The sequence below is a fragment of the Sturnus vulgaris genome, chromosome 7 (assembly GCF_052056855.1).
Source record: "Sturnus vulgaris isolate bStuVul1 chromosome 7, bStuVul1.hap1, whole genome shotgun sequence".
Taxonomy (NCBI): Eukaryota; Metazoa; Chordata; class Aves; order Passeriformes; family Sturnidae; genus Sturnus; species Sturnus vulgaris.
In genome coordinates, this window is record NC_142249.1 from 27,327,403 (window position 1) to 27,471,046 (window position 143,644).

General features: G+C 42.5%; 2 protein-coding genes across 12 annotated transcripts in view; both read left to right on the top strand.

Moving 5' to 3' along the window:
* Positions 1–14,576, top strand: part of CYP27C1 (cytochrome P450 family 27 subfamily C member 1) — a 16,953-nt gene extending 2,377 nt beyond the window's left edge. Inside the window, exons 2-9 of one of the 4 annotated variants that reach the window (XM_014889737.2) lie at positions 2,753–2,943; positions 3,833–4,032; positions 5,825–6,034; positions 7,324–7,487; positions 10,010–10,176; positions 10,934–11,012; positions 11,672–11,875; positions 14,269–14,576. In XM_014889737.2, coding sequence (XP_014745223.2) covers positions 2,753–2,943; positions 3,833–4,032; positions 5,825–6,034; positions 7,324–7,487; positions 10,010–10,176; positions 10,934–11,012; positions 11,672–11,875; positions 14,269–14,385 — 1,332 coding nt within the window. In that variant the 3' untranslated portion in view covers positions 14,386–14,576. Of the gene's footprint in view, positions 2,944–3,832; positions 4,033–5,824; positions 6,035–7,323; positions 7,488–10,009; positions 10,177–10,933; positions 11,013–11,671; positions 11,876–14,268 lie in introns of all 4 variants that reach the window. The other 3 variants (XM_088168236.1, XM_088168235.1, XR_015804906.1) reach the window with 3 other exon arrangements.
* A 15,502-nt stretch (positions 14,577–30,078) lies between these two features.
* On the top strand, positions 30,079–118,306 carry BIN1 (bridging integrator 1). 8 transcript variants are annotated; one of them, XM_088168237.1, is made up of 19 exons: positions 30,079–30,234; positions 68,520–68,600; positions 74,307–74,361; positions 74,817–74,911; positions 76,712–76,807; positions 81,565–81,672; positions 84,290–84,382; positions 89,454–89,539; positions 90,892–90,967; positions 92,592–92,674; positions 95,377–95,421; positions 100,014–100,164; positions 104,151–104,279; positions 107,130–107,237; positions 108,844–108,867; positions 112,808–112,900; positions 113,630–113,740; positions 114,547–114,648; positions 117,661–118,306. In XM_088168237.1, exons 1-19 carry the CDS (start codon positions 30,151–30,153, stop codon positions 117,766–117,768), a joined length of 1,728 nt encoding a protein of 575 aa, XP_088024363.1. In that variant the 5' UTR covers positions 30,079–30,150; the 3' UTR covers positions 117,769–118,306. The 8 variants fall into 8 exon arrangements, with proteins under 8 accessions (XP_088024363.1, XP_088024364.1, XP_088024365.1 ...); XM_088168238.1 differs by lacking the exon at positions 95,377–95,421; XM_088168239.1 differs by lacking the exon at positions 84,290–84,382.
* The last annotated feature ends 25,338 nt before the right edge of the window (positions 118,307–143,644 follow it).

The window sequence follows — 143,644 nt, forward strand, 5'->3', positions numbered from 1 at the left end:
TGTACAGAATTTGGGAGGTACTCATCAGTGTTTCATAACACTAAAAAAAGATGCTACCATTGGTTTGAAGTTCTTTCACTGTCAAAACAGTGAAAATTATTCAAAATATTAAAAAGAATATAAGACACCCTAAATAGTACATGCTATTCACTACCACTAGCTGATACGGGTATTTTCTCCTTTAGTAAACACTATTCCTAGAAAGGAAAGTGTGAGGAAGAATAAGGAGAACTTGCAATTTAATACTAGTTTTTATTCTGCTTAGAGTCTCGAGAATCACAGGATGTCCTGTTTGCCTACACGTAGAATGCAAGTAGGCATTAAATTTAACAGTCTGTTTAGTTTAACAATACAGTGAACATCAGGAATGAATTAATCCCAAACCCTTTGGTAACCAGCACAGCTACTTAAACGATGTCCTTTGGTGCACACAAATATTTGTGTGCTATATGCAGAAGGGGTGGGGAAGCTGAGCGCCTTTTCACAAAGGAGGTTCTGTTCTCAGTAACATGACTCCAGTCAGGCCTGGCCAAAGTAGTAATGCCTACAGCAATTATGACAAAGGGAAAGTATTTATAATTTGATGGGGTTGAATCGCTTTTGTCTTATCAGTGCTATGCAAGGATAAAGAAAAGAAAGGTGGGGAGGGAGGGATTTGGATGCTGGCAGTTTGAATTTATGGGGTGTGAAAGAATGACTGGACTCACGAGTGGCATGTGAGGCACTAGAGTGGAACATTTTCAAGGTTTGGAACAAGAGAAAGAAAAACCCATGTTGTGATAGAAAATATGGAATTAGAAATCCTGGGCATCTTTTTATATTTGAAATTGATAAAATGGTGTTCAGTTGATTGAAAGAAAGGGATGTTCAAATACTTTGTCCCTGTCCATTTCTGGTTTAAAACTAGTATTTAATTTATTTGATTGGGTAGCTTGTCACTTGGTATATTTTCTGTTAAGTTCACTGTCTCATGTAAACCTCACCATCAGTGAAAAAAATAAACTGCTCTATAACTAGCAAAATTTGTTGAACCTGTTTTTCTGTGACTGGTGGCCTGTATTCCCCTCACTCCACTGATTATTCCTTGCTACACTCCTTTCCCAATTCATGCTTTCCTTTAAAGACACATACTCTCAAAGCTGTTATCTCCAACTTCAGTATACCTGAAGTATTTCTAAGGCAAGAGATACTTTGGGGATTTGGGAGTGCTTGTTCACACTTTGCTCTGTCTATGGTGTTGGCTTGGAGCAGACCAAGCAGAAAGGACAATTGAGTTCCTGCTGTAGCTTTTCCCTCATCAGGATGACTAATACATGTGTCTCATATGAATCCAGGTGCTGATTTTTGAAAATGGTCAGGATATCGTTGGGGGAGACTTTTAGAACTTAGACTGAAGTTGGCCATTGTGTTCCAAAAGTAGTTAAGGGGTGACTGGCAGAGACCACAATTGCACAACTCATGTTTTATTTGGAAACTAGACAAAAAGAATTACATTTTTTATGTGCACTTGGTATCATATTCTGAAGGGTGATTCATGTGACTTAAACTTACTGTTGGCAATTAAACAATTCATCTCTGTAACTAAGATTGAATAAAATATATTTCACATAAGAAAATCTTGGGTCAATACTAGACTTTCACAAGCGTAGTTGGTGTCAACCATCTTTGGTTTATAATCAGCATAACTCTGTGTGCAGATGTCTTTGGATTAGAATACAGGTAATGTGTCAAAGTTAAACTTCTGTCAGTTTAACTTGTCTTAATATTTCAACCAGAAATAAAGGCTTTAAAATTTATTTCTTAAGTCTTAATAATATCTTTTTAATAACTGATTTGAAGTTTTGGTGGGTTTTTTTCCCCTCTGAAATGAGTACCTCAACTCCAAGTGAATTTGTAAGAGTTGAGAGTTTTAATTCATGACCATGCCAGAATGAAATTTATTTGAAATAATCAGTACAATTTCATGGGACACTGATGGTGCAATCTTACTGGAAAACTTCTTGGGTTGGTTTTGTTTGTTTGTTTTAAATATGTATACACAGTTTAATGTTATCCAATCCTCTTTATTAATTTCCAATCATCTTGTTTGCCTCTAGCCTGAATCACATGATTTGTGGATCAACCACTCAATAAATCCCACTGCAAGAATAAGACACCATCTTTTCCTTTCTTTTGCAGAATTAGCATATGTCTCTCTCAAGTTCACTGCTGACAAATCTGTTCCAAAATGCAATTTTTCACTAGGCTGTTGTGCTGTCATTATTCGTGGTTAGGTGTGAGAAACTTATACATGGCTTTTAAAATAAGCAATTAAATGGTAGAGTAAGTAGCTCTTTACAAAATATATTAAATTATATCTTTGTATTACACTGGTAATATAACCCTATATGCTTCCATGTTTTTCATTTTTGCAGACATTCTTTCTAACCTGTTTGATCTGAAGGGATGTGTTTCAAAGTGCACCAGGTCCTTTCATCTTCTCAGTGTTTGGTTTCACTCACACTCTGTGCCTTAGAGCTTTGGGTCTTTTCAGCCAGGGTCCTGAACTGTGTGACCTCTCTGTTTTCCTTGTGAATATTTCACAGTAATGCTTAGATGATTCTCCTGACATTTCAAGCTGTTCCTTGACTGGAAGGCTGGAGATCAGATTGTAGATGTGAGAGATTGTGTATGACAAATCGTCAGGTTCCTTTTGTGATAGTTTTCCTTAGTAATACTTGACTTCTGTTTCTCTTTGTTGCTGACACTGTAGCAAAAACACACTCAGGAATATGGAAAGATCTTCAAGTCTCACTTTGGTCCCCAGTTTGTTGTATCCATTGCAGATCGAGACATGGTTGCTCAAGTCCTCCGAGCAGAAGGCAGAGCACCACAAAGAGCCAACATGGAATCCTGGCAGGAGTACAGAGTTTTACGGGGGAGAGCCACGGGGCTCATTTCTGCGTGAGTGTTGTTAGTCCTTCACTTTCCTTGTTTTCTTGTGCAACTTCAGTGATTTTCTGAAGGACTGTACTGGTCATCTGGGAAATCAGGCTTTTCTGTATGGGGAAATCTGTGTGTCTAGTGGGGGGAAGAGAGTAGGTGTTTGTGGTAAATGCTGTGAATTTGTCCTGCTGGGAAGTTTCAAAGGGATGGTAATGATGTGTAGTGGAACTGTGCAGTGAGCTACTTTGCACAAAGACATTCTTTGGGGATGTGTATCAACTGGAGCTGTCTGAGCTGACTCACCTGCAAGCAGTTTTAAGAAGTAGAGCTTACTAGCTTTGGCACTGCACTGCATGAATGTGGGTTTACTGCATCAGTTCTAGACTCTTCCATCTGGTTGGCAGTGTGCTGTTTGGAATTGTTGGCTTAGATTGGTTTTAGCTTTATTGTTTCTCCGAAGTGCCCCCTCAGAAGACTAATGAAAAGAATGGTCAATTCACACTGTAGTGCATCCCCACACAGATATTTTTGAATCTGGCTGATTCCAGAGGAGTTATCTGTCTGTACAGCTTGCATAACCTGGCAGCGCATGTGGGTGTGGTTAATTGCCACTGGGAACTTCTCACAGTCCCCACTGACATAGGATGTTTATTTAGAGGGAAATTAATTTCCTGAGTCATGGACAGCCTGTTTTTTCATGGTGGCAAAAGGCTTTATGTATTGCACCGCAGACTCAAATCTTAAGCTGCAGCTGAGACTCAAACTAACAGTTTGAGTAATAATTTTCATTTTACCACTTGCTTTCATTTGACATGACAAATCGCAAACAATTTGGTTGCAGAGCTCTTACCCAGCTGATGATTGTTAAGGAAAACTATGTATTGACATTATTGATAATTTCTTCTAGGGAGGGGGAGCAGTGGCTAAAAATGAGAAGTGTACTGAGGCAAAAAATTCTGAAACCCAAAGATGTGGCTGTTTACTCTGAAGGAGTCAATGAAGTTATCACAGACTTAATTAAAAGAATTCACACTCTCAGAAGTCAAGAAGAGGATGGGGAAACAGTAACCAATGTTAACAATCTTTTCTTCAAGTATTCAATGGAAGGTAAGCCCAGGCTGGATTTATAAAGAAATAGATGTAAAGCAGTGTGGTAGTAGTTAGGCATTTCTGTCAAATGACTGTGCCCTGATGGGGTTAATCTGGAAAGGAAAGTTTGATATTCTGCATTCATGTGTCTTCCTAGTTAGTGTAGTGGGTATTGGTAGAATTCCTTTGCAGAGTTCTTGTATTAAGGAGCAATTCCCATGGAAATGTTTGTGTGTAGGTAAAATGTTCAACCAATGCCTTGGACAGTCTCAGTACTATGTATTTCTGTACTAATTTTTCAAGAATAAGGATGCTGACCTTCTAACAGGTGACTTCTAGGACATGTTAATTTCACAATATACCAGCCAAATTCCAATGGGGGATCACCATGTGACGTATCTAAGTTCATATCATAGCTTAATGTGGGAAAAGATACTGCTTTTCTCTGCCTACACATGCCAAGTGTGGGATTGTTATGCTTGCCTTAAGATCATCTGCTGCTGGCTACCATTAATGAGGGAATGCTGAATAAAACCCTGGCCTGAGCCTGTATGGCATTTCCTGTGTTCTTACAGAAATCTCGTGGTGATACATATTTCATGTATTTCTTTAACTGACTGCATACAACTCCATCTTGTTATATGTAATGCCTTTTAAAAACACTGGTACTCTTTGCAGACAGGCAGCTGAGTAATCTGGGATTTGAAGAATTTCCAAATTGTTCATTTACGAAGATGTTGTGTCAAATTGCTGGCTGCCTGCTTGGTCTGTTTCACATTAATAATGTCTAAAAATGGCATTTAACTACCAGTTTATGGAATTTCAAACTGTGAGCTTACAGATTCACTATAAATGATGGATTAGTTTAAATTCTTCACATTTTTTTAGTTTTTAATTTACAACTTATGCCTGGCATACACTTATTTTCTATATGACTTGCTGTTTATTTAGCTTACACTGTAACTGTTCAGGGAACCAATATGTAAGATTTCTTTGTAGGGACCATGTAAGCAGCAAGAGGATATATAAGAACTAGCAGTTTCTGAAAGAGGCACAAAAGAAAGAAAAGGCACAGGAAAAGATCTTCCCAGGGAGGAAAATTAGGAAAGGAGGAGTGAGTTGAAAATACCCAAATTTTAAGATTATTTTAGTCAGTAAAGATAATTTCTAGTGAGAGTGCCTGCAGAACTGCAGAAAAACGTCTGTGAAAATTACAGCAAGTCAGAACAAGAAGCAGTCAACTTTGTCACTTGCAACAGTGTCACACTTGCTGTTTTTTAGGGCTGGGTGGAGAATGGTGTGTGCAGTAAACACGCTGTCTGGAGTGCAAGATATTTATCCATTTACACAGATTCAGTATTCATTGGCCACCAGCTGATGACACATACAGCCCCTTGTAGAAACTTCTGCATTGTCGCCAGTTATCAGGAATGTCTTTGGACTCATGTGTCCCTGTGTGTTCAGAGGCCAACAGGGCAGGCTCAGAATTCGTAGTCGATGCAAAACCCAGCAAAGAGGCTGGAGGCTGATCTGCTTCTGATAGAATTCCTGGTTGTCTTCTTATGCTGAGTATTAATGAAATAACAACTGCTCTCCTTGCTGCAATGTTCAGCTGGGCTATTTTACTGTGTTTTGAATTTCTGTTTTCTCTGTTCCCCAGCTGAAGTAGTAGTAGTGATAATGATAATGATAATGATAATGATAATAAAAAAATGTCTTGTAAGGTAGTTCCATTTTCTGTTAGTTAATTCCTTAAATTATTAATATTGATGTATGTGTATAGACAATTCCTTAATTTCTTTATGTGCAGGTGTGGCGACTATTCTGTATGAATGCCGGTTGGGCTGCTTGGAAAACAACATCCCTCAGCAGACTGTTGAATATATTGAGGCTCTGGAATTGATGTTTAGCATGTTTAAGACCACTATGTATGCAGGTGCCATTCCCAAATGGCTTCGTCCACTTATTCCAAAACCCTGGAGAGAGTTCTGCAGATCCTGGGATGGACTCTTCAAATTTAGTAAGATTTAGTAGTAGAAAAGTTCAGCTGTATTTCTGCAGGTTCTATGTGTGTTTGAACGGGACAAGCTGCATTTCTCTTCTAAAATTATAAGAAGACATTGTGGCAGAAGTAAGTTTCATATTAAATGTAGACTGGCCAGGTGAACTGTTTTAAAAAATATTCTACTGAAAAGAAACTTTACTAGCACATTTCAAAACTCCCCTATTTTATACTGCTCTTTCTTTATCTTCATCTATTTCAGCACCCACTTGTCACTCCAGGTCCAAGTGCTTTGCCAAGGTTTTGTCTTAAGCCACTTCCATTTTAATAAGAGCAGTTTTGTTGACTTCAACAAAATTTTAATTAAGCACCCTGACAAATAATCACCACTAAAACTGACTAAAAAGTTAATAAACTAGGCTCTGGCAATTAATTAAACACTTTGTAAAGTTGAGTTATATTTGTTCAAGTGTATAAGTTGACATCAAAATACATTGATGTACTTCTATACTTTTTTTTTTTTTTTTTTTTTTTTTTTTTTTTTTTTTTTTTTTTGGTAAAGAAAACATTCCAGGCTACTTTATGAATCAGTTTTCACATAAGTTGGAAGAAGGAGTTGTCTTTGCAATTTTATTTTTTTTAATGTTCTTGAGTGTTAAAAAACTTGAACCCTTTCTCTCTCTCAAATATTAGAAAGCTGCATGCATTTTCAAATTTTTTTTGTAAGCTCATTCTGTGAGCCATTAACTTTCTGAGGAGTTTTTCTCTTCTTAAATCTCTTTTTTGACCAAAGATGCTGTCTGCAGTCACTAGAGTATACATGGGACAGTGGGTGAAATTGCTTGGCGTGTCATTCCCTGGAGTTGTTAAATTTTCGTTATTACCTGATGCTCCTCATTTTTTTCTTCAGCGTAATTACATTCTGTGGCTTTGACTTTCTGGTTGTTGCTTGTAGAAGCCTCTCTGCTGAGTTGCAGCATTCTCTGCAGAGTTCACCACTTCTTGCAGAGTCATCAGGAGCCAGGTGGGCTTAAAACCTCAGCCTCGAGCTTCCCTCGAGGAAGGGACCTGAAGTCTCTTGTGTCCTTTCTTTGTGCTCAGCATTCTCATGCTGTGAGCTACCAAGGCTCCTGTCAGCTCCATCTTTCCTTGCCCAAGGACCTCCACCACCACTCTAGGATTTTTCCTTAAGAAATAATTTTTTTCCCCCTGGACGTGCAGTGTAGCATAAGGGAGAAATATGATTACTGAATGGAACCAACAGAAAAATAAAAATGAAGGCTTAACAATTTTTTTGAATCCCAAAGGTCAAATCCATATTGACAACAAATTGAAGACTATTCAGTCTCAGCTGGACCAAGGAGAAATAGTGAATGGTGGGCTACTTACACACCTCCTAGTGAGTAAGGAACTTACTTTGGAAGAGATCTATGCCAACATGACTGAAATGCTTCTGGCAGGAGTGGACACAGTAAGCTTGTTACCATGTTTCTTGTGCATAGTTGTTTTTGCAAACCAGTATCACTGGCAGCTTTCTTTAGGATGTTACATTGTTTATAAGGATGTAATTTTAACAAAATTAAGCCACAATGCCTAAAGTGATACAAAATACTTCCTGTAAAGTGTAATCTCTCCAGTGGAATGAAATCAGTGTTCTGATCTAGCTGTGGTTTACAAGAACCCTTCACTTGTGAGTCTGCTCCACAGTTTATTAAACAGACAAATAGCAATTGTCTTTACATTCAGCTTGTATTTCACATATTTTCTTTTGCTAGTTTGCTTATCAGGTTGGTGTTTGTGCTACCTTAGGGAGACCACAATAGAAAAGTTAGCTGAAAGTAATTGTGAAAAAAATTGATCAATAAACTCATGTGTAGAGTTTGGTAAAGGATTTTCATGTATGGCTAATTAAATCAACTGGGACACATTATGGATCAGATACCTGCTTTCTGCTGGAATCCATTTGGGGCATGGGGGGATAGGTTAGGCCAGCAATGATGTGGATAAGTTCACTCTGCCCTTGCTTGTGCTGCCAGCATAGTCAGGCTGAAGCAAAGAACTGTGGCAAAGGCTCAGGATTAATGGGGCTGGTGTATCCAACATGTTAACACCTAGGAATGTGTTTCAAGTATCTCTCCTTCTTTATTCTTCTGCTTTGTCATACAGACCATTTGAAGAAACATTAATGTCATGTGTGTAACTTCCCCTCTCATTCCTATCATATGAAATCAGTGTAGCTCAGTACTGACTGCAGCATGACAATTGGAAGAACAAGGAAAAAGAAAGATGAATTATTGTATGTACAATGTATACAGAATTATTCAGAATATCAGGGAACACTATAAATGATTGTTACTGAACAAGTTTTTAAAAGAAATTTTATTAATTTTATGAAGAATCAATATAGATCTTAAATAGTCTTACAGTAGAAAAGTTTAAAATAAGTAAAAAAAGTAAAATGGTCTTAAAGAAAAGAAAAACTCTCTGGATAATTGAATTCAGATTTCTTTTGGCTTAAGAATGTTTGTAAGGTTTCTAAAGAAAACAGCAGAAAAACCCCAACAGCAATCATTTTTTAATTCCAAAATAAGGAGCACATGTAAAACTTCTTTATGTGCTGAATATTACTCCATTGGTTAAATGTCCCAAGGGCTTATGAGTTTGCAGAGCTTTTTGATGTTTGGTTCTTAAGTAAAACATGGTTATTCATCCTGTTCATTTTCTAATCTTTCAGACCATTAATTTTCCATTTTTAGCATGTGATATTTTTCATTAAAATAAAAGGACAATGTTCATGCCAACAAGAATTTCCCTTTCCATTGGACTCAGCTTTCTCAGCTGGCAACAATCCTTTTCTGAGATGACGATACTTCTGACTTCCTCATTTCCAAGTACAAAACAAAAATTGAAGGAACCTTTTTGTCTCTACTGCTGTCAATTCAGATCTCATTTTATCACAGAAACTGAAAGAGGTTTAGAGGATTATAAAAGCTTTCAACAGAATTGTGAGGCAGTTGTTGGCTACAAAGCATTTTGTCTATTGCTAGAACAGTCCTAATTTTTACGAGATTATGAAGGAACTGGGAAGCTGGGAAGGAGCACTGTTCATATCAGAGAAGTTCTGTACACAGCTGGCACAATTGCCAGCTCCTCTGAGTGGAATGGAACTGGGTTGCATTGTAGAAGGCAGTCATTCAATACTGAAAGAAAAACAAGAAAGATTATGGCAATGCTATTTCTACCATTATACCCCAGTTTGAAGACAAGACATAAAAGTTCACCGTCATTATGAATTTGCATTCTAAATTGATCTTAAGACCAAAAGAAGACATTTCCACAAGCTGATTTTTTTTCCAGTTGTGGTGAAGAAAGATAAGATGATGGGTTCCATTAAATCCTCTTGTGCTCGAAGTTGAACTGTGTCCTGCCTCGTGTTCTGTTACTTCTTAACACAAAATATTTTTAAATTATAATTTTGTAGCATTGCTTACCAAAAGGATAAAGTATAATCTTAGCTGTGATATTAATTTTGTTGTGTGAATGCTATGAGGGGACCACCACATGCTTAAAAGGGGTTGGAAATGTTCTGAGTAGTATTTTCTTATGTTGTTTCCTGTGAAGTGTTTTTGTTGGAAGGAAAGGTGAAATGCATATTGAAAACTAAGAGCTAACCTAATCCGTTACTGTTTAGAGTGTTTATGTTTTAATATTGTTTACATAGTTGGGCTTGCATTTGGTTTGTCTGTTGCTTTTTATATTTCACTGGGAAAATATCAACATGGATTGTTTTGATATGCGGTCGACTTTTAGATGGAAAAGGGATGAAGGAGGGGATGGCAAAATCTGGCAACCTCCCATTGAATCCAGATGTGAACCACTGCCAGCTGGTTTCTTAACTTTAAACATATAAAACACATAGTTGAAAGCTGATTTTTTTTCTTGACTTGAAGTTATTTTTAATGTTGTGCTTGATGATTGTGGTTTCTTCCTTAGACTTCTTTTACTTTGTCCTGGGCAATATACTTGTTGGCAAAGCACCCAGAGGTGCAGCAACGTGTTTATGAGGAAATAACCAATAAGCTGAGGAAAGATCAAGTTCCACTTGCTCGCGATGTCCCAAAATTGCCTTTGATTAGAGCTGTCCTGAAAGAAACCTTGAGGTAAGCAGCAGACAATGAAAAGATTTAATTCCATGTTATTCTAATGAATTTTGAGTCCATTTCAGCATTTGTAGTTTATTGTTGCTATTGCAATTTGCTGCTTCTATTTTATTTATTTCAGCAATATTGTGTCCAAGGATGCTCAACCAATGAATAAGATAGATTATATAATGTTTAATGTTTCTAAGTATGGTAGAAGTGGTATCACATATGTAAGACATGTTTGTTAAGGTAAGGAACCGAAAGTTTGATTTTTCCCTTTAGCCTGTCTGATAAAACATAACAACCTCCTCCCTCACACTGTGGGTTTGCAATTATTTTAAGCTTTTTGATTTAAATGAAAGGCATGTGACATATTTTTAAAAATATGTTTATACTAAATGTTCATCATGAGGTGAGGGCAGTAAGAGGATTTTAGAGAAGGCATCAATAAAGCTTTTTCAACTTTAGCAGTGCTAAAATGTCTCCATCTTGATCACCTGCCTTCATACCTGTACATGTGTAAGCAAATAAATGCATAGACCAAGTAGCTTAACCTTCAGTTACTAATAAATAACTTTTCCTAAATGATGGTCATATTCTCACAGATGATTCAAGGTCTTTGAAGCTCCAAGATATTCTGTACTCCTGAATAACATTTTGGGTGTGAATGAATATGGCATTCATCCTGCATATTCGTGAATGCAAATTGGAACCTAAACATTTTTAAATTTTATTAGTTATTACTGTTGAACTTCAGATAAATATTTCCCACTAGGTTATACCCAGTATTGCCAGGAAATGGAAGAGTGACCCAAAAAGACTTGATCATTGGAGGATACTTGATACCTAAAGGGGTAGGTTCCGTTGCAGTCCTCTGCAGAGAACAGTTGAATTTTTACAAATGAAATATGATCTTCTACAACATACATACACTTCATTGATTTTAAAAGATTTCACCACACTGGAGCATTAAGAGGAAAGTATTTCAGTAATACCCATTTATATGCCACAAATAGATTTTATGATTGACTTGTTGCTGTTGTTATGATATTTTTTTGAATGAAATTTATCATCATGACTTCTCTTAATATTCTTGTGGGTGGAGTCTATTAATAACATATCCGTGTAATGGTACAATTCAATTAAAAAGGCATTAATTTCATTATTCTTGCAGTTTCCTAATTCTTTGTCTGTTAATTCCCTTTGTAGAAAGTTTCTCCCTTTTTCTCATAGCAGCTTCATGAAACAATTCCCAATACTTGTGACTTGTTCCAATCTCCTTCCCCACTGCATCTTCTCTAATACATTGAGCAACATTGAAAACAATTTGATTATTTCCTTTGACCAACTGAGAAAGGGATTTGATATTTGGGGTATCTTTTGTCTTTAGAATTACTCAGAGTTGCTTAATTTTTATCACCTCTTGTTGCAGAACTTAGAGTAATTGCAAATGCTTTTAGATGTTTTATGTACATTGGAGTTAGCTAAATATAAATATCATTTATTTCCTCAGACCCAGTTGGCACTTTGTCACTATGCTACTTCATACAGTGAAGAAAATTTCTCAGTGGCAAATGAGTTCCGACCTGAGCGTTGGCTGAGGAAAGATAATTTGGACAGAGTGGACAACTTTGGCTCCATCCCCTTTGGTTATGGCATTCGAAGCTGTATAGGAAAAAGAATTGCAGAGCTGGAAATCCATCTTGCACTGATTCAGGTTAGAACTACGTGACAGCACTACAAGAAGAAAAGTGAATTGGTATTATTTTTTTAATGTATGCAATTTCTGGGTATCCTACAGTGTTCAAAACCTTTGTTTTGGAGTGTTGTCTAATGTACTCATGCTGCAAAGACTGAAAAAATTGAAAATAATAATGCTTGAAATGTAGCATAGTACCTAAACTACATTGCAGATGGTATGGTACACATGCTGTAAAACTAAAGGTAAGTTTGTTAAAGAGATATATAGATTTGGTATAGAAGGCTTTTGTAAGCAAATCAGAAATCTTTCTTAATGTATATTAGAATGGTTACCTGCTCAGTTTCTGTGTTTTAGTTAGAAGAATTCAGAACTTACAAAGATGTAAAATAGATTTTATATCCTTGCACTGATCACAGTGTGATGACAAACAATAGAATTTTTCTGTATTCTGGGCTTTTCTGTCTCTTCTTGTTCTTTCTTCTAACTCATTATCATTTTAGAGATACATCATTCATAGTTATATAAATAGTACATATTGAGATATATTGTTTTTGATTGGTTCATATAATAAAGAAAATGCTCCCAATAGCTGCTACATTTTCTGTCATTTACAAGACAGCCTATAGGTTAAATAATGAGCGCAGATTGTGCAATCAAATAGCGAAGATTTGGTAACTATTTATAGTTACTTAACTATAAAAATATTTAGATCCATTTTATTCATTCGAAGGAAAGCTTGATTGAATTTGTCTTTGAATTTCCTTCAGGAAACTTCTAGAGCAGTCTCTGAACAATTAGTGCCTGTCTTTTGGAACTGAGAGTGAGAGCTCCCAGGGGGCTTGGTAAAACAAACATTTCTTTTTGAAAAGGATGCTCAAGGAAGCAATGGAGAACCTGCTTTGTTTTCTGGAAAGAAACTAGAACAAAATAGCACACAACCTATTTACAAACATAGAGATGATATTTAAGTGAGTTAAAATTAGAAACACATGGAACTCATCATAGAGAAATTGTTTCAGACCAGTCTGATTTCATTCTTTGACTTGATCACTTACCTCATGTGGGGGTATAAAGTAAGTCATGTACTCTGACTTCAGGAAGTATTTTCACACGTTCTGTATGTTTTCCTCTCAATTAAATTAATAAAATTTGTTCCAGATGGAAGTGCCCATAAAATGCATGCACAACTGGTTGGAAAAAGAAAATAGCTGGAGGCAGTAGCAATCAAATATTTGCTGTTGAACTGGGAAAGTGTTTGATTAAAATTCTATATAAGTCTATCCTGCATTTGATTTAGCACTTACTTTCATTAACACTGTGAGAGATGGATTAGAGAATACTTTTTGTATGGGATACCAAGCTGTGAATTAAATTAAGATCAGGGGATGTGAATATAGAATTTTGAAAAACAAGGAGAAATGCTCTAAGAGCCACACAAAATTATTCACAAATGACGGTTGCAAATTAGCACCCTTGAGAAAAGAGAAATGCATAAATACAAATTTATGAACAACTGTCTGGGTAATATTACTACAGTAGGAACAGACTGGAGGGATATAGTAAAAAATCAGTCAGTTCTGACAAGGCAGTGTGATTCTAGATAATATTAGTAACATTAGCAGGCATTTTGTATGTCAGAAAGAGGAGCTAAACTACTCAGTCTTGCCAAACACTTATGAATCCTTACTAAGTAATGAGAAACAGCTACCCCATGCACTGCATTTTAAAGACAATATAGCCAAATTAAAGGAAATTTGGAAGACAAAGATAATAACAAGAGGGACTTCAAAAAGAGAAAAATTAGATAAAAGTTTCATCAAACATCTGACACTGAAAAATGTAGTTACGTATAGGAAAATAATGCATTGGTCATCAGTCATACGAGGAGAAAGATAAGAGATAATTAATTGATAGAAAAAAGTGTTTGACATTTATTATTAGGAAAAGTTGAGAATATTGCAGTATTTCCCTCTTGCAAGTGTACAAGTAGATAGCTGAGGTATTCTTCATTCAGAAAAATGTGTCTGATGGGATTGGGATTTCTATAGCTTTCTTAATAGTTTCACATATTAATTGATATTAAAGGAAGGGAACATAGAGAGGAACCTCACAAAGTTTGGAAGAGACCTTAGTTTCTTTGATAGTTCAGACTGCTTAATCTGGTTATGTGGAAGTTCTTCAGAAAGGACTTGCTCAGTCCTCCCTCCATCAGAGGAGGAAGATTTTGAACTATAAACTTCTTTACCTTGTAACACCTTTTTTTTCCTTGATGGAAATCATAGCACTTAAACTCTGCTGAACTGGCAACACAAATTTTGTTTGTGACAGTCTGTTATGCTCTCTTGTTTAAAGGCATTTCATTGGCAATTTTGCAATTTTTCTAATACTTGTCCTCTTTATGTTCACAGCTACTTCAGAATTTTGAAATAAAAATTTCTCCCAAAACAGAACCAGTTCATGCCAAAACTCATGGACTTTTGACTCCTGGAAACTCCATCAATGTCAGATTTTCTGATAGGAAGTGAAACTCAAATGTTTTGGAAGTACCTATACAATATTAATGGAAACAGGTTTGCATTTTGTGGAAGTTTAAAGCATGTTTGTTCTCTGGTTTGTAGGTATTTGACAATATCATGAAGTATTATGTTCTGCCTTAGTTCTAGCAGTACATAAGAGCAATTACATCCCCTGTAACAGTTAATTACCCATATGAAAATATATGTATATATATATATATATATATATATATATATATATATATATATATATATATATATATATATATATATATATATATAAAAGTCCTTGCACTGGGAATCTCCTTTTATCTGGGAGAATTCCTAGTAACCACATGCATTGAAAAAAGCCAGCCAAAAGTCAGTTCAGACATGTCAATATCATTCAGTGGTTTTGTTACGCTGCTACTTGGTGACTGTATTTGAGAGCAAGGGGATTATTATATAATATGTGGAAATTAGCTGCATGTATAAGTTTATATTTTCCTGTTTCTTGTCCTCCAGTGTTTTTTTAAAGTTTCCATGTAACAATGAAATTGAGATAATTTTTTTTATATGTAAAAACATTTACTCTGCATGTATTAAAAAAAAATCCAGTAATATGAAAAGTAAGGATAGAAAAAATACAACTTATGTCACATTGTTTAGACTTGAAATACAGAACATATACAAATTTATCTAATCTTAATCCCCATAAAATGTTTCTATATAGTTTTAAAAAATTAAAAAGTCTTAAAAATTAAAGTTTAAATGTTACATTGGATGGTTTGAAGCCAGGCATTGTTCTCATCACCAAAGCACAAGCCACTTTCATTATTCTAGCTAATATGCAAAACCCAAATGTAAATATTAAAAGGAAGTAGTTGTTACATTTTTATCATTTAACTAAAATACTACTTTTAATTTTATTCACGGTTCTTCAACAGTAAGAACTGGAAACTTCGCATTTTAACTTGCTGAACCCACAGGCAAATATTGAATTCTGTAGGATGGAAATATGACTACTGAAGTATACAGAGAGGTATTTTTATTATATGGTGGGTAACAGAAAGAGTGAACACCTGGAAATTTGGGTTTGGTCTTTTGGGGGTAGTTTTCTTTGTTTGGTTGGTTATTTTATTATTATTACTTTTCCTATGACAGCCAACAGAAAACTCTCACGATACTTTGGAAGACTTTAGTATCACTGCACTAACCTTACATTCCCATTTTTTGGAGAAACCTTGTACCCTGTATCCATGGGTTATACCTTGAACAATGTTCGAACCTGCATAATCTAATATGATACATATGTAATTATATATAGCTAACTGTTTACATGTTAAGCTCTGACTTTTTCGGGAGGTAGTTTACATACTGACAATCATAAATATTTCAGCTAAATAAACTTAACAAAAGTTCTGCATTGGCTTTTAAAATGACAAAATTTTTCTTTGGTTGTCTAGCCTTTGGAAGTCAAAGACAGGTTAGAAATTAAATAGAACTGTAGTTTTAATGGTGTACATGAAATTTCACATTGCTAGCTAGCTTCTAAGGTTGCACTGTTATAGTATTTTGATTCCTTTGTGTGGTGCCTTTTCAAGGTTTAGACAAAATAAAAACAAAATCTCCTCTGTATGGATCTCATATAGAAAATAATGACACTAAAAATTTTTGATCTGATCTATGAGAGGATTAAATGCTTACATAAAGACTGTCAAATGTTATTCTTGTATTGAGCATATATGTGTATTGTAAGAAAACCAGATATTCTGTTGGGAGTATTTTCCTTCAACAAGCTTACCTTATGATTTTTCCAGGGCTCCCAAGTATTCCATCTTTCTTTTTCTTTCTTTCCCATTGTTATTTTCAGTTGTCTCCATCTTAAATCAAATTAAGAGATTTGTGTTTTCCAGAGCCAGCTGACATCCCAAAGGAGATGTTTTGCAAAATCTGTTTAAAAGTCTGTGGACTGAGTATTTGATTCCATAACTCTGCCTGGTTTTGTTGACTTGGAGACAAAGAACTCCTGCCTTGAATCCAGATTTGGATACCGTATGGTGCCTTCCTTTTGCTTTGTCATAGCATCATTAGCAACACCAGCCACTGCTGTGTTGCAGTACATTTGCTGCTTGGTATGAGTCCCTAAGTAATGCATCAGTATAGGGGATGGAAGAGACATTTAAAAATGCTTTTTATAGCATTTGATCTTTTAATGAAAACAGACAGTGTTTTGTTCAAATAAGGCATCTATCCATGTAAGTTGTCCTTTATGCATAATAAAATATTTATACAGAATTTACAAGTCTTGGTTCTTATTTTAATTATTTATATTTACATTTTTCTTTAGCAGCTTAAAGTATTTAATTTGTTGGATTGAACTAAAAGATTCACTACTCCATGGGAAATTATTAGTTCAGCTAGAAAAGAGGGGGATTCTTACAAGAATTTAAGGTGTGTAATGACTTGCTGTGAGGGGAGATAACATTATGTTAAGAGTGCTGTTATTGTGGAGGAAAGGTACCGGCAAAGTTATCCAAGAAATACCCGAGGACTGACTTTAATGTTTATGTTTTGATTAATTGCTTAATACCTAGAAGAGTATTAAAGATATAAAGAAAAAAAGCCATAGAGCGTGAAAATCAAACCAAAACAACACCAACAAAAACAGAACCTAGAATGTAATAGAAATGGGCTGGAATTTAATAGCAAAATATATGTATATAGGAAATAAAAATAATTTATTTGAGGAGCTCACCACTTGAAAATGTAATATGTAGAGAAAGGCCTATAAAATCACAGGTGACTAGAAAGTGCAAGTATGTGGGAATAATGAGAAATAGAGCCTACAGTGAATGAGATGCAATCTGACCTATTCTTCCGCAATTTCTATCAGAGATACTTCTTAAGTACTACGTACAGTGTGCTTAAGTGTTCAAGAAAGGTAGAGTTTGATTTGGACAGATGAGGATACACTAAGATTATCAGGTTAATAGTTTCTGTGAGTGGAGAAAGGGCTATGCTACAATAGTTTTTGCTCTGCCTACCTGTGGTTTGCTGGCAGATCAAGCCCTGCCACATCTGGAAGCCATGTAACCATGGACTTAGATGTACTTGGTTTGTTGGACACAAAACTTCTGAGCTGATTTTGATCCTTCCAGTTGGATTAGATAACAGGTAGTGGAAACATGGATGTCTGCAAGAGACGAAATTTATCCTCAAAAAGTTCATGTAATTAGTCTAGAAAAGTGAATATTGTAAGAGGAAATAAATCTTCTCTTCAAATACTTTCAAGTTAACTTCTTTACTCCATAAGGTAAAGGGCAATGCCTGTTCTAAACAAGTATCACCAGTAACAATGAATAAATAAACTGGTGTGGAAAGTTTCAAACTATCAGGAGAATTAGAGTTTAGAATAAAGTCACAGAGAGACATGGGGAAGACTGAAAAAAAAAAATCCTCAACCATGAAATGATAAAGCATGGTAAAAAGAATTCCATAAACTGTTTAACTAGAATTACTCTATTCAGTCAGTTTGTTCTCTGTTCTTCCACTGTCTTGTAAGCAAGGAAGGAATCTATGAGGTCACTGGTAAATAATCACAAGGCCAGCAACGTTGTATGCTAGTGATGAATGAAATTTAGAAGCTTCTTAAATACTCCAGCAGTGAGGTGGCTGTGATATGGAGAGTAAGTAGGATGCCTGGATACAGCTGTGAACATGAGAGAAGGAGGCACTGGGGTGTGTTTGGAACTAGGAACAGAAGAGCTGTGCTGGTACTGGGGACTGGGAAGCGAGGAGTGGGGAAGCCACACGGAGTGGAGGCTTTGTGGCTACACCAAATATCACACGGGGTGTAAGCTCAGCAAGTGGAGAGGTGAGCACGGAAGATGGGGCAGGCTGAGGGAAAAGGGATGAGGCAGGAGTAGTTTGAGTGCCTGATATGTACTATTTGCACTGTATAAAAAAGGCCACTCAATTTGATCACTGAGGTTTTTCCTTCCTGTGCAATGTTGTCACATAATGTTTAAAACATACAATCATATAATTTCATATAATTACTAGAGATTTATATCTTTGGTAATGACAGACTCTGCCAGTGCATGCCAGAGAAAGACTTGGAAGGGCAGTAACAAACCACTGGTTCTCAGTGTTCAGACCAATGTTAGCTTGCACTGGCAGGCTCCCACAGGGGCAGAGACATCAGAGGGTTTTTCACCTCCTGAAGTGTCACAGAAGTGTCAATAAAGGATTTACAGGGGCGAGTGAAAAGCAGATGGTAGGATGATTTTAAATGCTACCAAGTGATAGCCCCAGAGCTGTACAGCTTCTGAGCACAGATGTAAATGCATGTGCCAATACCATCACTGGGGAGGACAGCTGGTCTTACACATTGGACCCTTCTGATTTTTGCAAAGTGAGCACCTCTATAATGGACTATTTTTATTGAAGCAAGATAAACTACAGTTCCCTGGAATATGTGTTGGAAAATGTAATAAATCAGCCAAGACTCCATTTTCTTCATGCAGGAAAAGCCCCTTCTTTATTCACCTAATGCATTTTTATACAGTTTTCATAGACCTTATGCTCGACTCTAATTGGCTATTAGCTCTCTTACCACTTCATTTATTGGTCAGAAGGTGATTTCGTGTGTATGTGCTAAGGCTCAAGTGTTTGCATTTTTCTTTTGTGGGTTCTCATGGGACAAACCTTATTGTTTACAAAAATGCACTTATTTTGCACCCAGGAATAGGTTGTTGTCTTAACAAACCTTTCATATCAAGATTGTTTTCACGTGGGAACTTGCAAACCGCCTAGAAGTGACAGGCTAGCTTTAATTTAGCAGAGCAGGCCTGATTTTATGAGGCCTTTCTTTCATAATTTCTCTACTTGTCTATGATAGAAAAATATTTGGGAAGCAGTCCAAAGTTGCTAGGTATTTCTTATTCCTGTGTAGGTTTTCATCTAAACCTTATACATGCAGTAGTAAATAATAAAGTTGGATGGAAAGGTGTGAGCAGTAATTATTTTGGTACCTGATCTTTTAAAAGTATGTGTATATACATATATATATATATATATGTGTACAATAAAAAGGAAAATATTTTATCCGGTGTCATTAATGCACATGTTCACTTCCCTTTTTCCCTTTCAAAGGGTACTTACAATAGAAAATAAGTGTATGTATTTATGTATGCAAAGTGCTTGCAAATATTTATTCCTGTTCTTGCTGGGAAAACAAACAAACAGACCAAAATATGTAAATGTCATGTGGGTATTTAAAAAATAATTTCAGCTGAGTTTTCCCCTGTGTTTCCAATTGGATTTTCTTCAGGAAACCACTGAAAATACTACACTGTGGTTTTGGTACCACTAGGTGGTGCTGCCTTTATAGTATTCCTTAGTGAAAGTCTGTGATTATGTATCTGTGGGGAAAATATATATATATAGCTAAGAGCAATGTACTTATTACGGCTTGTTAAAGATAGAAGAGTTTGGTTACCCTTCTTTGACAAGGATTCTTAGCCCTTGTACGTGTAAACATTTTCAATTTCTGTTCATCTTTTGCATATCCTTGCTCAAAATGGGAATTTGCATGTGGAAAAAAGTACAGTTTGTCCAAAGTTTCATATGAGAAGAATGCAGTCCTACATGGCTCCTGCTGAGATTTACCTTTTAACAGTTTGTTAATCATTGAGCTTTGACACTCTAACTGTTACCATGCAAAATTCAAAATAAAGCTAGTTCTTACTCTGAAGAGATCACAATCTACGTGAGATAAGAGTAAAGGAGACAGGAAATAATTGAGGGGGATATTTGTGTTTCAGACACTATTGCAGTAAACATTGCAGTAAACAGGAGATCATCTGACACCATTTAGAGGGCAATGTTTGAAATAGGTGTTTGCTGTCAAATGTTTATCTACTTGGGAAACAATTACATTGAAGTGTAAACTCACTGAAGCAGCCCACTTTGCTTAGACAAAAGGAAGGCCGGAGTCAGGGATTTTGGAAAGAAGTGTCTAAGGGATAAACGACAAAAGAATGTTTGCTACCACAGTTAAGTATGGGATAAGAAAGCCTTTCTTACTTTCAGCAGCTCAACTTGTGAATCTCTTTGTCTTCTTTATGCAGACGGGGTGAACACTTGAATTTGCTTGAAGATTTCCAAATAATGCAGAGACATCTCAACCCAGGTGCCAAAAAGAAGCATTAAGACTAGTTGATTAGAGAATCAGAAAAGTATGCAGGGAATCAGTTACACGTCTGGAAAGACTTGGCTAAAACCTTAATCTAAGAAGACACCACTGAAAAGGCAGTCACTATTTCACTATCACATTTATAGATGCTTCTTTAATGGTCACAAGTTCATAAACAATAAATGCATAGTAATCATGATAACTCTATCAAACACTCGTTATTTTTAGATGAAGTTGTATGAAATAACATGCTTTTCTTTTCACAAAGAATGAAGGCACCAAATCAATCCAAGAAGTAATCATTCACAGGTTGCTAGTCAGCTTAGTTTTGCAATATAAATAGATATCAGCTCCAGAAGGTGTGGACAGCCATTTGTTTCATCTCTATCCTACACTGTATTTTAAAAATGGTTAAAAAACATCCCAACTTTGCAGATTTCTGAGAAATAAATCTCAACTGGCAAAGCTTTCTAACTCATCCTGTGATGCAGAGATCAATCATCACCTCTGCAGGGAATATCTACACTTATCCATCCACTGGCTATGTCAGATTCAATCGAGGCACAAAAGATCTGATGCTGCTCTATCAAGGCAGATGTCTCTAATATTTGTATGTTTTCAAGGATGTAAACTTCAGGCCCATACTGAACAGTTTTATTGTGTTGAATTCCTCTTCCTGCATCTTCCGAGACTGGGTCATCCTGATTGACAAAGTTTCATTGGCAAATGCAGAGGTAGAGATAAATGTTTTGATCTGTCACCGTTCTGGGTCACATTGGAATGCAAGAGCGCTACTTGTAATTACTGCAATTGTGTTGATGTATAACTTGGTATTAAGTACTTTCATTATTATTTTTGATGTTGGCATTTCACAACACAATACTATAGGCAAGACCAAAAAAAAATTTATGCTGTTATTTAGCAAGAAAATAATTACAAATAGCACATTGTCCTTTTTCTACTGGAACAGAAAATAGTGGGCTACTAATGAGTTTCTGCCATGAGAAGTGATGAAATATCAATTGTGCAATTCATATAAAATTAAAATTATTAAATTACAGAAAAACATGTAGTGAATGGGGAATAACCTTACATTTCCTAGATACTGGGTTAGGTCAGGGTCCTCAGGTCTTTCCACTGAATTGGCTACTTCCCAGAGAAGAAAATCTTCCTAGGACTTTGTTTTATTTCTATGACTATTACGTAACCGCAAAATGATAAGAAAAAAGAGAGGAGAAAAGAGTTCTTTATTTCTAGATATCTTTAGGCAACAAATGGAAGCACTCTCTTTTTTGGTTATTATCATGTACTTGACATCTAAAATTTGGAAGTTTAATGTTGAACAATTTGACTGGAAAGAGGGATGTTTAGTGTCAGCACCACGGAACAATGAGAATCCATTATTTATTTCTCCAGGATCTGTAAAGAAGGACTAAAACAAGGAAGGCTTGTGCCACTTTAATGTTTTTTTGAAGTATTTTTTAAGGAAATGGCAACTCATAAAAGGTTAAGATCTGCTAGCTAGAATATACTTTCTTTGTTTGGTTTTTCTGATTGTGATTGGTGTTTTTATTGACTACTGGTTGTAACCAAGGGCCAAGAGAAATGCATCAAAGACAGCAGAGAGTCAATAAAATCTGAGATCAGCTGGACATTCCTGTGGGATGAATAGCAACCTCTAATTGCAAGATAATGTGAGACTAATATCTAAAGAACTGCCTCTAATATTACATATAAACAAACAGGAACCTGTAAAATATTATTTTATAAAAAGAGTATAACTGATCTGATCAGCTTTATTGAAACATGACTAGGGCACTGTTCCATCCCATACAGTATAAAGCACAAATTGTGTGTATTTCCATTTATATATTCTGATAATTACATAAGAAACTAAAGACTTGTTTGATGTGATAATGGATAGGATAGGACAGGATAGAATAGGATAGGATAATTAATTTAATATCTCCAGGAAATATTTCATTAATGGCAAGGTCAAACCTTCTTGTCCTCCCCCATAAAGAAAAGCTTTCTAAATAGAATGGAAAAGTGTAATTTCAGCAGGAAAGAACTGTGTGGTTTCTAGGATTACCACACCCTTATGAGGCTATAAATTGGTATAATATTGCTAAGATTTGCAAGTGGATTGTACCTATTTGTTGCTCTGCCTAGGGAATGAAGGGTTGTTTGCCTTTATAACGTTTACTATGTAAGTCTTGGTAAATCTGGATCATATTGGCCTTCTAGGAAGGGATATTTTTACTTGTTTGGTTGGTTGTTTTAAATCTAGGATCTCAGAAGATCTGACAGCACACGTACAGCCAGAGGATAATGCTGTGCAAGATTATTCTTATCCCGGCAGTTTGCTTTGTTTTGTTGTGATGTAGCTCACTGCTGTTATGTAGACCAAAAATACTGTTCTCTGTTAATACTTGCCTTTTGGGTTTCTATTTGCTACCAGTTTCTGGAAGCTTGTTTTACAAGCAGCACATTTCTGCAATATATATAATGTCCATGTCTAAGAGAGAAGTATCATGTTTTGTCTTTCCTTAGCTTGTGACTCAAGGCTGTGAATTCCTTAAAATAAATTAAAATGTTGAAGTGATGGCCTAATGGCTTAATGGCTTAATGGCTTAATTCCCTCTGCCCTTCTTTGGTTTTCAGTTTTTGTGATTCAGATTTTGACATTTTTCCCTGTCTGCACACCTATTCATGTGATTCCAAAAGGTGGGGTTTTGAGGGAACATCCTGTATTGAAAAATTCCTAGTAAAGATGCTCAGATGCTGCAACATTTCCAGACTTGTGCTTTGGCTTTCAGAGTACAGTAGTAGAAATAACATGTATTTCCATCACTTGTGCAGTGACATGTTAAGAAAAATTGTCACAATTTACGACGTTTGGTTCATTCATCTGGTAGTGTTGCCTTATTTCAAAATATAGTTTGGAAACAAAGCAGAAGTTCAGCTTGAAATATATGTTTATTCTTCTACCATGTTGATGACCCCGATATCTGTACACACACGGCTTTGACTCATTAAACTGTAGAGGATGCTTGCTTTAGGACTGTGAATGTTCTCTGCTGAATCTGGCAGGGAGACTTGAAGATGTCACAGCATTGAATGATACATTAAAATGCCACATAATTTGGGGAGAGAAATGTATCAATTCTAACTAATTCTATCTTTTTGAGGCCTTCACTGTTTTTTGCTGAATCTTTATGAAAGCATTTTTACAGAGCTGATAGAGCTCTGGAAATGGCTGAGTTGTTACAGGTAAAAATAATTTTTTGCAGATTTCTGTGTTGTATTTTTTTCAGTTCAGTCCTGATTCAGGTCTAGGAAAACATTATAAATGTCAGTAATTATTAAATAGAATAGATTGTATGAATAAATTGAACCAGTGTTTTATTAGATATGTGCAGAAAACCAGAATTTGCCCAGACCGGAAAGTTACCATCCTTGTTTTCTGAAAAATCAAATCCCAAACCTCAAAAGTAAAGAGCTGGACAATTTTGCAAACTGAAAAGGTCTGAATTGATAGTAAGCTTGCAGTAATTGAAGGAGAGATGGCTCTTGTAAGTAATGTGCAGTGAATAAGTCACTCTATTTCGTTGCCAAGGAAATAAAATGAGGCTCTTGGTAAAGGGAAGCAAGGAGGAAGACACTGCAAGTGGGACAACTGTTACCATTACATAATCCATCTGGCATGGCTATCACAAGTGTGGAACCTTGTGGATGTATGTTTGATAGAAAATATCAAATACCTCCTGCATTTCAGTGCCAGTTCCTGCTGTTGATATGGTACCCTGGTGATGTGATATCCTTTGTGTGCTTCTGCCAGTCCAGCCATGTGTTCCACCTAGAGATGCTATAGTATCTATAGATGGAGATAAACTGGCCTGCTCATTTGAGTATATGATTATTTCTGATTTTTTATACATTTTAATGAATAGTTGAAGGCTTTCAGAATTCTTAGAATATTTTAAAAAAAATTCCAAAATATTTCCAAAGGAAGCAAATTATTCACTTGCCTGTTCTTAGCTGATTGATGATAATGAAGAAGTAAAACCAAAATTTTTTTATATTTGCCAAGTCCCTTCTTTTCCTGCACAACAGGGTACACAGAAATTTTGATAAGCTTCTTGGAAATATATTTGTGCAAAGCTTACAGACCATTGCCATTCTTTACTCACTTCATTTAATAGTGAAGTAGCTAATCTGTCACAAATTCAGGACCAAAGATCACTTTGTGATGGCTAAATCCACATAGGCAGAGGAAAAAATAGTTACATGCAGATGTCTCAAGCACCCAAACATGTATGGGGATGGAAAAGAAATATGATCTGAATTTTGAAGTCGTGAAAAATCTGCCAAAGTTTGGAGGCCCCAGTAAGACATATCATGAACACCACATAATTCCCTAGAATTCAAGCAAGCTTGCAATCATAGGACAGTCTTCAATGAGACATGAGACAAATTTTAATGCCATTTTATTTCCTGCCTCTCCCTGTTTCTGAACAGGTGAGTCTGGACTAGACAGGCAAAGCTCTCAGCTTTGGAGACTTCCCAGTGCTAGAGTATTAGTTTTTTTGGTGGGTTTTTTGTGTGTTTAGAGCATGAGAAGAGTAACTTGGATATCATCTTCTGTTTCTCATAAAAGATAATGGAGAGATTCAACATGAATTTAGTGTTTGAGAGGTGTGAGAGAGAACACCTTCAGATGCTTTTAAAATCAAAGTTCTTTCATGTTGCCCTTGTCTTAAAGGGCAGAACACATAATCAGCCAGTTCTTGCCTATTATTTTTATGGCAGAAACTTCCTGATTCTTTCCTGCACCTTTCTGTGGGAGAACAAAGGGATAGTTTGCAGGAGAATACAGTCAATCAGAAAGGAATTCTAAGGCAAACTAGCTAATGGTGAAACTGATAACCAAATGATCCTTGACAATGTTATCAGGTTAAAAGAAAAGAGAAGTCACCTTTGCAAGCTCTTCTGGAATGCTATCCCACAAGAATGCATGATCTGCAAAGGAAAGAAAAAGGTGGGCAAGGTTGGAGTTAGAACTTGATTAGATTCTGCTACATAAGATATTTAGTGCAATTTGTTGTTTTCAAGATGTTGGATATCTGACTTAAGTTAGTCCTTCAGCTGACATCACTGAAGCAGGAGAGGGGTGCTGGCAGAGACTGAGGGTAGCTGATCTGTAGTGTTACAGCCAGAGTTAGAACAAAATTACAGATCCAAACAACTGGTTTTTTAAACCAGGTTTAATATCTGAACTTCAACTTTGAATGCTACAAGGAATTGTGATTGAAATAGACCCATTTTGCATAATATGAGTACTTAGAATAAAGGGCTTCAGAGTTCTTAAAATAATTTAGTGCAAATACTATTTTGTATAAATATAAGAATTTTAAAAATTCAATAATGATATATTTATATTTTCCATAAACATTTAATTAACTGAACTCAACTAAATACTTTCTAAAATCTGTAATTATACACCTACAATTAGAACTCGTTGCTAAAAAGAAACAAAAATCAATTTAACTGGGTTTTAATCTTTGTAACTGGAACAGAGTTCTAGTTCCATGAATGGTAGAAACCACTACTGTCGTAATTTTAGAATTATTTGATTTAAATAAATTGGATTATGAAAGATTTTGCCATCAGTAGTAGGGAAGTTTTTGATTATCATAGTTTGTAATTTTAAACAAACAAGCTACAATTAAAAGAAAAATAAAAAATAAGTTAATGGATGCATTGCTAAAATTGCTCTTTGAAAAATAAATTTTTATACCAATCTAAATCACTAATCATGAAGAAAACATCCTGCTTCCAGATGGACAAAACTGGCAAAACAGGAATATTAAGAATAATGAAAAAAGAGCTGGAACAACAATTTGTGCAATGAAGGGAATAAATTGTACCTAAGCTACAAAATAATAGACTCAAAGCCAGCGAGCATTTAAGCATATGTTTAATGGTAAACAGGTGAACAGCTCATCTCCCTTTAATGAGACAACCGAGAACTGAAATGCACTTATGGGGCTGAGGCCTAACGTAGTTATTATTGACTAGAGTATTAATAAATTAAGAAAGCCATAAAAAAGCAGTGGTGGGTATGGACATGTTAAATATGCCTGTTTGTGCTAGAGTGTTTGACAGATTTGTTCTTCCCTCTGAACTGTGGAAATGAGTCATCCTGTCACCAGGGAGATGGACTACAGGTGGGTTTCATAACCCATCTGGTTTTCTTAACTTCAGCTATTTAAGCTATTCAGCTAATCTCCCTCTGTAGCTAAGGGGGCAGGGAGACATTTCTGTTTTACCTTTTACCAGCTTTGGAGGTAGGGATTTCTCTCCTTTGACTATAAAAGGAGCTGAAGTGACTCAGCTTAAATTATGTATGTTTAGCTGGTTACAGTCGGGTGAAATGAATTGTTCTGGGGTCCAATGTTAGAATAGGTTAAACAAATATGTACATTTTGAACTTAATCTCATTGCAGGAGATACTCATAAACATTAAGCTTGATTTCTTTTAACTCTAGTTGTGCAGAATCTGTCACTAATGGCTTCCAAAAGGCTTGGCAACTCTTTATGCCACAAAGTATAAACAAATATAAAAGCACTAAGTTGCTAGCACGTATGTTTATTACTACATAACTGCACTGCAGTCCAATTGAAATTATTTACATTTATACCTTGTAAAACACGGTAAGCTTGAGATCAGAACAGTGGTGGATATATATGAGACTGAAGCCTCTCTTGTCCACAAAGCAACAACCTCCTGCATGTATTACCTGGCTGAAGTGGCTTAAATGGTCATTCAGCTGCATGGCCACTCATAACACCTGGGTCATGCCAGGGGAGTACCTTTTGCAACTCACCTGGAGCCCAGCAAATGCTTTGCAGCTTTGGTGCTGATCCAATCAAGCACAGAAATAACTGGGAAATTACTCATGCTGAGAGGTGGATACTTGCTGTTAATCCCGGCTTTTAAAGTGTGCACAGTTTGTCATCATTTTTCATTGTGGTGAACATATGTGTCTGGCTGCTTTTGTTTCAGATTGTCTGATGTTTGCTGTGGACTCCCTCAGCTCATGTGCTGCAATCATTTACTTTTCACTTGAAAGGACGTAATCAGACAAAAATCCCCTCAAAACCAGTTCCACTGAAGAAAAGACCTAAGTAGGAGAAGCAAATATATGAGGTAGGGTGCAGAGGAATGTGTTCTGCCCCTGAAACGTCTGCTCTTTTAAACGTGATGTTACAAATGTTTAACCACATGTGCATCTTTCAACCTTAAAAGCTCAGCTAAGGCGGGGGGAGGTGGAGTTGAGGGAAAAATTATAGATGATACCCAAGAAGAAAGGTAATATGAAAATAACTAGTAACGCTGAAATGATGGGAAAAAATCAGATGTATTTGGGACAAATACTACAGAAAACGAATACTAAATTAGTACTAAATACTAATCATACAGACAAATGAATGCTAAATGTAAAGCCAGGAAGGAATAGAATAAATTTGTACTTTGCAATACAGATTGGCATCACGGGTACTCACACACTGAGTGTGTCTTGTATCACCGCACTTTTCTCATACACAATTGAAACACATGCCCTAGTATTTTATTAAATGGGAATTTTATGTCTGCTAATATAATTGAAGTATACCATGGATTTAAACTGGATTTTGAATAAAGGTTTTGTCATTAAAAAAAAATCTATTGTCAAAACAGGCAAGAAATGCAGAGGCACTGTCTCATGCATCCTTACAAAGAGGTGCTGACAGGTTCTCTGCCCACAGTTTCTAAGGGCTCTGGCAAGACAATTGTTTTTATTTTAACTTTTTTTTATTTTTATTTTCTGTTTTGAATGAACAGAAATAGTACTGAAGCAGAAGTGGGAAACAATAAGTTACACATATGTTGGAAGAACTGGCCTAGCTGTCTTAAGTTATTACCTTCAACATTTATCTGTTGCTTTACATTGCTATAGTGTGTGCTACACTATTCCCTGTGTGTGTGAAGCTGGAGATAACAGTCTCCATGTGGAAAAGTAATGACTGTGAGAAATGGCCCGGGGACATAGGGAGGTTTTGATACCATCATTTAACTGAAATAAGTGTTTCCATCTTAAACAAAGGTAAATGCAGGTTTGTTATATATCTCAGTTTTCTGCATAGCATTGGGTTAGTTGGTACTGTACTGGGTACTGAGTGCACATAGTCCCAAGCTCCCACAAAGAACTGGGATGAGTGTGCAGAAGCAGCATAGGAAGGAAGGAAGCTTCCCCACCACTCTCCCAAGCCCTGGTGTGTGGTACTGACGGAAGTTTGGGGGCTGAGTATTAGGATGTGAATAACACTGCTGAGGTGGCTTCCGGTATTCCAGGAAGCAGAACTTTGTCCTGACATGTAAAGGAATACAGTTTCACAAAAGGTGTTTGCCCAGTAGATCCAGCAAAGCAAAACCAAAGCCAGGTGGCCAGGGAAGGCCAATGGCATCGTGGCTAATGGCATCAGAAATGGAATCAGCATGGCCAGGACCAGGCAGTGATCATCTCCCTGCACCTGGCACTGGTGAGGCCACACCCCAAATCCTGTGTTCAGTCTCATGGTCACTCAATTCAGGAATTACACTGAGGTCCTGGAGTGTGTCCACAGAAGGGTAACAAGGCTGGTGAAAGGTGTGGAGCACAAGTCTCATGAGGAACAGCTGAGGGAGCTGGGAGGATTCAGCCTGGAGAAAAGGAGGCTCAGAGGGGACCTCATCACTCTGTACTCACCTGAAAGGAGACTGGAGCAAGGTGGGGGTCGTTCTCCTTTCCCAGGTAACAAGTGACAGAACCAGAAAAACTGGCTTCAGGATGTACAGTGGGAGGTTTAGATTGGATATTGGGAAAAATTTCTTCACTGAAAGAGTGGTCAGGCATTGGAATGTGCTGCCCAGGGAAAGTGGAAGTGTTCATAGGGTGGGGGAATGTGGCACTTGAGGACATGGCTTAGTGGTGAATACAATGGTGCTGGGGTGATCGTTGGACTGAACTACCTGAGAGATCTTTTCCAACCTTAATAATTCTATGCTTAAAGGATGGAATCTTCTGAAATTTCATGTCACCTCTTAAAATCAGGGGTTTGATTAATTTTCAGGTACCCTTCCTTAAGGAATTCAATTTCCCCCTTGTGCTTGTGAAGATCGAGGAGTAATTTGAGAAGTATCTTTGCCTTACGAATTTGGACAATCAGAGACAAGAATTAGTGGTGCAGATTTCTTAAAACAAGAGCGTCGTTTTGCTGCAGGATGAAAGACGACAGAAAACTCATTCCACCACCTAAAACTAATCCCTTGCGATGCTTCCCAGACTTTCCCACCCTGTTGGCTTCATCCGGGACAGGAGGCAGGCGGGCAGGGTGGGGGGAATCCGTCCAAAGGCGGCCCCCACCGCTGTCCCTGTAAGGCAGCAGTATCCCTTTAAAAGGCGGCGGGCGGGCGGGAGCGGCGGTGACGGCCGGGGCCATCGCCTGCCCGCCGGGTTTTCCCCCCCTTCCTCCGGTCCGCCGCTCGCAGCCCGTTAAAAAGAGGAGGCAAGATGGCCGAGCTGGGCAGCAAGGGGGTCACGGCCGGGAAAATCGCCAGCAATGTGCAGAAGAAGCTGACCCGGGCGCAGGAGAAGGTAGGGGAGAAGGGGGGCATCCCCGGGATGCGGCGCTGGGAGCGGGGGACGCGGGTACCGGGGATGACAGCCCTGCCCGGAGCAGGGATGCGGGGGATGGCATTGCCTTCCCTGCCTGCGGAATCAGGGCCCCTTTGCATGCTGAGCGTGCCGAGTATCCCTGTTGGAGCGGCCAGAGCTCCCGGTCCGCCTGCGGAAACATGGCATCGGGAGCGGCGGGGAGGACGGAGCACAAGCCGCACGCTCCTGTTGGATCCGCCGATGCTTTTTGTTTCAACAGGAGGAGACTCTCCCCTTGTGGCATTTGGGTTGTGCTTTATGCAGCATTTTCGGGAGCAGTTCTGTATTTTGCCACGGCGCTAAATGCGTAACCTCAAAGATGGTGAGGGAGAGGAGATGGACACCTGGCCCTTATCTCCGGCAGCATCGCTGACAGGCGCTGCTCGCTGTGCTGACCTTGAGCTCCTCATTTCGGAATGGTGGTGCAGCCAGAGCCACACGGCCTGTAAAGATTGTGCCGATCTGCTGAGAGAGGGGAGGGGGGATTCCTGAATCCCGGGAGCCCTTTCGCTCCTCTCCGCCCACCCCTGTGCCAGCAGAAGGTGCCAGGAATATGCGATGGATACTTTTCCTGTTCATCTCTCTGGCATGCTGCATCTGATGCCAGATGCCTGCTCTGTGTAGGGATTATCGGGCGTTTTACGCAGGCACATTGACCAGCTGCTTTTATTGCAGGCACGCTGGTCTTGGTTTTCGGTGGTTCGCTGTGAGATGACATTGACTGAATAAGGACTGGTGCATCTTTGAGGGAGGGCAGGCGGGCAGATCTGCCCACTGCTGCTCGTGTTCCCTGGGAGTTATCTTTAGCAGCTAGATTTAATCTAGGAGGGTTGGGATTAAATGTAGTGCTGGCCCGAGCCTTGTACCAATCTCTGACACTGCTCAAAAATGCTGCTGGGTCAGAATGGCAGCCCAAACCACTTGCATTTAATGTTGTCCATGGTGCATCCACTACTTTTAGCTTACTTATGGAGACTAGGGGCATCCCTTGAACTTGTCCGACTGCTTGGAAAAAACCTCAATGACTACCAGATCCAGTGTGGAACTGCAGCAGCAGGGTCCTGGCTTCACTCTGTACACAACAGTGGGCATGGCCACGTCTGTGGTTTTCTTTGCCTTGCTGTTGGGACAGGACGGAGAATCTGGTCCACCTAGAAGTCATCACAGATGCTGACTGCCTTCTGTGTTAGCCACCAGATGGCAACCATATTTGTCATTAACTTTAGGGTAGGTGGTAGGGGCTGATCTCCTGGGCCTGCTGATGAAGTTATTGTATTTAGTGGTGCAGCTTGGAACCAAGTGTGTCCTGCCAAGCCCTGCCCTGTTTCTTATCGAACATACACAGGTTCTTTTCCTAGGGAGGAATTTCCACAAACTTCTGTCAGCTGTTGATGTAGCTCACTTCCTTGCTCACGCCCTGGTGGTGTTTGGGGATGCGGGAATGACAATAATTACCGGGAGTGAGCTGTATGTTGAAGGTGATTTGCACGATCTGAAAACAGTTGTTTGTCTCTTTGGGAAGAGAAAAGCACAGCTTGTTTTCCTGTAACGAGAAAAGGAAAACAACCCCAAAACACTTGATAACAAAAATTCTAGACCCTTCAGCTGTTGTTATCCTTATGCAAACAGTACAACTTTAATCTTTGGGCTCTCAAAAAAAGAAAAAAAATGTCATTGCTTGCTTCGTCACCTGACTTGCTTCTTCTAACTGCTACAGGATTGTCTGTAACAATTCCCCTTTTGTGAATCATTCAGTATTTTAGCCATAAGGGACATTTTCACTGAGGAATATACGTCAGTGTTAACTTTCAGGTCATGAGGAGAGATACAGCTGAACATGAAGTGATGTGGAAGCACCAGTGGTTATGACACTCTACACTTGTGGTATTTAATTATAAACTGAGATACTGTATTTAGCAGGAAGGGTAAACCGTGTGTCAGGAGATAAGGACCAGGTGTTAAATAATTAAAAAAAGTAAGCAGAAGTGTGCAGAGGTGGATCTGGTAGCAACTTTAAAATGTGTTAGATTTTTGTGAATATATTTTGGCTAGGGTTGAACTTTTCCTTTTTGAGGCTTAAACAAGCTGACTGTTCCTTTTCCATATTGTATTTTAATTTGAATCAAGGATAAAAAAGTTCTATCCTTGAGAATATCTTCCTCTCAACTTGAGCCCTGAGGCTTTGACATCAGCAGTTTTCTTCATGGTGAATTTCAGCCTTGTGTTAAGCAAAGAATGATGTCTTTTTGTTCAGTGTAGAATTCACACTGAAACACTGTACACATCCTTTTTTCCCTTCTGAGATGTCTATTATGTAAACTATGTAAGATATTCCTTCAGAAGTGCTGTTTGTTTTGAGCCTTTCAGCAAAACTCTTGGCTGTTTTTGGACGACACTTGAGCAATTCCACAGGAAATATACGATGGAATGGTCGACTGTGCTTTTTGCAAATGGGATGGACGCCTGTTTAACTTCCATCTCTACTCAGAGGTGGCCTCAAGTACAATACTTGGCAATAATTTGCCAGTTGTCCAGTGAAAGGTATCAAATAAGTTGATGCTGCTCTCCAGAGGAACATACCTTGCGGAAGGAACTCATGCACCTGTTTCTAACTCATACCACCTTTTCCAATTAATTAGGATAAATTAGGATATTTAGGCTGGAAATTGTGATCTATTCATTCTGAATTTAGCTGAAGGGTTTTCAGAATGAGATGTTGAGATCTGGACTTTTCATAATTCTAAACCTCGTAAATGTGAGTAAAAATGTAATGTCCCCAATATTATGGTGTCTTAGAGGGAGCCTAGTGTTTGCAGCTCTTTTAAACTTCTCCAATGAGGCTGTGAAGTTTTTTTATTCTTTATGTCTGTAATCCATCATCTTGGTTAAAGTCTGTGTTTCTGCTTTGTGGCCAATTTTTATCTTAACACTTTTGAAAATTAAAAAAAAAATCTACCTGATTTCCACAATCCCCATTTTCTTCTAATAATGTCTTTATTTCTGGATGTGTCTATCTGCACATGCATGTTTCTGCTTTGAACAAATCCAAACAGCATCTTGGTGACTTGATGCAATCCTGGTGTGAGGGTGACTCCTCTGTGAGGTTCCAGCAGGGAGCTGAGCTTGGGGAGCAAATGAGTTGGAGTTTTATAGCTTGGCTGGCAGTGAGGGTCCTTGTCACAGGATCAGCTCTTTGCTTTCCTTCAGCATGTTAGGCAGAGGTTCTGTGTGGAAAGATGCTACTGGCTGTACAGGTACCAACTGTTGATTTAAGTTGCATACAGATTGATAGCTTTGTCTGAGGAGATGAACTGTAAAGTTGATGTCAGAAAGAAAGATTTTTTTTTTTAACTTGGGAGCTCTTTTTATGTGGAGAGGAGTAGAAAGGAAGGAACTTATTTTTACTTAGACTGAGTGTGGGAAGTTCTTATCCTATAGTAGTTGTGGTCTCTCACTCTTTTTGTTACAAAGCTGGGCAAAATGAAGAGTCTGTGTTCTGTGACATGAACAGACTGTGTTATTTTGTAATGGGCTTCTTCTGATGTACCAACAAACCAAGGCATCCCCTTTTTTCACTCTCCATTCTCAACCAAAGGGGGAGGCTTTGTTTTCCACGCAGGACCTGATAAAGTTTAGTTTGGACATCCAAACCTCCCTTGTGTTAGAGGGTCACATTTAGGTCATAGACTGCCGTTTATAGTCACAGGCTCTGACTTGCCGTATTGACATTTCATGGCACTTTTGCTTTCTGTTCTTGGCTTTGTTAATTCCACCAATGTTTACCCACATCTATTTGAAGTTTTTCTGGTTAAACCATCTGTCAGGGCAGAGTTCTGCTCTCTTTTGGCTGCACAGTCCAAGGAGGCTGGACTGTAGTCTTGGTCTCACAGGTTGTGGTTTGGGTGGAACAGGGTTTGCAGAAGGCATGGTTTGCATTTTGAGTTTGCCCTGATAAGACGTTTTTCCTCCTTCTAAGTCAAGCTCCAATAGGTGGAGGAAAAACCTGGAATGAAATTTCAGCCGTGTTGAAGCAGGTGAGTCCATACTGATGAGCAGCACCCAAGAACCTTAAAGCAAATTTAAATACAGCTGTTAACAGGATTCACCTATCTGAGACTCCTTGCTCTTCAGGGAGCCTTTCTATAAAAATGGTAGATGCAGAAAACTCTCTTATTGAGAAGTACTGCATCTTACTGCTTGAGAGAAGTTCCTTACTGGTTTTCCTTTGGGATCCTTCTGTCTTTTCAAAGCTTCTATGTTTTTTTTCTTGCCTTTGCATAGGGTAGGATGGTTTGGTGGCAGTGCCTTGTGCCAGTGAAGAGCAAATAGCCTGAAGAGCTACAAGTATTGTTCGCCTACTGAGCTGGCAGGAAAATTGACTTTTATTTTTTTTTTTCTGGGGGACTCCCCAGATGACAAAGACAGGGCTTTTTACTTTGTCTGTTAGCTTACTTTCTCAAGAATGCAGGGCTTAGAGGATGGGTGGAGTCTCAAAGGTACTTCGTCCCTAAAGGTTGCTGGAAAACAGGCACTGGATACAGGAGGAAGATCTGAATTAATGCCCCTAACGTTCAGATGATTCCTGTATGAGCTCAGTCTGTATTACTGGTATCAGATAATCTGCATGGTACAGGGAGGAGGTGAAATAGGAAACCAGGCTCCACATGTCTCCTTGCCCATGGAATGGTTTGGCAGGACACTTACAGTGCCATGCTGAAGGTGCCCTTCTGTCTGGCTATTGGCAACAGATTTCTTACATGAAGCAGAATCTCATGGATGGATGAATTTTCTGATTGGAAAAGGCACAACCTTATTCCTTGTTACTTTATCTTCCCTGTAAATTCTAGTCTTGCAAACAGTGCTTTTCAGTGCAGTTCTTGTGAGATCTGGTTTATAAAGCAGGATCTGGAAGATCTCTTTTCACTGTGGACTTTTAAAGAAGCTCTGGGCCATTACAGAGTGTTACAGACCTCATCTCTCAGGGGGTGATATCAAAGCTTGTCTGGCCTCTCCTTCCATTCTGCATGCTCTTAATCAAGGTTTGTATTTCCAGGCACAGATGTTTGTTTTCTTTCGACATCATGACTGCTCTTCGAAAGTGACTAGCAAATGACATGGCTCTAGCCAAGCCATTGGGGAAAGCTGGGTGCAGCCTGAGATGTTCAGCATCTAACTGGACTAGGGTCATGGGAAAAAACACAAGTTTTCCTTTGTTCATGATTCTTTAGACAGAGACACAAGGCCCTATTGCTTGGGATCAAACGTATAATAAAGCTCTGGTTCTAGAAACATTTGGAATGACAAGATGCTCCCTTAGGTTAACAAGTATTAGAGTGGCTGTTTTTTTTCTGCTGTTGTGATGGTGGCCAGACACCTGAGCCGCCCATTGTGTGAGTTCTGCAACTTTGCAAGTGTCATCTTACAGTCCTGGCTGGCTACCTGTACACAGAGGGATCAGCCTGTCGTCCCAGAAGTTCTGTGCTGGCAACCTGACATGATCACAAAGCCAGACTCAATTTGCCAAGCAGAGCAGGCAGAACTGGCCACAGCTCAGCCCCCTGAGTTGCCCATTCAGGGTGTGCGGACCAGCAGCTTCCAATGGGATAAAACTGTATTAATGTTGACCAGGAGACTGCATTCTCTACCCCAGAGCAATGAGATGGGAACAAATATTAAAATATGAATAAAATGAAATAAAATATGAAAAAAATATGAATGAGCACTGCTGGCAGGTAGAATAGTGCAACAAGGTCCATTCTGACTTCAGGCTGTGGTTTAGCCTTCTCTTGAGGGATTCTATGTTTGGATTTCTCCAGCAACTGCAATATTAAATGCCTGAGTGCCAGCAAATCTGTACCATTCTGGCATTCCTACTGCTGAGCTAAAAGGGGACATCTCTCACAGGAAGGGGTTGGGAGAGAGAAGAAAGTAATTTCCATTGTCTCGCTAGTCAAAATCAAATTTAAATATGGTATTAGTTGAGTACTTACTACTGTCAGAACAGGAGAGAGGAACCTCTGCAGATTTGCCTGAACTACTGGCAGTGGCACAAGGGATGATTAAATCTTGTCAGGTGTCTTTTCAGCAGGTGCCTCCAAGTGGCTGGTGGACCTCGGATAGTTCAGGTTTCCCTGGGCACTTTCCTAGCCTCTGAAGCCGTTTGATCTTTACAAAGCTGGCAAGTACTGCAGGGTAGGTCCTGTGCCGCATTCCTGGAGAAAAACTTGAAATGTATTTATTAGCAGAAAATAAGATTGATGAGTATATTTTTTATTATTTTGGGGTTATATTTTCATCATGCCAACTTGCTTGTATAGTTTTGTTTCTTATCTGCTACTCAGAAAGTACCTCTCTTTAGATTTGTAGTTCTCTGTAGATTTGTGATCTGGAGGAACAGAAGGGAATAGAAATTCTTCAACCTGCTGAAGCTGTACAGTTGCTTAATTTATTTTTTTTTCTCCCTTTTTCTGTCTCTCTCTTTTTTTTTTTTTTTTTTTTTTTCTTTTCTTTCCTGGGCTTCTTCTTTATTATGTTGAGAACTTTCATTCAGGAAGGGTTTGCCAGAGCAGGGAGTTGCATTTTGCGTAAATCTTGGAACCCAGAGCTTGGGGCATTCACAGTCTTAGACAGAGATCTCACAGAATCGCTATGAAGCAGCTTTATGAAATGAGAAATAGGTACTGTGTTCGCTCAGATCTCTGCTAGTACCCATGTCCAACATAGAATTTTCTACAGTTTAGGCTGGGTTGGAGTGAATTTTACTCAGACCTGTGCCTGGGAGGTTGAAGTTTCTAAAGTCAGCGTTTCCACAGAAGTGCTGTTGGGAGAGTCATGAAAGCCAGACAGTGTTGCCTTTCTTTTTGCCCCATTCTTTCTAAGAAAGGAGAAGTCTGGGTGGCAGTGTGTTCTTAATATAGGCTGCCAGGCAGGATGGAGAGTGCAAACTTCACCAATACAGAGAAAGCAGCACTTAACAGCAACTAATCCCTCTGTGAAAACCATGGGCTGTATTTAATCTCTTGATATGCAGAAGTGCTGCCCTCTCTGCAAGGATTTGACAGGCAGTTTCAGAAAGCTGGTAACCTGTTCTGAAATTCTTTATTTTTTGGTAATTCTGTATTGATCACATTTGGCTTGTTTATTTTAAATAGGTTTACAACTTTTTGTTAAACTTGTGTAAGAGCCACATTAGTTTCTCAGTTGTTTTCGAAGTTAGCTCTTCAGGAGGGAGATTTGAGGTTGATACAGCTGAAGTACAAGCATTTTGCACTGGGCAATTGCTAATACTCTGCTTTGGAACTATCTTAGATGGAGCTGAATGTTTGTTTGCCAGCAGGGATAGAAAGGGAACTTCAATGGTACAGAAACTACAGTGTTTGAAAACACAGCTGAAAGTGTTTATGCTTCTGGTTTTCTTGTTTTTTTTTTCCTTTGTACTACTTGGCTTGATTGCACGTTTTATCAGGCCAGAAGCAATAATGTGTGTCTTAACCAACTCAGAGCTGTGTTGGATGGTATTTGCAGAGTGAAATAGCGATTCTTCCCATTGGATTTACTTGGAATAGTGCCAGCAAGAGATGTAAACTTATACTGAGGACGTATAAAGACTGACATTTGAAGGAAATATAGCTCTCTGCATCTTTTTATTTAAGAGATATATGCTGGTCTTGTAGTTCTCCAGTGCCCTTGTAAGTGAAGTTAACCATTCCTGTAAGTTGTTATAACTTCTTAAATCTTGATTCTGCCAGCTCTGTGAGTCCTGAGTGTGGGAGGACCAACCTTATTTCCATTCCTGCTTCTTCAGTCATTGTGGGGAAAAAATGGCAAAACCTTGAGGGGGGAAGAAAAAGAGTATGTTTTTAAAAATGCAGGAAATTAATTTCCTGGAATTGGAATATTCAACTCATTAATTTTGAATTTTCAGGCAGTAAAGTGTTGTCTTGGAGACCTGGTCTCTTTCCCTACTGTGGGAGCAACGTGACCCCTTGGTCCAAGTGTTGAGTCTGACACGAGGCACAAAAGAGATTTGAGTTATTGTACTGAGGGACAGCATATTTCAAAGGTTGCTTGAAAATATGTTTTTGGAAAAATTCTATTGAGAAAAGTGGCAGCCTCTATAAGAGGAACAGTGCTCAAGGAGAGTGTAAAATCATTCAGATGGAGAAATACACTTGGGTTGTGTACTGAAACACTCCTTAAGGTACAGTTTCCTCAGCAGAGGCGTGAAATGGCTATTCTTCAGTGTATTGAACCAACCTCTGCACTAGGAGAATACTAGGGATTTTTCTGTTTTTTTTCCTGTTCAGACTGGACAGCTATTGTGAAAGGCCATGCTTAACTGTATGTTAACAAACTTGAGCTATTATAAGTATGTACTCGCTCTGATGTTTCCTACATCATGCATGCAGTCAGTGTGATTATTTGTTAGTATCTGCAGTGGGATTGCATTATGTATTGCCAAAAAAGGTCATTCCCTATTCTGAAACAATTCCAATATAAACATTGGACAGTCTCAGTTAATAAAGATAATTTTGGTTTGTTTCAGTAAAAGTATATTCCAGAAGACTTAAAAGAGTTTTTAGATATTTTTGCAGAAGTTTGATATGAGTTGTTTTGTACGCAAAGGTGCAGGACTGTTTTTGAACAGTAAAATTTTTTATAAAAATAGCTGAAGAATGTCTTTCTTTGGAGAGGAAGAACAGCTTATGTGCAGGGCTGGGAGGGTGGGGTTTGGAGACCTGACCGTGGTGGGAGTCAGAAGGTCAGCAGGGTGATCCATCAATCATAGAGCTCTGGGATGGTGTGCTGCTCCCAATTGCTCATGGTCCGGGACTTCTCTGTGAATGAGAGTCAGTTGCCAGACTAGAACTTTTTGCCAAGCTGAAGGCTTTTGCTCTCCTTATTCCATGACCTCTGGTGGCCATAAATAATTCAGGGAGGAAGTGTGCGTTATCAGGGCTGGATGCCCTTACCATGAGGCTGTGGATACAGGAGGTTCAAAGAGCTGCTTTGTCATGCTGGATGAAGGTGACTTAGAGCTGGGATGTTTTAGTTGGGATGCCTGCTGAACTGGCAGTCCCAAGTCTCCAGCTGAGGCCTTAATTTTTGAGGAGGCTCTTTGGGGAGCTCTTTGTGGTGATTTTCCTCTCCAAAACCAGTGTTGCCCAGATTCTTAACAAGTGCCCAGTTTCTTCACAAGTGCTCTGGCTAAGAAGCTGATGGACTTAACACTCATTCCCAGCTGGAAAACTTGCCTTATCAATCCTGGTTCTCTAATTTGCTGTTCCTTGCCCTTCAGCTCTGCTGAAGAAAAGCAGTCAGTCCTCTTGGGTGAAAAGGTGAAGAGCTTCTTCAAAAGCTGCTAGGGAAGAACCAAGAGCTGATCATCTGTTGATCCATATGTTCACACTTTGATGGGACAAACCACATTCTGTAACTCAACCTGGCCCTGGAGGGCACTGTTCCTAAATCCCCTGTGGCTGATCCCTTGCAGCTATCACCTTCCAGCTCAGGGAATTGAAATAGCTGATCCAAATGCCCATGTCTTTCCTTTGCCCCATTGTGCATGCCACATGTTCCAAATCTGTCCTGCATTTGAGAAACTGTCATCTTTGTTCAGCAAGGTAATTGTGAACCTGTGAAGGAGCTTTACTGGCCTCCTAAGGCCTCTGCATCCAGCCTGTCCCTTCTGGAGTCCTGTCCCTTCTGAGCTGGAGTCCTCCTCTAGCATTGTTTTGCCTTGTAAGAGCTCTTTTGCCCCTCTCCCTCCTAGCATGCACCTGCTCCTTTAGCTCTTTCTCCAGCTCAGTCATGGCCTCAAATGCCTTTTATGCTTTTTCCTGATTTGGTTGCTTCATTTTGCATCAGGGCCTGTGTAAAAATAAAAGTACTTCTTGCAAAAGTATCAGCGTTTAAAATGAGTGTTGCAGAGGAGGAGGCAGAGGAATTGAGAAGGGGAATTTGTGCAAACAACACTATTTATACTATCTATTCCTCTTGCTAGTGTTACTGTTGGCTATAGATAGGGTTTAATTAAGCTATGTTAAATGCTTACCCAAGTAATAGGCATTGATGTTGTTGAAGTCCTGTTGCCTGGAATGTCACATTGATGCCAACTGAATTAAATGATGCCATTTGCTTTATTAACTACAGAGCTATGATGTGGTGACTGTCTAGCTCCACAGTTGTGCCACTTTTTTTGGCCTCTCTTTGGTGTCTGGGGCAGACAGAAGGGAGGGTGGAAATTTACCTGCTTTCTCAAGACTGAAATTTCTTCCTCCTTTATTTTCAGAGTATTGATAGATACATCTATCAATCTGTCCAGTTTCTGCTTTGTTGAATAGCATGCAGTATTGGAAATGCAGTATTGTTAGATGCCTGCTTTGAATAAGAGCAAACCAAGTAGAAAAAAATTGCCCCCAAAGTTATGAAGCAGGTGTACAACTGCATCTGGTTAAGATGGCCAGGTGTCACCAGCACACCTGAGAGCTGAGGGGTCAGTGGTCTGTCTCTGGGGCAGTGATGTGGCAGAGTGATGGTAGAGTGGTACCTGTGTGCAGTTTGTGCACCCCAGACTTGACAGACTGAGGCTGACCCTGACAGAACCTGTGTCTCCTGGTGAAGCTGTGTTTTCAGCACCTTAGGAATTGGGCCATCTGCTTAAGGTGTCAAGATTAAAGCATTCAAAGTCTGAAAACTCTGGCTTAAGCTCTTAACATTCTTAATCTCCCACACTTCTTGAGGCAGGTGGTGCCTGCTTCTGGCATTGGGTTTGTTTTGGTGTGAGAATACTTCTGAATGGTTAACTTGCTGCCCTGTCTTTTACTCTGTGCTGCTGCTGCTGGAGCACTGCCTTTGTGTCTCCATCTGCCTGCCTTAGATAAAGTCTTGTCTTTACAGACTGATGTTTAAACTGACCCAGCTACTCCTCCTGGGGCAGCTGTTTCACATCACTCTTAAACCACCTCTGCCACTGAGATTTTCATCTCTAGCTGCACCTTTTCCTCCTCTATTCTACATTCTGCTGCTCCATTATCAACCCTCTGGTTGTGCTGCTTTGCCTGTTTTCCTTTCAAGTCTCTCCTCTCATAGGTAGATTTGATGGTAAATTCTGAATGGGGGATTAGAGGGCAGCAAGAAGTATGGGAACAGGGAAAGACTAATGATCCACAGGGCAATGGGATAGTGCCTGAGCTGGTATATTGGTCTCTGTCCAAGCTCAGCTCAACTAGACCCGTAGCTAGCACCCAGCTTCTTAATTTTATGTTCTCTTTAGCTCATATTTTGACTGAAACCCCTGATTGAAGGCTATAAAATAGATGAGGAAAAAAATTGGAAGTGAAGTTTAAATCACATTTGCCAGGATTTATTTTTGTTCTCAAAAGCTTGGGTGGTGAAAAAGCAGGACATTTTCGAGTCCTTAAAGAGTAAAGGGTAAAAGAGGGAAGTATCTGTACTTTAACTTCTACAATCTGTAAAGGAAAGGAAAAGATAAATAAAGCCATTTTTTTTTCCTATTAAGCTTTTTTTTTTTTTTTTTTTTTTTTTGGCAAGGCAAGCTTGTGCATTTATAGAAGAGAGAAAAAAAGTCCACTAAATAATACAGTGAGTTAGACCTGGAGGGAAGATGATATATCAGTCGAATATTTGGGGATGGGTGGGGCGGTGGGAACATCGATATATTTAAGAAAGAAAAAAGCAAGAAATAATTCCTGTTTCAGTTTGTTATATAATGGTTATGACTGAGAACCAGCCCTTGAATTCATGCTACAGTACAAGCACAGTGCTTGGGCTGTACCTACAGGGCAGGCATAATGCAAAATGACCTAAAGAAATGAAAGAGAGAGAGGAGTAACTAACAAGATAAATCAACTAGTGTAGGAGGAGTCTTTAAAAGGAACTTGCTTTTGAAGGTGCTTGGATGGCCTCGGGGTAGGCAGGCACTGAACTGCATTGCAAGTGTGTGAGTGTAGCACAGTGTGACTGCAGAGACCAAGCATCCTGCCAGGGAGGAAGGGAATTGCTTTTCCATGCTGTCTGTCACAGCACCACTCCTGCTGTAGCATCACTTAATTTAGACTTGACTGACACTAGGAGATAAACTGCAAAAACTGTGGGTGAAGGGGAAGGGAGAAACAATCTAAAATGTTGAACATAGTAAAGGGATTAAAATCTTCATATAAAAACATCCCGGAATGTCAGGATTTGTGTCAGTGCTAGATGCACACCAGGGGCCCAGCCAGTTCACCATCTCGAGGCTTGTCTTGTTTCTAAGTGCCCTTTGTGGGAGAAGAGATGCTTGGTTTGAGCCTGTGGTTATGTAGGTAAAAGAACCTTTCATCTTAACTGATTGGCCATTTTAAAAGAGTGCTTGCAAAACATCCGGACAACCGGGCATTTATTTGTATCTTTCTGTAAACATGCTGTAGATTGCTTTGAGGAAAATAACTCTTGCATCCTGGAGATATGTTCATGTGTTTTCCTAAACTACCATTATGGCTGTTTTCTAGAGAAAAGTGATCATTATAAAGGCTGATATTAGACATATAGAAGGTGCATTAATTTTCTCTTACAACTGTGAATACAGGCTTTTAAGAAAGATCTTTGCTTCCACTCAGTTTTCAGTTTAGGACAAACAACTGCTGTTCACCTGTTTCCAAGGCTGTTTTTTTTTTTTTTTGTTGCAGTGTTGTTGGGCCAGTCTCCTACTTGTACTGGCCTTTCTGTTGTTAGAGCAGTTTCAGAGGTTAGTGCTACATCTCAGTCATTTCTGAAAGTCACTTGAGGGATTTTTATGTAAGAAGCCACATCCGTAATGTGAGTGTCCTAACCTAATTAGTTTTGGTTTGTTTTTAATGCTAAGTGGCAGAAAAAATCAATTTTTATTGTTGAAAAAACTTTTGTCTTTATCCTTGATTGTTGAATTCACTGAGTCTGAGCTCCTCAGGCTGGCAGAAAGGGGTGAAAAACCTGTCCCCCCTTCCAGCCTGTTCATGCATGTGGTGAGTTGACTGTGACTTACTGCACAGAAGGGGGAATGAGGGATGAGGGTACAGCTGCACTGATTAATGAAATCTAACTGGCTCCTTTCCTGGGACAAAAGACAGAATTAAATGATGTTAATTCCTTGCCACCTTAATTTCAAGGTATTTGATAGGTGCTAACACCAGCTTTCCATTTCTGCTGGTTCATGGTGCACTAGTTTGGTTTCTCCTGCAATAGGTGCCAAAGCCTCCTTTGCAGTTCCTGCTCTAAGGTCAGCGCTGCCGGGGAGTCAGAAAAGCAGATTGTTGTGATGGTGAAGAGTCCCAGTGTCTTCTCCTTCCGTGTTCCAATGCAATGACTTTTTGACAACTGCTGTATAGTATGGATGTTAATGACCTGGACAATTTACCAGGAAAGGAGGGGAAAATTGTACTGCTAGCTCTTCTCAAGATGATTTTCTTTCACACAGGCAGAGATGAGTCATCCAATGTCACTCTTAAATTAGGTGAGAAGTTGTCCAGGGTGGTTGGAGGAGGGCAGGCAACATTTTGATTTAGGACTGCAGTAAGTTGTTGTCTAGCCAGGTGTATTTGAGTATGCCAGGAAACTCAGCAAAAGTGCTTTTTCTGCAGTACTCGTGTCCTGTTCTGGGGACTCCTCTCCATAAATGGATTATTTGGAGGCTCTGGAGCATAATGTTCCCAATCACATGACCTGCAGGGTCACCATGCCCTCTAACGTAACTGCAGACAGAGAGTGGCTTTGCTCTGTGTTATGTGTTTAAAGAGCATTACTCTGATTATCCAGGAGGGTGGATTAATGGGAGTTAATGGATACTTTAGGAAAGAAGGAAGGGAGAGATGCTCAGGAGGTGAATTTGAGCTGGCAGGCTTATTAGCAAAACAGTGCAGTCTGCTTGGGAAAATGTCAACCAAAGAAGCAGCTCTGGGGAATTGCTCTGCCCTGAAGAACTTGAGGAAACAAATAGTAAGGTGCTTGTGTGGGACGTTGGGTCATTAAAACTCACTAGTGAGTTGTGGTGATGTTTGAGGCACCCAGTAAAGTATTCTGTAATAAAACAGGAGAAAAATAAAAGATCCTTCTGTCCTGCCACATATTGGAAGCTAAACTGGAATTTCTCTAAAACCTCTGTTTCCTAGCTCCAGCCCTCTCCCATGGTGGAAGGAGCAGAGTCCTGCCTGGTGGGACACAAGGATGTCAAGTGGGAAGCAGTTGGATGCTGCACAGCAGCCATCCATGAGTGGGCAGGCTTGGAGAGGAGCTGCCCGTGGCTGTGGTGGACACAGGAGCCCTGTGGCACAAGGGGGTGAAGGAGTGACCTGGCCATCAGAAACCTTTGATGTTCAGTGTCTGAGGGCAGCACACTGTGCTGGGAGTTGCACAGGCTGCTTGAGGAAAGGAATGGAAATGTTCTCCTTGTCACAGGAGAAGATCTGATTGTGTAAAACGATCAAATGTGTTTTAGGGAGCTGAATAGAAAAATAGGGTCCAACTGCACCAGGAGTAATGAAGAACAGGAGAGAGTGAGGGCTGGAGTGGGGCTTCCAGGGGAGGAAATGAGGCTTTTTCTTTAGGGGAAATGGCACTAGTGCCAGCTCTTACCTAAAAAAGTGCTGCTTTAGAAGGACAGGAAAGAAAGGGATTGCCAGAAAAACCCCTAGAGTGTGATGGTGTGCCTTGTTTGCCTGCAGCAGGTGTTGGTGGGGGCTGAGTCCTGCTCTGGAACAGGTTCTTAGCAGCACTGGTGCCCTTGGCAGAGGCTGCCTGTGCAGTGTGCCCTGTGCCTGTCCTCACAGCCCTGCAGACACCCATCCTGGCCCCCACAGCCTGCAAGGAGCAGCAACACAGCTTGGTTGCCTGGGTGAGTTAAGGTTTCACCATCATGAATGGAGCTGTGAATGAAAACCAAGATGGGACAGTGGAGTGGCAGCCTTGGAAATGAAGCCCTCCTTGAGAGGCTGCAGTGTGTGCCTGCCAGCCTGCAGGGATGGGCAGTGGGAAGGAAAGGGACAGCTGAGCTCTCTGCTCAGGGAGGAGCCCTGCAGCACATTCCTTGAGCCCAGGATGGCACCAGCCCAAAGCCAGTCGTGTTGTAGGTATGGAAGGGTGTCAAAGCCTTGATGGATATTTTTAGCCAGAATGAGTAGGGGCAAGGGTTGAAGGGGCTGGAGGAAAATTGAACTGTTCCTGCATTTTCAGTCTCCTGTTGCTGAGGAACCAGGTATCCTTTTCAAAGGATGACTAATTCTTTGTTTCATGGAATGGAGAACAGAGAAAAGCATTTTTTTTCCTCATCAGATGAAACAAGTACTTGTTTTTGGAGGTGAATTTGTCATGTTTGGAACCTGCTGCCTTCAGAGTTTCCTCCTCTGCTCTTCCTTGAACTGTTGGTGGATCTGTGGCACTAAGACATGTCTTTGTAATGTAAACATCAGCTCCCTCCCACATCAAAAGACTTGAGTGATGTCCCTTTCTTTTTTTTAAAAAATGTAGGGTTGGAGTTGGAGGGAAGGCTGTTCAAGCAGAGAGTATTGTTCATTTGCTCTGGTCTGTTACTGTAGGGTTGGTTATCAGTGCTGGGCTGTGCATAAGTCCTTCCTGTCCCCCCATTCTTTCCTCCAATCCCTAAGACTTTTCTCTATTGGGGAAGATGCAAAAAGGGGAAACCTGAGGTCTGAAAGATGTTCAAACTCCTCTGCCATGCTTAAAGCACTCACCTGTAAAGAATGTCTGGATGATGGGAGATTAAAATGTGGAAAAGAGGGTGTGTGTTGAGACAACAGACTCTTTAATTTCTTCCTCCTGCTGCTGCCTCCCTTAGTTTTCTGACTATAGTAACCTTCTGATGATATTATTACTCACAGGATATTGTCTCCAGAAATCATGGTAGCCCCACTACTCTAACCCCGTGTGCAGGTACCCACCCAGACAGATTTTTTGTGTGTTATCCTGAAACTGTGGCCCGGATGAGCAGGGATGTTAACAAGTGGTTTGGAAACATGACGAAAATGTATGAAAACAGAATCTGTTTTCATGGTGACGGGCTGAGAGATGAAAATTCATGTATCGTGCTTTCTGCTGCCTTTGCTCTCTGGCTCTATTGCTTCCTTACTAAAACCCATTAATCTGCTTTTTGTTTGTTGCTGCCATTCTCTCTAGTGTTCCTTGCAGTTGTCAGTCATGCTTGAATTGATTTTGCCGTTTTTGTAAAGAAAAAAAGGTACAAGTCAGGATATCCTCTGTTCCATCAACTGTGACTGCTCTGGGAGGGTCTTGCAGGGGTGAGAAGAGAAGGAGATGATGTGAGGTCAGTCAGTTCCCCTGTCCTTGTCCTTTGTCCCTGGGACATGTTGCACTGGTGCAACTCATTTCTTTGGCCTTCAGAACTAGTTCTTGCTAGTAACATGTGGATGCAGGAAAAAAAAGAAGAAGAGTTGGAGTAGCTGTGTTTATTTACCTGTGTTAGTATATCTTGGGACCAATATCAGTGCATCCTGGATGCTTCAATCCTGTCTTGCCCAAGCAGTAAATCTCACTTTGAGAATGATCATTTGGAAATGTTCTTTTGAACCCTTTAGATTGGTTTTCACTTTTTTTTTTTTTTTTTTTTTTTTTTAACTTGATGTCCTTGCTTTTGAGAAGGAAAAAAAAAACCCGTGTGGCTGAGATGTAGCCTTTGTAAAGCTGACTCAAGGTTGCAGAAGTAAACAGTTTTTGTCCCGCCCTCACCATTACCCAGTGTTTAAAACCCAGAAGGCTGAAAGAAAGTCAGGAACATAATCAACAACTTTATCTCCTTCAGCAGTAGTTGAAGAAGCCAGCTGGACTTGCCTGCCTGTCAGAAATCTTACCTTGCAAGAGTGTAGTGCTACCATTCACAATGGCCCCAGCAGTGGTAACAGAAAAGGCTCAGAATTGCTAAATTAAGCACCTGATTTTTTTATGTTGTGCTTCCTCAGAGACTATGTGAGAATACTCACCCCACTGTGATAGAAAGGAAAGGTAGGGATACAGAAGGGCATCATGGTTTGTACAAAACTGAACAGAGCATCTGTGACAGAGGCAGTTTTCCAGTGCAGCTTTTCCTGGGTTTGAAGGGAGCTGTGACAGTTTCTCCATTCCTTCTGTAATAAACATTACTGTTTATTGTCGACCTATGTGTAATTTAGGGTTGTTTTGTATGACTGTTGCATACTCCTTGTACAGCTATGGCCAAGTCACTTGTTCTCTAGAGGTCTCATTCTGACATCTTCAAATAATGAAGAGGAAGTGGTTCTGTGTTGGGGTGAAAAAAGTCTTTGAGCACACGTGTGTGCCAAGCCTTCGCACGTAGCCTGCTCTGCTGCTGGCAGTGCTGCTGTGATGTGGGTGAGACTGCCCTGCTCTCTGCAGCAGAAATGCCCTGGGTTTGTGTTGTCTGTGCTGCTGAAGGTTGGCAGAGACAGACTGCCTGCTTTCAGCAAGTGTCTTTGGTTTATTTGTGTCCCTGCTCTGAAGTCAGAGATGAGAAAGAGTTTTGTTCTTGCACTAGGGCAGTTCCAGTGCTGTTGTGTGATGTGCTTGTTTCTTTTGATACAGAAGAAGGTCCTGTGTTTGTTTCAGAGGAGGATATCCAAGCATTTTATGCTTGCCCGCAGGTGCATGTGGCAAAAATAGCTGCAGCTGGATATCAGCTCTGATTCTGCATTTATTTCTTCCTTTCATTGCTTAGCAAAGCACCTAAGGCCTAGATAGCATCGGCTGTGCATCGTTAAAGCTCCTACTTCCAATCCCACCTTCCTTTCAATCCCTCATGGTGATGCCCAGCCAGCTCCATGCTTCCACACAGCAGACTGCTTAGAGCCTGGATACCCTCCTCAGCTACCGAGCAGGGCTTTCCCCAGAGACATCCCAGGGAAGCCCTGGGAGCCTGTCTGTGCTCCCAGCTCCTTGCTGCTGTCAGAAGGAGTGCCCCTGCCTTGACTGTGTTTTCCTGCTCTTGGAAAACCTGAGGCTGTCCTGTCAAACAGCTCTTCAGAGCTTTCTGTCCTCTAATCATGGACCATCCAGAACACAGGAAACCCTTCCTCTTCCAAGTTCAAACTTCTTTTTCAGAATCTGTGATGTTCCACGGTAATATCTATTTAGTTGTTGTTCTAGATCCTCCTTGTTCTATTTTTTTCTTTCTCTTCCCATCATCTTTACCCTTTGCCTGTGGTGGCTGTGCAATCAGAGCAAAATCCAGATGAGACTGCCTCTTTGATCCTAGCCTGCATTTAGTAATAGGGCTCTGGTTCTTACTGAAGAAATAACATTACAAGGTGCATTGGCTTTTCTTTCATTCAAAAGTTTAATTAGTGATTTGAGCAATACATGGTTATTTTTAGTTCTTAACTCTTTCTGAAATTCATCCTGAGAGTAGCTACCACAATTGCAGAATGGTCTCATCAGCCTGAGAAACTGTCTCAAAGAACTACATAATTTAAAAAAGTTTAGATAGAAAAATAATTTTGTAATATTTTAGATGGTATCGCCTTAAAAATCTGATAGTAAAGAAGTCTCAGAAACCCAGTGCTCAGTTTCTTGGAGGGTTTGTCCTGAGTGGACAGCAAAACCTACCCCAGAAGTTACATGAACTGTGAAGATACTTGGTAAAGTTGGTTTGGAACTTTGCCATTACAGTTTTATCTCTATGTTGTGTAATACTCTGTGTGGCCTAGAACAGTAGATTTACACTTTTTTTTTAAAACACTTGAATCTCAGTGAGAACTTCAAGCGTCACAGAAGGTGTTGTAAATATTGAGGTTTGGAAATTACTCTTGGTAAGCAGAGCCAAAGTTTTCAGTTGATAAACTAGTTCTTAAACCACTGAATTTGAATGGGTTTGTCTCAAATTGGGGCTGACTTATCTGCATCTTCCTTGTATAATTAAGAGTTTAAAAAAATTTGAAATGCTGAGACCGGAATTCAACATCTTATCTTGAAAAAGAAAAAGGCTTGGCAGTGATTATCCCTCTTTAAGAATGGGTGGGAATTTTTTAGTGTTGAAATACGAGTTTATACAAGTTTTGCAAGTCTAAAGCTTGGTATTTTCCAGACTGATGGAAACAGGAGACATTCTGTTGAAATAGCCCAGCCTTTCTAGTCCTTTAGCCCAAAATCCACACTCACTGGTGTGATTTAGTGAAAACAATGGCCCAACAATTTACAAGAGGCCTAAGTGCAGCAGTGCTGGTTGGAAAATCAATTCCACCCCTTGTGAGCCATCTGGGACATCAGAAACCATTGGTTACTTTCAACCCAACCTGTATTGCTATTTTTAATTGAGGTTTGTTTCTCAATCCTGTTTCAGCGTTTAGCCCTTGCATTCTTGGGTTAGCATAAGGAGGACAGTGGTACAGAGGAAGGAGAGTGGGAAATGAGGCTTCTTCAGTGGCCTTCTTGGGAAAGCTTTGAAGTATTCGTGAAACTGTGACCTCTGCAAAGACTCCTCTGTGCTTTGGTAATTTCTCTAGTCCAAAGCAGATTTTCTCTCCATCCCCTGAGCACAGGATAGTTCTATTCTGGAAATGAGGATGGAGGGGATTCTGTATCCATCTGTGCTGGAGAATGCACTTCAAAGGAAGGTCCTATTGTTTCTTGCAGGAGATGAATTAAAGCAGAACTTTGACTCTAGAAACTGCTACCATCGGGTCTCTCGCCTGGAAGTGATTAGGTGGCAGTACTTTTGAATGATTTGTATATTTAAGCTGTCTACGGAAGATGGATCAAAGGTCTGAAGGTTTTTAGGATGGTACTCTTCTTAAAAGCCGGGTTCCTTTGCTGTGCAGCCCCCCCAGTGCAAGTCCGAGGTGCACAGAAGGTAGAACAGCCCAGCCTATTCTTTCCTGCCCCATCCTGTTTCCTAGCGCTGCTGGAATCGCTGCTGGAATCGATCCCTGTTGATTCTGGCACAGTGTGTGAAATCCACCAGGGGACAAAGGCTCCTTTTGTTGGGAGCTGCAGCCTGGGGCATGGACGTGCTTCTCTGCACTTGCCTCTTGCTGGGGCATCACGCAGCGATTCCAGTGGGATTTCTGAGCCGATTCCAGTGGGATTTCAGAGACGCCTGGGTTGCCTGTGTGGCTCGGCTTGGAGTCGCCACACTGACCAGAGAGTGTTTCCTATTGTCCTGTTCTGGGAGAGGGAGAGGAGAAAAGCCATGAGTGAGGTCGAGATTTGCACAGGAGGAAGATAAATATTGGGTGAATGTGACCCTTTGTGGCCAGGTGCAGGTGACAAACAGTGAATCGACAGCCACAAACAGACCTTCCCTGTTCTCTTCTACCTTCACTCTTAGAGATACTTTATGCAGCTAATCTCAGCTGTGTGTTTGTTTTGGGATTTTGTTTTGTTTTTCCTAAACCTTGTCTTTGTTCAGTACTAGCTTTTAATACTATTGTAACTCTGCAGGCTGCACATTGCTGAAACTCAAGTGTAGTGGTTGATGGGGGAAAGGTGTTGGAGGAGCAGGTTGGCACTGGAGGAATGGGCTGGGGAACACCCAGGAACACCCACCTGTTGAGAGAAGTTCTCCTCCCTTCACAGGTTTCTGTTCCCCTCCATGGGAGCACTCCAGTTCCTGTCCTTTCTTGGCTGTGGTGTCACAGAGCTGTTTAGGGAGTGGGAAGCGAAACCTGTGGCAGGATAGGATCCAGCAGGGAGGTTTAGTTCTGTGCCCATAACTGATGAGTAAGAGAGTCAGCAGAGCACCTCTCTTGCCAGTGAGAACTCAAAATCTCACTTCTAATCTTTGAAACAGTGTCCCATGCTCATCAAGTATCTGCAGCATTGTCCAGTGTGGTGGGGAATGAAGCAGCTGCTGACAGGAGCCTCAATGCCCACCTTCATTCTTGCAGATGACAGCAGAAGTATTTAGGTGATGGCACTTGCCTCTTGGGAGCAAAGGCACAGAGATGTGTGCAGATGCTGTTTTTGTTTTCCTGAGCTACCTGTGTGGATAGCCCCAGCCATGGAATGCTGGCTGGTTGCTGTCATGACTCATTTTTATTAAAGCCATGCTGAGCCAAAATGAGTGTGTAGGAGCTGCCCAGGAGGCTGGTGTGACTGTGCTGGAAGGACACCCGTGTGAGCCAGCACACAGCTCACACTGTGCCTGCAGCACTGAGGGCTGGGGTGTGGTGACCACAGCCATGAATGACACTGGTGTGGCTGAGGTAGGAACCTTACTGCACACATAACTTCAGACACCTGTACTGGCAGGCCTGGCAGGACTCTGTGTTTAAAGAAAGAGGTATTACTTAGTTCCCCTTACTTCTGCTGGGGAATTACAGAAAACAGAGAAACCTTTATAAGGTTTTTTAGCAAGAAATCTTATCACTATGGTTCTTTTGTTTCATACCCCACTCACTCCAGGTTTAAGTCTTTATTCATAATTGGAGTAGATTGTGTTGTGTTAGTCTTAATGAGGTGCTTGTTCTTTTGTCAGGCACACCAGGTACTGGCTCCTGTTGGAGGGGTTAGACCTGGAAGACTGTGAGTTGTGTCTAAGGTGAAGGAGGGTTTTTCCATTCCCAAGGCTGAGTTGTATGTGAATGTGTCAGCGGTATTGAAGGAGGTTCCCTTAAAATCCTGAAATGGAGAGGAGTGTAGGTCATAAAAAAAGTCTCATCCATGTTCTAGATGAACTAGAGCAGGGCTTCAGACTTTTTCTTGGGTCATGGGGCCTTAATTTTCTTTTCCAGAGATTTGGCCTTCTCTATAAATGCCAGATATACAGATATACAGTTCGCTTTCCATAATTGTTCTTCATTGGCCTTGAAGTCTGCAGACCACATGCTGAAAATCACGCGACATTCTTTTGTGTTTATTGCCAGATCTGTAATTTCAACCCAGTATCTTCTGGCCTTGCTGTCTGTTTAACTCCCTGTGCTGTTTACAGTTGGAAAAAAAGTTGAACCGCCATCCCACAATCCAGCATGACTGTTGCAGAGTGAGCTCAGACATTTATTTTTTTCCTAACATGGTCTCCTGTATCTGGAATCCTGCGCCAATGTAGCAGATTTGTTTGTGGCAATGGTCTGAAAACTCAGTGGCATTTTCTCCCCATTCTGAAGAAGTTGGATGAAAGATAGTGTACCTTTCATGTGTCCTTTGTATTCTTGGGGTACTTTTTAAGTAAACCCTGGCAATGCCCACCCATGCTGTGTTGAACTGCTAGAAGCACAGTATGTTGGTGAGAGCTGGACACTCGCATCCAAACATGAGCAAAGCAAAATTGCCTGCTCAGATCTGGCTCCCAGAGTGGTGAGATAGCTTTGCACTGAGTGCCTCCCTTGTCTCTTCTGAGAAGGATGATTTTTGGTAATGTATGGTGGAGGTTATTTGGCTGATGCCTGTATTTGCCGGGCTATCACTGTTCATCTCACCTCCCGACTGACAATTGCTTTCATGGATAATCAGAGAAGTGATAACTTCAACAGCAGTTCCCATGTGTCATCTGTGGCTACTTTCTGATGCTTCCTACAGTGCCAGATCATCTGTTGTGGTTTCTGCCTTATTTCATTTATTGAACCCTTGCCCTTCCTGTTCCACTTGTGCATAAATCTCAACTCTCCTCTGCAAGGTTTGTTCTCTGGGAATTTTATTTTCTGAGTAGATGAACAAAACCTTCAATCACTCTAGTCACTGAAATCTTAGTTCCTTTCTTTTGCTAATTCTTGCTCTTCCTGACTTCAGCAGCAGCAAGAACAGAAGCAGGCTCGGGAACCACCTGGATAAGGGAATCTATGTCAAAACAGAAGTTAATCTTGAGTTACCTGTGGAAAAAATCCACTGCAAGGAACTGGGCAAATGGAAAAAGCCTCTGTATTTCGTGTGGGGGATTAAGCAGGGCACAATTGCTTGCATGTAATTATCTGGAATAAAAATGCTTTATATGTTTACTTTATAGTAAAGATTCAAACATGGCTCTGTTCCAGAGACAAGCTTTTCAAAAAGCTGTTTGAGAGACTGATCATTACACAAGGTTGTACATGACTGTCTGGAGACAGTTAATGTTTAAATGAGGCAGGTTTTAGAATAGATAATTTGCCCTTTGTTTGTTGTAACAAAGCATTTAAATGTATCCTGAGGGACAGAAGTACAAAAGCTTGTTTGGTCCCTTCTTTTTATTTGGCTTTCATGGTAAATTTTGTGCAGCAGAATTAGTTGAATGGAGTGCTGGCATTTAAGTGCTCCTACAGTGGTGAATCTACCTGAAGGTTACAGCTTGGTGCTTTTGTCACTGTGGTGGTGACCTGTATTGACAGTGAAACTCAGAACACAGTCTGACTGGTTACTGGACAGGGCTGTAATGCATCAAAGTGTGAGTGAGAAAGTATACTATGCCGAGTTTGCTCTTGTTCCAGGGTGTGCCGTCAGCTCTTTGTGTCTCTTTTACAGTGCCATTGAGTCTTGCAGCAGCATTGCACAGCCAGCACGGAGCAGAAAAGGAGTCTGGCTGGGATACATATGTCTGTGCTGCTACAGAGTGAGTCCAGGACTAGAGATGTGTTAGGAGGTCCTTTGGTCCAACTTCTTAAGTAAATTGTGCACTTGAATCCTTTCTGGCCATCCAGTGTAGTGCAAGGGTGTCTACTGCATGTCAATTCAACATGTTGAATATGAAATGTAATGTAAGAGGATGTGAATACTCTTAGATACTGACAGGGGCTTCTCTGTTCTGTGTGTGTGACTTAAAGTATCTAGGGTGGGGTTTCAAGGGACTGGCTCTTGGTACTGAAAAAGGAATCCAGGAAAAGTTTGTGAAATATGAAAATCTTGGAATAGAAGATTTAATGACTTTAGGCATAAAGATGTCCTGATGGTGTTTTTGCATCCCATGTTGTATGTTAGAGGGGACTTTATAAAGCTGTGCAGTTGATGGTGGCATAACCAAAGGTGGGCAGCAGTGAATGTGCATGAGATCTAAACAGGAGTGATGTGGTTAAAGAGGCTTGCTGTGATCTAGAGACATTTTGAGTTATATCTGGACTTGCTGGCTCCTGGTAACCCTTTACAAATAAACTCTTGGGCAAGAGGAGATAAAAGCAACTAGATGCAGTTCCAGCCTTCCTTTTGTGAGTGCTGCTAGCAATGGAATAAGTGTGCTTTAACCACAGAAGGTCAGCGAGGCCTTCGGGCTCCAGACAGACATGATGATTTTATTGTTAGCCTGTATAACAAGATTAGCACCAAGTGACTCACAGAACAAGCCAGGTGGTCTTTAATCTTCTGTATCTGGGTCGGTATGAAGACATTTTCATTATCATGACAAATGTTGTGGCTGAAACCTTTGACAAAATCAGGTCTTCAGTAACAAGGGTTTTCTGTGGGAACTCTCAACTTTAATAAACACAAAACATTGAAAATGTGTGGTGGTTGTATTTTTTTTTTTTAAATTTCTGTTTGCTTGTTTGGATTTTGATGAAGTTTTTGAAATTTTTAGTGGGAGAGAAATCTCAGTGGTGAATCCAGAGGTGGTGCTGAACTTCCTGGCTGAGGGGGCAGTGGATATCACAGCAGAAGCTACAAGTTATATGAGATTTCCTTCTGGAGTGTAGGTTCCTTTCTGATTCCTGGGATGCTTTCACTTGTGTACCTACAGATTGCAAGCTCCTAGTGATTGCTCCAGCATGAAGATGTAATAGTATTAAAAAGTAGGTGAATCTCCATGATAAATGGAGTCTATGCTAAATAAATTTGTGCTTTAACAACCCAGATATTGCCCTTTCTCTTAACTGCTCCTGTGATCGTGGCTGACCTTTCTGCTGCACGAACACAGGGCAGTTTGCCCCGTGCAGGAGTGAGCTCAGATCCAGACTAGAATATCTTTATTTTGTCTCCATTTCAAGCTTCCTGTCAACAACACAATTGACAAAGTCAAAAGAATAAATCAGAACCCCCACTGAAAATACCAGTTTATATATCATGTTGAAACTGTTTTGGGGTTTTCCTTATGTTGAAGTGAAGCTTAATCCCATTTTTTTTAAAATGTGAAATGTTAACCTCTGTAAATACTGGGTGCCTTTTGCTTATCAAATACTGTGATGGGATGGGGAAGGGAGCTGTATTTTAAAAGCTGAGGTCCTGGGTTATAAATGAAAATGCAATTGGAGTTAATAATTTCTGGCAAGGACTTTTCCTCCTTGTAACTTTGTCTTTCCCCTTTTGCTTATTATCTGGGCACAGTAACTTTATGGTTCTTCATTGTAACAGCTCAAGAGGTTTGCAAACGACTTGGACTTGCACAACTTTTGTGGGAGTAAAGAGAGAAACCTAGACTCTGACCCCTGAATTTCAAAGAGGCCCCTTCAGCACCTGCTGAAAGTGTGCAGAGGGTGAAGTCAGCTGTGCAGCAAGGGTGAGAACTGTGTGCTTGACTCTTCTTGCAGGAGTTGGTGCCATGTAGAACTGTGGCACCAGATGAATACAAAAAGCATGGGAAGATGGTGAACAGGAAAACACAAGAGGGAGGTCAGGACAGAGTAGCAGGGAGGTATCACTGGGCATGTGGATGTCATAGTAACTGCTATGATTCTGACTTATATTTGTGTCATTTTAATTATGGCAGTGGATTGAAGGAATGGTGATGGTGTTTGTAGACATAGAGGTGCTTTTTAGTGGATAAACAGAAAGATAAGTAATGTGGTGGGCAGAGAGTGCTCAGACACTGGTGGCTGTAATTCCAGTGAAATACATGCCTGGGGACCTAGGGACCTCTCCTTTAGGTACTGCCCAGCTTGCTCCATGCAGAAAACCACAAATAATATCTTCCTTCTGGTTACTCTGCTTTTTCTGTAGTTACTATCTCTGCTCTGCTTTAAAAGGGTCTGTATTGGAAATTTAAAGTTGATAGTGTATAACAAGACATCCCCTTCTTTACACTTTTTCATATCCTAGATGCAAAACAAAATGAGTGAGCCCGGTTTTATCCACAAGCACTTTCACAAAGCTGGAATCAAATAAAAGCAGGGGGGTTTGCTCCCAGGTTACTGAGTATCCAGCAGTTTGCCAGAGAATCTTACATTCTGAATGAGCCCTTTTTTGAGAGATGAGAGATTGCAAGTGCCAGGCTGCCTCCGTGTCACTCTGTAATAGGATGTGACTGGGATGGTGCAAAGCAAGTGCTGGTTCTTTGTGACACCCACGCCCTGAGTGATGATGCAGGTGATCTGAGCCCATGCTTGGCTCAGGCCACTCCTGTGTGCTGCTCTGCAAACCAGGGACAGCTGCATTGATTCATATATAAAATATTCTTGTTTTCTATGAATCTATTTGAAATTTCAGACCTTTCCAAGTGAGGCTGTAACATCAAGTGGTGGCATGTGGAGCTGGGCTTTGGGAGAGCTGCAGGTTGTTGACAGTTCCCCTGGTTATTAATGGCCACAGCAAGGGCTCTCAGATTCTGAGAATAGACCCTGTGTTTGCTTTGGGGGAGACAGCTGACCACGGTGTTTGATACAGCAATGTGTCTCTGCCTGGCTTTTGATTGACAGTAACACAAAGTTGTTCTCCTCCTAGCCACGGTTTAAACCCGGTGACATTTACAGCAGAGTTAACTTCTCTGGTCTAAGTTTAGATGGTGATTTTGTGTTTGTCTGCATGTGTGTGCTTAATAAGATACAAAAACAGGGGAGGCCTTCTGCAAATGAAAATATAACAGGAATTTCAAACCACGGCTGAATGTGAAAGAGGGAGGTGTTAAACCTTCATGGATTTTCATGGACTAGTTGCCGTAGATTCTCACTTAAGATACTGTAGTGTTGAAAGGTTATTACCTATTTTGGCACTTAGGGTTTGCTCTCATTAAATGTGTGGTGAATACTTGTAATTGTGGGACTGTCAGTATGACTGGGTGGTTTTGGGTTTTCTGGGCAAGCTGAACTTAGAATTGGCTGGTAGCCTTAGTCCCACCTGTGCACAGCTAATGACATGTTTTGTGGGTGTATGTCCGTAAGCCATCTGGAAATAGCATGCGGTCTTAGCTGACTGCTGAGATTTCATTTCTTGCCTCGCATCCCTGTTACTCTTTCAGAAGAGTCTGCTGTTAATGATCCTTGTTGCAAGACAGAAATTCTCCTGCCTCCCACAGCAGGCTAGACCAAGAGAACAGAGCTGGCCTTGAAGTAATGAGGACTATCAGGGGAAGCCTGCTCTATTTGAGCCTTTAAGCAAGTGGTGCTGAAGCACAGTGAGAAAGGAACAGATCCTTGTCCAGTGATGGCTGAGCCAGAAATGTTCTGAGCTTATGCATAACTTGACACTGTTAAATGGTGCTTGAGTGAGAGCACATTTTGGTCTCTACTGCTTAGAAGGCTGTGTCAGATGAATGACCCAAAGAGGAATGGTTTTGTCTTCCATTACAGACCTTTGGTAAGCTTTCATTCTTTCAGGAACATGACTTTATTCTGATGCTGTTGTCTCCCAGGCCTATTCTGGCAGCAGTTGTTTACCCCAAATAGAATTACCTGTCTCTTCAACTCGGCCCTGATGCTCAGTATCCTCCACTAGATGCATGAAGGATTTGCACCAATGTTCCCCTGACATTGTGGTGCAAAATGTATTATAAAAGCTGGTGGAACTCTTCAACCCTTTGTGAGCATCATGAACAACTTACTGGCCTCACGTTTCTGGAGAATTGACTTGTCACTTCAGGCAGTGCTAACAGTTATACCTGGGCAGAAAGGTGTGGCTTTGAGTGGTGTCCCGAGAAGCTGTATGCAGAAACCACATGAACTGAGAATGTAGAGAAGTGGTTTCATCCATTCTTTATAAGACAGGAAAGCTCCTGGGTTTGGCTCTTTTTTGTCTAAAATGAAGGGACTGGGCTGCATCAACCCCTCAGAACTGCTCTGTCATGTTAGCAGTCCACATATTTGTATCCACCTTACCTCACTTCTGTGTTCCTCGTCAGAAACAATTGGGTGCATATGACAGGTGGGAGAAATTTGCTGGAAAGAGTTTCTTACAATTCCTTTTCCCCTCCGTTTCCACTTCTTTCAGTCCTTGCTGTTCAAGTTTGCAAAACTACGCTTATGTAAGTAGTGTTTTCCGTTGTCACTTCATATTTGTGGAGTGAGCTGCATCTTTTCTTTGTAGGAGACTTGAGGATTTTCAGTTACATGTGCTCTGCAACCTTTCTGCCCTTTGCCAAGCTGGACACATGGTCCAATTTCATTCTTGTTAGTGTGATAGTGCATTAGTACTGCAGCACTTCTGAAGAGGAAAACTGCAGGGTTGGGATCCCACTGTAAACAAATCTGGAACAAGGAAGGCCTTTTGCCTTGAGGTTGCATACGATGAACAATGATACTAAGCAGAGCTTTTGCAGCTGCACTGATGCTGTAATCAGCAATCCTGGTTGCCTGGATTTGGGATTTTCTGGGGCATGGAGTACCAGGGTGAGAGAGAAGAGTTGATCCATCATCACTTCTGTGAATGAGAGGTACTGAGTTCTGCTGATTGATGAATCTTGTTATTCCAGTAACTATGTATGGGACAGTATCAAAATCCCTAGGCATTCCATGTGACATCTATAAAGATATGAGTACAAGGATATCTGTATCTATAGATACAGACATCTATGGTATCTCTCTATAAAGATATCTATGATTGGTACTCTCTTTCTTGGATGACAAAAGAAGAGGAAATACTTTTTCTTTGCACCACACTTCATCAAATAAAGAGAAGTTTTGTGCCATTTCTAGCTGTGTAATGCTTTCCTTGAAATACTTTGCAGCAGTTTTAAGTTGTCATTCCTGTGTTGTTTCATGGACCTGTTTTAATGTTGATGAATGTATGGTGCACAGCAGGAATAAAAACAATCTGAGGATCTTTTAACAGACCCCCCTCCAACTGATTTATAGTGACCAAATTTCCTCAGTGTGCCTTTTTCTTCTCCTTAGGGAGTAACATCTCACGTCCACTTGTTCGTAATATATTCAGTATCTGTCGACACCCTTCCAGCATGAAGCTGAGCAGAGCCATCTTGTCCAAGGCTGGTAACTGAGCTCTGAGACTGCTGTCAAAAATAAAAGCTGCTGAGCTTGAACCAGATCTGGATATCTGAGAACTGGAAACTGTGAAGGACAGAAGTGACTGAGTTGATAACTCGGAGCACTGCATGCTTTGCCATGTACCATGTTTAAGGATTTAGCAAACAATTGCTTCTGCTTTAGCATATGAAGAAGCCCTCTCTCTTTAAAAAATAGCAAAACAAAAAAAGCAAAAGCACCCTGAGGTGCCTCTCCCACTCTGGCTTCATCTGCCAAAGTGGCAAGATGCAGACCCTCAGCAGTCCCTGCTGTCTGGTGCAGGTGTGACAACCTCAGCACAGCACCCTTGCTGCCCTGTGCTAATGTCAGCTGAGCTGGCCTCTCTCAGCAGCTCTTGGCATCTTCTTCCACGAAAGAAAAAGACACTTGAGAAGTCTGCACAGCTCTGTATTGAGGACACAGTTGTGATCCTTTGGGAAGAGGGGGCAGCTGAACTCCTCATGTCATTGCCTGCTGTGGGAACATACGTGACTGATAGCATGGGGACAGCATCTCCTTTCACACTGCTGGGAAATCTGTACCTGATGTAGGCAGTGAAATGTGGGAGAGCCCTCTTCTCCCCAAATGGTGCAGTCAAGAAATGTCATTTGTGGTGTGGTGAGTGTCCTTCACCTTGATTTGTGCTTTTGGGAGAAAACAATGAAGCATTCTGGATCTGACATATGCAGAAGTGAAAGCCTTTGCTGCCAGGCAACTAGGTGGTCTTGACTTAATCTCTTCATGGCATTTTCCTTCTAAAGATCTCCAAGATCAGGGTCCATCTTGCTGGTATCTAACAGCAAATCTTGATGCAGATGTGTTCACAGGAGTTGTTGGAAGGAGAGAGCTTGTGCTTGGCAACCTATTCTTAGATGGAAGACAATCTAGGGGCTGGTCATAAGACTTAGAAAACCTGATGATGTTGTTCAGAAATGTCTTTTCACTATTGACACTGAGACAGTGATACTTTAGGGTCTTAAATAAAAGAAGGCTCCTACACTGTCAGTTTTAAAAATCCTTGCAAGCATGTTTTAAGCTTTCCCTAGTACAGCTAATAACAGTAGTACATCCAGTACTTTTTAAGGGAGCTATTCTATTTGTGACTTTTTTTTTAATTGCTTAGAGTAACATTTTAGATGGAACAATGAGCTTGGGGTGTGGCTTTTAAATATATCCCAGTGATATTGTGGAGCTCTTGAGTTTGAGGTTTTGATTTTAAGTTTGTGCCTTTTTTTTTGTTTGTTTTATTGCTTTTTCTTTAGAACTCAACTGGAGCCATTCAAGAGTCATATGAATATTTTTTTTTTCCCACTGAAAGTGCTTATCTGAAGTAAGAGCAAGGGAATGCATATAGAGCTTGCCCATTTCTTCAAAGAACTTGTTATTTATAGGCTTTTTGCCAAAGCTGATGCCACAAAAAATTGACTGAGCCCCTGGGCTTTGTGTACACTTGAATGCCATCTTTATCTTTTTCCTTAATAAGTCTGTATGAGAGTAGAATCAGCACAGATTAGCTGCACAGTACTTACTGTGCCTTTTGGTTCAGTATTCTGACCTGCACAGCCAGTCCCACTGCTGTTTTCTGGGAAGCCAAGAATAAACCCTAACCACTTAGATACTGTAGCCCAGTTCTGTGAGAAGTAGCAGTGAGCCTTGCCGTAATATAAAGGACTATGAACGTTTTTTTTAAAGCATTACTTTATGACAATATACTACAGTTAGAAGCAGTGTTAGCAGATAGTGAAGGCTGAGATCAAACACATGGAGGTAGTTGTCCAAACATATGGAGAGATGTCCAAAAACTGGGGTTAGACCTGATTCTTCTCATTGTGGTCACCTATGGTCTTAGGACACCTGTGTATTGTAAGATGCTGATTTCAGACTAGTGAAACTTGTTGCCGTGAATTCTCTCTTGGGCCTGTTATGGGGAAGCAGGTTTTCCAGGAAATAATTCTGAGTGAGAAAACTGGAACTTTATTTTTTTCTATATTGACTACAGAGTGAGAGAGAAGGATGAAGCATGAGAGGCATCACAATATGACCACAGTGAGTCGTGTTAAACTTGAGAGGTGTGTCCTGAAGGTGCAGGTCATGGTGAGGCTGCTGTTTAACAGCTGTCAGAGGCAAATACTTGAGATGAGCCTTCAAGGCAATGCAGCATGACTAGCTCCTACAGAAATTTTTAAATATAGTGCTATTTAGGGAAGGTGACAGTTCTTTGACACATACATGCTGTTTCTTTGGCTATGCATGCTGTTAATATCTAGTCACACTTGGGTTTATGTTACACTTTGTCTTGTATGGAGGAAGGAATGAGATCTTTTTGAGTAGGATATTTGTTTGGAGATTAAGTGGTTGACGTTCATTGAAGCTGTTATCTTCTGGATTTGGGAAAGAATAGCTTTGGAAGGGCCTTAAAAGGTCTGACCCCTTTGCTGAGTGGGCTCAATCTGGCTTAAATCACACTTGAGATGCTTTTCTTAAAGTCTTGATAGCAAAGGACTTGCATGCAATCTATCCTAATGATTTAAATGCCTTGCTGTTAACATATTTTTAGGGATGTGTACAGAAAATTGTCTTTTTTTGTTGTTTGTGTTTTAGAATATGGCTCTAAGCATGTAAATTCTCACATAGTTTAACTACAGGGACACCTGTGAAAATCAAACTCAGTGTGCATTGAGCTGAACACTGAAATTGGTCATCTTATCTCTCTGTTCCTCTCTTTCCCATTTGCCAGCTGGAAATTCCAGGGATAAGTTTGGTGACTGTGACATGCTGACCAAACACTCTTTCTTACAGCTGGATGGATGTGACATTAGACATGGCTTTTCCAGGTCATTCAGGAAGTCTCTAACAAAATGCAGTATTGGACCCTCATTTCCCAGCACTTAGTTCTCTGTCAGAGGCAATGTCCTGTCTTTGTGGGATCTATTGAACCTTGTTAGCAAGTAAGAAGCAAACAAGAACTGCTCTGTCTGTGCCAAGTTTGACATTGCCCTTTCCCATCTTCCGGTGATCCAAGGGTCTTGGTGATTACTCAGCTATGGGAATAATTTCCTCAATTTAAAATGAAGCGTTAATATGTTTGGAGTTTCTTCCTCTCCACCCCCATCCTCCTTTGTCCAGTTGTTTGAAAGAAAGACTTAATTGTGTCAGGCTTGCATGAGGAAAGCCAGGCTGTCCCCAAAACCAGCCTGGAGTCAGGCATGGAGGGCAGGAGGACATGCCCTTCTCCTGGGGAGGGCTGGAGAGGGAGTAGTTTCCCACTGCTGCTCATGCTTTTCTCCCCAGATCTGAATGCAATAACCAAAGTATTCCATAAGCACAAATCTACTTCACTGAGCAAGTCACATTGCATCTGGGCACAGAAGAAATGAGGCTTAAAAAAGCTTATGAAACTTCCTTTGTTTGTACCTTATTAAGTTACATGGCTTTGTGCTTTCCATCTGACTTGGACACTATTTTCTTCTCCTCCTCTTCCGAGTAGAATGTCTTCCATGGAATAACAGGCAGCAGCTGAGATCAAAGACCTATTTGTTCTGTTGCTAGTTAACCCACTGACACATGCCAATTTATTGCAATTCAAAGTTAGTCACAGTAGTTACTGGTTCAGTGCTCATTTGGTACTTGGAGATTATGCACTGGAGTTGGCAGACATAGCAAAAGTCAGAGGTGTTGCTGGTAAGGGGTGGAAAGGTCAGGAGATGGAGTGATTTAGGGGTAGTGGGCCCATGTCAGTAAGATGCAGGTGCAGCCCACTCTGATACTGTGGGGAGTAAGATGTGCACTTGTAGGGCTGAAGTTCCCTGGCCATGGACTTAATGACTTCCCCTTCATCAGGGCTGCACCACCCTAAATTCAGATGTTTCAGAGGCAGATTTAGCTTTTTATTTTGTGGATCTCAAACATGCATTTATTTTATTGCCTTCCATCACTTGCATTCCCTAAACTGGTCTTTGGCCTTAGTGACACATATGCTAAAGACAGTAGAGTTTTACAAGGTTATTGGTTCAGATAATGAGTCTACATGGAGTTTGTTGAGAATATTTGGGGTTTCAGGGCTTCTGTTGTGTTGTGACATTAATATTTCAAAAGGGAGTGAGGAAAGATGCAGACTGAGAACTGTGGCTGCATTAAGCAGCTGGCATATATTTCTTTATTAGAAAGCATAAATGTAGTTGCAGTTGCTTTTTTGAGCAAAGTAGAACTGCATTTTAGTTGGTCTCATACTGCTTCTTGATGCTGACAGCTGCGACACTGCCAGCGTTTGTCCTTACTGGGGATTGATGCTTAAAATCAGAATTTGGTGGTCACAGGGCTGATGTCCAGATCCTCATTCCCTTCCTGCCCAGTGCTTGAAGCAGAGCACTGGAGACCCTATGCTAATCTGTGTGGGGGCTTGCCCTTCAGGCATGTTTCCACCTGTTCAAACCTGGGAAAAAGGGGGTAAACTGCAGCCAGATAAAATGCTTCCTTCTGAGTTGTACAAAGTTGTGATGACCAGTCATTGTGTGAATCTAATGGTCTTTGAGGAGAACCTGCAACTTGGACAGCCCAAAGCAAATTTTCAGATTTGCTAGGAACAGCTGCTATTTCATGCCTTTACTTCTGTCAATCTCTCATTGCTAGCAAATGCCACATCTCTGGTATGAGGATTTTCCTATTTCCCTTTCACTTCTTCTGTGTCATCTCACTTCTTAAGGTGTAGCAATTCCAAGTTTACTGCAGATGGTTCTGCCCATTGAAGCAGATTATCAACAAATCCATGCTATGAGAGAAATGTGATTATTTACTGATTTGTTAATAGCATCTTGCCTTCTAGGTTCTTAAAGTGCTTTTAAAACTTCAATCGAACTCTGAGTCTCCTTGTTTTGTTTGTTCCTTTTATTCAAATGCAGGAAAAACTGAGGCTCCATAGGTGGAATTTGGCTCTCTTTGGAGATGCTACAGTAGCTGGTCTGTGCCTATTGGTCTTAGTGTATGCAGAGCATTTTCAGGTCTAGCTATAGTTATTAGGAAAGACTTGGTTTCCGAGAACCGCTGGAAAAGATATTTGGTGCCCTTGGCCAAAAACACTGGCTAGTATGACAGTCCCATCCTGTTATTGTAAATCAGTAAATTATAGTAAATCAATTTACTACTGCTGAAGTAAATCAAGACTGAAACCCCTAGCCACACTAGAGCCTCTGAAATCCACTTCACAAGGTGTTTTGTGAGATTCACAAAAAGTATTCCCTCCTTCCTTGCACCCTATCTTGCACCATCTTGAAGTGGTCCCTATCCTTACACAGGGCCAGGACTCCTGAGGTCAAGGGCAGACCAAGGAGGCTGGCCATGGTTGCAGCTTAATCTTTTAAATGCCAGATCCATGCCTGTCCGTGGTGTGGTTTTCCGCCAGGCAGCAGCTGACACATCACACCATCTCTGATCTGCCCCGAGATTTGGGAGCTGCGGTGGAGTCCTGTCTCCTGCCCTGGTAAATCTGCTCCATTAATAGCTATCAAAGAGCCTGAAGTTTCCATCCGAACTTTATCTGGCTTTGCAGTGAGCTGGAGGATTAAAACCTGTCGCAGGGGAAGGGAGGGAGCAGCCGTGCCTCACCCGGAATAGCCTGACCTATGACGGCAGTACCAGCCTGGGGAGGGAGTTGTCCTGTGAGCTCACGGGTTATTAGCAGGGAGCACAGACATGTCTGCAGTCAGCAGCACACCCAGGCCAGCTGCTCCATCCCTGCCTGCTTCAGAGGGATTTGTTAGTACAACTTGCCAGCACAGCTCTCTGGTGGGGGAGCTGGCAGTAGGCTTGAGGTCCAGCATTGTGGCACCGTCCTGTGCTGCTCAGATGACTTGGGGTTTGACTCTGGGCTCTTTGTGTGGGGCAGATCTGGTTATGAGACAGAGCATTATGAGGAGATAACCACTGTCCTGCTGCAGCCCAGGGCTGTTGTGTCTCTGCTGCATCATAGCAGGTAAAAAAAGGGATTGTTTTATGGCTGGGGCTTGCCTGTAGGGCCAGCAGACATGGAGCACGAGCCTTCATCTACCACATGGGGAGTAGTGTAGGAAGCAAGAGCAGGGTTTTTTGTGTAGCCAGGGATTCACTTCTCCCAGCCTCTCTCTTGTACTTGGTTTTGTTTTCCTTGCTTTATTTCTCTGCAGGCATCCCCAAGTCATCTGTTTCACCCACCCCTTATTCACCACTGTGGAATCATGCAGAGTTTCTTTTTACTTCCTCCCTTGTCATTCAGAACTGCTCCTCACCTGAGCTTTCCTGTTCTAGCAGGAGCTTTTTCCTTAGAGATTGGCTGGGAGCTGGAGCCCTTTGCAGTGCCCAGTGTTTTGAAGGAATTGTGCAGAGCACCTCAGCACAGTGGAACAAAATTTTCCCTGGCTGGCCAGATGATGCCAGACTAAGTGTGCATGTTCCCCAAGGGGCAGTAGAACTGGAAATAACCTCCTTGGATATGAAGGAAGCAGGCATGGAGTCTGTAATGAATAGTCTGTGAGTGCTGCTCAGTGTTTTACACCAGGAAGCACTGAGGCTGTTCTAAACCTTTGACCCTGGTGACATACTCCAGATTCCTCCCAGTTAATACTTTAAATTAAATGCTCTCCATTTAAATGCTCTCCTTCCCTCCCCTCCAGGCCTGAAAGCATCACATCTTCTGATTAGTCAGACAGATGCATTGCCTTTTGTAAAAATCTCCTTTGTATCCTCAGTAATCCTATTGATCTGTACATGGAGAACATAATTCTGCTTTGAAATTTACAGCTTGCATACTTTGTTATCAGTAATGGGTGCTGTTGGTGTGCCTGTTCTTTGAACACCATAAAATTCACCAAGCAGGTGAGAAATCCCTGCTCCATAGATCTGACAGCCTAGGGGAGTGCAGCTGAACAATATCTGGAGCAGGTTACCCATACCAATGGATGGGAAAGATGAGGCCATTCTGAATCCTTCTCTCCTGCTGGCATGGCAGAGGAATGTGTAACCTCAGCAGCAGTATTGCTGTGGGATGTGCTCTGCTTTGCTGGAGTGGATGGGCACAGGAGACACCAGTGTCTGGTGTACAGGACTCTGCCAGTACAAACAACGTTGCCTCTTCTCTCTCCAAGAAGCTCTTATGTGCCAAGGGTTTGTGAGGAAGAAGGGAATATTCATGCTTTCTGTGTCCTGATGTGTAGACAGATTTACCAAGCACATTAGGCATTTGTAGCTGCAGTATTTGTTGCTGGTATTTAAGCTGTAGAAGGTTGTACTTAAAATTCTGGTGGTTCTTGATTCAGTTCTTGGTGACAAAGAGCTGGTGACTCTTTGTCTGTGTCCCCCTTCTCCTCCTTTTGCTGACATTGGAATACCTCAGCAATTTCTGGAGGTGAAGAGAAGCTGTCGAACAGAGGGAGAACAAAAAGCAGTGATTCCCTCCTAGACATTTAATCCCAGCTGAAATAAGGGATTTAGGAGCTGGATTCTGAATGACTGCACTGATTTATCACATCTTGCACTACAGTCAGTTAGTGTAGTCAGGGATGAGATGGGAATATTCAGTCATGTATGGAGGAGAGAACTGTGATTAGCCAAATAGGCCTAACAGCTGTCCTCCAGCTCAAGAGTATAAAAAAACGTGAGTGGGCCAGTAGGTGCATGGCCAGTTGGACTAAACTATTGTTATAGGTCACTTCAAATTGAAAATATTCTATTCTACATCCTGTTGCATGATCCTTTTCAATTCCATTCTGGGGACTAATCATGAAAGACTGATCCTTGCCTTGCATAGGGAAAAATTCTCTGTATGTTCTCTGAGAAGATCCATAGGTAGCGAAGGCAGCTGGAGGAAACTGGTTTGGGTGACTGTCATGGCTCTCAGGTAGTTCCTCAGAGTCTGGGAACAGTTACTGATGGTTTACTTGAAGACCTGATGTCAGTAACAGGCACCTGCTTTTTTCTCCTTATTCGTCTTCTCCCCAAAAGGGGCTGAACATGATAGCTGGGGTCTGTGGGTGAAGGGCTGTTCTGCTGTGCTCAGCAGAGCAAGGGACACTCCAGCTTTCCAGAGCTTTCTGCCTCTTGGGCAGTCATGCCCTTTCCAGACAGGTCTGCCTTGCTTGTTGAGGTGCTCCCTCAGCTCCCTTTCTAGCTCACCTCTGGCTCTCCAAAACCTCCTGTGACTGTCTGGTTTCATGATCCCTGTGAGACAAGTGAAACCTTTTTTTTGCCTTTTTTTTTGGCATGGTTAGGTTTCAGTTTTGATTCAGACAGATGATATAATTGGCTTTAACCAGCTGCAGGGTATATCCCAGTCTCCCTGCAGCTGGAGTTGCTTGGGGCATGGCAAATAGCTCCTGCCCTTCCCCACAGATTTGCCCAGACTTCTTGAGATGAATGTACCTGCCAGCCCAGAACATGAAATGCTGTTTTGTTCTAAGCCTGGGAGCAATCCACTTAACTGCGTGGAGATAGGGAGCTAAGAGAGAAGGGTGATAAGAGAAGTAGTCTGATAAGGATTTTTTTACAGGCTGTGGGGAGCTGTGCTGTGCAGGGAGGTGGCTGCTTACACTCTCTGAAGTGACTCTTGGACTGAGTGTCACACAGATTAATGGTGTGAGGTCCCCAGTGGCTCTCAGCAGCCAGCTCTTGTCAAGCATGTGCGTAGTGACAAAAGGTGGAAAGAAGGTGGGACTTTCACTGCTCCAGCCACCCTGAGATCTCTGCACAGCTTTCTGTGTTTGAGGACCATCCAGCTGGTCTGGTTCTGGGAACAGAACCCCACCCTGTCTGGACTAGAGGCTACTGTTAAATCAGGATAAGTGTAACTACACAACGTAAGGCATATTAGGGATGTGGTTTGTGTCTTGCTGGTTCTGGAGATAACTGGATTGCTATAGCCTTGTCTGCACAAAGCATGAGATCAGTGAAAGACAAGCCTCAGTCATGCTCTTTAGTACAGCAGAACGTAAGAGGTCCGAGTTCTTCCTGACTCATCTGTAAATCTGTTTTCAAACTATGACTGTGTGGAAAAATATTTTGAAAATTTTGAGCACAAGAATAAGGGTGACTTTTAAACTTTTCTTCTCTCAGCCTAAGGACCAAAAATATGCAGCTGTTTCTTTGTCTCTGCTTTGCTGTATCTGTGTTTGAAGTCTCCTTTCTTCTCTCTCTCCACAGGTCCTTCAGAAGCTTGGTAAAGCAGATGAAACAAAAGATGAGCAGTTTGAACAGTGTGTGCAAAACTTCAACAAACAGCTGGTAAGATAATCTGTGATTTGTAACTGCACTCTGGGTTTCAGTATTAGCTTCCAGTCATCTGCTGCAATATGTAATTAAAGGCCATTAAATTAAATAATGACAGGCCTATGGAAGTGACACATAACTCATAACTTTTCACTTAGGAGAAATGACATTGTGACTTCCAGGGTCCCTTTCATGGAATCAGTGAGAGAATCATAGAGGATGCTGAGTTGGAAGGGGTCCATCAAGATCATAAGTCCAAATCCTGACCCTGTGCAGGACACCCCAAGAGTCACACCATGTACCTGAGAGCACTGTCCAAACACTTCCTGAACTCTGCCAGGCTGTGACCACTGCCCTGGGGATCCCAGTGCCCAGCCACCCTCTGGGTGAATACTTTACTTGATACCCAAGCTAAATCTCCCCTGCCTCAGCTTTATCCTGTTTCCTCTGTCCTGTCACTGGTCGTGAGAGTGAAGAGATCTGTAAAAGTAATACTTGTTCTAGACCCAATTTTAGAAAAAAAATAGCTCAACCAGAACACTTTCTTCAGTTAGCAGCTGCTTTGTTAATGTAATTTTTGCTGCTCTGCTGGAAATGGAGATATAAGAGCAACATTGTGTCCCTGAAAGACGGATAGGGTGGGAAACAGATTAGAAATAAAAAAATAAAATGGAACAAGGCAGTTTCAGTTTCCTAAGAACGGTGAAGGGCAGAAGAGACTAAGAAAGCAAATGGTGAAAAGGGAACATCTTTCCACGGCTAAGACCTAAATCTGACTTCCTCCCCATGCTTGCACAATCACTGTGTCAGGCCTGAGTCATTATTCTTCTGCCTGTCAGCCTCATCCCCAATACTTTAGTACACAGAAATACTTTGACAGTGTAGCAATTTTCCCCCCACCCTCCTACTTCCACAGCAGTAGGTTTAGCTCTTCAGCTGGGTGTGTTTTATTTTTTATCGAGAGCCTTCAGCCTCCCAGAATGGAAAACACCAGTTACCTTGTGGGTTTGCTGGTGCTCGGTCTTAGGGGAAGCATTGCTTCTGTTTTATGGCAGCATAGCTCAGGTGGTGCTGAAGAAATCTGTTACCCTTTTGTGGCCTGACACATTTAGGACCTTTTTCTAGAGCTGTTAGTGGCAGCTGCATCATGTCTGTTGAGGCTCAGCAGATGTGGTTATGTGTCATGAAACCAGCTGAGTAGGGATTTGCCACAGCTGAATGTAATGAAAATCCTTCAGTCTGGCTTTGGCTTACGTGTAACCAGAGCTGATTGCAGTTTCCTGGACACTAATGCTCGTTCTCTTGGCAGCAATGGTAGCTATTGCTCCAGAAGTTCATGCAGCATGTCTGTAGCATGTCCAGCAATGATATTCTCTTGTGCACAGCAGAATACATTTTAACTGCTTTCTGACAACATGACATTACCAGATGTGACTTTTTTGGTATAATTTTTGAGCAATTAAGAAATAACCTTTTTAAAGGAGAAATACAAAAAAAATCTCAAATCCACATTTCTAGATATGGCTTTCTGGGATGGCTTTTTCAATTTCTAAAGCCATGAGTTCCAGTGGTGCAGTGAGGAGCCTGTTAAAGAAGTGCTGCATCTTGTATCCCTTACATCTGACTTTTTTTTTCCTGTTTTGCAGAGACCATGAACTAAATCCCTAAATAAGTAATCAAAGAAGCTGGAGGCTGCTCTGCATTTCCTGCTTGGGGTCTGCTGGTTTTACATAGGCCCTCAGTTTCCCTATTACTAAAATAAATGCAACAATGCCTGTTTTACAGGGCAAACCTTGAGTGTGAGTCAGCTGGATTCTTAGGATATCAGAACTGAAGACTAGGGGAATAAAAAGTCAGCTATATGTACATATATACACACTTGTTTATATTTTTATATGTATGAGGTGTGTGTAGTATAGTTACCTTTGAGATTTCCATGACCTTTCATTACAAAGTCTGCTCCAGTGGGGAATGGAAGTCTGGAGGAAAGCTGACCTTTTGCTGCAGGCTGGTGACAGAACAGCGCTGCTCTCTTGTGGAGCTGGCTAGGGTGTGAGCAGGCAGTGACCTTGTTCACTGGCTGATTAGAGGCTCCTCTGACTCCAATGACTGTGTTGGACCACTTTGACACAGTGTTTCTGTGTGTGGTCTGTTGAGGAATGGAGTGCAGGTCTAAAAATCACTTAATCATTCTCAACCAAGGTTTTTGTGGTTCTCTCAAATAGTGGTTGAGTGGACATAAGGGAGGGCATTGCACTTCCTAAATCTCTGTCGATCAGGTTCATATAAGAGCACTACTCTGAGGTCCCTGAATAGAACTTTTTAGCTCAGAAGGGTTTGCTTTTTGACAAAAGAGCTGGACACAGCCATGCAGGTGCAGGGCTTGCCTGTGTCTTCTGAAGGCTTGACAAGCAGCAGAGCTGCCCATCATTACTCCCTCATGGAGATTGTTTGGCTATTTACCTTCCCAAACATCCATTTGAAGGCCCCCTCCTCCTTCCCTTTCCCAGTGTCACTTGTGTTCAGTCACTAGCACAAGGATCTGTCCCACATATTGTCCTTGCTGACCTGGGAGCAAGAGTTCTGCTGTAAAGGTGCAACCCAGCCCCTGTCTGAGGTGTGCCAGGCTTTGGCTTCTCTTGCCCTGTGCTGAAGTACTCACTGGAGGGACAGTGTGAGGCTGATGGCAGCTCTTTCACCTGGCACCATGTGTGTTTCTGCCTGGCAGAGCAGCTGGGTTTTGATACCCTTCATGAGATGCCACTTGTGTGGAAATTCTGGGCTGGTTTGCAGCCTTTCACACCAAGCACAGGAAAGGGAAGCTGCTGTTGGCACAGGCTGCACCCACCTCTGCCTGCACCACGCTGTGTTGGGCACAGCTCCTGCTGCAAGGCAGGCAGTGGGGACTACATCTTCCCTCTTACAGAGTAGGTTCCCATTATAGTCAGTAGCTCAGAGAGAGGGTTTCTTCCCAGACAAGAACCCTTCACACCCAGCAGTTTTCATTCCAGCCCTATGTGGCAAAACAAGCTTAACAGCCTCCCTGTGGTACCCCAGGGTGGAACTTCTCACCAGTTGTTCATGCTGTATGTCTTAACAGTTCTGAAGTTTTGCTGAGTGGGGGCTTACCTGGAGCTGTTGTTTCAATGCTTCCCCTCCCTGTAATTACACAGTCTGCTCTTCCAGCCCTACATTAATCTAATCTGGAACAGGATGTTACCTCCTGCCCCCTCAGATGGCGAACATCTCTGCAGATCCCACTAGAACTGCAAAACCAGAGAGGTTATGTAAAGGGGTTGCAGTCTGATATTAGGATGAAATAATTCCTTTTTAAGACTGGGGGAAAAGGGTTTTAGGAAACCTGTCTACTCCCAAGAAACAGCTCTACAGAAAATCACATACTTAGGTAGGGCTTGATTTCAAGATAAGAAAGCACAGAAACATATTCAAACCACTTTTGTGTTTTTCTTTCACAGAGCTGTAAGTAATAGGTGGTTCATTAGGTCTTCGGGAAGGGAGAAAGGTCTTCCAGCCTTCCAAGCATAGCACTTTTATTTTTAAATATCCATCTGTACACTGTCCTTCATGTTATACCTGGCTGTGTTACAGGCTCATGGGCATGAATTACACTGTGATTGCAAGAATGGCAATATCTGCTCAAACAAGATAACATTACTGTGTTTAAAAATCTTCATACTGAGCCATACCTCTGTAAATACCCTCTGCACACCCTTCAACTCTTTGATAACTGGGAAGTGGATTTGTTTTTCTGCTTCCAGTTTGACTCTTTTCCTTACTTTTTTTTACTGTTTGGTTTAGGAAACGTCTTTTAAATGTGCACTCAAGGGTGTTGAAAGTTTCTGTTTTGTATAGTATTTGATAGTGTCTAACTGCATTTTGAGAGGTGTTTTGAAGAGAGCATGGAACAGAGAAGCCGTCTCTGGAAGTGTTCAGAAAACATATAGATGTGGCACTGGTTTAGTGGGCATGGTGATGTTCAAAGTTCGGGCTTGGTGATCTTGGAGGTCTTTTCCAGCCTTAATGACTCTATGATTTATGCAGACTTGTGGCAGTACATGCCAGCTCACTATAGGCTGCTCGAAGAAAGCAGGTGCTGCATGCCTAGAGAGAAAGCAATGGTCTTAAAGTTACCCCAGAGTTTTATGGGAAAGCATTAATGCTTAAAATAATTTTAAGAAAAGCCTTTATGGCAAAGGGACCTGCTTTACTGGTGGAACAAGAAAAAAATCAATAGAAATTCAGAGAGGGAACTGGACAGGAAGCACAGATACCCAGGAGAGCTGGGAAAACGGGAGTCAGGGAAAAAGTCCGAACGTGTGTCTCTCATTGAAAATCTGCTTGCAGATCTTACAGGCTGTAAGGTCTGTTCACTCTCTCTGTCAGGCTCAGTACTTTTAAGAGGCTTAGGTAACTCCATGATGACAGATCAGCTCTAACTCTGAGTTTAAACATCAGCAAGAGGTGACTGAGACCACTGCAGATGCTGGTGAGCCTGGAAAACACAGGAGGCTGATTCTGCATTGCTGCAATTGCATGCTCCAATTTTCAGCCCCAGCTTGTAGATTTTTCAGGTGATCTATCTAAAAATATTGATTAGACATTTAATTGTGGTGCTGGTTTTCTGCTCAGAGGATACTTTTGTCTCCATGGCTTTGGAACTGGGTACTGAGACATGAGGAGTTCTCAGTTTGGCTTGTGTCATTTGTTGCTGTGGCAGAATTAGGGCTAGCATGGACACAATTTTAGAGGTGGCTTCTGACTTTAGATGCTACAGTTTTGAATGTTAATGCTCCAAACATTGTAGTGTGTAGTGGGCAAGTTCTGCAGAGGACCTTCCCTACTGATAGTTTTTGATAACTTCCAAATCGTGAGTTCAAATTTAGTTATTCTTAAAAATTATACAGCTGCAGGATGATGATGTATCCACTGTGAGACTTTGTATATCTTGTGCAAAACAAGAATGCAGAAAAGAGACCACTGCACCTCACAGCCTGCTGTTGTTCTCCCTCCTTCCCAGTTTGTGCCCCATCGGTGGGGCACCCCAGCATAATCAATTTTGACAGCTGAAGCCAACTCCAGGGACAGGGAGCTCACACGACATTTTCAACAGCTGCTTCAGAGCTACTGACTTCAAAAGCAGATGTTTCCCATCAGCTCTCCCCACCACTCAGGCACCTCTTGTCTCAACTGAGCTCATGCTGAGATCCTTTGTGCTCCAAGTGCAGCTGTGCTCTCTTAGCAGAGGCTATATCTGCCCAGCTGTTGAAGTGGCAGTGATAGCATAGCTTTGTGAGAAATCCATCTGCTTCTAACAGCATGGCCCAAATTGTTTTCCATGCCTCGAAAGTTCTGGATGAGTTCACATTTGTTCTTTTCCTACTGCCATCAGCAAAGGAAATGAAGGATCAGAAAGAGCTTGCCAGTTTTACAAACAAAGTCTCCTAGTCTGGGGAAGCATTGGGAACTGACTGAAAGAGAGAACAAGAGATGAGTTATGGTTTCATTTGCTGCAGAAGTCCTATAAATTCCTAGAACACGGAGTAAAAAAATGCAAAAATGTGATAGCTTGAGGTTTCATGTGATCATAGAACTGGTGTGTAACCTGTCTGCAAGACCAGTTTTCTTTAATTAGAAAAGCTTGAGTGCCTCTTATACTCTGTTTAGCTGAGAGTATAACTGATGATCTCCTTATGTTCACAGTCTGAAGGCACAAGGCTGCAGAAGGACCTCCGAACTTATTTGGCTTCTGTCAAAGGTAAGGTGTGCACAAACAGAGGTTTGTTCCCCTCTAATGCCTCCCTACACAGTGAGTTTTCTGCAGCCTCCCCCTTCCTGGTGTTTCCCCAGGCACGAGTTGCAGGACAGGCCAGCTTTGTTGGGGGGAAGAATCTTTCAGAATCCTTTGGGACCAGCTGGGATGGAATGGGGTTTTGCTTTAATGCCAAACATGTGGTGCTGTCTTAGCAGTTGGACCTTCACATGTTCTTCTAGTGGAGGACAAATACAAAAGGCTTGATGCAACTGCACCCTTGGTTCCTTTCTCCCTCTGGTTACTTTCCATCTCTGTGTCATCCAGGGTCAGGCATTTAGTGAGGAAGAGCTCAGCATCTGCTTTAATGCTCTTGTGTCTGCATTCCTCAGGATAAGGGTTAAACTGTGAGGAACACATCATTTTTTTCTTTGTCTGAACAGTTCCCTCTTCTTTTCTAGCTATGCACGAGGCCTCCAAGAAGCTGACAGAGTGTTTACAGGAAGTTTATGAGCCAGATTGGCCTGGGAGAGATGACACAAATAAAATAGCAGAGGTAAGACTTTGTCCAGGATGTGGGGATGTCCACACTTGCTCTGACAGCAGAGATGGGTTTGGGAAGCTGTGTCTGTGCATCACATATCTTCAGGCACATGACTTTGAAGAAAAATTGGAGACAAACTCAGCACTGTGAAGAAAGGAAGGCTGAAAGGATGTGGCCTGTGTTTTTTGTAGGAGATTCTTGCCACGTGTTTGTACATTACACAGAACCATACACTTATGCCCAGATGTTTGTTCCCCCCCAGAGTGGCTAAATGGGGACAGAGGATTCCAAAACAAACTCAGTAGGGTCAACTGGGTGTACTGCTTATGTTCTGTGTAAGAGAAAGATAAAACTATGGCTAAAGCAGTCAGAGCAGGCAATTGTGTAGCTCCAACAGCCCCTCATGGCAGTACCACCAGCTGCCTTGTTTCAGTTGCTCCCTTGTTTGGCTGAGCCATGTGTCACCCCAAACTGTTGTTGTTCTCATCCTTTGGTGAGGTGATAACCTGTGCAGCTTGCCCAGGTGTTTTCTGTGGAGCTTAGGGCACAGCCTGTCATTTGGCAGTGTGGATCCCCCTTGGCGTGTGCCTGTGGTGGGTCCAGCTGGAGGCAGCACCCTCTGCTCTCTGTCAGCTGTTCTGCTGAGCAGCAACTGTGGCAGTTCAGCTCCCTGGATTCATTTGCCATGAGGCTGCAGGACTGGACTTATCTGCAGCTGTTGTGGCATTGTAGAAGTGGTAAAGGAGTAGACGAGAGAGCAGGAGGAAGATTCTTTCCTTCCCCTTCTTTCCCCTGCAGAAAATCTCACCTGAAATAACATCTCTATCTTGCCCAGGAAATTATGACTTCAAAGCAGATAATTTCAAACAAAACCTGAATGTTTCCAGGTTAATTTTTTCATTAACATGGAAACTTTGCATTAGAAAGTGCTGTTGCAGTAAATAATGGAGTTGTATTTTAGCTGGTTTGGCTTCACATTTTCTGTTGGCCTTGTTTCTTCCTGAGCCACTGTGGTGCCTCCTGAGAGATTGATCCCTCAGCAAATTTGAGCCTGAGAGGTCAAATGTGACATGAATCCTGAGAAGTAACTGTAGCTACCCTTTGGGTCTGCAAGAATATTTCCAGATTTCCACCTCCCCCTTTAATTCCTTGTTTATATTTTGCTTGTGAAAAGACAGGCGAGAGAGAAGAGTTATTCCTGCCAAATAAAAAGCATAAAGGGGGAATTTTTCCTGAATGTTTTAGCCAAAACCTTTATTCAATTGGAAAAACAGGAGGGAGGGGTAATTTTCAGCTAATCCAAGGAAATTACTGTGCGTGAGCTAAGGTCAAGGATAAAGTGGGCACAGCTCAGGGTGCAAGCCTTGGCTGTGGCCTCCATTGGGCTGTGGATGCAGGTGATGTGAGGGCTGAAGACTGCTAATGTAGCTTTCTGTTATTTATGATTCTCCAGAAAGTCATATTGTAATGAAAACCAGAAAATGCTGCCTTATGTTGTCAGGTGTCCCTTTTTTGTAGCTGCTGAGAGAAGGAGGCAAAACCAGCCTGACAATCATCTTCCATTGTACAGACTTGAGTTTAACATTGCAGGAGTAAGATAGGGCTTCAAAGGCATTTTGTCTTTGGACAGGTCACCTGAATTAGCAGCATCAGGCTTTCTCATTTCTGCCAAGTTATCTGTTATCAATAATTTTCCAAAGAAATTACTGTTTATTAAAAACTCTGAGGCCCCAAGATTGTTGGCTCACAGAGAAAAGCAGAAATCTGGAGCCCTATGTTCTTAATGGTTAACGCATTACTTTTATTTTTCAGAACAATGATCTCCTGTGGACGGATTTCCATCAGAAGCTGGTGGATCAGGCGCTTCTGACCATGGATACATACCTTGGCCAATTTCCAGATATTAAAGTAAGATTCTCTTTAAACTGTTTGATCTAGAGAGTTACAGCAGATAAAAGCTCTGAAGGTCCATTTCTTACATCCCCATCTTCTTTAGGAGAATGTGTGCTGTACTGCTCCAAGGTCTTTGAAAATGGCCAAGATCTCTGCAGCTCTGGGTTAATTGAAAATGTTTTGTTCTATTTTTGGGCTTAAAACAAAAGTGAAGAATCCAGTGGAAAGATGCTGAAGAGAAAATATAAGTGTGAAACAGGAGGATCCATGAAATTCCCTATTTCATCAGAGTGCAAAGGGGCAGTGTCAGCAATAGCTCAGAAGGTCTCAATCTCTTTTTTGGTCCTTTTGTCTTGTAACTTCTTTGTAAGCAGAAAACATTGAGGAAGCAGTTAGTGGCCAATGTACTTTACAAGTAGAGACTTGTGTGGACAGAAGATTTCTGTGAATCCTTGAAGTCCTGCTGTGTGTGTAACCAGCTTTTTTTAGGGAAGGGAGAATGCTGGATAGGTGTCTTTTTGAGACAGCTTGTATCCAGGGACCTGGGTTTGAATGATGTCCTGTGACCTTCCCTTCCCCCACAGTTATCTCCTCTCTATTCATTTTGAGGTAGTGCAGGAAATGTTTTCACCATATGGAAACACTAGTAATGATATCACCATATGGGAAGTATCATCTTGGCTACTTTCCAGTGAAAACAACCCTTTCCCCACCACATGTCTCTTAAAACGTTTGTCAGTATTTATTGTTTCAGGAGGATTGTGCTCTATCTACGAGGTCACAGGCTTGTAAAATGAGCCCTGAACAGCAGTATCCTTGTCTCCTGGGACTTTGCTTCATTTTTCCAGGCTCTTCTGCCTCTGGAAGTTTGAAGTGGGGAAGGGCTGTGGCTTTCCAGCCACTGAAGGCTGTAGGGCTGATCTCTTTGGGGTGTGATGCTGCGTGCCTCAGTCAGAAGTGCAACCTGCTTCCTCAGCAGGATGGTTTACGTGGGGCTTGCTATGGACTCAGACTTCGGCACTGCTTTGGTCCAAATCACATTTTACCAGCCTCTCTGACTGTGCACTGGGTCACCTGAGTGTCACCGTTTTCCGTGTTGAGTATCTTGAGAATTTTTAAATTCTGCTGGAATCCTGCTGAGGTTTTACATTGGGATTTTTAAAAGGAGCGCAAGAGTGGGAGCACCCAAATTCCACCAAAATTCAAGGTGTTAGGTACCGAGCACCTTTAAATGCAGTAAGATTTATAATGCTGAGAAAGAACAATGGGTTCCTGTTGGTATTACTATCACAAAGCCTTTGTGCATGAATTAAAAGGTATGCAATGAAAATCATCACATATGCCTGAAAATGCTGGCCTTTTTTCTCTGAACTAAACAATCATGTTTGTTTATATGAGAAGGAAAAGTTACGATCTTTGTACTGAAGTTGTAATTGTGTCTGCAAACTAAGATTCTTGCTACGTGATTTTCTGACACTGATGGTTTCACTCTGTTGACATCACCACAGTTGGCCTCAGCAGCCTGAATTTCACCCATAGGTCTGAAAAGTATGGGAAAAAATGGGTAGGCAAAGATGAATAAATATTAAAATATTGCTAGAGGCAGCTGACTTCTGAATGGGTCACTAAAGTGTTTATTACTAATGTTCTTTCTCAGTTGTCAGATGACGCCCTAGAAAAGGTGAATTTTATATTACTGCATAAAAGCAGTAAATGTAATGTTTTAGAGAGCACTACTCACCTCTGCTTCCCTTCCTAAAATGAGTGGCTTTATGTTAGTTCTTACAGTAAGATGTGGATTTGTTTCGCTAGAGTTGGCTATTCCTTTAAAATGGACTTTCAGTGGTATGAACTTGGGTCAGTATGTTTTTATGGGTAATTCACCTGGATGCATCATCCTCCTTACCCAGAGCAGTGAGAAGTGCTCAAATCAAGTATATTTTTGTCAAGTGGTGGAAACTTCTAGAAATTCAGTTGTTGAACATTGCTCTGCCTGTACAGAAGTATAGTTAGGCCTCACATAAGTTAGAGTTCTTGAGATTGGCAGGCAAAAAAAGCTCTAGTCTTATGTAATTTACAGAATATTTGAGTTGTTTTTTGTTGTTGTGGTAATAGTTTTCTGGTTTTTGTTTTCCACAAAATGAAGTTTTCTGCTTTTCCTGGAATTCTGGCATTACTCTAGTACAATAAGTTGATTTATGGAGAGAATAGGATTTTAATTTAGTTGTGAAAAGGCCTGTTTTTATTAATGGCCCAGTAATTAAAACATGTGATGAGTTAGATCATGCACGCATTGTTTTTTTCTTACATTCTAATATGTTCTGAATCCATCTCTACTTGAGTGGCTGTAAAAATTCCTTTGGATTTTTTTGACTTGAAAAGGGATCCACAACAGGAATGTGAAAACAGAGCATGCCTTCAGTAAGGAATTTTTGTGCGTTAAAGAAAATAAGTTATCCAATATTGGATGTTCACTCCTGAACAAGGCCTTTCCATCTTCTCTAACTTGACTAATGGGAATGCAAAAAGTACTTTAACCTTTCTTTGCAGGTCAGCGTCTCTACTTCTTGGAGTAGGACTCTTCTTGCATAATTCTTGAATATTTTTGAGTGAGTTTTGGTTGATTTTGCACAATATGCAATGAGAGTACAGGTCTCTGCAGTGAGGCCAGAGAAGATAAATTACAGCCTAAGCTCTGAATAGCTGTGGAATTTTCTGTCCTGCACTAAAACTGGTACTCGACTAGCTGTAAAACGAAGTATCAGTAAAGAAGGGTGTGGAGGGCAAAAGTTTTTTTCTGATGGTTTGGGTTGGTTTGGCTTTTTTATGGAGGCTCAAATTAAAATGGATTTGTTGCAAAGTAATGAAGTCAACAGAGTTTTACATTTGGGTGGTGGTGGGTACCTGAGGCTGTCCTGGAGTCATAGGAGCCTTCCAGGATTGGGCTAAATCCTGTTAGTGCCATCATAGGCAGCCCTGTGATCAGGGGTTACTCCAGGAGGGGTCACACCCTATGTATCTATACCTTGCAGCAATTCCTTGTATTGCAGTAGAAAGTGGGGGTGGGTGATGGAAATTTGGGAGCTGCATAAACATGGAAGAATTCCTTTGTTTGAAAGATGGGTGACATTGAATCAAACTCACTGGTGGGGTAGCCAAGAAACCTGAGGTGGCTGTTCACCATGTTAGAGGTGAGGAAAACTCCAGCTGTCTCTACCAGGCTGACCTGGGGGCAAAATGGTATCCCTCAAATCCCAGATGGCTCCATGTTTCCTCTGGTGTGTTTTCAAGATGCATTATAATCTTGGGTCTCAGATTGCTGTGCAGCTAGAAGCCCCATCCAGTGCCTTGTCTCTTGGCTGGCAATGTGGTGCTTGGGATGTGTCTTCTAGTGACCTCGGCTGTGGGGTGGCTCAGCTTCTTCGTGACTCCTCTCTTGGAGTGCGCTGAGCTTTTAGAAGAGAGTCTGGGTGTGCATGTGGCTGAGGTCCTGCAGGTCTGCTGTGACTCACCCAGAGCTGCAGCAGCGTTTGCTGGAAGTGCAGAGGAGCGTGTGGGAGATGTGTGAGCTGCTCCCAGCTGCTCTGGTGGAGAAATCAGCCCTGGGTGTGATTTTGCAGCATATCTGCAGGAGCCTGGGGAGAGGAAACCACAGCTCCCTGCCAAGCACAGGAGAGAAGGGGATTCTGCTTTTGCGAGTAAATCCCAGTGCTGATTTCTCGTTCTGCACTTTCTATGTCTGTGCGTTTTGTGGCTCCTTGCCATGCCTTTTCACTCTCTTATCCAGCCTGTGTCTGGACTGCTGATTACTCACGCTGGCCCAGCTCTCTCATCTAGGGGGGAAATGTTATGGTCAGGCTGGGAAGACGTGTGCTCCAACCCAGATAATCTGGGATGCTTGCAGACAGTGGGGGAAGCAGGGGACGGATAGTTCCTAAAACAGAGAAGCCCAGTGGGCCAGAGGCTCAATAAAGTGCAACTCTGCTGGGAGAGAGAGCCTGGGGCTCCTCAGTTCAAGAAGGGTAACACAGGATAAGGCCACAGGCCTGTTTGTCCTGCATTCTCAGCCATGAATTTGTCAGGACTCCATTCCTGAATCTAAGTCTAGTACACAGTCAGCTCCCTCCTTGTGTTTGCTTTGTTTCAGTATTGTGTGTTGGTGACCCAATGCTGCAGGTTTTCCCTTGCACTTCCCTTGCTTAAATGCTGGTGACAGCAGACTTTGCTTGTGGCTGCAGTCACTACTGTCTGCAGCTTCTGTCACAGGGTCCAAAAAGTTGTCCATGGCATATCCTGAGCATGTGGACGAGTGTTTTTGCGGTGCTGGCAACAGAAATGCCTTCTTTTGTTGAACTTAATCTTTCAGACTTCCACACAAACTAGTGAGCTGGGTATTTAGAGACTGACTGCAGTCGTCAGGAAGCCCTGAAAATAATGAAGCATTACATGTAGGATGCAGGCACACTGTGGGGCTTGGGAAGCAGTGGAGCTAAAGTTCTGAAAACATGCATGCCACCCCGAGGTGGGGCCTGTTGGCTGGATCCCATTGCCTTCCCTTGGTGGGTCCTCTGTCCTCCTCCCTCTGAAATGGTGCTTGCCACAGGTGGCTCCCAGGGCCTCCTCTCTGTGTGGAGGATCCAGAGAGAGTCCTTGCGTGGGCAGAGTGTGGGGTGTTCTGGAAGCTGGGTGAAGAGGAAGGATTTTTTCCAGGGAGGTTTTGCAGTTTTGGCTGCTGGGGAAGGTTGGTGTGACTCTTTTCTCCGTCTTTCTAGTCTCGTATCGCAAAGCGAGGAAGGAAGCTTGTGGATTACGACAGTGCCAGACACCACTTTGAGGCCCTGCAAACTGCAAAGAAGAAGGATGAAACCAAAATCGCAAAGGTAAAGCAATCGGGAGGATATGCAGCCTTCCTTTCTTTTTGGAAGGTCTGCATTTCCCTACTGAGCAGCTTTTAAGTTCACCTGTACCTCTTCATTGTGTTTTCATAGAATTCATTTGTATTGGAAAGGACCTTTAAGATCATTGAGGTGTTGTGAACCTGGTGAGGTTTTGCTAGGTATTTCCTTCTCATTTGTTTAGTTTTCCTGGAGGGCAGGATGGCCTCTGTTGGGTTGGTTCAGACCCACCATCATCAGTCTGCATGTCTCAGTGGCCAGATGCTTGGGCATGGGTTTTGTCACCTCTGGCAGAAAAGCCTGTTTGCCCCTTAGGGAAGCAAAATCTTGCGATGCTCCAGAAAAATGTTACGGTTTGTCTGCTTCTTGGGACTCTGTGTCCCCATCCTAGAGCAGTGGTAAGAATGTTTGAGTGTTACTTGAGGCTGGTTGTGTTTGTGAAGTTCTCTGATATCCTAGGAGAGAGACCCTTAGGAGTATGAGAGACAGGTACATCGATGGAAATGCACTCTATGCACACTTGATGAATGTATTCTGTTGTCTGTTGGTCACAATTACTGGATAATAAATATGGTTGAAAGCAAAAAAATAAGAGTTTTCTCTTGTCAGGTTTCTTTCCTTCCTGTAAATAGCTTGATCCAGGGCTTGTCCAATATTCAAGTGAAGAATTTTATTTTAAATGAGATTTATTTTAATTAAAAATGAAGTTTACATTTTTTTTAATGTAACAGAAGAAAGGTAATAGTGCTAAATTTGTTTTAGAGGAAGTGCCTGGATTGAATACTGCCCCTAAAATGAGCTATGGATTCCTCTTGTACCCTAAGTGTATTTGAACCCATGTGCTTCCCTTCACAGGACACTTCTTGACAAAACAGAATAGTCCGGGGCTGGGAAGACATCTTTAATTCTCTTCAATGTGAGCTGTGGTGGATTGTGACACTTCAGGGTAGAAGCAGTACAGGAGAGAAAGACCCTGTATCTGTGTCTTTTAACCAGACTGACAAGCATTGTCATCCTTTGCTCAGGGTTATTTCTGGTAGGGAGGAATATGAGCTATGTAAGAGATGCTGGTGTTTTCTCTGCATAGAAGAAATTAAGATGCATCTCTACCCCAAGTGAGAGATGTGCATTTAGTGGCCACAGTACTTTTGGTGTTAAGCTGCAAGTCATCAGTCATCTACACTGCACAGCATGCACTGTGATTAACCTTGACAGACAAAAGTGGAGAGAAATGGATGGCCCAAGTGTCATTGCATCACTTGTGTCTTGATTCTGTATGCAAGGCATGAGGCCCAGCTGGTTGTGCCTTCAGTTCAGAGCAGTAATTCATTGTGTTTGGGGTAAGAGCAGAATTTCCCTGGGGCATGTTATTTTATTGGTACATGCCAGCAGGATCTTTGCTGCATGGAAATGTTTTTTGTAGGAATTGGTCTGCTCAGGTTGGTAGCTGGTGCTCTGCAGCAGAAGTTGGTTACCTTTATCACTGCTGCACTCACTGTTGCCCCAAATGCTCAGCTAAGATGATACCACAGGTATGGGAAAAAGTGCAGTTCAAAGAGTGAAATATTGAAAGTCAGGAGTTGGTGCTCTATTCATGATTTAGCCTGTGAAAGGGTCTCAGTACTGATCAAACTCTTCTTGTTAGCCAGAATGTGCACTGGGTCAGATCTTTCCACTCTCTGTAATTTAGGCCATGAGCTCATGCACAGGATAATACGTGACACGTTGCACTGTCCTGATCCTGCAAAGATGGGAGCAGCAAGTTCCAAGGAGTTCTGTATGTATGGCCTTCCCAAGAGGGCAGTTTTCACTGCCCAGCCTGTCACGCAGCTCTGCAGGGCTGTGGGCAGCAGCCAGGGCTCAGCATGCACTCAGCTGCTGTAGGTAGTTCACCTCTCTCTTTCTGTGCCTGGAGTTTTGCTCCTGTGACCTTTGAAGGAGGTCTAGTGTAAGTTACTTTGGAATGTGATGACAGACCCTTAGGAAAGAGAAATCATGTTTCTGACACAGGATACAAGTGGGAACTGACTTGATTAAGGTTTTATGGTATAGTAACAGAAACAGCAGTGCAAATACTTTTTGGCACTGCATGGTCTCTTTTATTCTTCTCTAATATATGGATGTTCTTTTCCCACCCAGGACCCCTACCACTTATTGCTAAACTTACATCTTGCTATTAAAATAAATCACTATAGACTTTCAGCTGTTGCATGCAAATAATTATGATGGTTAATTAATCCTGACCTCTCTTTAAGGAGCTCCAACTTCACAGCCATGTCTTGGAGTAGGGTTGTCTGTGTGCTAGGTCACTAACAACTGTATCTGTTGCTCTTACAGCTGCCTGGCTGGTCTGCAGTATCCAGCCCACATGGGAACATTAATTACTGCTAAACTTGGCATGCTTCAAAGGATTCATAGCTGATCAGTCCCAGGATGTTTGTTTTTTTCTCTTGCCTTGGTGATACTGGTTCGGCCCAGCCTCTAAATACACTCTCTGTTGTGATTTTAATTTTTTTATCCTAAAAGATATGTGTTTGTGTCTCTCTTGTTCTCTGTTTATTTTTTTCTTTTTTTTTCCACTCAAACATGCTCCCTCCCCCAGCCTGTTTCGCTGCTTGAGAAAGCTGCGCCTCAGTGGTGTCAAGGGAAGCTACAAGCTCACCTCGTTGCACAAACTAATCTGCTCCGAAATCAGGTGACTGCTGATCTACCTGGCTCTAACCCTGCATGCGCTATTTTGGGCTCTAGATTGTACCATGCAAGTAATCTCAAGGCAACGTTCACTCTAGTCCTCTCTGATAACTGTGTCCTTGACACTGCTTAGCCACAGTGGGCACATGGAAGTTGCTGACCAGTGAATGGATCTGTGCCTGCCTGATTGATTTCTAGTCAGGTGTGTTAATACTGGACTGTTGTTTTCTCCCCCTGAAATGAAATGTGGATGAAGAAAGGCTCTGGAATAACTCTGAGGCAGAGTGTGGTGTAGAAAAATTGTAGAACAATTACTGCTTCCATTTTGCTCTAAGAGAAGCAGTCAATTTTTATTGTTGCTGTTTTGTAAAAAGGAAATGCTGAAAAATTTGCCTATGGATTCATGTCATTGAGTCAAACCACAAAACATTGTGATTTCTGTGGCTGCTGAGTTAGCTTGCAACGTTCTCCTGTGGTAAAGTCCATTTTTCCCAAATGGGCACTGTCCTGACTGTCATGGCTTTTTTTAGATACAATTTCGATCTGCACAGGAGAAGAGATGGGCCTAGATCAGATAATTTGCACCCTGTGTGGTGTATTTGAACATTTCCAGGCTGACGTCAAGGTGGTGTCATCTGGCAGAACTTAGGTTATAGCATCTTGAGGGACATGAGCCGCTCAGAGGAACTGCAGGGAATAAAAATTTCAGTCCTACTTGCATAGCAGTGTGACTTTCTGATGAAATCTCGATCAGTGTTTCCATTGGAACACCTTAAGGGGTAAGAGGGAATTGTCAGAAGACAGTGAGAAGGAAATGCTTTCAATGAGCAAGGGATAATAAATCCTTACCCAGACTTTGAGAGCACCAATTACCTGCTCACAAGTTCCTGGTGAGCTCATCTGTTCTCGTTCAAATGCTCCTATGTCTTCACATTCCTTGTCCATGGAATGAATTGCAATTTAGGAATGCCTGTCACCTTATGAAGCCCCTGGGTTTTTCAGTCACTTCATGACTTTGGATCAGGGAAAAGACTCCATTACCACATCAGTAAAGCTTGGGGAAAGAACATCTGTAAGCAGCCCTGCTGATGGTGCAGAGCAAAGGGAGGAAATATGAATTCATTCTTGATGGAAGGGAGAAGGACACATGGCAGGCTGCCGGGGGCTTTTCCTGTGCCTCTGCTGGGAACTACCTGCACAGTTGTGGTTCTTGACTGGTCTGTTTGACTGGTGGTATTTCTGGAGGACTAGAAAACAGGTATGGGAAGTTTCTCAAGTCACAAATAAATGTATAGATCTATCATCTCTTGGGCATTTTTCCTCTTCTGACTTGGCTGTGGTGACTGCTATAATAGCAGCATGCACAGACTGCCCAGAGAAGCAGTACCTGTGAGTGCCCCCTCATCCATTGCTCACAGATCTTAGGCGGCTACAAAGAGTCACTCCATAATTTCTGGGTCATCCCATAAGTGCTGGGTGACTTTGCCCTACAGCATGTGCAAGGGACTGTGTAATCTTTCCTCCCACTATCATGTGGAGGAGTTAATCTCCTAATAAATGGCATTAATATTTTTGGTGACCACAAAACAGTCCCTTTTATTCCTCAGCTAAGTAATGCTATTGCCTACCTTGATTTTTTGTTTCTATTTGGGTTTTCTTTTTCTTTGATTTTTTCTTTATCTTAATTTTACTTTTGGTTGGAAACTAACCTCCCCCCCAATAAAGAACATTAGTTTTATTCTGAACCTGTAGGTTTTCTAGCTTGCCTCTACAAAAACTAGTAGGTAGGCTAAAAAAGGCTTCAGTTTTTACATTTGTGTGATTTCAAGACTGAAGGTGTTAACGACAGTCCTAAATCTCATTAACCTCTTGATAAAACTGGGAGGGCTGATGACGCTTGATTTCTTGAGAAGCTTCAGAATGTTAAGCCTAAAAAAAGTCTCCTTTTACCAGCAGCTGTGTTGCTGTCTCTTCTTGCCTGATAATTTTACAAACTCCATGCAAAAATGGGGTCAGTGAGATAGGTGTTTCTACTGTATAGCAAAGTCCCTCCCTTCAGTGCACACACTACTGGCCTTTAGCAGATACTAACAGAAACACCACAGTGGGGATTTTTTGTTTAGTCTGCTGTGGGAGTTGCTATTGCACACTCCCAGTTAGAAATGTCAGTGACTGTGCTTTTTGAAACAAAGAGGAAAATGGCTTAGAACAGCACATTCTTGCCTTTTGACTAAGCTCTGCTGACATATTTAATGCAGACTGAAAAGCAACATCCTTGGTGCTGCAGTGATAACAGAACAATATCTCTGTCTGTAGGAGAAAGTCAGCAAGTTGAGTCCTGAGATGCAGGTCTGGTTGGGACTGGAGGGAATCTTCCTGCTCTCTTCCTTATCCCTGCCTCTTGGATATCCAAACTATTTACTGAGCAGTGCCTAATTACCACAGTTCACAGCATAGTCTTTGAAATGAAATGGTCATCAGATGGCCTGAAAGCACTAAGCTGGACATAACCAGACACTCAGGAGATGTGTGGTAGTAGCAGAAACAGCGTGGCAAAATTGCCCCCTGCCACAGTTGAACTGGTTATGCTTGGCACTCTGAGCTTTGCCTAGGTGTAAGGTCAGGAAGGCATTTGTTGTCCATCTCCTGCTCAAACCTTCCCCCTTTCAGGTAGGGAGAGGAAAGGTTTTCTGAGATCACATTTCATGGGTGTAGGCATTAAGTCTTTCTGCCTTGGTTTCCCCTCAGGGTGGCAAGGACAGCAGCTGAAACAGAAAGTGCACAGATGTGGCAGTGGGCTCTGCCCTGGAACCTGTCCCTGCCTTCCCCCACCTCAATTCCTGAGCTGGCTTTTTCTCTAGAAGGGCTAGTGGCCAGGCTGATGTCTGGCTTTGGCTCTGGCTGGAAGCAGCCAGGGCTATCAAGTGCCAGGATTCTGGCTTCCAAGCAAAATGAATCTCACTGGTGAGGAGATTCCTGGGCTGACTAAGGACTGAAGAATTAATTCAATGCTCTACCTGGGGATGAGAGCACTAGCTGAGCCACAGGCCCTGGATGGATCCCTGATTCCTACAACTACTCTAGAGTGAACGTTGCCTGTTGTTGATTTTGCCTTTGCCTCGGGATGTCACACTATTCATGCATTGCTTTCTAGGTTCTTTGACCTTATATAAACAGGTAAAGGAGAGAGGGAAAGAATGTTAATGATACTCACCACGTCTGAAAAACTAACAGCATTCAATGACGCCTCATCACCCAGCTTTCACATCTCCTGGGTTGGTTCTGGTTCCAGTATAGTTTGGAAGTTAGAATAAGATAAAGCCAAAGGGTGGACTTGCTGGGTTTTGGGGTTTTTTTACTCCTTTTAAAATGGTTGCATTAGAAACATTCATTCATTCATAAAGATACTTTAAGGCAGAGTGAGTCTTTGTGATCATTGTCTCTCATTCAGCATAAACTGTGTCTCTGTTTAAAAGACTTTTTGTTTGTTTTGTGCAAACCCTTTTGAAATGTTGAGTTTTTCAGTGAGTGTAGCAGCGAAACAGGGGTTTCTGGGTGGAAGCACCATGACCCCTTTTCCCCTTGCCTGTTCCTCACCAGGTCTTATTAATTTCTGAATACCTCCCAGATGTGTCTTCTTTTGGGGGAAACTTTTCCCCTGGTCTTGAGTACAGAGCCTTAGCCTTGCCTCTGCCAGCAACGAGCAACCCTTTGACAGGTGAAGCTATCTGTAAAGTAGGAGCTCCTGTGGTTTGAGTTAGGAGAGAAATGGAGAGTGAAAGGATTCTACCCTATATAATGGAGAGTGATTCCTATGAAGAACAGGATTCTGAACTGCAAAGTATTTTTAAGCCCTTTCTCCCATCATTCCTGTCGTTGTATTTAACTGTCACTAAGGAGCAGTAAGCTGGGTTTTTTAAATTAAGCTGACACAAAGAAGATAAAATCTGATTTCATAGAAGGTGTAGGAATCTTACTGCAGGCTGGAAGGGAGATCCAGCTTCTATAGCTTGTGGGCTCTTTGCAGAAGCCTGTAGTGTTGTGAAATTCCTGCTGTTGTCACATATATAGGCACTTGTGCTAACCTTCGAAATTGCTCCTGCAGGGATTTTTCCGTTCTACATCCCACTGCATGGAGGAATGCTGAGCTGCTATAGATTACAGGATAGAAACATTTTACTTAGAAAACTTTAGGTCAGGGCACTGAAAAGAGAAAGAGGTCACCTAGGATAGGTGTAGGAAAGGGCATGTGCTTGTTGCTGATGTCTGCTGTCAGCAACAGAACTGGGAGCATCCTTTTTGTCACTGAAACCTGACAGAATTCGTCCATCACTGTTGGGATCTGTCTGTGTCTAGGTCCAATGAACAGATGAGATTTAAACTCATCTGGGAGAAGGAGATCCATTTTGGTGTTGGGGCTGACAGCCAGCCAGGGATTGCACTTGTGTGAGACCACTGAAACCAAGACATGCTGCTGAAGCCCTGCAGCCTGGCCTCCTGCTGGCACAGCTCATGCTTTGCATACCCTTCCTTGCTTCTCCAGTCAGCTTTGTGGGGGAGCTGTATCCACCAAGGATGCAGATCTCCTCTCTTCCTCATAAGAGGTGGGGCTTTGGCATGACCTTACCTCAGCAGAGAGTCCCCACGAGGGAGGATTCTTCTCTAATGCCATTTGTGATGGATTTCAACTCTTTCTGAGATCTGTCAAGGGGCAGAGGCCTCTATTACCTTCATTGTATCCCAGCTGGAGGTTGAACTGCCTGGCCAACTCCATTCAGTTTTTGAAGTCAGGGAAATTCAAAGAACTTGAAACACATTAGTGGTTGTTTGAATCACTTGCTGAGTGATAATGGGATAATGAGAGATAAATGGGGAAATCCATTGCAAGAACACATTCAACCTGAAGGGTCACCTATGGTGTAACCCTGGTTCCTAGGAGACTAATTTGGGATGCTGGTTACCTCATACCAGAATTTTGCCTGGTCATCCAAAAAGTCAAAAGAGTCACAGTTTTTCCAGCCCTGCAGGGTACTTGTCTGTGCTGGAGCTGACAATCTCCCTTCTCTGTTACTAAGGCTGAAGAAGAGTTAGTTAAAGCTCAGAAGGTGTTTGAAGAGATGAATGTTGATCTGCAGGAGGAACTGCCTTCACTATGGAATAGGTGAGTGCTAGAAGTTTTCCCAAGGGCTGGATGGAAGGAAATGAATATCCAAGCTCTTGGATCACAATTCTTAGCTTGGACTGGATGTCTGCTCTTTTTTTTTCTGGATCATCTCAATCTGTCCTAGGATTCCCTGTAGCCACAGGTTTACTCTTGTGCTTTACTTCATGATTTTTCTGAAAAACATGATTTTACCACAAAGAGCAACTGTATTTCTCTGCTTTGTCTGCTTAATCCCTTTGCCCTGCCAACTCTGCTCAGCTTTCTTGAGAGACTTGAGAGAACATGAGTTTGCCATACTCGTGACTGTGGTGATGAAAAGGGAGGTGAAACAAAGACCAACATTTAGCTTGGGGGATGAACTGCAGGGCAACAGAAACTGATTTATGGGGATGTCACAGTGGAAAACTGGCAAAATCTTCCTAGCAGTGTCCCAGTTTCTTATTTTTAGATGCAGTGTTCATGTCCAGGTTGACAGTGCTGGTCTGTGAGGCTTGAGAAAGTGAGCAGCAGCAGGGTGAGAAAGCAAAGTGCTGATGTCTGCCTTCACTCCCCTTTCCACCCAGCCTGAGCCAGGGCTCCTTGCTCACAGCAGCATGCAGGCCTGGCTGGGGAAGGAGTTGGGAGGGACACAGGCATCTGGGTGGTTCCCTGTGCAGAGCCATGATGCTGCTGCCTTGGACAGCCTCTCCCCCCTGCTGTTGCTTGTTTGGCTGGGTGCTGGTGGAGCACTCTGTGTTGGCAGCTGGCAGGCTGGTGACAGGCAGCTGCTGGGATTTTAAGGTGCCACAGGTTTTTCACAGGCTCCTGCTATCCAGCTGATCCTTCTGCTTCCCTGTTCCTCTGTGCTATCCTTTGCTTTCTTACTCTTTCTGTCCCTGAAGCAAACCGTTCATGCTTTTTTGATTCCTTGGTGCTAAGGGACTTCTGGATGAATTGATATCTGTCCCCCTGCTAATTCCCCCAGCTCTCCCAGCACTGTCTGCCTTTATACTTTTTTCTTTCCATTTTCCTACTGCTTTTTTTTTTTTTTTTTTTTTTTTAACATTCTTTTATATTTTTTCTCTCTTTTTTTTCTTCCCCACCCTATACCTCCCTCTCCCTTTAGCCAGCATAAATTCAGATCCTGTCCTGCTTGGTCTCCTTTTCCCCCTGGGCATGTTTGTCTTGTGCCTGGCCTTTGCTCTGTCATTCCATTTCCTTGCCACCCTCTCTTCTCACACCTGCCGTACCTGACAGAGTTGAGTTTGCATGGGAATGGTGGGTGGGAGGTAGCAGAAGGGGCAGGATTGAAAGGTTTTGAGAGAGCATTGTGTCCATTAAGTTCTTCTGTCTTGTTTTTCATTTGGCAGTCGTGTTGGTTTCTATGTCAACACATTCCAGAGTATAGCCGGCCTAGAAGAGAACTTCCATAAAGAAATGAGCAAGGTAAGGCAACTATCAGCTTATCCTGCTTACTGTCTCTTCACTGTTAATAAAAGAAAAACAAAACCCGAGATCTATCAAACAAACAAACCCAAACAAACAAACAAAAAACAAGGAAAACCCAGAGACAAACAAAAACCCCAAACAAAAACTGCTCAAAACCTCAAGCTAAAAAACAGCTGGAGAAAATGGCCCTATGTTGGAGCATAATACAAACGCTTAGTTTTTTTCTGAGCCACTTGGGACAAAGGCAGTCTGATATAGTAATGTAAAGGGATGGAGCACAGGGAAGAGACCACGGAATCACAACAGAAAGCAATGTTGGCAAGCCAGATCCTGGTGCTGTGTGGCAGCACCCAGAGGAGACCTCAGGACCAGTCTCTGGGAAAGTCTCCCATTGCCACTGTCATTTACAAATATGTTCTTGTTCTTTCAGTTAAGAGCTAGAGAAATCCTGAATTCCTTAGGTCTGTATGCTGCTTGAAAATGTAAATGTTGCACTAATCTTGAGGCAGGACTCAAGCCCAGCTGGAAAACCCTCGTATTCCCTCTGATCCCTAATGTCATCCTGACAACAAAACCGCCACTAAGCAACAGGAAACATTATAGTGCTTCAATTCCCAGCAGTCAGGGGCCCTCTGCCGTGGTGTAACACATTTTATGGGGTCTTTTCCAGTTAATAGCCTACTCTTCTCCACTGAGGGATGAACTAAGTGTTAAGAATAGGGAGGATTGCTATAATTACTAGTCTGTTGCTATTAACTTATATTCACAAAACATGGGAAAGATGCTTGTTAGACAGCAATTCTCTTCTTGTATGATTTTTCTTGTCAGGATTTTTTCTTTCATGAGGAATTTTGTATGAGGGCAGGGCTTTTGCTTTGTTCCATAAGAACCATCTGTTTCTTATTACTGCTACAGCATCCAATTAATTGCTGGTGTTGCCTGCACAACGCCTCCAACCTTGATTTCATGGGATCCCTCCTCCTACCACTGATAAATCCGGTGTCTTGTCTTAGTTATGGATTGGCTGTTTCAGAATAGGAGTGTCTGGAGTGACTGTTGCAGCCTTCGGTGCCAGCAAGAGTTTAACCCCTAATACTACATTTCTGCAAAGACATCTAGGTTCTGCCCAAGCCTAAATGGCCCAGGCCCAGGTGAAGTTAAGAGTTGTTCACCTGAACCTGCCTTTGGCTCCACACCTGAAATGGCCATATCCCAAGCTTTGGTAAGCAGGCCTGAGAAACAGCTTTTGGCTACAGATCCAGAGTGAATTTACAGCTGTAGCACACAGATCTTAGGTAAACAATCAACCTGCTTCTGCAGTGGTAGCTGGCAGCACACTGGTGGGCCCAGGTGATAGGGAAGGAAAGAGGATGATCTGTAAGGAAGACAGAGCATTCCCAGACATGCCAGCAGCTCTTTGGCTCAAGTGCTGTAGCACTGCATACCCCACAGAGAAGTGGAAACAGATTTGGGGTTGTCCTCTCTTGGGATAGCTGAGGAGCTGTGCATGTCCTGCCACAAGCCTGTGTTTGGTCAGTGTGTGCAGGCCAGCCCAGGATCTCCTCTGGCATCCGAGTTCTTTTCTCATACTTTTGCTGTCTTTTGTTTTTGTATTTTGCAGTTGAACCAAAACCTTCATGATGTCCTGCTGGGTCTAGACAAGCAGTACTCAGGCAATGCCTTCCCTGTTAAAGCACAGCCCAGGTCAGTAACTGTGGGTAGTGTCTTTCCCTCAGTAGGGGAGGTGGGACAGGGATATCTCTACCTACCCAGGGGTATTGAAATGTCCAAGTTGTCAGTTGCAAGTGATTTGCCCACCTGGAAGTGCCTTCCTGAGACTTCCTAGAGCCGTGCCCAGGATTGCACTTGGCACTGGGTGATGCAATGCAATACCTCTTACCTTTCTAGGATAGCATTTGGAGGCCTAAACTTTCACTAGGTGCTGGTATTTAGGCAACTGACTCTCAGCTCTGCTTTTAAAGTCTAATTCCAGCTACTGAGTTGCCCTTCCTTCTGGGTCCAGTTGCCCAGCACCTTTCCTGTTCTTTCCCTCAAAAGCTCCCACCATGTACCTGCAGCTTGTCAGCTTGAGCACCAAGAGCCCATTTCCCCAGCCCCTTCTTTGGCTCTCCAAACTTAGAATCACCATTTTGCCAAAGCCTTATGCCCATCCTGTGTACCCGGCTGAAGTGTGTTTCTCCTTCCTGTGTGTTGTGGAAGTAGTTGCAGCAGCACTAATATGAGGCCTCCTGACCTCACTTCCAATCCAAGTGTGTGCATGGAGTGAGTGTCCTCTGGGCCTTCAGTTTTCTTTCCTCAGCTGGGTCCTGTCCTGTATGTTTAAGTGCAAGTCTGCACATTCCCTAGCGCTGAGAAGGGAGGGAGATGTTGGGCTCTGGATTAGGCTGGCTGGCTCCCATCCAAGTGCACGAATGATGAAATAGTGTTGGGCTCTGGCTTCCAGCTGCTGTTAATCCCACGTGCTGGGTGAGCAGGAGCACAGCCCAGGTCCTCAATTGGTGTGTGGATGGAGGGAGGTGGTGAAGTCAGCATGAAGTAAAGGCAAGCTGTGGTCTGAGTGCATTGCTTTAGAAGGGGTAGATCAGCTATTGAGACCTCTGTGCTCCCTTGTGTCTCCTCCCAGTTTAACCTGTTGCAGTCATGCATAGATGACTTGCATGTCTTCTCCCAGCAATTCTTACAGTGTGGTGTTTGCCAACTCTAAAGAAAGAGGAAGCTTGAGTTGAATTTGGCCCCTGAATTTTGGATTGCTGACAGCAGATTTCAGTGATGCTAGTTGGAATGCTTCTTGTAAAAATAATATCTTCTTCCCAATTTAACATGTTGGTGTCTGTTGATCATCACAGCCCAATCAGATTGAAACCTTGTGAGGAGGCTGTGGTGCCCATCCTCTTGCTGCCATGGGCTGTGTTGTCTCTGTTAGCAGCAACCTCCAGGGTCCTTGGAGGAGGATGAGGTAACAGGACAGATGAAGGCTGTAGGTATTACTTTGCCCAGGCCCTTTTTCCTCCTTTCTGTATTCCTCAAGGTACTGATTGTAGGCACTAGTGACAACGTGGCCCAGAGATGTTCATTGCTATTGTGACAAAAAGTTTCTGGCCTTAAAGAGATTTCAATGAACAAATTACTTGTTTTTACAATTCCTGCCCCATCTCTGCACAATTTTTTACCCCGCCCCCAAACCTCTAGTTTCCCTTGAGGTGTAACAGGTGTCAGCTGCAGTTCTGTGCCCTATGGCTGCCTAGGAGACCCTATGGCCCTAAAACCAAAGCTGAGTGCACGCACAGGTGTCTGTGTGTGGGCAGCAATCTGAGTGCTGCTGCTTCATCACCTACTCACTGCATCTCAGCTGAGATGCCACACCTGTCCCAGAGCAATTCTTCCTCCTGAGCACAATGGAGCAGGAGGATATAGCAAAGATTTGCTAGGGGAGTTTTGCAGTGACCAGGAAATGCTGTGAGGCACTTCTGTGTCTGCTGTGCATCTGGCCCCTCATTGTGGTGCAGGGCTGGAGTGAGAGTGTGCAGGAGGAAATAACCCTCACTCATCTGATGACTTATTGTGGTCTGCAGTAGGAGCAGATGCTTCCCTAACCCTTTTCTACTGGGAAGGGGATTGGGGATTGATACAATGGCAGGAAATGAATGAGGAGATGTGAGAAGAGAGGGAATTATCTGTGCACATCATGATGACATTCATGTGAGGCCCTACTGAAATACTACTGTGGGTGATGTATCTGGTGCTGGCAGTGTAGCACAGAACAGCTGGTGTATTTCTGGGAACCTTAGATGTATGTCTGGGATTTGCTACTGAAAGAGTTTGAACATTCAGGGCTCAGATGCCTAGAAGACTGAGGAGATCTGTGGGATTATCCTAGTATGACTGGGCAAACTGGAGAAAGATGTGGTAGGAAAGCTGCTCATGAGGTTCCTTGTATAAGACTGCACAGACTGCATAAGAAAAGAAGAATGGAGAGCTTGTTTCTTTTGCAGCAATGTTCACAGGGCAGAGTGAGGATCTGTGAAAGGACATTTACAGTACTCTGGTGGTCTATGTAGTTTCCTTTTCCTTCTTCTCCGTTTGCACCCTGGCCCCATATTCCAAAGTGCAGGGAAAGTTCTAGTCATATATTTTTGACAGGCATGAAGAACCTTCTACTTTCTCCAAACCTTGCCATAGCTTTCTAGTAATGAAGGGAATTGTGTATGTGTGTATTCGTGTGTGTGTGTGTGTGTGTGAGAGAGAGAGAGAGAGGAGATCCTATCATCTTCATTGCAGCGAGTTTTGTGGCACCAACTAAATGGGTGCATGGAAGCTTAACTTTTCCCCCCCGGTTTGACTGTACCATCCTGTAACTGAAATGATTTGCGTGCCATCCTCAACAGAAAGAAAACTAAACTGTTCGCCAGGCTGAGGAAAAAGATGAGCAGGTACCGGTATGGAGAGCAGCATTTCAATACATGTTTGATTTAGTTCCTAAAACTGGAGAGGCTGTTGCTGGACTCTAACAGCCTGGCACGTGTTAACCCTGTGGTGGGAGAGGGGTCCTTTGCATGATATGATGTGGATGTGTTCGTGGCCTGCTGGGTCCTGCTGAGATCTCTCTGTGTCTGGATAATCCCATTAACTGCTTGTGTGCCTGGTTTGAATCCTTGCTTCTTTTCCTATCTAAGAAGGCAGTGTGAAAACGCAGGCATTGTCTGTCCTGTTGTTTTTGTGTGATGGAAAATGCAGTGCTGGGTTTTCCATGGGAAATATAATAAATTTTGGTGTTTAACAGCTTCTAGTTTTACCTAGTGGGTTTGTCCTTTTGAGCAGGTCTGAAATGCTGCATTCACATCCCCTGCCTGGCCAGGGAGGACCAGTAGGCAGGTCTTTCACACTCAGAAGTCCTACCCTATCTACCTGTTGCAATTGGGTGAATGATGAGAATCCTTACTTGCTGTGTTCTTGAGGATCCTCACTATCTTGCTCCATCCATTTAAAATTCTGTGCAAGGCTGGAGGAAAAGGAAGCATCTTGTCTTGTATAAAGACTAATGTCTGCATCTTGCCTTCAAAACAGTGATGGCATTGATTAACTGGATTGCTACAATGCCTGGAGTTACTGTAGGTCAAGGACTCTGACAAGAACATGGTTTGGAACAAAGTGGGAACTGCTGCATAATGGCATGGAAAATTAATCTAATTTTTTTCTTACTTTTTGTGTTGATACTCCCTCCATGGGATCCTTAGAGGAAGGAAAGAAAAAATTATAATCATCAAGATGGTGTCCTGCCAGCAATAGAAGAAAGTTGTGGTGGATTGAGATCCTTGTTTTTCCTAATCTGGGTTCCTGCTGACTAGGGCAAGTCATGCAGCCCTTCTCTTTGTTCTGCTATGCATACTGTGTAAAGTGGGAGGTTGGAGAGTGAAGAGTGGTAATTTCACAAGGAAGGAACTTAGATATTTATATCTTCAAATGCAAATAGTAAAGCAATATATTGTTACTATTCTGAGGTTTTCTACTATCCGAAAAGGAGAATTCACTGGAGTATTTCTCTGGATGTCTGTCTCTGGTCTTGGTTGGATTGGTGGTGTATCTGTACCAGGCAGGAGGTCTAATATTTCCAGTCACTGAGAGTGGATGGTTATACAACAGGAGAGCTAGTAAATCTTCCCTTGATGAGCTTTACTCACAATGGGCTCCTGCTTTGCCTTGGTAAAGTCCAACTGCCCCAGCAGTTAAGGTGCCTGACCTGGGCTCTGCTGGGGTTTCTGCTGTCAGGGCAGCTGCTAGAATGTGCAATCCCTAGTGCAGAGAAGGATCTGGATCTCTCAGTCTTTGATCTGCAGCAAGAATGTACATTTGTGCCACCAAAAGTTTGGGTATGTAGGTTCTTTTTTCCTTCTTTTTCCCACTCACTCTTTTAAATTTTTTTTTATTTGTCAATAATTGTCCAGCATGCTCTGGTGGTAAAAAATTAATTACCTTTGGCTAAAATGCCCGGTATGAGCCGTAACTGAGGTACCTACCTTTTTTTCTTTTTTTAACTTGAGAACTTGGCAGGACATGACTAATCTGTTTTTACCATATTGGAAAGTAGGTTTTATCCTCTGATGTAGGATTGTTACCAGTGCAAGGGAAACTCATCTGCAGATGTTACTCTGCCCTTCCAGAGCAAGTGAGGCAGCACCATGGAGTGTCTGGGAGCTCAGCAGCACTGAAAGAGGCTGGGGGATTTTGACTTTCCCTTCAGCTGCATTAGATCCAGCTTTCTTTCCAGCTCTCTGTTTGCAGAAGAAAGTTGACACCCCTTTCCCTTCCTTATCTGATATTCCTGGAATTGGCATCACTTCCCATTTGCTCGTGGGAAGGAAAAAGAGCAGTGACCTTCTTGTTTTGGCTTGCTTTTACTGTGGTGCTCATGCTTGGTCAGTAGGTAGAGTCTCTGCACTCTTGCTTTTTCCTGTGTTTCCTGGAGCAGGCAGTTAGCTAGAGACAAGACTTTGCTCTGTGTGGGCAGTGTGTGCTCCATGGGGACGTGTGAAGGACACAGGACCCTGGTGACCATCTCACTTGACGCTGGTTGCACTGGCTAAATTCAGCAAAGTTACAAAGCAACAAGTGCAGGAATGAAGGTGCCGCTCAGGGGGCTGAAAAAGGCTCAGCCAAAATTAGCACTGGCATTTTCCTATGGGGACGGGTCAGCACATCAAACAAGCTGTAAATAGTAGTGACTTAATGAAGGCTTTAGTGTGGGGCCCTCACAGCCCAGTTCTTCCCCTCATCCTACAGGAGCTAACTCACATGGGAGTCTTTTACCAATATAGCTCCAAATTAAGTCACTGCCAGGCACTGGAAACAAGTCACTACAAAACTGTTCCGTGGCCTTTAGAAAATAAGCCTGAACTCCTTTCTCACTGAGAGAACTGGCCTTTTCAAGTCCCTAGAAGGAAAAGGCTACCCTTGTCTTGGTAGGCCAGCTGATAGCCACTAGTCCCAGTATTTCCAGTATAGTCTGGGCATTTGGGAAGTCCTGGCACTCTACATGTAGATCACTGTGTCCACCATCTTCTCCAAAGTGCTTTCAGCTCCAAGGGAGGTGACGTACATTTTTTTCCTCCCACCTCTAGCTTGAGAGGATGTTTTTTGGTGTTTCCTGGTGACTCCTGTTTGGATCAGGACTTCACCTTCACCCTCCAACCATTACTGCTTTTAATCTATAGCACAACTTTATAAATTTTGCAGAATTCTTTACAGAACCTGTGTATTTAAGTCGTTTCTGGGAACTTCTGAGGAAGGACACTGTTCAGTCAGACTGAAGAGCTTATGGGGTTGGCATTACATGTTCTTTAGTCTCTTCTTCTCCCTTTTCCTTCTTCATGTCCCTCTTTCTCCCTTAGTGTGTGTGCCCCTGGTTGAGAGCTGCTGGCAGAGTCACTGGGTTTGTTGCATCATGTTGGTGTGCTGTTGGCATCAGTGTCATCAGAAATATCCAACCTGCATGTGGACCTGAAAAAAGTGCTTTATGGGGAAAATGTGTGTGTGGGGTGTGGATATGGGGGGAGAAGGTTGGGGGAACGGGTGAGGGCAAAGTGAATGAAGAGGGAATGGGATGGGGAGCTTGAAAGCTGGAATGCTGAGCAGGGTGAGATGCTTGCTTGTAAGAGGAGGTTTGTTGAAATGCCTTGCTATCCCTTCTTCCTCTTGCTATCCCCCACTTGTAAACCAATGTTTAGGAATGAGGCCATCATGCATGTTGGCCAGTGACTACCACAACTCAGGCATCCAAGTGTGAGTGGATGTACATGTCTGAGGCTCTGGGCTCTCTTGGGACAGAGCAAAGTAACAAATTATGTGATCTCCCTGCAGAATCAGATCTGCCTTGCTTTAGTGATGGCTCTGTGCCAGGATTTAGTGTCTCAAGTTGTAGGAAAGGATCTGTTTTTTCCAGCTTCTCTCAAGGCCTTGAATTTCACAGGAACTGGGACTTTATAAGTGGAGCCAAATATCACTCTCTGTAGTTGAGGTTACACAGCCCTTTTGCAATATGCAGTAATATTATATTTTCATCTATGTATGGTTTTGCCAAACTGCTGCTAAAATATCCCCCAGCAGTGAATTTTCCCTGTTGAAATTCTCTGGTAACCAACCTTTTACTAAATCTTTCATGATTCTGTATTTTGAAGCAGACTTGACATCAGCCAGGGCACGCCTGTAGGGAAAGGCATGTGCCCCTTGCCGTTCCTTTGAAAAATCTGCCCAAATCTGTCCAAGCTGTGAACCAATAAATGCCATTGGCATATGCTTCTTGCATCTTAATTCCCTGAAGAATCCCTCTTGACTGTGTGTCAGAAACAGTCTTGGAATAAAGACCAACTAGAGAGACCTTTCATAATAGAGAAATTTCTATTAGTAGCCAGAATCTCACTGTTCATTTGCTGTCTAGAATGTTCTGTGGAACCTCTGGCTACTCTGTCTCTCTACTAGCTTAGTTCATGCCATGTCAAGGAATAAGATACTCTGTGATTACAGCCTTAGTTCAGGTGTTCTGGATCTATTAGTCATAACCCATGCAGATGTCCATAGACCACTACACATAAAAATTCGAATCTGTGGAATTTAAAACTAAATGAGCAGCACTAAACTCCTTTCCCCATCTGCTTCCCCAGTGTTAAAGATTATAACATAATGTCAGGCACTTATATTAAAATCTAGCAAAATTAAGGATGCCTGGTTGTTTTGTTTTTGTTTTTTCTTTTTTTGAGGCAAGTATATCAATTCTGTAGGCATTTAGTGAGTAGCCTGCTGCAAAGTAATGCTGCTGCAGTGTGTTGGACTGCGAGTGACTCAGCAAAGAGGCTTCTCAGAAGCTCCAAATGTCTTCATTGCATATCTGGGCAGTGAAGCAAAGAGATAATGGAGGTCACTGATCTGTGCTGGTTAGCACAACTCCTCCTAGGCCTGGCTCAGACTTCTCTCTCTTTTTCTTCCCCTCTCTCTCCCCCTCTCCCCTTCTTTCCCTCTCCACTTCCTTCAGTGACAGCACCCCAGCGAAAGCAAATAAAAGCCCCTCGCCTCCACCAGATGGATCTCCCATCACCAGCCCTGAGACCAAGACTGTCAACCATGAGCTGGAACCATCCACTTTGGAAGCACCTGGGGCAAGCATCCCAAAGTCACCGTCTCAGGTAGTGTCCCCATGACATTGACCATGTCTCTGCTGATGGCACAAGCTCTGTGAGTCAGACATCCATCAGTTGTTTTGCAGACCTCATCCTGCTACTGAACACACAGAATATGGTTGTTCTCTTCCACTGGTTCTTGAAAAAAGTTCTAAGAATGCAAGTTGCTTATTTACCATCTTTATATTATAAGAACTGAGTGTCTTTGAATGACTTCACAGGGAGAAGGCCAATAATAGGATGACCAAGAAGATCCAGGGAGGATGGAGTTGTAGCTAGGCAAGGAAGTTTGTTCTTTACATTTTAATTAACCTATGGAATTCAATGGTCCAGTTTCTTCTTAAGAACTTCTGTATTTGAGAAAGATGAAAATAAAAAAAGCTTAATATTGTATGGAGAACATCTGTACTTTGGACGATGTTTTACTTTACTATCAAGATACAATATTATGCTAAAAAAAGGATTATATTTTTATGCTAGGAAGAAATTACATGGGTTCCAGGGACAAGATAGTCCATTGTATGGAGTCTGATACCCTCCATATGGCCTTCATTAGGCCTTTCCTTACACAGGAAATATCTAGCAGCATGTCCAAAACAGTAGATATAGCTACTCAGCACATCATATCATATATGTTTTACTTTGGGAAGATAAAACATTTGCTTCATCTTCTTTTCCCTCTGTTGCTGAGTAGGGGAAAAGCTTAGTAGGGAAAAGTAGTAACTAGACCAAATTTGTGTTGGGTTCCAATCCTTCTGTCTCAGTAAGTGGGACACTAGGAATAGTCTTCCAAGAAGAATTAAAGCTAAGAGGGGTTCTGGTCAAACTGCTAAGAAAACCCACTGCTCTGAAAAGAGACGGGTGCAACCCAGAACTTCCTTGCTGTTCCCATGCACAGCAATGTGATTGCAAATCCAAGCCTGTAGGGCAAGTTTTGTCCTGTTTATAGATAGCCTCTCGTGATATTTTTTTCTCCACTGCATATTTGGTTTTTAGGATTATTGAAACACAGGAAGGGGACGTTTGGCAAAATTTCTTTTCCAGCCCTGTGACATGTGTGGATGCCTGGCAGTGTCTTTTCAGGACTTCTCCAGGGTCTCTGAACAGCTCGGCGGTGCAGAGCCTAACCATGACTTCACCACCAACCTTGTTAGGACCTTTGGAGTAGGTTCTGTGTATGGAGGAGAGAGGATAGGATATGCAGAATTGCCCTTCAGTTGCAGGTTTATTTTGCATTTTGTTTTTATTTTTTTCCCTCAGAGATTTCCAGAACTCGATTAAAATTTGGAGCAAGAAAACATTGAAATTTATTAAGCTGTTCACAGCAGACTTCACTCACCCTGCTTGTGGACTCATCCTGCTGAGTTGGTTTCTTTCCTTTGCTTTAAATAGCACACACAACCCTTGTTTTTGCCAGGCTGCAAGTGCTTTCTCCTTCACTTGCTGCCTGCCTGCCCGCAGGAATGGGGCCGGAGGCACCCCTTGAGGAGCAAGCAGGATATTCCAGCACAGCCCTGGCTTGGATGGGCCACAGGCAAGGCTGAAATGTCACTTGCAGCGAACGCTGCCACCGCCTGGCAGCTCTTCCTCAGTCTATTTAATTCATCCCCCCAGGCATCACTGCGCTGAAGAGCAGGAGCTCCCTATTTACAGTAGCTGCTAAGAGATGGAGCTGGCTCCAGAGGTAGGGAAGACAGAGGCAGGAGTTCCACGCTCAGAGCCGAGCCTGGTGTCTGTATGGATAAAATCTAGAAACCAAGTGTGTGTCAGCTTGACAGGCAGCTGGGGACACAAGTGTCTGCTCTCTCAACAGTGCCCGACTTTAACACTGAAATCTTCACAGGTGTCTTTACTTTTGACCTATGGGTAAGTGATCTGTTCAGTGGTCCTTCAAGGGAGGCTGAGGGGCCTCACCCTCTTTGGGAGGATGGAGCATAAAGCAACAAGCAAGAACACTTCTCAGTTCTCTCTGGCCTCTTCGTTTCTGAAATCCCAATGCAGAGTGTAAGCCAAGGCTGTGGAGAGAAAGACAAGACTAGGAGTGATAATAATAATTGCTATCTAAATTTTGAACTGTTCCCTATACAACCCAAAACAACTTCAAACTCATTTACTGTCATTTAATTTTTAAAAACAGTTTATTTCTGTCTTTTGGAAGAAGTGAGTGCTCTCAGCTCTCCACAGAATAATTTGATGATGGCACAAGACTTCAGGGGATCTGTGAAACTTAAAAGGTCAGACTTCTGCTCTCAGTTACACCACTGAAACTCTGTAATGAGACTTTTGAAATCAGTGCAACTGTGCTGAATTTGGGCAGATAAAGCTCTGTGAGATCCAAGTCAAGAGAAGAATTTTAGAGGATTTGTTTTATTCTAGGCAACAAAGTTGTTAGTGCATGATGAATTTATGGGTATAACCCAACATCAATATGCAATCATCTTGTCTTTGAAATGTGGCTCTAGACTGCTCTTGGAAGTCATGCTGGATAGTGTGGAAGTGATTTCCAAGACACTATTGCATTGGAATGAAAGAGACTGACTATTTATATTAGAGGAATGAATAGTAGAAGAGTTGTGATATTTTTGACTTGAGAGTTAGTAATTGGAGCCTTCGATTTCTGCAGAGGGTGGTTCTGTTCTGAGAACAGCATTTCCCTGAAATTTCTGGTCCCATCTTGCAACTGGCAGGCAGGGATTTTCAGGAAGAGATTGTTCTGAGGGATCATGGGCACACCACCTTCTGCAAACCATGAAAAGTTGGAAGTGAACACACTTGCTTCCATTATTTGCCCTAGTTAGAAATCTGAATAAAGGCTTTGTAGAACTCAGATATGTGCTGGAGGAGTGTGAACACAGGCCTAGGAGTAATGGATTTCTGTATTTCAGATCTGGGCTTGACACTGATACACTGGGTGTATCATTGGTGGTGCCTACACTGGGTGAACATTGTCAGGTCTCTGAGTCTTGCTGCCTTGGATGCAGTAAGAAGATCAAGTAGCTGGAAAACTTCATTGTAAATGGAAGGCATTGTCATTGCTGAGCGTTGCTGTGGTGGTGGGAAATTATATGGATGATCTATTCCAACACAGCAGCAGCTTCTCAAAGTCTGATTTGATCTAGGAATGATCATTAAGCCTTGTGCACAGCAGAATATGAAAAGTATGTGGATGAGTTGATGTAGGCAGGGTCTACCAGAGCTTCCATGGGGTTGTGGATGCAGTGTCAGGCTGAATCTTTAGCATGATGAGGGGTGTTAGAATGGATTAGAGTTGCAGAGTAAAGTGGTTCTATCTATTCAGTGGGATCTCCACTTGAGAAACATGACTTCATTACTGTCAGTGCTCACTGGTGAAACTGAGAGCAGGGCTGGGCTCACAGCAGTCATGGCTTCTCAGGAGTTTGAGTTGTTCTTGCCTAAAGCCGAGATGCCATCAAGAGCTCCTTCAGATCTTTCTTGCAGCACACTGGAAAGCAGTGCACCAGGGAGCCAGTACTGGGCAGGTCAGTCTGTCCTCATGGCCCCCTGCCATTGTAGGACACATGGAGTCTGTTCTCTCATTCCTTTAGATATGGTAAGTACGGCAAAGGGAGGCAGTGCTGGCCTGTTCTGTTGGATCATGTTCTCAGTAATTGATCTGCTCCCTTCCCAGTGGTTCTTTTGAAGGTTGCACATGCTTTAATTACGTATGCATGTCCTGTCAATGCATATTAATTGTGTTACGCTTCTCCTCTGCAGAGGGAAACTTGCCCATGGCTGAAGTGTAACTAATGATGCCAAACCTTCTCTGGAGGCTTGTGGTTATTTATTTTGTTTTGTTTCAGTTCAGCCCTTCACCCCTTCCCTCTCTCTTCAGATGGAGTTGATTGGACCCTGCTCTGTGCCAGTGGTTGTGATTTCCCTCGCCTTCAGTTTTTGTGACTAACCTGGTTCCTGTCTTTGGTTTTTTTGGGTGTCGCCGTGTGCGCTGTGGCCATGTGCTCACTTGCATGCAGTTGAGGAAAGGGCCTCCGGTGCCTCCGCCTCCAAAAGTCACCCCCTCCAAGGAGATCAAGCAGGAGAACATCATCAGTCTGTTTGATGACAATTTTGTCCCCGAGATAAGTGTGACAACCCCTTCGCAGGTTAGCTGCTATGCACTGCCTAATTTCTCTCTGCCTCTGAGCTCTTCCTTCCGACCTTTCTTCTCTTTGGAGGTGTCAAGCCATGAAACCTGGTCAGGTGAAGGAGGAAAGCAAGCTCAGCATTGGACCTCAGAAGGCAAAGGATTACTTAGGAGCTGACTTAAAGGGGAGAGTCCCTAAAAGGCAGTAACAGGTTGCCCTTTGAGAGCTTTCATTCATAGAAGAAACAGGAGAAATGCACTTGGTCAAGATACCAGAAAGTAATCACTGCATGTGTTCAGCAGCAGTGCACGAGCACTATGACCCCTCTTCATATCCTATGGTGTGGTGTGCTCTCTCCAAACCCACTGGTCCTGAGCGTGGATGAAACATGTTTTCTTCTGCTCATGTACATCCCTAACTGCTGACCTTGGCATCTCTACCACTTCTGGGAGAAGACAGTTTGTGCTCTCTGTGCCTTCACCCATGGGCTTTGTGGTTTAAAGTCTAGGTCTGCACAGGAAAGGTCAAAAGGAATTGCCAAAGTTCTCTTTGCAAAGAGTAGCTGATGCAGTTAGATGGGCAGGACTGTGCCTGCAGTTAAGACAGCTGACACAGTCTGTCAGTATTGTCAAGTGGCACCTTCTGATGCCCTGAACAAGAAAAACATTTTCAAATTATAGATTTTCCTCTTCACTTTCCCTTTGATTTATGTCACTGACTGAGAGACTGTCCAGGTGGGAAGTTCTCTGTTGGATCTAGGAGAATGGCAGTCCTTATATATACAGGAGCCTGACCAGATTTCTGGCTGTATCATGAGATACCTGCATCTACTTTATTTAATTATATGTATACACATATATAACATGTGTATATATATTTTCCCTAAATGCTTGTTGAAGCACAAATCATATCTCATATCAGTGCTCATCTGTGACTCATTCCCTAATTTCTCCTTGCATCATGCTGCTCCGTTGCCTCTAGTTTGCCACCTTCCACCCAGCTGCTGAGGGGCAGAGATGAAGTGGGGAGGGAAGGAAGTCCGTGTTAGATTTGGCATTGCAATGGATAAAACTTGCAGAGTGGAGAGGTGATTTGACATCAGTGTTGGAAGGAGGGGACTGCAGGCAGCTGAGCAACTCTTTATCATTATCTGTGCTTCCTTCTCCTGTATTGTAATGGACAGCTCTGTCTGCCCCATAGTCTGTATCATGTATTTCCATGTGAATGCCAGCCCTTAGACATATTCTTCTGCACCTGATCAGTGCTCTGAGCCAGGATGGGATCTGCTGTGACTTTTGACCAGATGGGGGTTCTGAGGGAGAACTGTGGTTTCCAGAACAATCTTCACTGAAGGGCCCAAAAGCCCCTGGCACTCAGTGTGCTGCCCAGGGCTGTTCCTGTCAGATATCTAAGTTCCAGAGAGCTGTCTTGTGGGAGATTTAGGTAAAGGCAAGGGATGTTAGCCCTTGCATTCAAGTCTTGAATGACAGGTAAGACTATTCCGTGGCTGCAGCCTTTGATGTCTCACTATTAAATGAAGCTAAAGATTGGGGTTGTAACCTCTCTGATGGGTGGCCTGGATATGCTGGAAGAGCATACTAGAATTGCTAGAATACCAGTTGGTTTTTGTACACTGGTCAGGCTCATTATTGTGAGATGAGAGAGCTTGGTTCCTTGTCCTCATCCTTGTGGATCTCAAAAAGACTTGTTCATAAGGCAGAGAAAAATCTGTAAGAAAATTGGGGTGAGAGAAAATAAGAAGAGGTGAAAATGATGGTGATGTTGGTGGTACTCAGAGAACTTACCTTAAATGGTGTTGCTTGCTACTTTCCAGAAGCTTTTCCATTGTGAGATTTTGATATAACTGTGGAGAGCAACCTGCCAAATTTTATGTTATTGAAAAGGTATCTGAAGCAGTAGGGCCAGTGAGTTGGGAAGTCATAGGAAACAGGGGCAAATCTTCCTGACTTCCTGGAGACAGCAGCTTCCTCTGTAGCTGAGTAGAAAGCAGTATCTTGTGGTTAGATTAAATTTAAACAACCAAAGTGATAGTCCAGTTTTAAAGGCTAATTACTTGTGTCCTTTGTAGTGACTTCTTATAATGGTAATCAGCAAATGTGGGATCATTGTCTTTAAGTAGAGCATTAATCACTCAAAGGAAGTTATTTTAATGGCTTTGAAGAAAGTAGCAAAGCTTCTCAAATATATGCTTTTTAGAAGACTTACATGTATAAGTTTATGGGATGCCCAGAAATGAAAACTATTGAAAACATAATTTTTTAACTGAGGAGGGATTAAAATCCCTTAGCTGGGGTGAGCTGCCATATTTTTTGTTTCTGACTCAGAAGGCAGGAGGAAATTAGAAGCTTTAGGAATTAGCTCTGAGGTCTCTCAGACTTCTCTTTCAGCAGTTTGAATTGTTTTCTGCCTGAATTTGTGTTCCTGACATAGGTTGTATGGATGGCAGCTCCTTTATATGTAGCTGTGGAAGTTGGTCTGTCAGTATAAAGGCAGCTGGATGAGCTATGAGGAGCAGATACACATAGAAGAGCAGCCCTGCTGACTCGTCAGTGGCAGTGATCCCTTTGAGCACAGCAGATCAGGAGCTCGCACCATGTCAGCTCATTGGGCCAGGTGGGAAGGTGAATGAGTGCTGTGGAAAAGGCTTGAGTTTGGTTTACAGGGCCCCCATGTGGACTGCCTGTGACTGTGGGCACCAGGCAGCGAGGAGTCACATCCAGCGTTTGCACTGCCACCATTCCTTCTGCGCTTGCAGCCTCAGCTCTGGGATATCGCACACGCTCCCTCACCGTGCACGTGCGCGTGTGTCTAATGCTCATACTACTTTTCTCCCTCACTGCTGCCAAGTTTGATGCCCCTGGGCCCTTCCAGGAGGGAGCCAGCCTGTTGGATCTGGATTTTGATCCCATTAAACCAGATGCCACTGTGGGGAAGACCCCCACACCCGCCTCCCAGGTTGGTTCATATCGCCGTTCCTTCTGCCTTCATAACTGACTTGTTGCCACCTGTGGTGTGACTTGAGCCCACCTGAATGATAATATGGACCTGAGCTGTGGGTGAATGGGCCTTGGGTGTGGGTGCCCAGGATGGGGACCTTGGTCTTCTCTGCTGGATGTACAAGTCCAGGAAGAATCAGGTGGCTGCTGAGCTGGCCACAGTCAGGCACTAGGTGTTTGTGGGTGCTTGGGTTTTGCTCTGGTGACCCACTTAACATATGTCCCTCCCTAGAGCACCATCCTCTGTATGCTCTATGCATTTAAGTTGTTACTCTGTGGATGGGCGTTCAGCCTGAGCTCTGTGCTCCTGCTATAAATTGTGCTCAATTGTATTTTTAATTTACAGACACTTTGATAATCTGCAGTTACTTAAGGTGAATAAGGCTGTAAATGCATATTCAATTGATGTAAGCCCTTCTTTTTCTGTGTATGACACACCTGCATCCACAGTTGAGAAGCAGCTTCCTGCCTGTCACAGTGTGGTATCAAAAAGGAAGATGCCAAGTTCTCTTCTGGCCTGTACCTGATCCTGTCCTCTGTCAGAGGCAGGTGGACTGTGCCTCATTTCATGTCTAAATGACTGGAGGCTTTGAATATGGTTGTTGTCCTCACTGACACTTCCCATTTTATATGTATGAACTGGTTATTTTTTGCCTGTGGATGCCACTAAAATTCATAATAAACATAATAGGGTTATTTATAGTGCATCTCCAGTATCATCATGTTAAGTGGGTCTGTATGGCACAGATTTTTGTAGGAATAAGACTTCTTTTGTCAGGGAGATCAAACATTAGGCATTTGATTCTCCTAAAATAAAATACTGTATCTGGAAGATACTAGTTACTGTCATAATTTGATACACACCAATATGGCAAAGCTGTCCTTTTTTGGAACTTTTTTTGGGTACATGGGCATTTAGTGACTATTTGCATTCCAGGACAAATTGCATATCAAGATAAGCTTTTTTTAAACAAAAAAAGCCCAAACCACAAACACTTTTTTTTTCTGAATCAACAGTTAGAACTCAGATAATTGGCTATACTGACATAGGATACAAGTGTAAATTTGACTTAGAATGGAAATTTTATCCTTCCAGGAAGCAACAAATATTACAGTAAGTGGGTTTTTCAAAAGTGCTCAGCAATAGCATATTTAGTGTTCCAACCTAATTATTATTATCTTCAGAAATCATTAAAAGAGGGTCAAAAATCAATAATTTCTGCTGGTAACCAAAGTACAAAACATAGTGAAAACCACCTAGTTATCAAAGCAGTCATATTTATTTCCTGTAGGGTGGGCATTATGACAAAGTGGTTAAGGTATTTTACCACTTATCCAAAGACACCATAGGATCATAGAACGTTAAGGGGTTGGAAGGGACCTTAAAGATCTGTTGCCAGGGATGTATAAATTAATGTACTAACAGATATTTTCAAAACATGCAGAGATAAGTGCTGTTGAATGTGTATGTCTGCTTCAGTCTGATCAGTGTCTGTAATGTTTGTAGTCGCTGAAATAATCATGTATAAACATGTTTTATTTTTGTTGCTCTTTGACATGCTTAGTCTTTACCTTGGGATTTATGGGAGGTAAGAAATTCATTCAGCTTTTGTCTCTCATCATGTGCTGTTCACATGTACCATCTCTGTTCACATACCTGTCTCCTTTCCTTCACTGCTTCTCCTTCCTGCACACCCCAGACTAAATTTGCCTTATGTGCTGCTGGACCCACTTATGCATCTTATATGAAGCCCCAGGACCAACCACGTTTGCAAGTCAGTCTGGCACTCTAAGACTTAACCAGTGCACAAGCCCATTGCCTTTCCCTGCTAACCCACTCATCTTTCCCTTGGCATAATGCTGTGACTTTCACCTCATACTTAATACCACTGTGGCATCATCCTCACTCTCCACAACACAGTATTTCCTAAACTCTCTGCATCCTGTTGGTCTCATGTGCAATGCATAAATATCTCAGCTGCCCCTCATCATTGCTGCCTGTACCATTAGATATGTACACATCTGGAATTGTCTGTGGTGTTTGCTGTTCATTGACCATTGTTGTCAGAAAGGCTGATGTGAATTAGCTCACCCTGTGTCTACACTGGAAGTTAACTGCAGGCTCAAGACTTGCCTGGCATCTGCCTCAGCTTCGGAACTTGCTGACAGGGGGACCCTGCACATGCCCTGCATCTGAATAAAAACCTGACCCTCATTTATGCCCTCTCTGTATATCTGGCCTGGACAGGTCTCAGGTTGCTGCAGATTAACGAGAGATATTTCAAGCACAACTACTTTTGAGTCCCTCTGGACTGACAGACAGCAGTGTGGACAGAAAATGCTTGATCTGGGTGCTCAGGCCTGCTGCTGGAGCTGGTTGTATCCATTGTGTAAGCTCATGCTGAGGGATTGAGTCCTGCCATCCTTTCCATTCCCGAGGGCCGGGTCACTGCCTAGACTGAGTATTTGGAAGGTCACGACTTAGCCCTGGCTTAAGGAATCTCTGTGGCCCCTGCTCTCCTTCACATGAGCTTAGGTGATGTCAAGGAAGAAGGTTTCCCCTGTGTCTTTTATCAGCCATCAGTGTTGAACATCTGTCATTCCCCTGTATGTGCATTGTCAATCTGTCTTTGTAGGGAAGAAGAGACTAATTTAGCTAGGAAAAATCTCATTCCTTTCAGGTGAATGGGCAAGGGTGAGGGATGACTGTATCTGATTGAGCTGTGCTTGCAGTTTTGGCTGTAAAAAGTATCTTGGGCCACTTCTCTCATCCTGCAAACTGATTTTACCCAAAGGAGAATTTGCTTAACCAGGAAATGCTTCTAGTCAAGGTGTTCTCACTGTACCAATTCTCACCTTGTTATACCATACACAAAGAGCAGAGCTTCCTAAAGCTGGGGAATCCTCCTCTTCAAGTTAGTGTTTTTGTTACAAATGTTCTTAGCTGTTGATGAGAGGAGACTTTTTTTGTAGTTCCTTAGTCCCTCAGGCTATGAGGTTAACAACTGCATAGAAACTTGAGTGCAGCAGAGCTGGCTTAGTTCTGCAGACTGGGAAATGTGCATTTGATGTGCATGATGCTGCTGTTGGAATAAGCAAAACTTTCAAACCTGTTAACAGCAGTGAGCAATTCTTCCTCTCCCTGTACTATCTTTCCATGACTGTAAATGATTTTATAGGCCTTGGGTTGCCTCGCAGGTATATAAAACAGAAAAAATTAGTAGCTGACATAAAAATGCCCTTTTTGAAATGCAGGGTATTAATTTAGATTCAGTTTCTCTGATTACTAAATACGATTTTTGCAAATGAGCTGCTTAAAAAGAAAACCAAACCCAAACCCTCACACTGAGCTCCTTTTCACTTGTCCATATAAAACCCATGCTTGGTCAGATAGAGCTGGCCTGGCATCTGTCTCAGTTCCAGTTTCACTGAACCCAAAGGAAAACCTGGGTGTGAATCCAATTAAACAGGAGAATCTTTTGTACCATTTCATATGAATATATTTACCTTAGCTCTACCAAAGCTGCTGAGGGAATCCTTTAGGATGGGAACAGCTCTGCTCTTTATAATATCTTCTGGCAGTATAGGCCTGTGGACATGGTGATGGGGAGACATGAGCAAGGATGTGATAGGGGAGGAAAGCGTGTGTTAGATGACACCACTGGAGCAGCTGAAGGTAAAGTAATGGATTTTTATTAAATCAAGGATTTTTTTCTTTGTTATTGCTGCTGTTATTAGAATGCTGCTTGGAGCATTATGCTAGTGCATGGCTAGTAGCCAGAGGGGTGTACATTTAAGGTTTACCATGGCGATTGCAACATTAAGAATCTGGACAATTTCTTCTTTTGAATATGATTATATTTAGGGGTACATGTGTCTTGGTTGAACTCCAACTGGCAGCTGAGCACCACACAACCACTTACTCATTCCCCTCCCATTGGTGGGATAGAGGAGAAAATTGGAAGGGTAAAAGTAAGAAAACTTGTGGATTGAGATGTGACTAACTTAATTAAAACAGAATAATAATAATTGTAATGAAAAGGAAAATAACAGTAATAAATGAAACCCAGAAAAACCCAAGTGAGGCAAATGAAAAACTATTGCTCAACACCAGCTGACTGATGCCCAGCTCATTCCTAAGCAGTGGTGCCTGCTCAGATTTTCCCCTCGTTTATACACTGAGCATGATGACATTTGGGACACCCCTGTGGTCAGTTGGGGTCAGCTGTGCTGGCTGTGTCCCCTCAGCTCCTTGTGCCCCCCAGCCTCCTTGCTGGCAGGGTGGCATGAGAAGCTGAAAAGTCCTTGACTTGGTGTAAGCACTGCTCAACAACAACTACATCATCAGTGTTGGCAACATTATTCTCATCCTAAATCCAAAACACAGCCCTGTATCAGTTATTAGGAAGAAAAACAGCTATCCCAGCTGAAGCAGGATAACATGTGCTCATCAAATGTATGAGGCATGTAGGCATGCTAAAGCTGGGTATTCCCATGTATCAATAATGGCACATCTTGGGAATCTTCCTAGATGCTGCCTGGCCAGTCTCCCAAGGGGCTGATTTGCAGCCTTGGTGCTACCAGTTCCAACATACTTCCTCCATTGTTGCAGTTTCTGGGAGGGGCAGATTAATATCTTTGTTTTGTGTTAAAAAGAGTTAACCTGATTCCAGACAGAGGAGAATAAAATCTTGAACGACTGGAAGTCTGTCATAGGTGTTTGGTTGGTCTTTTGTTGTGCACAGAAACCTCTGTCCCCAGGCTTTTTAGAACAGTCTTTGCTAGGCAGTGATTTGTGGGTGATACTGAATCGCCTTGGTGGTGGCAGCTTTTGTGCAGTAGAAACTTCCCATCAACACAGATGTGTTACACACCCCATCTGAAATATTCATAGGAACTTCTTAGTAATAGAATATTCACAACAGAATCCAAATTCACAACTCTTTGGGTCTGTCCAAAATCGAAGGGACTGAGTTAGCACAGCATCCTGTTTGATTCAGTGCTGATGTTATGTTGATGCTGGGTCTGGACTAAATTCTATAGATGGACACATTATTACCATGCTCTTTTGTTTCTGGGAGTAGGCAATTACTTAAATATTCTGTAGTTGTTGATCCTTGGAAGTAGACTATGGTAAGATCCTTGTTCTTTGGCGTGCAAGAGAATTTGTATTCTCTTACGAGTGGGCGATCTAGAGCTAATAATAAATGCTGTGTGTGTGTAAAGCAGGTCTGCAGTTTAGATCGTGAAGAGCAAGAGGCACACAGAATTTTTGGCCTTTAATTGATTGCCTCTGAATTATTGCCTACTGTGTGGCTGGAGTTGAGGGATTCTGGCTTTGTTGGGATTTCCATGAGTTGCAGAGAAAGGGGGAGACAGAAATGTAGCCAGACCCTACAGTGTCTCAGCTGTTAGTCAGCAGAGGGCTCAGGCAGTGGCACAGAGCACTTGGACAGGCTGGGCTGCACTTGCTGCACACACTTGCCGGAATGAGAGTAACTTCCCACTGGGGTGACTTTTGTATTGCAGCCTGCAGAAGCTGCTCGTGCTGGAGCTGAAGCAGCTGGATCAGAAGCAGCAGCTGGAGCTGAAGCATCTAAAACTGAAGCTGACTCAGGATCGGTAAACACCTGAAGGGACAGCAATCCCTTTTCTCCATCCCTTTGTTATACAGCACATGTGGGAGGCTGGGCTGGGAAAAGAGCTGTGTAGCTGCTTGGAAAAACAAATCCCTGCCACCAAAGAAGTTACAGTGCTCTTATTCAAGGACTAGGCTTAGTTGCATTTTATCTCTGTAATGCTTAGGGAGAAAGTTCTGCTGGAAAATTCAGTAAAAAGTTGTCCTTTCACCCATGTTATAAAGTCAGCCCACAGCCCATGCTATCCTAAGCTGTGTTGTCAGCTGGATTCCCCCTTGCTTGCCATTTACTTTACCTACCCTGTCCTCTGGGCTCTGGCTGTCTCCTGAATATCCAGGCTTCCTCTCTTTTTTTTGTGACACAGCTTGGTCACATTTGAGTTGTCTGTTCCAGGAGGGCTCTATGAGATTGCATTGTGACCACAGCAACTGGGAAATGCCGGGCATTATGGTCTCAGGAGAAACCTATAACTCATTCCTGCCTTTCTGCAGCCTTAGGCAGAGAAAGACAGCAGTCACCAATCCTGCCTTATTGCTGCTGGCTCTGCTGTCCCTTGGGGTGTTTTTGTTGCTGACTGATGTGCTGGGAAGATCCACTGAAGCCACGGGATGGCTGGGGGTCTGGATCCTCCAGGGCGGACTTGGAGCTTCAGTTTTGGATTCTCTTTTCTCAATGGCTTTTCTTCCCTCCCTTGGCTGCCACTGCCTGCCAGGGCTCTCTGCCTGCTGTTGTTGTGGAAACTTTCCCTGCAACCGTCAATGGCACTGTGGAAGGAGGTGCTTCATCTGAGAGAGCTGACATGCCCCCAGGATTTCTGTTCAAGGTGAGTGTGTGATTGTGCAGAATCGAGTTCCTGGTGATGGTTTTTTCTCCCCTGCAAGGCATTAAGTGCTGTCACTCAGCATGGCCATGAGGTAGGCCATGTTGAAAGACAGAATGAAAGTTGAAGGAGAGATAAACTTTGCTCTCCAGCAGTGCAGCTTCATGCAGTTCCAGATGTTTCAAAGGATTATGTAAGAGCATCAGCACCTAAAGGTGTTGTATCTTTGCTGTACTGTGCAGCAAAACCTGTTCTCTCTGCTGGAGTGGTTTCTGTCTTGGTGATGTGGTGATGTCAGTCACAGACTTGATAGTGGATAAAATGTTGTTCTCCTGACAGGAAAAGTTAAACTTTGGTGCAAGTGGGAAATTGAGAAGAGTTGGGAACACCAGCAGGAAGAAGGAAGGACTCTGGTGTTTGGGGAAGTTAGAAACCCAAGATTAGCAGAGAAAGGTATAGGACTAGACAGGGAATTTGAGTGGGTATTCTGAATATGCCAAAGATCACTTGCAGCAAAGGTGTGGAGGAAGGAGTGATTTTGGGTGAGGATAAGCCACAAATTTAATGTGCATAAGGGAGTATGGTAGCAAGAAAGCAAGATGTATCGTGCCCTTAAAGTGAGAATTTACAGCATCTTACTATAGGAACACTTCTCTGCTTTAGTCATTCCCATTTTTTTCTGTAAGTTCTTCTGAAAGCAGAAGAATGGCAAAGCCCTGAAGAATTCCAGGAGGCTCACAACATGAAGTCTGATTTCAGGTGGCATTATAGGCTATAGTGCTCAAAGTGCTTTTGTCCTGTCCCTGCAGGTCCAGGCCATGCATGATTACACAGCCACTGACACTGACGAGCTGCAGCTGAAGGCTGGGGACGTGGTGCTTGTGATTCCATTTGAGAACCCTGAGGAGCAGGTGAGTGGGGGAAGAAAGGTGTGAGCCTGGGCCAGGTGGAGCCAGGGGGGTTTCCTGAGCTGCTTCTTTCTTCACTAACAGTTGGCTGGCTGGATGCTGAGCCATTAGTTTGTGGCTGGGGGCTGGCAAGAGAGCCGGTTGTCCTTGAGCTTGAGATTGGCTTCGTGCAAAAGAGGGGAGGACTCTGCCTGTCATTGGAAAGTGGAGGCATTGTGCTGCATAAAGCATGTGGAGTAGCCGTGGGTTCTTGTCCCTGTAAGAACATTTGAGCCAATACAGTGGCTCTCTTGATCAGGAAGCCCAACAGAGCCTATACTTTGCTTCTTCACTGCCCCTTAACTTGATGCACGTTCCCTATGACCACTGCAGCACCGACTGTGGCATTGAAAGAAGTGACTCATATCTTATGACGTTTTCTTCTCTTTTGAAAAATGTTGGAGCTCTGAGAAAGCAGTTGGTGGTGGATGATGTCTTGCATTTCAGCACAGCAGTGGCTGTTTCCAAATGACTGTGTTTGGTCAGGAGATGGCAGCAGAATCAAAGGCTAGAGCAGGTCTCAGCTCCAGAGAAAAGTCTTGCTGCCCATCTTTAACCTGAATTTACTTGGTCACGTTTTTCTTTAATTTGAGCTGTTTCTAGAAGCATTGAGTAAGTCCTCCTCACTTTCTGTGTTTGAGGGCATCCAGCTGACAATCTGCAGGAGTTTTACTACTTCACTGAGAGAGGTGGTGAGTTTATAAAATTAGTGCTCACATTTCTATGTTTCTGTTTGGAAAAGAAAGAGAATTCTCCAAATCGATTGAGCAGTCATCAGCTCTTTAGGTTTGGCCAAGTTCAGATAAGATCTGGATTCCACAGGGGCTAAAGAGAAGATGACGTAGTTCACTAACTCAGAAAATTTAGATCCTCTTTGTGGCCAACTGTTGCCTTTGTGAATTATGGAGGCAGATCTTGCCTCGTGATGCTTGTGAAATGGAGCTATAAAATGTCAACAGTTCCCACACAGCTAGGGGAGAAAAGGTTTTTAGGGAACAGGCACTGATTCCTTCTGGAGCCAAGACTCCCCGCTGGATGGGACTGCCCTGCACAAGGATTTGTGAGCATTTCTTTCTCAGAAAGCTTTCTGGGTGGGAAATGAGTTTCAGCTCCCCCAGTTTCTGTGGTAGGAGATGGCATTTGTGGAGCAGATGGCGTTTTTGGATCAGAGTTTTTCAACGCCCTGTGTTTGCACTTTAGCTGGATGTGGGTGCAACAGCCATGAACTCGAGACTCTCCAAGCTGCAGAGGGTGAGCTCTGAGTGTTGCTAACATGACTGTAGCTGCACTGAAGCCCTCTAACCCTTCTACAGTGTATCCTGTGCTACAGCTCATTTCCCTAACCTCAACCATACCCAGCCAGGAATTGCTGGCTGTTAACATGTGCATGATCAGTGCACGTGAGTGGAGGGAGCTTAGGATACTAGACTGATTCACATCCCTACCTTGCAGCTTAGGTGTCAGTTTGTGGGTATGTCCAGGCCTGGATTCATCTCTCTTGATAGAAGAAAGGGTTGAGAGCAGCAACACTTCTAAGCTGACACTTCAATTCATGTGGTTTAAAATTGTCAAGGGTCCTTATGTCTAATCCCTACAGCTGAGGAGATTCTTCTTACAGGATGTGGTGGGAGTGATGCATGCATGCTGTATGGCACAGCACTATGTGCAAATGGATGAGCTTTTGTGCTTGACGTGCTGTGAGCTGGAAGCTGCCTTCTAGACACTTGGGCCCAGTGTCTTCTGCCTCGTTGTTTGTCTTCCTGATTTATGGCATGTCAATCCTTCCACAACCCCTGCAGCTGGCTGCTGCAGATGGGCTCCCATCTTGTGTCATTCCCATGATTTCTCCTGAATGTTCCAGTCTAAGGCAGCAGTCAGGGCTAAGTGAGCCTGCAGGCTCTGGAGCTGTACAGCTCTCATGCCTTATGCTGCACTCTAAACCCATAGGCTGCCCCACTGCTAGTGAGTGGGGTAGTGGGGTATGTGCCTGCTGAAGGAGAGCTTCCATAGTGGCAGCTCCAAGGCATGCAGAGAATGTTGGTTGTATACCTGATTTGCAAGCTCAGTGCAGCTCTCCCACCTTGAATATCTTGAATACCTTGAGCATCTCCCTCATGTGCCTAGGATGGAGCAGAAATCTTAATGCCAGACAGCCTGCAGGCAGGGGGTGGGAAATGTGGTTCTGCTCATGAGCACATTCTACCAAGCAGGGTTCCTTTTGCCTAAGTGAAAATTCATCTGTATTTATAGATGTAGAGTTTGGAGGCTAGGGAAGACCTTATTGAGAGACCAAATCACATGTAGCCAAAATTTGGGAGTTTTGCTAACCTCACCTTCCATCAAGCCAAACAGACTGCGGAGTTTTGGGAAGATGGATTGGGTTCCTCAGCTCCCAATTCCCATGGAACAGGATTTCAGTGTAGCAAATTGGACTCATTTTGCCTGTACCACCTCTAAAATGCCAATCATCTGGGTATTCTGACTGGAGCAAGGATGAGCACCTCCTGGGGCTGATTCATCCTTTCCAAAGACTTGTGCCTGAGATGGATGGGGTGAATTACATACTGAAGGTGCCTGTCTCTTTTATGGCTATGGAGAATGCTAGACCTCTCATGTTTGCATTGTGAAGGGTGAGACAGGTGATTCCCATGCTGCAGATCTGGAGTCTTTTTTGGCAGAATTTCTCCTGCTTCAGTGGGTGTAAATTATGACATGTTTCTGTTACACTTGCTTATTTTTTACTGTGTCTGTAGAGTCTGGGTCAGATGGGAGCTTTGGTATGAACTCTGGTGGGATGTAGCCTTTTCTCTGTTTAAAAGGAAACAAAAGTGTTTTTTCCTTCTCCCCTCTACTCCTCCTGGATTGTCTCCAAGCCAAATAAGAGCATGGCTTTGGTAATGCCTTGACACTTTCTGTGTAAGAAAAATCCCTGCTCACATCTGTCCCTTAGCATCTGATCTCTGTCTTCTCCTCCAGGACGAAGGATGGCTGATGGGTGTGAAGGAGTCTGACTGGATCCAGCGTAAGGAACTTGACCAATGCCGAGGGGTTTTCCCTGAGAATTTCACAGAACGGGTGCAGTGAAAGTCCAAGCCAACCAGCTGCATTTCTGCTGGAAGAAAGCAAGTTTTCTGCTAGATAATTGAAAAAGAACAACAAAAGGAAAAGAAGAGAGAATTTTGAAGGAATAGAAAAAAAGTCAACTTAAAGGGTGTGTTCTTCTCAAAGGGCAAGGTTTCAGAAGTTAATTGAAATTCAAAGTGTTATTGAAATATATACATATTAATAATAATAAGGCAATTCAGATACCCTCTTCCCCTATGGTTTAAGCAGCATTTGGATTCAAAGGACTGATGCAGAAGCAACTCAGTGAAGTTCCCCAAGTACTGCATTGACTGAATTGTCAGATGTCAGTCTGATTCCTGGAAAGGCAGTATTTGTTGAATGGCTTGAGTGTAGAAGCTGCATTTGCTCTTGGGTGGGTTACTCTATTTTGTCTTGAAGGTGGCTTGCATGGCAACCATAAAAATTCAGCCTTCCCTACATCCTCAACCTACAATAGGCCAAATTTTCTGTTATGCTGTTGAAAAAAAGATTTAGTGTATTGTGTTCACCACTACAATGTATGTGTGTGTGTTTTATTTTTTTCCTTTAAAACAATGTTACATAAACTGTGATTTTATACATGTGAAGATAGAAGAAACTACATGGAAAGGGCATGAAGAAGGTGAAATGTGTGAAGCTGTGCTCAGTCCAAAGTTCTTTCAAATGCAGACACCTAAATTCTCACAGTAGTGTTGGCCTGTGAAATCCTAAGGGGAATGGACAAATTCAAGAGGAGAAACAAGACAAACAAACAGATGCCATTTGGATGTCTCTGAAATTTAGGAGAGAGAATCCTCTACCATACATATCCCCATCCTCTACTCCCCCAGAAAAACCCAAACCTATTGGTGGTTTTCAGAAAAGGTTAGATTTATGTAGATGGAAAATAGCTCTAAAATCTACTGGTTAGAAAATTTGCTTTTGAAGACAGAGATAAGGGAAGAATTTTTTTTTTCTGTAAGAATATCAAAGAGAAAACACTGATAAAAAAAAACAAACCTACTTTCTGTGCTTTCATTGGCATTGTTTTTTGTGGAGTTGTATTTCTTATTTTCCTTTGAAGAGTTCTGTAAGTGAAATATCGTTAGATCAGCTTTCTCCAGTGCTGTGCTGATGATCAAGTTAACCTCTATGAAAACTGGACTCTTGAAATGCTCGTTTAAAATGGCTGTGTGACTTCATGCTATTGTAATGCATTAGAAAGGAAGCAAGAATATGAAAGTGTCAGTGTCAAAAGGACACTCTGCAGTCTAATACTGATGCTGAGTCCTTTACCTTTTCTTTGCTTATATTTGTTTTTAATTTTTTTTTTTTTTTTTTTTTTTTTTTTTTTTTTTTTTTTTTTTAGTTTAGACAAGCAGATGACAAGGCTGTTTCTAAGTGCATATTACACTTGTTAATATAAGCCGGTCTGACTCTCCAAGACTCTAAAGTCCCACAGAGGTACTTTATAAACTTTACTTGAATACTGATGCAGCTGGCAAGCAAGTCAGGCTATTTTAATTTTTTACAGCTTCCCCTCCTCCCCATGATCGTTTTGCCCTAAAGGGATTTTTAACAGTGAAGTTATGCTGTGCTCAGGATCACTCTGAAATAATCTTCCAAACTAGTAGGAGCTGGCTTATGTCAAAGCTGCACGAAATGCTGACAGAGTACTGAAAATCTCACCTTTTCCAATCTGTTTGGATTATTTGTAAAAAACAACAGTAAAACACTGTAGGGCAAAACTGTTGGTTTTTGGTTTTGTTTTTTTTTTTAACAAACAAACTTGGTTTGGAGGAACAGATCTGGTTTTGATTAGAAAATATATTCTTGTAGATTGAAGCATTGTTGGAGTTCTTCCTGCTTTCAGCTTGGGAGATGATCCATGCTAGTTATTTACAGCAATGTAACAGGCATTAAATCTGTCCTATATGCCCAAATCTCGTCTCCTTTTTAAAAGACAAAATGTGCAGGAATTTATTTTGCATCACTGTTAGAAACCCCAATAGTATTTAGGAGTAACTGCTCACAATACAGAAGGACTGGACTCCACGGATTATAGTATGGTGAGCTGTTGCTTTAGAATACTGCCCTGTTTGACTTTTTTTTCCTTTTTCATCAGGGTTGTCTTTATTATTACTCTTTTTCGTTTTTCAAAATATCTATTTTTATGCATTTGTGACTCCCATTACTCCTTTAAAGATTATTCATATAAAAATATACATTTAAATATACATAGAGATATATATATTAAAAAGCGGGTTGATCCAATTAACATAATGCTGTCAGCTTAAAATGTTTATTTTTATGCAAAACCTGTGGATAATAGCTTTGTTTTTTTTAAAAAAGGACAAGATTCTAAGTTACCAGAGCTGTGATTTTTGTCTTATAGTAACTGTTCTAGACCATTTAGAAAGCTGATACCTAATTTATTGTGGGTTTTTTTGCTGTTGTCCTCTGCTGTGCTTGAACCAGATGACTGTCCCAACAAAGATCCTTGTAAAGCCTTTTCATTTTATTGAGCTTGCAGAGCAACTATCCAGTACTGTATTGTCCCTGCAGAAGTGGTAGCACTCTGCAAAAAAGGGATGTTGTTTTCAGGTCACGTGAGTGATGCTCCAGTGTTGCTGGTGGGGAGAGTGTTGTGTCTCTCTCCATTTGCTTCCCCCAACCCCAAAACCCCCAGGCCCCCTTGCTTAGAGCAGGTTAGGGTGGGTTACCTGGATCTTGCATTGCTCACAGATAAGTGGTGTCAGCACATCTCAGTCAGGTTCTGAAAATGCGGGATCAGACCCACAGTTTATAAATTGCCTTATGTGAAAGTAGGATGGCATAGCAGGAAACTCGTAGATGGCAATGTTCTTTAGAGCCAGGAGATCTGTTCTCCTGGGTTGTTCAGCCCCTTGTAAACAGCCATGGCTCCTCCCGTTTTCAGTGTTTTTACATCTCCTAAATACCTTGATTCTGGTTGGTATTACCTGGTGAAGTGAACTTCCCCTTTGGTTTAGATCTGATTCAAATAGAAATAAACTCCCAAGTAGGCTGTGCCCACCTGGTTTTTCAGTTTGCAGGCTGAACTGAAAAATATGAGAAAAAATGTAAGGGTGACCTGAGACGATTTTTTTTTTTCCATTTTCTCAGTGGAATGAAAAAGGGAAAAATTGAAACAAACAAACAAATACTGTCATACCAAAATGGAACATTAATTTCTAGGGTTGCATTTTAACTTTTTAACAAATGTTATGTCTTGGGCTGTAACAAGTTGCTTTGAAGCAAAAATGTGAAACCTTCTGTTTTGAAAATGCTGAAAGAAAATGTTTTAATGTTAGTAGTCTTTTTGCCTTTGCCTTTTTTCTTAATCTGATGACTGGTTTCAGTTAACTCTAAACTGTATTTTTTGCAAATACATTATCCACTGAAGAGAATCCAAAGAAGCCCAGTTCTGCTCCACTGACAGATCACTGGACACATTTCAGGGATTACTTGGTATCTGGCCCATCAAAGCTGCTGTTTTCCCCATTTAATAATCTTCCACTTGATTGTTCTACTGGGTGAAAAATAAAAGCATCTATCATCCCATGCCATTGACTGGTTTTGTAGCCAGGCTTGGAAAAACATTCTTGCTCTATTGGCTTCAGTTTGGTTACAGATTTATGAAACTACTCCAGTTTGAGCCTAATCCTAGTATGAAGTGGGAATTAATATTTACCCAACTGATAAGAAAGAAATAAGGCATTGCTTTTTCCCTTTTCTCTTTCTTAGCTGTGTCAGTAAAATATCTATTTGATAGAATTAAGGAAAGGTCCCAGGGTGAAGAAGAGTGTGGTGTTCCAGGTGAGACTCACACATACTCTGCTATTTTCCATGGGCGTTCCTCAGCTGTCTGCTTTTATCACCTTTGTTTTGCTTGGCTGTTGAGGTGACACAGTAAATAGGGTTGTGCAGGTTCATTTCCAGCTTCTCAAAGCTGGTACTGCTTTGTGTGAATTGTGCCACAGTCCTTGAAGCCTTGTTCATTGTTGCAGAACCCTTTCCTGTCCCACGATCCTAAGAATGTGGCCAAGGCAGAGAGCCCCAAGTCAAAATTGACCTGGAGCAGGAGTGAGGGCTCCCTGTTCTACCTGGAACTGGGATATCAGCTCAGTTAGGTTTTGCAGTAGCCTCTTGGAGGGAAAAGGCCCAAGGCTAAGGAGATGGGGGAGGATGGAGGGGTTATCCATTATCTTCATTTTAGGTAGATGCACTGACTTCCTCACCTCTTAGTTCCAGGGAGGGACTATACAGGGCTGAGAGCAAGATATGGATGGCCGAGATGTGTATATTCAATCTGATAACAGGTGTTTCTTGCCTGCCAGTGGCAGAGTTCAGAGCTTCCTGTTTCCTGCTCTTTGCTAGACAGGTGCAATGCTCTGCCACAGATGTTTTGGATGCTGTGCAGTCAGTGCCCCAAAGTAGTGAATATCCTTGTCTGAAGGATGCAGAGTGTCTCTCAGCCCTTTATAGGAAGACCTGTGGATCTCCCACAGACAAGGCCTGTGTGCATCTAACACAGTCACCTCTGATTTCAGTAGCCTGTGTGTCTTTCAGCACTGGCCCCATTCTCCAGCTCCTCTCACTTCCCAGCCTCTCCCATGCTCTTTGAGGATGATGGCAGCATCGGGCACATCCCACCAGCCAAAAAGTGCAAAGCTAGAAGATGCACAAACATGTCCATCAGCAAATACTACACAAAGCAGCTTGATAGTGCTGATACCAGGAAAACAAGCAACAGCATTTCTTCTCTGGGCTGCCAAAGGGAAGCTACTCCTTGCCACACAGGTACCATCACACCTGGTACTAGTGCAGACAACTCTCTGCTTGTACTCTCTGGTTCACACCTTTTTGCATGACTCCTGATGGAAAGGAGTCCTGGGTGGTGCCCAGAGCTAGCTGGACTGTGTCACCAGCCCTCACAAAGCATTGGGTCTAGTTGACATATGGGGGCTGAGAATTAGAAGGCTCTTTTGAAACTAAATGGAGAAATTTCAGCTGTGAAGACTGGTCTGTATAAGCTTGTACTTTGGTGTGTCATATGGCTGTAATTCCTTCACCTCCTTTTGCAGCTTATTCTGCTAATTGTGACCCTAGTCTGCATTTCATGTAGAAGGTCCCTACTTGAAGCTTGCCAGATGCAGTCCTGGGCTTATTGCTTCTCTTTAGGTGAATTAAGTGGGAACGACTTTGGCAGTGTATTAGCAATCTCTTTTCCTTCTGTTAATTCAGTCTCTGAGTTTAATCACAATGACCTGAAACATGTTTGGGGGTTGAGTGGTTTTTAAATTAATTTTTGTTTTGTTTAAACAACGCTGAACAATTCCCATTGTATTAAGAGCTGTGATGCCCAGTTCCACAAGTACTAGATGAATTTGTCCCATCTTGTTTCTTGGTGATGTTCAGAAATATAATTTGTGTCATCCTAAATCCTGTGTCAGTTTCTCTCTGTATTTTTCCCTACATTTATATTAAGAAGCTGAAACAGTTTAAGATATTTTTCTCCACACAGAGGTGAGTAGCTTCTTATATGTTTGGTGTCCAGGCACTTTAACACTGGGAGTTCTTACAAACACATGGGATAGAGAGGATGGTGCTGGTCCTTACAACAGCAGAGTAAGCTCTTACAGCATCTCTGTTCCAGTTGATTGTGATGCCAAAAGAATGTAGTGTAAGGAAAGATTTGAGATCTTTCCTTTTTATTAGCTACTGACCCCAAAGTGATGTGACCTTCATCCTCGAAGGCAAGTCTGTTGGTGGGACTATGACACTACAAAGGCTCTCTGCATGTCCTGGCCAAGCTTTCCTCAGCTCCCTGTGGCCTGCTGCCACAGCTGTGTGAGCTCAGTTCCCAGGCTGCCTTTGGGTTCTGCTCTTTAAATTGGACATTTCCTTTGTAGGTAGAAAGGAGGTGTTTGTGCCTGTCAGCCACAGGGACTGAGGGACAGGATTAGAGGGATTCACAGTTCATAGCTGACTGGTTTTGGGGCCACTCCCTTGGATGCCTGATTCCAGCCAGGCTTGGCACAGCTGCATGTGAGACTCCGTGTGTAAATAGTGAGCACTGGCCAAAGGCCAGGCTGGGGTCTGATCTAAATCAGTGCCAGTTAGCACTTTGATGGATGGACTGCCAGAGCCCACAGCTTTAGGATGCAGCTCCACAAACCGCAGAGTCAGCTCAGGGAGCTGGCTAGGCTGTGCTTGCACCATTCTTTTGCTTCCAGACAGCCTGGAGGGTTTTGTGCTTTTTAGATTTTCACCTCTATGGCATTGGGATGGACCTGAGTCACATCTTGTGGCAGAGGGAGGGCAAGAGGCAGGCTGTGCCCCTGGAACTATCACTACAGTTGGTGACTCGGGCTCTGCCTTGGTGGTGGTAGCTCCTGTGAGGCTGAGCTGGGCCAGCTCTGCTGTAGATGGAAGCTCACAGGGCATGAACAAGACCCAGAGGCATCTTGTGCATGCCTTCTGCTTGTCCTGCCTCACACAGTTTCATTTCCATCACCTAAAAATACAAGGGAAATGGGAGGCAAGAAGATGGACGAGTGGGAGCAGTCAATAATTCATTGTCAGAGTCTCTGCTCAGCTGTGTAATTAATTCCCAGTGATGTTCTGTTGCTCCAAACAAGCAGCAGTTGGTGTCATTGACCATGTGCAGTCTGTGGCCACATAAGCCCTGGCAGCACATCTGGAGCAGGATCAGGCTCAAAGGGCCCTTTTCTAACCTCAGTGGACCTCATCACACTGAGGGAAGAGTGGGCTTCCCTCCGGGAACACAGCTGGAGAAAGAAGCCTCTAAGATGGAAGAAACACATATGGTACCAGGTGAGGCTGGAGTGCCTGGGAGTGGGCAAGGTGAAAGCCAGGGCATTCCATGCTGCAATGGACTGGCAGTGACTGATGTCTGTCACCCCATGACATGCCCACCTGAAAGGACAAGTTGGTACCAGGGTTGTCCTTCAGTAGGAGCCTGTGCCACCTGGGAACACCCTGTGGCAGGAAGCTTGAGCCCTAGTGTGGAGCTAGGAGTCAGTCTGCAATGCTGAGGGGGAGAAGATGGGAGTTTGGGGCAACACTCAGCAATTTGTCCTGCTTGCTGGCTGGGTGAAGCTGGTGCCCTTTGCAGAGCAGAATTGCTGCTTCAGCAGGTGGAGGAGCCTCTGCTGCATGGCCCAATCCACAGAGCCATTAATAACAGTGTGGGAACAGGAATTCAGCAAGTGCCCATGATTAATTAGCTCATCACAGGCAGTTAATGGCCAGGCTGCTCTCCTTGGCCCTGTGGTGCAGGCAATGGAATAGGCATCACTTCTCACTGAACAAGGTGTAGCCACCTGCCAGGGGCAAGGGGCAGACTCTGTGAGCTGTTCTGATGTGTTGCTGAAAAGGTTTGGGTGAGACTGTTTTTTAGAGGAATAGATTTGTAAGGGGACTTGTTAGTTATCAAAATCAGGTAGGCAACTCTGACACAATCTAATACCAGCTTTCCTTTTCCTAGCACTGGCGTTATCTCACATCTTCCTCCTGCTCCCTCTTATTGAGGCTGAATTCTTCTGCTTGTCTCAGCACTTCCTCATGAATTAACATACAGAAATTCAGGTGCCACCTATGCTGCATCAGGCACTGGAGATGACAGAGCCGTGTAGTAACGAGGACATGAAAGCAAGGTTGCTTTTTGAAATCCAAGTGATGAGGAAGCAATCCGCTCCACTAGTGACCCTGCCAGTGAGAGGGCTGAACTCCATAAAGTGCAAATGATCACCTTTATCCCAGCTGCTTAGCAATAAGATAGGAGAAAGAAAAGCTCTAGCAGGAGTGCAAGGTATAAAAATTAAATGGCACACGTTTTCATCATTTGAGCAACATGACACAGCCCAAGGTGTGAAATGAATGTGATGGGACTGAGACTGCTGCTGTGCCAGTAAGGAGTACACACCTTGTTCTGTGTCCCAAAGGGACATGATCATGTGCCCTTTAGGGCACGTTCTGTGACAGGCACAATGATGGCTGTTACAGCAGAAGTGAAGCATGTTCAGAAACCCCTGTGCCACAGACTGTAATTTCTCCTATCTCCAATTCAGAGACCTGTGAGAGCCTCCTGGAATGACTTCCCCTCTGTAATGTCCAGGATTGCCTCTGTACATCTCTATTAGAGGCCTCCAGGAGAGACCTGACTATTGATTTTGCACAAAGTGCTGTATTTGCTGTTGAGGGCGATGCTGCTTTAGGAGTGAGCTGGCCACACGGAGGCACTCGTGACATCCATGAGCTCCCTGTCTCAGCACAAAACATCCCGAGGGTCTGAGAAACATCTTCTGTATGCCAGACTTCCGGCTGGCTCCCCTGGGGAAATCTGAGGAAAGCTCAAACTGAGAGCATCTGTGCTGGGAGCAGTCACAGTGTTTTAGTGGCTGGGCCATGGCATTGCACTTGATGATCACATTAATCAGAGATGCTTCCAGCCCTCTAAGAACTTTCCCCATAACACACAGCAGAAGCTGGCTTTGCTCCTCTGTGACAAGTGACCTTCCTAAATCCTCAGAAAATTTCACTTCATCTCATGAAGTGTCATGTCCGTCTTCTTCCTCCTAAGCCCTCGTCCTGTGTGAGGTACATCAGGGAAGGCTTTGCCTCTTGCCCCACAGAGGCAGTGATGTACCATACCAGGAGGACAGGTATTTAATTTGCCTTGCTCTGCCCTATCTGGCAGCTCCCAGCATTGCTCACTGTGTCTCAGGCTGTGGCTCTGACAAATTGTTGATCTTTCCTGTATGATACAGATGTTTTTGCAGGACTGTAAATTACTCCCATCCAATAACTCTTTTACGAAGCACTTTTTCTCTACACAGTAAAGAAAAATGCAACTGAAGAGGTAATTAAATGTTTACTGTTAAGTACTTTATATATTATATACTATAGATCATTCCATCCATTAAACAATCCATTTAACTCCCTTTAACAGCATTATTGTCTATTATTAAGTTAATCAGCATTCACATCCTCTAACTCTGCATTTCTATCTAATTAGCCCTTCTTTCTTACTTCATATTTCTATTTAATTAAGCTCAGCATCAGAGCTGAATTCCCTATGCTCAGCACTGCAGAGGATTTGATGCTTTCAATGTGTGGGGGGCTGAGTGGCACCAAGGTTTAAGCAGGATATCTGCTGAAGTTTTCCTCCCAGAGTCAGTCCCTGCTTAACCCCTGGGAAATCTGTCTGTGTGAGAAGCTGTAGGTTTGTGACCTTCTCAGTTATCTCAGATTATCGAAGAGGTCCTGTAGGTGTGGTGGCTGCAGCTGGTGTGTCTGCAATGAACACATGCAGCATCCAGGTACTGCACGTGGCATGGTAATGGATCAGGATTTCCTTTACTCCCTGGCTGGAAAGGCAGGGAGTTTGCGTTGTGAGGGGCTCACACTTCACTCTGGATGCTGGGGTAAGTAAGGATTAGCAGCTGGGAATAGCTAATTTCTTACCTGACCAGGGCAAAAATGTACATATTGATGCTCTTCCACATGCCCGGGTTCTGGGGTGGTGGGGCAGGACACAATACCTGCCTGTGAGTGGGGTTTGTCAGAGTGCACCAGTTCTAGATGTCACCCCATTTGACAAACCTTTGCAGAGTTGCTCAGACTTTGATCTGCAGAGGGGTGCCCTCGTGAGTGGTGTGTTCATGGGCTGCTGGCCCTGACCCATGGGATGTGTGGGTGTCAGGAGGCTGTGATGCTGCACGATGCTGCTTGAGGCTGCTGTGTGCTGGAGCACTGCTGGGACCTGGGCTCACACCATGCCTGCTGATAACACACTCCTCTGGCATAAACATGGCTCTGTTCTCTCAATCCCCCAGTCCTGGAGTCTGCTGCAGGAGGCTGTCAGTTATAAGCTCTCCCCCTCAGACGTTTTTGGGGATACCCAAGGCACGCAACGTGACAGCATCACTGCAAAGCAGATTAAATAGCAGACAGGGAACACCTTGCTTGTCACCACTTAGCATCCAAGCTGCAATGGCTTTGAGGAACTGTCTGGGCCCTTCCAGAGTCCCTGAGCAGCTCTTTTTGCTAGTACCAGTCCAGAACAATCAGCAAATTGAGTTCTTTTTATTAACTTTAAAAGAAGACATTAGCCTCAGCCGGGAGAATAAAACCAATTTATGAGGCAATTAGCTCTGCAAAAACATTTCAGTCTCCCCAGAGCAGCCATCTGAGGAGTATCCTATTCCAGCTGCACAGCTTCTTCTGGCCTTAGGTTTACAGCACACTTCATTTATCATAAATAATAATAATAATCATAATGAATAAATAAATAGCTTTCTGATGAGTGTGCGAGACAGCCAGGAAAGTCTTCTTTGCCTGAAATTAGATGATATTTTTGACTTCCTCCTTCCAGGTGTCATTCTTGTGGCCTGTTGCTTGATTGTGATTCATTCTGATACTCAAGCTCTTTGTAAGCAGTATTATCTTATGTGGGCTTCTTGTGGGATCTGCACCAGGGTTAGGTACAATTTAAAGGACCTGGATTACATGAAGGTACCATAGCAGCAGACTCGGAGACCTTTGTGTGTATTTTCCAAGTCTCTTTGTAGAAATTGCAGCTTTCTCAAGAACTGCCTATTAATGCTGGAAATTTGGAGAAAAGCCGAAAGTGGGATCTTCCTCTGCCATTGTTGTTCTGATACAATAAGTTCTGGGTGATGAAGGTGGTGCAGGAATTAATGTGGATTGGAATTAAACAAAAGTTTGATTTTCTATTTCTGGCCAGCCTGAGACTTCCAAATTTGCTTTAAAAGCAAATTGAGATTAAAAATTAAAACTCAGTTTCAGTGAGCTGATGCATAATGACGGTCTGCCAAACACAAAACTCCTATTTTTTGTATTTTCCTGTTCCAACTTTTCCATTTTTATGATAAACATACATTTTCTGTTTTTTATTGTGCAATGCTATTGTGGAAGTGAAAAGTAGAAAATCAAAACACTCAAACATAATATTTCTACTTCAAATATTCTACAAATTTTACAATTTTGTTAATTAAACTTTTTTATTTTTTGATATAAGGTGATGCAGTTGTTGACCAGTTTCTTTGATTATAGATGGAACACTCCCAAGGAGAGCCCTTGGCTTGTACCATTTTTATCTCCAGCAGCAGTATGTGTTGAGAAACTCAAGGGGAAAGAAAGTGCAACTGCTGTGATCTTATTAACATATCCAGAAAAAGAAAGAGCTAAATCCCAAGATTTCAATAGGAATCGAGATGCCCAAAAGAAAATGTCCTATGGAGGTTTCTCAGGTGTTAAAGTTGAGTTGCCTGTACTGCTCTTTCCCTCTGAGCTCTGTTTCTGAATCTCAAGAAATATGTAACCAGGGCTGAAATGCAACACTCCTTATAGTTATTAGGCTAAAGAGCATGAAATGACAGGGAAATTGATGAAAGCCAATGTTCAGAGTCAGCAGCAGTCCTGTTGCTGTGACCCCTGGATGCAGCAGTGGATGCAGCACAGGACACGGCATGGGTACCTTTGGATTAAAGACCTTCTGGGAGCTCTGCCCCAGGCATTGTGGCTACAAGCCCTGGGGAGGTGAGCTGCTTGGAAGAGGGCAGTGGGAGGGATCCAGTGTGCTCAAGCCTTTTCCAGCAACTTGCCATGCAGTTTCCAGTTGTGCAATTGCCTCATGCTCCATAGTGAGGATGGGATTTACCACTCAGCAGTGCTGCTATCAGTAGCTTCAACAGCTCAAGTCTGTTAGGGCTTTAAAGGAACTTTTTTTCTTTATTTTTAAAAATCTTTTCCTGCTCCACTTCTTTCTCCATCGAGTTAAAGGTCTGTTAGCATCTCCTTTGGAATAATTCTGCCTTTAACTTTTGATGAGTCAGTGAGTCCATGCAAAGCTTTTTAAAAGCTTTTAATTCTAAGCTTTGGAGGTTTTACACAGCCGGTTTAATCTGTAATGACTTTTTTCGTTTCCACTTGAACTTTCTGCTGTTCTGGTGTTCTTTAACTCCTGCAAGGGCTCATTTATGTTCTGTTGAAACACTTGCACTGGGAGATGAATAATTCTTCCAATACCCCCTTTTTATTAATGTGTAGGTTTATAAGTGATGCTGCCACTGAAGGCATTAAATGTAGCTTGAAGAAGACCTAACTTCCTAAAGTGTTTGCTGTTGTGGATGCACCATTCTTTGGGGAATCTGTAGCAACTGAGCTGCAGCCTCTGTGTGTGTAACAGGCTGTGTGCACAGCATTGAAGTCATTCCTGCATCTTCTCTCCCTGTGCACAGCAATGTTCATCCAAGCAGTTTTCACATCTTAAGGCCATGGATGCTCCAACAAACCATGTCAGCCTCCCAGGAAGGACAGGACCCAGCTTAGTTTTTAAAACTGAGGGGTTGGTTTTGTCCTAAGGGATTGTGCCACCCATCACACTTGCTGAGCAGAAAGATCTCGAGCTGCAGAAAACAAAATGGGGCTTTCCATGACTGGAGGTGAAAGGACACATTGGCACAGCAGTAGCAAAGACAGCAATGTTTTAGGAGCCCTTTTCTGCGGGACAGGTGGCCAGGCCAAGCCTTTGTGACACACGGAATGTCTCAGAGCAGCAGCACTCCAAAGCACCTCTGCTTCACCTGTCTTCAGGTGTGAGGTATTCACAAGGCAGTTGCTTGAGAAGAAAAAAAAAAGCAAAGAAAATGAGGGGGAAAAGGGTAATTTGTGTTGTACTTTGAAACCATCTTCTGTTATTTGTGTTGTTACATGTCTCAGCTTTGATAGCTGCTTAGTTATCTTCTGGCCAAATGTGATGATGTACAAAAGCTGTCCCCCTTTGATATTCGCACAAACGTAGGCACTGCTGTAGTGGAAGCAGCTGTCAGCTGGGAAATTGCAGGGAGGCTGCTGGGTTTTCATGTCAATTATGCAACTATTCAGACATCCTAGTGGGAGGCTACAGTGTGATGTTTGGGCTGGATTTTCTACAGTGTTTATGTGCTGGAGCATTCAGATAAGTACTTGTGGGGACTGACTGAGAAGGTTCCATGCCTACATCCTACTGAAATCATGGGTGTTTTGCTGTCAGAGCTGCCAAGACACTTCTGAGAAGTCCCATTTTCAAGAAGAACTGTTGATCATGTGTCACTGGGAGCTGGCAGCTACAGAAATATCCAATGCCAAAGTAGAGTAAACAAGATAAATGTATAATTTGGTGTCCTTATTGATAAAGGATTGCCTCTGGAACATTGAAGATCATCTCTAAATAAGGGTAGGTGGGTCAGGAAAGGAAGCTCAACTGCAATGGGCTTCAGGAGGGCTGGCTTTGGTCCTTGTCCTGCCCCAGACTTGCTGCATAATCACAGGAGCTCATGGAGTTCCAGGCTCTTAAGAACAGAGCAGTTGAAGCTGGTTTACAGGTCTCTCATCCCATGTCCTGGTTAGTTCCTGAACACATTTTGATGGCTACTGTGTCCAGTTTCTGTAAGAAATCACTAATATATTGGGCTTCCTGTGTAATGGACTTCTTCTCATCTCCAGAAGTAATATTATTTATGTTTTCTCAGCAGGAAACCTGTCACAAGAGTCCAGTATCATGGTAGGCTAGCATGATACGTCTCCTAGGGGTTGATCTTCCTTTTGAGACAGCCTGGAAGGAACATGTCTCTCTTCTAACAGCCATTGCAGAAGGGACAAAGTGTCTTTCAGTGTCACTTGGGACAGCACTATATGATTTTTCTTCTTCAGATTCAAGACTATGTGGCAGCAGGCCCCCAGCTGTTGGGTATGAGAACAAGTAATGCTCTCCTCTTATGGGTTCTTTCAGACTCAATTCTTCTTTATGACATTCAGATCTTGCTTTCCCACTACAAGCAGGGTCCTGGTTGGCTCAGGAGCTGGCTTTGACAGGGGTGAGTCCTTGCTTGCAAACCATTCCTTTACAGCTCTTATAGGACTTGCTGGGGTGGCATTTGGGGCTTTTACTACAATCCTGCCACCATGCAGCTGTTTCTGATGAAGAGAAGCATTGCTTTTCTTCAGCAGAAGCAGCTCACAAAGACCTCAGCCCTGCAGTGTTGCAGCCTGGCTCTGAGTTTAGGGGGAAAAAAATCAGAGTGGGATGGAGGCTATGGATCCTCAGCAAGAGACACACTCCTTGTTTCCTGTCTCATGCTGTGGCTGGAAATTGTCTTGCAGGTGTCACTGGTCCATGGGATGGGATGGAAAAAAGCTAACAGGCCCCATCTCAGCTGGGGAAAAGAGTTTTGTAATTAGGATAAAGCCCTACAGCTGGCAGAGTTTTTCTGCTTTCTTACTACTGGGAGCAAGTTGTATCACCCACTCTTCAGAGTTCTGTTATCTGAGGATGGATCACACCCAGGAGTGTGGTCCAGCTATCAGATGGAGAAGGGCAGAGCATAATGGCAGCTGGAGACATCTTTCATCAGAAAATAGAAGACAAGGCCAAATTCCCTGAAGAGGAGCTGGGGTGTCTGCTATAGTTATTAACATGGACTTTAAAAGAACCAGCAACTCCCTGTGTTTTTTTAAAGACCAGTGAATGGCACTTAATGGCCCTGGCTCTCTGCAGAACTCCCTCAGCCTGCTTGCAGTCACTCCCAGCAGTGGGACTGGTAGATTTATATGATTTTACAAGGGTACAGAAGAGTTGCTTTGCAGCACAGCACCATTTCCCCTTAATGGACTCTATGACAAAGAAAATTTTGGTGATGTAGAAGTGCCTGGGCTGCTGGACCAAAGTACTCCATTTGCAACACCCTGTGGTGAGTGAAAACCACAGGACTAGTTACAGCCACGCTGAAAGATTGTGAAAGCACTGATCACACCAGGCACTTAGAAAAGCCAGATTTACAGCACTGACCTGTGCATTATAAAGAATAGCACACTTTTTTGCTCCTAAATTCAGCCTAATGTTAAAGAGTCAGTGTGCTGAATGCTGCATGGAGCGTGGCAGACAGGGTATCTCCATGAACACTTCAGGGACTGCTGTGTGTTACTGACATGCTTGTGCAAGAGCACATTTCTTCCTTCAAGGTGGCTCAGCTCCTGTGACAAAGCAAAAGAGTCCCTGTGAGGTGGCCAGGTCCCCTGGAAGCAGCACAACCCCTCAGCCATTGGGAAGTTTCAGGAGGCAATTTGTGAGCAAGGAAGGATGCTTGAAGGGTGGCCCTGGCAGAAGAGGATTGGTGCACTCTGGGGAGAGAGAGAAGATCCTACAGTCAGGGTTGAAACACTGCCACAGTTTGCAGATAAATGTCCAGGTATAGGACTTTATATTATGATGCCAAGCAAAGTCTCTGTCCTTCTCTCCTTCAATTTGTTTTTCTTTTTTTTTTCTTTTTTTTTTTCTTTTTTAACTGCAGAATTTCTCCCAGTGAGGAAGGCTGGGAGGCTCAGCAATGGCTCTGTCGCAGGGAATCTGATGGACTGGTGTCACAGCTGACACCTGACAGACTTTTACAGACTTTTATCTAGACAGCACAGCCATGAGTGCCATGCCTGGTTAACATATTACTTGAGCTTTAGGGATACATCTATTCCACTTTGGTAACTTGTCTGACTGAAGCCAAAAGCAGTTTGAGAGCTTTCTTCATGGCTATGGGAGCTCCTGCCTAAACCAGGCAACACAAAGATCCTGTTGCCTGATGCAGCTGAATCTCTTGCTGTTGTTGAGCAGCTCTGCAGGCGCAGCTCAAGGTGGCAGTGTTGCCCTGTGATTTGCACTGTTCCCTATGCTCATTCCATTTTCTTGCTGACACACGGGGAGTTGTGTCCCCAGAGGGAGCATCGGGGGTTTCGTACAAAATAGTCCACAGACGCAAACTGCAGAAATCTGCGTCCTGCCATGCTGGGTTTAATTAAGGGCACTCTGGAATAGTCCCTGTTTGGTAACATCTCTCTTTCTCCAGTCACACTGTGTTGGAATTCAAGTGACTTTATGGCAAGACTGAGTTTGGGCTCACATCTGGCAATATTAAATCACTGCCATGTAGGAAGAGAAGGTTATTTCTATTTTCTCTGTTTTTGCATTTCAAGTGACCACATATGCCAAACACACATTTCTGCTGTGAGTGGTAGAAAGGCAAAGCATGTAACCTGTGTGGGAAGCACCAGAAGGAGCAGTGTACCATACCACACCACTGATCATTAGCACTGTCTGGTCCCAGAGGAAAGTGTCGCCTTTGAGTGACAGCTCTTCATCCCAACATCATCTGGCTGAGAGGGAGCAGTGGCACATGAATGTGGAACAGACACAGCCTCGTGGTGTGCTGGTTGCTGTTTCATTTGTGCTTTCAGCACTGACCTGTCTCCTGGGGATGATTGACAGAATTTCATAGGTTTGAGAAACTTCAAGCAGCTGATATATGGATGTAAAATCTGCCTACTAAATAGGTTTCATTTGTTTTCCTGTGCAATTTGTAATCTGTCAAATCTATTTATCTCATATAACCTATGTAGCTACCTAATTAGACACAGTTGTATAAATAAATATAAAGGCAATGAACATTACATTTTCTCCTAGGCATTTTATTTACAAAAATCATTGTTCAGTTTGATGTTAAGAATTTTCCTTGTTTTTCCTGGATTTCCAGTGTAGTCTGACATAAGGTACCTAAGCTGTACTGTTACCTTTTCCCTGACAACATATCTGCTATGTGGATGCTCTGTGCTTTTTATGAGAAACTTGTGGCCCATGTGCTTAAAGGCATGTATATCTGTCCAGGAGCTCCCAGGCAGAAATAAGGCAACCCTCATGATGTATAAAGAGATATAGAAATACATTTACGTGTCTATATATGAATCATAAATCCACCCACTGCAATTCACAGTGCCTTTCTGTCAGCTTTGCAGGGGAGAATTTCAGGAGCCCTGGCAGGGAGGTGTCCTGCCACAGGCATCCTGCTGGGTGGCACAGCATACAGGTGAATGTGTGCATGTATCTCCATGATTCTTCTCTGTAATACATCACTCAGGGTTATCCCAGCCTCAGAGGTAACATCCTATCCTGGTGAAGCGACAGATTTAAGGCCTGAAATATCCTTGAAGCTTTGATGATTTGGGAAGCAAAGAGTCTCCACTTATTCTAGACAGCACCAGGGCTTCCCCTGAGCTTTGGTATTGCCCAGAACAGCTAGCTGGATTTTGAATCATGATTTCTTCTCCTTATCCAGCTGAAGGCTTCCCTCCCCAGCTCCCTTTCCCTTGCTGTGCTTTGGATCTGCTCCTTGTAAAGTGAAGAAGTAACTCTGCTGTATCAGCACGACCAGCTCACACATGGCTCAGGGTGTCAGCAGTGCTTGGGCAGAGCAGGGCACGGTGGTGGATGACATCTCCACTTGTTTCCAGACCTGGTTTCTATATCTCTATGGCTATGTGGAATCAAATCCCAAGTTGCCTAAGGGGAAACAGTTCCATCAGAAAGATTTGCTTTCTGTTCCCGTGTTCACTTCCCCTAAGCATAAACAGCAGGGGTATTTTACTGAGGCTATAGAGACTCTTTGGCTAGAACTAGGAAAAGGCAAAGTACAAAAATAAAGATATGTAGCCATATGTAAAATGGAGCCAAATACGTCTTCCGGGATTTGCAAACCCCACAAAATCCAGGCAGGGCATTTTATCCCTAAGAACTGGGAGTTGCTTTTTTGGAGGATGAGATATTCTGTTGTCTGCAGCACAGGTCTCTGCTGCTGTGTCTCTCCTGCTGCTGCTAGAAAGGGAGCACAGAGGCTCCTGCTTAGTAGATATGGCCAAGAATTTCTCCAAAGCATCACATGTCAAATCAACATTTTCAATCTCTTCTCTCTGCCTGAGTTACTTTTCCTTCATGCTCCTTTCACCTTTTCTTCTCCTTCTAAATCCTCCCCCTCCTTCTTACTGATCAAACCCTTTTTCTCATGGCAAACATCATTACTTTAGCAGGGGAGATGAAATACGCCTCAGTCTACCTCAATCCCAGTGCAGACAGAAACCCAAGAGAGAAGGACAAAGAACAGCAAATAAGGAGGTTTGCAGAATGCCAACACAGCAGTGACAGTGAGAAACACAAGACAAAGCAGTTAACCACACAAGGAAATAAATGCTCCTGTGGGAAAAATCATACACTAATGCCTATTAGCTTAATAGCCCTGTGGTTTAGGCAGAGGGCTGAGAGACAGGGGGACTGGGCTCTGTGTGCTGCTGTGCTGCAGCCTGGCTGTCACTTGGGAGGCTGGATCCTCTCTCTGCCCTTGGCCATCTTTGCTTTCAGCTTTGCCACTTTCCAGAGTCAAACAGAATCCAGTTTCTCGTGGGGCTGTCAGACACCTGCAGGAACCCACGCTGCTGGATGAAGGATTTCACCAGATGTATGCACACACTTGTGCAAGGGACAAGTCTGTCCTCTGTGTGTGGTTCCTCCTCTCCTATCTCATTCTCTGACCAGAATTTGGAGATAAGTGAAGGTCTCCAGCACTTGTCTTCAGAGATTTCACACAGTGTGCCCGGTCCAAACTCCAAGTGCTCTGGTGTTTTTTGTATTGGTTGTTGGGACTTTGGGGGCTGAACCTTAGACCAAAAAGATCAAAGCAAAAAAAAAAAAAAAAAAAAAAAAAAAAAAAAAAAAAAAAAAAAAAAAAAAATAGATTAAATGGAAGCAAATGGCTGAGCCAGTCCAACAGAGAGCAGGAGATAATCGCAGTACCAGTTTACCAGGAAAGTTTATGAGGGAAGGAGAGCAAAGATTCCCTTGGAGAAAAGATAAAGAGGCAGATTATGATATACTTTACTTCATAGTGCTTCCTGAAATGGAGCTGAGGGCATTGTTTTCTGCTTTAATATATTGTGTTAAACATTAAAGGAATGAAGGCAGGGAGCCTGAGTAGCAATGAGTTAATCTGAAAAGCAGGCATTTTTTAGGCTGGGGAGTAGAGGGAAGTAGAAGAACTTTATTGGTTATTATTAGACTTTTCAGCTCACAATGGACAAGTCAATATTTTTCTTTTGACTGCTGCTGTTTCCTCCTTTGATTGCTAAATCCCTTCTCTGCCTAGAAGTACCCTGCTTTGAACAGAGTCTGCTTGTGTTTAGCAAATGGCCTGAGAATGCTGAGCATTGAGTCAGAGTGGCACATGACAGTCTGAGCACTGCAGAGGTTAGATTTGGGGAGGTATTGGGTTAATGAGAGATAATACCCTGCTCTAGCTCTTAGCACGAGGATTTGGGGCAGCTCCAAGCATCTTTTTGTTGTGGGAAGGATAAGACAGAGAGGATAAATAAGGGGATGAAATTCTTTGTTATGGGTTATGAATGTTCTAGACAAGAAATTTTAAAGAAAAGTGGTTGAATGGAGGTCTTATTACTAGTAATTCAAGGTATGAGACCTTTCTCACTCTTTAGCCTTCTAAGACTGCCAGGAGTTGACACAAAAATAATTGTTGGACAGTGAATAGATGGTGCTGCTTAAACACCCTAGGGGGAAGAGAGGTCTCTAATAATGATGATGTTGCCAAACACTGCAAATGTTTAATTACCACAAATATTACAATTAACTGTTGTTAACTACTGCTCCTTACATTGCTTAAGAAGGAAAGACAGTGTTCCTTATACCTGGAAACTTCTGCAGGCATGGGGATGAATTTTGAGTAGATATTAAAAAGAGGGTGAAAAATTATATGTTTCCTCTTATGACCATGCCATGTCAGATTTACTGCCTTGCAGTGGCTGGCAAGAAACTTATTAGGGAATAATACTACTATCTCAGAGCTGGTATATTAATTTTTAATCGATTACTTCTTTGTGATGATAATTGAAGTGGAATATCAAAGATGGGTGAATAGTGTAGCATACGCTCTTGCTGTTCTGGAAGCACATGCTAAGCCTCAAGCTGTTTTTAAGGCTTTTCTTTCCCAGCAGGCCAAAATAAGATGTGCCAGCCTTTCCTGCATGCTGCTAGTTTGTGAGCATGTCCCAGGCTCTAATGCATTCTTTATCACTGTGCCACCTCAGGTGACAGATGGGGAAGCAAAGGCAGGAGGAAGGGTTAAACCTTTTGGTTCCAGGAGGAATGAATCACTGAAAGATGGGTTATGATATTGATGAAAATGAATAGAAATCCCCTGGCAGAGGAAGGAAGCAGAGTTTGCATCACTCCATGATCTGAAGGGGACAACCAGAGCATGGCACAGGACACCCAGGCTTGTCTTGGAAGGGAGCTGCTGTGTGCAAGTGCCACCAGAGAGCCATGAGCAGGGGACGCTGGCTCCTGCCATGACTGCTGCACTGGCAGCCCAGTGCCACTCACTTGTGGGTCTCACCAAGATCCAGCTCTTCTGTTTGAGTGTCTTTGGCCTTTCCTGTGTGGTGAGTGCCCAACTCCAAACAGATGCTCCCCAAAGACTGGTTGGAAAAGCAGCTGCTCTTTCTTCCAGGCTGTCTTCTCTACCTGCAAAACCTGTTATTCACTGTAAAGCAAATCATCTGTTACCTACACATGGTAAACCAGTGTCTGAGGATAAAACAGGAAGGGAAAAAATTGTTCCAGTTGCAGCTGCCAGTGGGGAGCAGCATGTAGTCAAGGAGGCCGAGAACCAGCCAGAAGAACACGAGTCCTCAGGCCCTCTCTGGGAAAGGTCTCTGAACCAAGCAAACCAAGCAAACCATGCTTGCCACAAATGGTCAACTGCCTTGCTTTTTAATATTCCACCCAAGGAAATGGCCCCTCTATACCCCCAGCCACTAAAGCTGCAATAATTTGGCCACTAATGTGAATCGTGAATGCCATTTTCCCAAAGCAAACTGTGTTTCTCCTTAGAAACTTCAAGAAACAGTTATGAAGCAACAAACTTTGACTTTCAAAGAGCAGGTACAATCAGAGCTTCTGGTGGTGGGAGGATGTCCATGTGTGTGCACAGATGTTATTTACAAACAAATTAGGGCTTGTTTTCCAAAAGGACTTAGCTCCTGATTTTGGTGTGTTTGGTTTTATAAACTTACCAAGTTTTTCTAAGGTAGAAAATTCCCCCAAAAAACTTTCAATCCCCCTTAATCTGACTCTGTTATCTCAGTTGCATAACAGTTCATTTCAGCATGGGCTGAGGAACATGTTTTCAGCCTTCTCTGAAAAACACAGGAGGGAAGAGCCCATTGCAGCTGACAGACAGAGATTGATATTTTGTGAGTGTGTGCACCCATGTATATTTCAGCCTCAGAAAACACAGGTCTGCCACCTGCTTGGATGCCTGCTTTGAAGCCTCAATAGCAAAGCAAGCAACAATGGGAAATGTGAAACAATTTTTCCGCTTTTCTCTCTTTTGGCCTTTCTGATTCATAAAGAAATTCTCCAGTGAGTTCTCTTGAATTTGTAGAAGCTTAGTTGGCAAGGAAATGACAAGTTAGAAGTAATGCAGTGAGTTGATGTTGGAAGCTTGTTTTTATTCCTGATGGTTCTTTGCAATATCCTGGATTGTATGAACACAGTGTGTTTCACACAGGCTCACGCTCTAATCTTTCTCCTTCAAAGGCGAGTGTTGGAGCTCAAAAAAATCATCAATCCAGCTCTGCTCTCGTATTGCAGATGTGCCTTTCAGGGTCACAGATGGAGGAGAAAGTTAGAGGTAGGTAAGCAAGCTTTCAGCCCCTGCTTCCACTGGGTTCACAGTGAGCACTAACCTAGGCTGTGGCTCCTTGCCTGTTATGCGAAGCAAATATTAATGCATCTTAAACTCTGTGCAGTCACAGACTCCAGCTTTAAATGGGGCTTGTGACTTAGCACAGGCAAAAAGTCACAGCTGGGAGAACTAGGGGGACAGTCCTCTGGGAAGGGTCTACCAGATTTGGTTCCACCTGAAAAGGGCCTCTCTGGGAAGAGGAGGCAACTTCTCACCTTCTGTTTTCAAGAAACACAGAGACGGAAAGGCTTCCCAGTTCTCATCAGTCTCACCTCTTTACCTGACTGCTAGGTGCTTGCTGAGGGACTTAAACCACAATGTGGAGCACCCGACTCCAGTGGGAGCTGGATTTGACTTCTCTGACTTAGTTGAGTTAGAATTTGTCTCCTAGAAACTGTCACAGGGGATCATCCATTACTGTCATGTTTGGGTTTGGATCGATGAGCTTCATCTCTGCCTACAGGGACAAAGCTGTCACTGGTCAGCCTGGACCAGAAGAGGAAAGAAATCTTCAGTGATTTCAGAGAAAGAAATATCTACTCTCTGGAAACTAAGAGTGCTAGGCTCTTCAAAGAGTAGCTGTTTTTAGTGATTCATCTTTCTCTAAAGGATAAAAACCAATTCAAGAACAAGAAAGAGGGAAAATAGAGCTAGGACTTATAAGCAAAAGGAGTCTATTGTACAGCAGGACTGAACCCATCCTCAGGTTTACATTTCCCTGCTCATCTTGGGGCAAAATTCAATCCTGAGGTTCACACTGAACACAGCGATTATGTTCATCCTATTCAGATTTCAGACTCAATTTTCCTTTTTCAAAGGCCTGTGCTGTTATTTTCCATCCATCCATTCTTACAGTTAGAAAACGTACATTTTGGAGGCTGACTTGATTTGCTCTTTCCCTTAGGGAATAATAGATGTCATGCTGTTTAGAAAAATGAAAAGGAAAAAAACCCCATTCCGTGCACCAAAGGGTGTGGGGAGAAAACCCTATTAAAATCCTGCATTCCAAATACTGTTATCTAAAGCTGACATAGAGGGTCACAGATTTATTTTCTTCTTCAGGCTCAACCTTCATTTAACCAATACAAAAATTTCTTGTAGCTCCTGTCTCTCCAGGGAGTTTGACCAGCATTGTCTCAAGCTGTGCTTTCCTCACTATTAATAGGTAACAATTGTGTAAGCTTTGACTCTTTCTGTTAATATTCTAACAAAACAGATTTTCCAAACAACCACAACTCTTTTGTCCCTTTTCAATCCTGTCTGATACCTCATTGCAGGTGTCCGTGAAAGGCAAATAGACATCTGTGGAATCTAAAGAAGAGCTCTGGCAATTTTACACAGTCCCCTACTGCCTGCCTCCATAATCTGACAATAAAACTGGACTTTTAGGTATCTCTTTAACACTCCAAAAAGTAAACCCCTTTCATAACATGTATAATTTTCCAAGGTAATTTGAAGAGAATACCTTTCACTTTCAAATTGCCCTTTGGCAGCTTTGAAACCACGGTTGTTTTGTGAAAGCTCTTGGCATTTAAAACTGCTTTGTAAGGAGGAGGAGGGATAATAATAATAAAAAACTCCCAACCCTGGCTACTTCACGTTCCTTCTGATCTATCCAGAGCTTTTCAAGTGAATGGGAACATACCGACAAATGCATTCTGAAGAAAATCTCATTTCGACCCTAAATGGTTCTTCACAATTTCCAATTCACGCTGTTGCCATTTTTGCAGGAATTGATGGCTGCCATTGTTATCAGAGCTGACAGCCCCGGGTAGGTTGCACAATCAGCACAACCTGCCCGAGCCTTTCATTATTCCCAAGTGGCAGGTTCTCATGATATCTCTCTTTTATAGGCATTGCTCATTTCTATTTTGCATTTGACAGGGCTCCCCCACTCGCTCGCTGCTGGGGTGCCCAGATGAAATGGCTCCTCTGAAGTTAAAGGAACAAAGCTCCCACATGTGCCCAAAGTGGTTGGCAGCTCCTGTCCTTCCAGCACATTCCAGATCAGAGCCTGCTCTGTTTGTGGGAATTAGCAGTTGGGTAATTGCCCAACACGTGGCTCTATTCTGCTCAGCTCTGGTGTTCCAGTAGTGCTTTGCACACATGCAAGTGTCCTCTAAAAGCAAATCCAAATCAAAGGTTTGGAGAGCTTTTATATTTACAAAAATAAAGAGGATGGTGTTTTTGTTGAGCTATTTTTTTTCCCTAAAAGTCTCTCTCTCTCTTTACCTCAACTGGAAAAACCTGAAAGGGAGCTAAAACATCCCCCAAATGACCAAACTGACCATCAGGCTGTGAAATAGAATGAGTGGGAAAAGGGTGACCAGTTCCCCAGGAGCATGAAGGAGCTGAATGGAAGATAAAGCTCCAAGCAGCCAAGAGCTGTCTCCCTTCACGAGCACAATTCAGGCAACCGTAAAGGGTGATATCCCCCTCCTTTACACATTTTCTAATCTGTAAAACTCCAGCTAGAGATTCTGCTCAAGCCTGTATAGGGCTCATGATTGCGTGAGTTGCTTGTGTGACAGAGACAAAGGGAAAGGCTTTTTGACTACACCTTGATAAACCTAATCTTTCAGGATTTTACTCTATAAGATTTGCATAATGCCAAATAGGTGATTCGTGGTAGATATGACAGGAGATCCTCCATTATTATCCCAAGGGCTTTGTATTTGTTCTTACCATATTCTCATAGAATTCTTATCTTGCCTTTGCCTTTAACCCCAGCTGTGCGTTCAGTCTGATTTTGTTTTTTAAAAAATTGTTTAGCCTGGAATTTAACTTTGAAGCTGTCCTTTGTGAAGAGACCTCTCTGTGAGGAGACCACTGTGGTTGCCAGCTGTGTCTATCCTGCTCAGAAGTGTAGAATCTGATCTGCAGTGGTTTTTGTCCCCACCACGGGACTTGGGGTCAGCTCTCTGAAGGTAGGAGCCACCAACTGGTGTACAGGACCAGCTGTATAAACATGGTTCTGCAGCTGTTATGTGTTTACACTTACACAATTTAGAGAGAATATGAGGAGGAGGGATCTCCGCTTCTGCACCAAACCTGGCTTCTCTAGATTTAATTAAGTTTAACCCAGCCTCTGGTAAGTGCTATAAGTCAAAATACCAAGGAAATCACATTTCTCCATAGGAGAGTGCCCAGTGAGAGATGTGGTTGGTTGCAGCAGTCAGTGAACACCACAGGGCTGCAAGGAAGAGTGGGGCACAGATCCACAGAAACTACTGTACCAGAAAAAGCAAAAAAAAAATCTCCCCCATCTTCTGGCCTTACATCATGAAGGCAGCCAAAACCCAAGGCTTTTATGGTGTGAGCCTTCTTTCTTGTTTCTGGTACTTGGAAACTTTGTCATAAAAGATCTATTGCTAAATAGATCTTACAAGAAGAAGGAAAAATCAGTCTTACAGCTAAATGAAAAAAAAATATTATGAACATATAAATTTGTGAGCATATATTGACAGATAAGTAACTCTACAGCCCCTAGTAACATAATCACCATAAATATTTGAGATAAAATCGGCAGACAGGGATAATATATTTTCTTATTAGATCAAGAGCCATATCTAGGAAAAAAAAACAAGCAAAAAACTGAAGGAAATGGTGGGCACAACAGCCTTTCTTTTGGCCTAAAGCAGCCAACTTCCAAGTAAATAAATGTTGGGGACAATTGTTGTACTCACATTTAATTATAGCAATCAGTGAAACAATTAGAGCGAGAAGGGTTGCTAAAATCTCAGAAACAGGTAGGAACATTTAGGTTTGATTTCCCAAGTCAAGCATTCATGATGACACTGAGTCAGGCATTCAAACCTTTCCTTCCTCTTGCTGCTCCTGGTCTTACCTTTGCTCCACACAGCACTGTCTGTGCAAAGGTGCTGGAACAGGATCAGAGAACGAGTGAATTAAAAAACAATTAATGAAAAAGGAATTAAGATTTTTTTTTTCTTTAGGTCACAGGACAACTGTAGAGGTAGAAGGACAGTCTTTGCTAAAAATTTCAACCCATGCCCCCACTGCTTCCAGAATTACTGCTATGAACAGCTGATGCCTATTTGGCTCAGCTAGACCTGGCATCACTAGAAATTAGTAGGTAGTGGGAAAGGGTTACCTGGCCACTGCAAGGCACACAGGACATACAGTGTTGTGTCATGCTGTCTAAAGGCTGTTTGTCATGTGAACTGGAGCTTAAG

Excerpts from the sequence above, each read along its gene's own strand:
- BIN1 (XM_088168237.1), top strand. The coding sequence starts at position 30,151 with ATGGCCGAGCTGGGCAGCAAGGGGGTCACGGCCGGGAAAATCGCCAGC. Across the intron at positions 108,868-112,807 it reads TACCTTGGGATTTATGGGAG|CCTGCAGAAGCTGCTCGTGC; the intron begins GTAAGAAATTCA and ends TTTGTATTGCAG. Across the intron at positions 112,901-113,629 it reads CTGAAGCTGACTCAGGATCG|GGCTCTCTGCCTGCTGTTGT; the intron begins GTAAACACCTGA and ends ACTGCCTGCCAG.